General features: G+C 41.1%; 3 protein-coding genes and 3 long non-coding RNA genes across 11 annotated transcripts; 3 read left to right on the forward strand and 3 right to left on the reverse strand.

The window, feature by feature from the left end:
* The first annotated feature begins 39882 nt into the window (after positions 1–39882).
* GTPBP4 (GTP binding protein 4) lies at positions 39883–50892 on the forward strand. The gene is made up of 17 exons (XM_074832054.1): positions 39883–39966; positions 40701–40871; positions 42130–42233; positions 42311–42447; positions 43059–43159; positions 43538–43630; positions 44140–44331; positions 44416–44481; positions 45009–45098; positions 45544–45654; positions 45913–45990; positions 46099–46150; positions 46742–46842; positions 47735–47932; positions 48846–48911; positions 50041–50175; positions 50702–50892. The coding sequence occupies exons 1-17, from the start codon at positions 39919–39921 to the stop codon at positions 50852–50854; spliced, it is 1896 nt and encodes a 631-aa protein (XP_074688155.1). The 5' UTR covers positions 39883–39918; the 3' UTR covers positions 50855–50892.
* A 1398-nt stretch (positions 50893–52290) lies between these two features.
* Positions 52291–58646, reverse strand: LOC141926397 (isopentenyl-diphosphate Delta-isomerase 1). Of its 2 annotated transcripts, none has more exons than XM_074832077.1 (5): positions 58415–58646; positions 57582–57742; positions 56548–56640; positions 55085–55215; positions 52291–54179 (listed from the first exon to the last, which is right to left on the reverse strand). In XM_074832077.1, exons 1-5 carry the CDS (start codon positions 58561–58563, stop codon positions 53862–53864), a joined length of 852 nt encoding a protein of 283 aa, XP_074688178.1. In that variant the 5' UTR covers positions 58564–58646; the 3' UTR covers positions 52291–53861. The 2 variants fall into 2 exon arrangements, with proteins under 2 accessions (XP_074688178.1, XP_074688169.1); XM_074832068.1 differs by having other exon boundaries at positions 57582–57745; positions 58415–58645.
* Positions 58647–59038: 392 nt separating this feature from the next.
* On the forward strand, positions 59039–68594 carry LOC141926348 (uncharacterized). Its single transcript, XR_012624108.1, has 3 exons — positions 59039–59122; positions 61402–61595; positions 64161–68594. It is a non-coding gene; the product is annotated as an uncharacterized LOC141926348 (long non-coding RNA).
* Positions 60195–62333, reverse strand: LOC141926352 (uncharacterized). The gene is made up of 2 exons (XR_012624109.1): positions 62282–62333; positions 60195–60796 (listed from the first exon to the last, which is right to left on the reverse strand). It is a non-coding gene; the product is annotated as an uncharacterized LOC141926352 (long non-coding RNA).
* Positions 68595–71062: 2468 nt separating the features above from the next.
* On the reverse strand, positions 71063–72617 carry LOC141926376 (uncharacterized). Its single transcript, XR_012624114.1, has 2 exons — positions 72207–72617; positions 71063–72044 (listed from the first exon to the last, which is right to left on the reverse strand). It is a non-coding gene; the product is annotated as an uncharacterized LOC141926376 (long non-coding RNA).
* A 190-nt stretch (positions 72618–72807) lies between these two features.
* Positions 72808–120873, forward strand: WDR37 (WD repeat domain 37). 5 transcript variants are annotated; one of them, XM_074831975.1, is made up of 15 exons: positions 72817–72945; positions 78384–78415; positions 82220–82397; positions 85912–86008; positions 88505–88600; positions 88770–88834; positions 94096–94231; positions 95636–95707; positions 97813–97857; positions 101095–101171; positions 102480–102717; positions 103245–103386; positions 115407–115541; positions 116204–116318; positions 117700–120873. In XM_074831975.1, exons 3-15 carry the CDS (start codon positions 82260–82262, stop codon positions 117829–117831), a joined length of 1488 nt encoding a protein of 495 aa, XP_074688076.1. In that variant the 5' UTR covers positions 72817–72945; positions 78384–78415; positions 82220–82259; the 3' UTR covers positions 117832–120873. The 5 variants fall into 5 exon arrangements, with proteins under 5 accessions (XP_074688095.1, XP_074688103.1, XP_074688066.1 ...); XM_074831994.1 differs by lacking the exon at positions 78384–78415 and having other exon boundaries at positions 72808–72945; positions 82230–82397; XM_074831965.1 differs by lacking the exon at positions 78384–78415 and having other exon boundaries at positions 72810–72945.
* The last annotated feature ends 12834 nt before the right edge of the window (positions 120874–133707 follow it).

Consider the following 133707-nt stretch of genomic DNA (forward strand, 5'->3'; position numbering starts at 1 on the left):
GCACTCAGTCACTGTGAGGCCTGCACACAGTATGGGGCTTTGGCAGTTTTCTAGATGTTCACCTGTAAAACTGATTCTGAAAGAAGAAGGAGATGAAAAGCAACTCAGGAGGACAAAGCTAGATGAGACACAGCAAATGAAATAACAGGAAAATAAAATAACAGGAAAATAAAATAATGAGAAGTGGAAAGGACCTATTGAAAGCTGATAAGTAGAAAATTAATTTCAGCCTGAAACTACCACTTTACTGGGATGAAATCAAAGAAGTTCTCTCAGGAAAGAAGCAAAATGCTCCGAAATCCAGATTTCAACAGTGAAGTTCAACATGAGCTGCAAATGCCTCAGGGAAATGGCAGGCAGATCCGCAAATAACAAATTACAGAAGCGAAGTCAGGATGTAATAAAAGCCTCAGTACCCCATTGAGATAACATTTGCTTTTACCTGGAGAGGTTCCTGAGAGGGTTGTGGGAGCATGAAAGAAAGCACTAGCTCCAAAATTGCAAACCTTAGAAGCAGGAAGAAAATAATTGCCTCCCAAGAAACACGTAGGTAAGAAGATGCCTCTGCTGGGAGAGGTCAAGTCAGTAATGTCTTTAGTCATCACTGAAGTTCTGAAATCAGAAAGGCAGTCATGCAAGACAAAAAAGAATTGCTTTAAGGGTTGACATATTTTTTTTTCTCTGTGTGTTAAAGATGGGACCAAGCCATGAAGTACAGCTGTGACCTGATCTCTAGATCCAAAATGCACAAAAGATTGGATTTGGTATTTCTGGGCTGGGCAAATTCATCTGGACCTCTCAGAGTTTGGGAATGTTCAGTTCAGTGGTTTTTTGGCTCAGGTTTGGCTCCAGTTCACCTAGACAGATGTATAAAATCCTCTGCAGAACTGAACCAGGAGCAGACGTGGGCCACGTGTATTTTGTGTAGTCATGCACTAGCTCTGTTCGTGCTCTGGAGAACTGGGACATTGTTGCATTGTCACTGTGCCTGCGCTCATCCTGCTTTTCGGTTGAACTCAATAGCACCGCATGGTTGCTGCTGCTGTTGCAGGTATATGTTCATGCATCTTTAATTATAGGGCTATTAGTAGTGGTAAATGCTAGTAAGCCTTTGGGGCTTGGGGTCATAAATGGAAAGCTTTCTTTCCTCACCAAACCCTCCACTCATCAGCTAATCTCATCTTGCTGGGACACACAATCTATTCTTTGGAGACTTTATCACAGGAAGCCATAGTACAGAATATCATGGGGGACAGGAGGAACCGCTCGCCTTCTGGCCCTCTCCACTTCCTTCTGTGGGGACTCGAATCCATCAGTCATCCTGACCCAGGACCATTTTGGGCTCCTCTGATTCCTCCTGTGTATTAAAGAAAGAAAAGAATGCTGCTGGTAAGGAAGCAGGAAGGGTTGGAGGGAAAGACAGTTTGCGTGTTCCCACAGAGGAGGGTAAGAGGGAGGAACCATGCCATCGAGGTGGCTCAGAGCGGGGCCACACTCAGCAATGCCGAGTAGGACATGACTGGTATTACAGGTAGTACTACTAGCACTACAGGTAGTATTAGTGCCTAATAGCTGCAGTGTCATTTGGTACCATGTCCCTTCAGAGTCACGACCCTGCAGGTTGTCACCTGTCACTTCTGCAAAGCTTCTGACGTGCAGCCAGGTTGTTCTCCAGCCGCATGGCGCATGGGCAGGCCCGCGCACGGCTGCCTGCTCTGAGCACAGAGGCAGCTCCGTCGCTCGTGGCTCACGGACGTTATGGCAGCCCACCAAAACATCCTTTTATGAATCATACTGGGATATGACTCTCCTGAAGAGCTGTGGCTCAGGCCTGCCGTGGGGGGCGGAATGCTGGAAGCTCTTGTGTTGTGGTGGTTGTGAGAGGATCCTGAAGAGGTTTCAGCAAGTGGATGGGCAAAAGCTGCCATGGCCGATATACACCTGAAAGCATATAAGTGGTGCTGGAGGAGGGAAGGGGTGGTGAGGGCAGAGTAGGAGAGATGGCTGCTAGAAAGGTCAAGATATGTGGATAGGAAACACCAAAATTGAAGAGGATTTGTCTGAAATATCCTCCTCTCCAATTTCTTCATTTTGGAGAAGGGCAATAAGCCTCTCTTCTAGGTGAATTTTAACTTTATTGGGTAAAGATTTCCTGTCTTTTTGATAAATTCATCCAAAAATGTCAATGAACAGCAGGAGTGCAAGTCTTGCATGTTCATAGATCCTTTATGGTTTGTTCTTACCATGGGTGGTTTCAGACACATAGGAAGGACATCTTTTTCCTTCGCATTCTCTCTTTCCAGAAGGCTTTGTCCAGGCGTATGCAGGCTGTTTGTGCTCTTAAACAATAAGTTGCAGTATCCAGAGATTTCAGTCAAAGGTCAAGGTCCTGTTGTGCAAGACAAATATTTTTCCCAGAACTTAGTTCCTGCCCCAAAGAACTTCCAGAGACAAAAGAAGACTGTGGCCCAGCTAATGGCAGGGAAGTAGAAGACACTGGTGAGACACTTTTAATTAGTGTAATGAGGATCAATCAGATGACACCAGCTGCCTAACCATTGTCAGGTAATTTTACGGGCATTACAGCAACAGCATGATTGTAAAGAAAAATGACAGGGGTATTAAGTAGTGACTATTTTCAGGACAAGCTTCTTCCACTCATGATTGCAGGTTTATAGGAGGTGGAATGAAATGAAATATAGAGCAACACTGATTAACTGGGATATACCCAAACTGTGTGCTGCCTGTTTATGGAGTGCTGCCATCTCCCATCTAATGTCCACCTAATGCCTTAATAAGGCCCTGATGCCTGTGCTCAGATTCAGTATACTCATCCCCATTTATACCTTTTTACATGCAGTACAAGACTGAAACAAAATTAAACCTGGTCTTTCTAAATCTAGAAAATTCAGGCACTGGATAAATTATATTGTGAGAGGAGAGTTTTAGCCAATGGAATTACCTGCCATTCACAAGCCAACTTTTGTTTTTTTAAATCCAAATCCTCACTGAGATGTTCTGGGAAGGTCCATCCAAATTTCTCACAGTGGTTTCTAGAACATCTCAACTACCCATGTCTGCTTTACATTCATTGCCACTAAGTAGTGAGCTAGATTTTGGGGGTAGTTTTTCACGTTGCAATCTCTATGTGTTCATTCATAATTTTTCATGGGTGAATGCCTTTTCCAACAAGGAATGAACATTCATGCACAAGTTGCAGTGGGTTGAAATGTGCAGTGAGCCAACTTGGAACTTGTGATTTAACAATCCCTTAAGACATTGACCTGGAAGGGACATTTGCCTTTTGTATGTTATACGAAACCTAAAAGAGACCAGGGGAGGGATATGAATTCAATTATTCATGCATGATTCAGCATTCATTATTCTTTTCCCTTTGCTAAAGATTCCATGGGTGTCTTATCTCACTCTAGTCAATGGAATTTTAATCAATATAGGCAGTAGACCACAAAGCATGAGTTGGCTGACCAATAGTGGTGTCTAGTCTGGGGAGAGCTGAATCCTACCCTATCTAGTAAGCTGGTGAACATATGTGTTCAGTGATACAGCTGCATATGAGTTGAACTGAAACTGTGCATTAGACATTGTGTGTTGTCAGCAGGTCAGAGAAAGTGTGATTATGGAAGTTTTATCTCTGCTGCTGCTGAGCTCACTGTAACAAGGCTATGAAGAAGCAAACTCATAGGTCATAAAAAGCTGAAAATCATGTTGTGTATAACTGAAAGGTCATTTCCCTGTGTTTAGGATGAAAGGCGCAGACCTGCTATAGCTAAGCCTTGGAAGGTACGATACCTTGTGAATTTTTCATATGCCTGTTTCCAGGATTAGTGCATCATTTAATTTATTCTGTATGTAATATGAAAACGTTGAAGTGATGCAGCATAAAGGCACGCAAAAAGAGCCACACACTGTATCCCTATATATTAATAGTTACCTATTAATAGATAATGTTACATGCTAATATGCTTTCTGTTAGTATTATTTAGCCAAAATACAAGCAATAAAAACTGTTCTCTAAGGCACAGAAAATGCATGTAAAACTAAAGTATATGTTTTATTTGATTTATTGTGTCCTTAAAGTCCGATAATCAATATACCTGACATAGCTTAAGCTACCAAGGCAAATGAAGGCTGTTCTGTGGTGAGGTGTTTGCAGATCCATGGCCATAATCATTTTTGTCTGTGAATGAGAAAAAAGGAAGGTGGGAAAAACTCAGCATTACTTCCTTGGAATCACAGGAATACTTTCCTGAAATTACAATGCCTTTTCTAATATTATAATATTCACTCTCAGTGCATTTATATGTCTAATTCCCTTTTTCCCCGTATGTGCAATATAATACTGGGTCTGACTGAAATGGGAAAAACCTATTCAGCCTAGTGGCTGAACAGTTAAAAATATCATTCAACATTTGCCAAGTCACTGTCACAAATGTGTTGCTAAGTGACTGCAGATGTTATCAGCCACTAAAATACATGCATTTTCCAGATGTAGTCATCAAATAATTTTCCATTGAGTGATTCTGTGTTACAATAAAGTCAAATGCTTATTTAAGGATCTAAATACTTAAAAATATATAAGCTAATTTGAATTATATTGAAAATTGCTATTTGTTGTGAAAGTAGAGGAAAGGGATCCAAATTTGGGGTAATTTCACCAAGCATTTCTAGAGATTCAGCTCCCTAGGAACTGAAATTTTACACTATCCTCTTGGGTTTTGTAACTTCTGTGCATACCTAATGCTCACATTCTGCATCTAATTATTCTACAGCTGATCCCTGTTGATTGGCATTTCTATCAGCTAGTGATGTGACTCATTAACCCTTTTGGAAAGCAGTCTTTCAAAAGTTAATAGCTGTAGAGTTTAAAACTTTAGGCTGAGTGATACCCAGTGATAAAAACACATGAACTTCCAGGCAGTTTCAAATGTCATTCTGGGAGCTGATTTTATCCATCATAAGGAGTGTGGTTCACCTTGCACGTCAAGACTCCCAAACATGGGCGAGTTTTCCAAGCTTCCATTCCTGGCAGTGGCAATATCATCTGTATCACTGGTGGGGCTGGGAGAGCTGCTCAGCTCAGCAGATGTAGGTCTCTACATCAGGGTGAGCTGAAGAGCTGCCGTATTCCTGGAGTATACTAGCTGCGTTGGCAATGACTATAACATGAATTTGGATACTCAGTTCAGGTGTAAAAATCTGCATTAAAGGGTTTTAATCTGCAAGCTCACTCCACATTCCAAATAATGGGTTTAATAATTGGATAGCTATTTTTTAGAGTGAAAATCAGATTAGATGATTTACAGATTTATCTGGCCTCAATATCTGTGAATGTACGTTGAATAGATATGAGGTAGGGTTTAAAGAACGTGCCACTGCTTGCATTTTTCCTAGAGCTTTGAACCGTAACATCTCTGTATGATCCCTGGTTCAATGTTCATTTAGAATGATGAAGAGATTACTTGGAGTAGTTTGGCAGGGACTTGCAAGATCACACTTTTCAGTTCTGACCAACCTGGGTCAGAGGTATCTAGATGTGCATGGATTTAGGTGTAAACTGTCCATAAAGGATAATGTGCTACTATTAAATCCAAAAGTATCTCCTCTGGCTCAGGAAGTTCCCGGGTCACCAGTGATGGCAGACTGTTTATTCTGAGAAAATACCACTAGTTATTATTTTTCTATATTCTGTAAATTTTTCCCTAGGCATCCATTTTTGGCCACATATCAGAGACAAAATACTGCACCAGATCTTGGCCTGAGCTGTGTGGCCATTTTTATGTTCTTAGGCCTCTGCAGCACTGACTGTTATCCTTTATGACAGTATAGGTGACATGGGGATTTCCAGCAGTGTAAGGGGTTCATGTCATTGGTCTCCAGGGGGTAGTAATAGGTATGGGAAGAAAATATTACTGAATAAATCCTTAATCTTTCTGGCAAAGCAGAAGGGAGGACAGCAGTTTGTGAGGTTTATGGTTACTGTAGGTGCAGTGTTTAAACATAGCTTAGATAGCTGTATTTGCTGTGCCTAAACTAAATCTGTTTTTACCACATCAAAAACGGTTTAGACAACATATAATGTCCATGTGCTCTGTTCTAAAAGAGTTACATAGCATTTCACAATCTGTCTGATAGAGGCTGTGCTGTTATGCCATTGCTCCAGGGAGAAGTGGCATTGTAGGATAATTGTTGCTCTTCCTCTCTTAGCTTCACTAGCATCAGATAATATAACAAGAGACAGTGACCATGAATTGTGGCTTAGGATGTGGCTGGACCAGATGACATCTCAAGTTCCCTTCCAATCAACATTTCTAGAGTCCATAGAAGACCTACACTTCTCTGAATCAGCAACTCAAGGCAGCTATTCCAGAGCATCTCAAATGGCTCCACATATTTACATGATGGAACTGAATCATGCCTCCTGGTCAAAACAGTTAATGAAGAGTGATGCAGCTGACCAGCTACTAGATGAACTAGCTGTTTGACAATTCACCAGCGCCTTTGGGGATAACCCAGTGTATCTGACCTGCCCTTCGGATGTCACTTCAGAAGGACATGTATTTATCATAGGTTCTGTGTCATATCTATGTGAATATCTCAGGTGTCCGGTGGTGTCTCCAACAGCACAACACACTTGTGTTTAAGCAACTGAATCAAGCCCTGGATGTCTCCTGGTGTGAGCAGGAGGGATTTTGCTTTTTCATCTGCAGCAGAGCAGATTTCAGGGTATCCTTAGTTGCTTGTTCACCTTAAATGCACCAGGTAAAAAAAAATACACAAGCGCTCCACTACACACATGTTGATCTGGGATAAAGCCCTGCTGTCAGATTATATTTGTTCAAAAAATGAAGTTGCCTAACAAGGGCCACAGGTCAGAGTCACATTCACGATAGCTCATTTACACATTGTTTGGGTTTGCCTCATTCTTTTTACTGTCATCCAAACTGGAGCTGGGTGGAGGTACTGGGCCTACTGGTTTTATGGGGAAAAGCCACTCTGTAGCAGTTTCCACAGTGGCAGTACACGTAGTGACACAGCCTGTGTCCCATTTCTATATTGGTGTTTTAGCACAGACACCAAAGGGACCTAAAATGCTGAAAAGTATCTGTAAGAAGGCCAAGCACAGCAGTATGCACTGTAGGGACAGTAAGGTCTGTCCTAGAATGGGTTGGTGACATCACAAGCTGGTATGTCTGCCTTATTCTAGAGCGTAGCAGATACTCCATGGCTGGACATTTTGATCCCTGGAGGCTATCACAGCTGGTGAAGAAGAGGGAATACCCGATGCTGATGACTGAACCGCTGTCCCAGATAAAGCCACTGTGGAGAAAGAAGAGATTCCTGCTAGCCAGTACCTCTTCCAGTAGCTGGCATCTGAAGGGTTCAGACAGCCACAAGGCCATGTGAGGAATACTGCCTTTCTGACTTTTTCCTGGTTTCGTTTTTGTATCTATTTGTTTCTCCTCTGCAATCCTAAGCTTTTACAGGGCATGTGGCCAGGTCTTAGGCACTTTGCTACCAGGTTATATTAGTACAGCCACTCATACTATCACCAGCTGCAGCCGAGGACCCTGCTTCCAGGCCTGCTCCACCTTGCTGGCTTTGTTGGGTGTAACATACTGTGAAATGCTATCCTTTAAAAAATGGAAAGTGGTTCACAAAAAAAGTGGTATTTGGAAACCCAGCCATGTCAGCTGAATTGGCATGCTTAAGGGGAGCATGAGGTGAGGTCAGGACTGAGTGGAAAACAGGAATGGGAAGGCAGCGTTAGACTGGCAGCAGGGAAGCTCTGACCATGAGCCCACCGTGAACCTCATCTCCTGACACGATGCTCCCTCCCTTTGTCCACCTGAAGTGCCTCTGTTCATGGAGTGGATGAAGCCCATGGGTCATACATGAGGTATGCTACCATGCAAGGCAAATGCTTTTACCTTACCTCTGCCTAATTAGTCCTTTACATTACTTCCAGTTAAAAGCATGGCCCACCTGTAGATTTAAGTTAAAATTACTTAAATCAAATGTTACTCAAGTGCAATTGCTGTAGCTTCCTCGTTGTGTGTAGTTCATGGTGCTTCCCAGAAGCCTGAGTACACTTGCTATTCTCAGTACAGATGTTGGGATATCTTTAACAAAATATATTCCTACTGATATTTCTTTAAATGCAATGTTGGAAGTTTCCAGAAAGACATTTAAACTATAGAAATTTAAGTCAAAATTACTTAATTTTAAAATTAATTCTCTCTCTTGAATCTGAACAATAGATTGCCCGGATCTTGGAGCAAAGGAAGCCTCCTGCAACATGAAATGGAAGGATAGAGGTGTGCACCACACTGGAAATGGAGTATCGTAGGTACAGTGGCTGGTTTCATGGGCCAGCCCTTTTTCTCTGCTAATGAACTACCTGAAACTTGGCTGCTGTTCGCAGAACCCAGTGGCCACTGCGCAGGTCCCCTCTGCTCATTTTGTGCCACCTGTCTGGACAAGGGGATATTACCTGTCTGATGGGAACAACGTAGCCCTGGGAGGAATATTCTCCTTTCATTTTCTGGTTGTTGGAGTTTAAGTTTACACTGACTCTGTATTATGACAAAGTGCCAAGCAGTGATGGGAATCTTCTGTCTCTATTAAGAATTTTGGGCACATGATAACGACAAAGGATTAATATAGCTTTTCTTGAAAGCAGAAGTTAAATGAGGTTATTTAGAAAAAATCAATCTTATTTATTTAAAGCACAGCTTCATTACATGAATACATCATGAATTAACATTTATTTGGAAAATGTGTATTTGTATTTTATGACTACTTTTTAGCATTTCCAGACTGAATATTTTCTAGAATATGTTTATTCTGCAATGAGCTATTACAGTTCTGGGTGATAAGATCAATCAAGAAACTACCAGTCTATATGCTTAACAACAACAAATATAATAATAATAGTCGTAGTAGTAGTAGTAGTAGTAGTAGTAGTAATAATAATAATAAACAACTTTTCTTAATTCTGAATAAACCTGAAAAAGTGGGAAAAGTTCCGTTTTATGTTTACTCTTTTTTCTTTGTAAGACAAACATGAGTTTCGGGTGCATCATTTGTTCCTGCCTTACAAGCTATTTCAGTATACTGAGATTTACAGGAATCTGTTTAGTTTATCCCTACTTTGAGGGATGACTTGATTACAGTATATAAGCATTATCATAGGAACAAAACACTGGAAACTAAGAGCTGTTTAATCTAGCAGAGACAAGAATAACCTGGAAGAAAAGCTAAGAGTTGAAGCCGTATTAGCAATGAATACTACCTGAACAACATGTGTAAATAAGATTAGAACAGATTACCCAATGAAAATGGTGCCTTCTCCATTACTCTTTGTCTTCAAAACAGGCACTTGAATGTCAAGGTGATGGTGACCTTTTCTGTAATAGTCTTGTATCTGGACCACTCCGTCAGGCTGAGGGAGATCTGGGGGGCACCTGCCCTGGGCCAAAGAACAGAACACCAAATTTTCCTCTTCTCGTAACACCATCAGGCAATTATCTCTCTCCATTGGCTCTAAAAGGAAAACAAGTAATAATTTAAATTAACTTATATGGTTAACAGTTTTTCAGAGATGTCGTGTCCACAAGAACTTCCCTAAATTAAGCAGACTGGATCCCACTGTAATATAAATACCCTTTTGGTGACCAAGGCTTCAGTATTTCTCCCTTCGATTCAATGGATGAAGGTGCAGCTCCCCTATGCTTACTTCGGTCTTCTAAAGGGGCTGCACACAACAGTAATGCTGTACTAACAGCCTGATACATTTAAAATAAACTTTTTAAAAGGTGGGTTGTAGTAACTGTCACAAAGTTTTTAAAAGTGGAATTTTCTCACAGTGCCTAGATAGGTATTAAGCAATTTAAATAATGTGTGTGTAACTATTTATTTAAAGAACATATTAACTATAGTTTAACGGGCCAGGAAACTGCTGTTTCAAAATAAAAAGTGATTAACAGTTGGGTATGCTTTCTAAAGCTGTTGCATCAACATCCACTGTTCAGATTGTTGATCTTACATTTTAATATTTTGAAAAGCAAATTAAATAAACTTTCAATTGTTAATATACATTACACATATGCACAGGCACCCAGACTCTCTCATTTTGGATGACACCATTAATGTGTTAATAGAAAGATTTCAGAGAAATCTATTTACTGATTTATCTTCAGCACAAACCACCAAATAATATGGAGGCAGCATTTTGTTTCTTCATGTGAAGCACTGCAATATGGCCCCACACATCCCAAGACTGGTGCTGGGAGGAGTAAGTTAGCTCTTTCGGGATGCAATTACAATTGCATTCCTCATTGTGTGTAGTTCATGGTGCTTCCTGGAAGCCTGCATACTCTTGCTTTTCTCAGTACAGATGTCAGGACATCTTTAATAAAGTGCATTCCTACTGAGATGCCTTTTAATGCAATGGCAGAAGTTTCCAAAAAGACATTTAAACTGTAGAAATCTGTAGGAGTGGCAACACTTAAGGACCAAGCTTGTCTACTGTCCCACTGGCAAGAAAGTCTGCTTCACTTTCCATATAGCTTGTGCTGTTACTGAGGGTCATTTTGTACAACAGGAGTTATTAAAAATAAACAGAGTAATTCTTATTCCTAAAGCCCGTATTATTTGCCTTATTCCTAATGACTTTTGATATAACTCCGTAAACTTTCATCACTCCCACTGTGCTGGAAGCATGCTCTCCAGTGTTCACATTGCATCTGCCCATCAGGTGAATTTAATTTTCCTGTAGGCTTCACTTATCAGCATTTTGTTGCCTCTGAGCCTGATTCAGCCTGAGTGGCACAAGGCTGGTTTTGAGAGCATGCATGGTCCACGTGAGCTGCTGAAAGCAAAAGAACTAGCCATGGTTTAAAGTTTGGGGCTTGCTGATAAGTTGGTGTGAAGTGAGGGTCAGTGGTGAGAATTAGGCTAAGTTAATGGGAAGGTTACCTCTTGGCTTGGAGGTGCTCAGAGGACTAGAATGTGTGGGATTGGAGGCATTTTACTGGCATACCAATGTTCTGTCAGAGAGAATGAACACTTTGAACAAGGGATGAAGTAACGGGGATTTGGTTTGGTTTTGGGTTTTTTTTTTACTACATTTGACCTGTCTACACATGTCTAAGCCTCAAATTCCAAACCAAGCTTTAATCCCTTCTCCTGCAGAGCCCTTGGAGGTGGAAAACAAAGTTGTGGTAAATCATACTGTTAGACTTTAATAGCCAATGAACAGTAAGTAACATTTTTTTCTCCCAAGGGAGTTATTTAATGTTTAATGAAAATACCAATTTGCATATTTCACTTGCAGTATAAAGGTCACCATCAGTCTGTCACTAGGATAACAGGGTAATTACATAAGATAACTATCTTCCAGCCATAAAAGAATGTTAATTTGTTGAGGAGGACAATTTAAAATGATTGTATTTTAATTACTGTATCATCTTTATTCTATTTTTAAGAATGTCAGAACTTCTGCAGCACAGCTCTCAAAGCTGTGTATGACTTCTTCAAAGACAGTGGATATTGAGACCAAGTAGACCAGGCTTCTGTACTAGCTCCTAAAAACCTTTGATTTGCTCCACTCTTTTCCATCTGTTTTGTTCACCTTCACTATTTGACAGTTAACATCTGCAAACCTAGATAAACCATAAATGTGAGAAGTCTAAGGGAGTCGGAGTGATGGACCAGCATACAAGAAGGTGTCTTGTGCAAAGACATGGTGGTCCTGCACTGTGTCCCCTTCAACACGGGGAATGTTCTCACTCTGTGCTGGCAGCAGGAAGACCCTGCTCCAGGCAGACCACTCTGTCATAGTCCATCACCAAACCCTGTTGGTCACAAATAAAATATTATGCAAATAAGAACCCATTTCTTTTTATGTTGTGGTCTACGAGGAGATAGAGAGTGGCTCTTATTAAAGCACAACTAGGGCAGTAGCCTTAGCTACTGAAACCTGCTGAACCTTTGCACAGCCAAGCCCAGCCAAGGACTTAGACATCAATACATTCACACAGAGGAAGCATCTTATGGAAACGTCTGCTGGAACAGCATGTGAACCCCAGCTACTGACTCCCCAACAGCTGCACACAATAGGCTGCTTAGGGCCAAGGGTCACCACCATGCCCAGATGGTTTGCAAGGAGGATCCAGAACTGGCATCCAGCTGCCAGCTGTGCTGGAGCACTCTGCATTCCCAAAGGAATATGTGTCAGAACTGGCCTGCAACAGGGACTTCCTAAATTGTGAGTACGTGCATTGCAGCCACACTCACACAGGAGTATTTGTGGCATTGGAGCGAACGGCGTCACTTTATACCTCAGAGTACGTCCTCCTGCTTCTCTGGGGAGACTCCTACCAGGGCTGTACGCAGTGCTTGTAAAGATGACACAGTGTAATAAACTCCTTTTCCGCCTCACTGTAAAGCCAGGATGATTTCTCTCTTACACTCTTGGATGCACCATACAGGTGTCTAATACTGGGAAGTGACCCTGTGAGTTACTGTTTCCAGAGGGGCAGACCTACTTTTTCAACTCAGCGTAATAGACCAAAACCACTCTATGTTTCATTTAATGATTGCTCCTCCACACAGCTTTCAAATAATAAGCACTATGCTATTTTAAACCTGAGCAAGCTAAACATTTCATTTAGTATTCACTTAACTCCACTTTAGCTCATTAAAACCTTTGCTGCATTGGAGAAGGCAAAGAGGGCAATATGATTAAGACAACATGATTAGGACAGGGCAGATGGGGGTTTCTCTCAGCTGAGAGTTGAGGAAATCCTGTTCTTTCCTTTAAAGAGCTGCAGCAGCCAGCACTGGTCCCACCCTGAGGCAGGCCAGGAGGGAGGCAAGCTCCAGGCACCACGTTTCTCTGCCTCTCAGGTACTCTGCAAGGTGATGCTTCGGGGAGAAAACCTGCACTGCGCAGAATGACCCAGCCATTTATCTACATATCCCCAGAGCACTATTTCTTGGGGGTACAATATTAATAACTCCTCAGCTCTCCTCTGATGTGATTCACAGAGCATCTTATTGCATTTACACAAATAAACATATATAGACATGTGTTAGTTGCCACTATGAAATAAAAGAGACACAGCAACTAAATTAATAAAATCCTGGCAGCTATGAAGAGATTGGGGATGCCAACTGAGTCTGTTGTGGTGTCTCTGCCACAGCAACAACTAGGTCCTGCAGGTGTTAGGGATGATGTCCTGGCCTGGCCTCAGCCTGGTCCCATCCCCAGGGAGGTTCCTGATGCCCAGGGCTGGGGCTGCCCCCACTGCCCCCCCTGGCCCTACTTCCATGCGGGGAGCTGAGGCACCACACCAGCTTTTCACAGCCAAGGATATAAATGTGTAATTTCTGCAAAATCTGTCTTCTGTTTGCATTTAATCACAAAACTTCTTTTTCCACATCCTCCCAAATCGAGACCCGGGACAACAGTGTAACAGTCCATGATGTATTTAGGCAGATTTGTGGCCAGAGACTGCTCTGCTCTGCAACTTCTTCACCATCCGTGGTGAGCTAGGCCATGCCCACTCCAGGCATAATTTCCACCTCCTTCCTGGCGACCTTCTCAGGAGCTGTCTCAGTTGAGATCTGTGGCTAGTCACTTCAGTGTTGAATTTAGGTCCTGTGTGATTTCCAAATACAGAACTCTCATTAAAGAGAAATGGAACACAATAAAAATAGGTTTTGGAGGACCAGCCTGTCTAGTGTGTCAAGAGGGCAATCCAACAGCACAGGGAAAAGGAAGGTCCTTATAGGATGGTATTCCTGACACACAAAGGTGTACAAATACACATCAGTGGCTTTTTGGTATCCTTCCTGACAGTGGCCAATAGCAGATATATGGAAGAGCTTCCCAACAGCAGCATTCCCATACAATATCCCAGCCTTAAGCTGTCTGAAGTTTAGGTCTCCTTAAACCACAAGTGGCATCTTTGTCTTTAAAACAATTAATGTAACTCAGCATCTAAAAATAATCCCATGGACTCATATGTTCTCTTGTTCTTCAGCATTTCAACCATTCCAGCTACTCCACAGTGTCATAAAACACATTTTGAGAAAGAAAAACATCCAAAAATTTCCCTAGAGCAAAATATTTAAAACCAAACACAACCTCTCACTCCTTAAAGCACGTACCTAAATCACGTTGTTTCAGAAAGCACTGAAGGCTCTGGATGAGGATGGGGAAGTTCTGGGCACTCCTCGGTGCCCAGTGGCCACATGTGGCCAGAGCCATGGGCACCCCACCAGCCTGCGTACAATTCAGCCTGTGCCCAGCTCTCACTCGCGGCTGTTTTCCCTCACAAACTCAAAACCTGAAAACAACTAAACTGGTAAAAATCTGATTCTTCTCCAAAAATGAGATCCTTGGTGGAAGTCCCATGTGTGCCAGCAGAGGAGCAGTGCATCAGCACAGGGCTCAGAGCAAACACCAGAAGCACTGCTGGGGGACCGGAGCCATCCCTGCTGTAACACTGTGCCTGCAGCCAAGAAAACTTGCTCTGTAGCTGGCAACGAGTAACACGAAGTGGGGAAATTGTCTTCATTAGTGTTACATATTTTTCCCTCTTCAACCAAAAGTTTAAAGGAGGCGCAGAGGCACGGCTGGACCTCAAATACTGTGTTAACTGAATCTTCAAGTACATAAAACCTGCTGTTCATATTCTCCTGCTCAGCTGGTTTTTGGTAGCCCCCAAAATGTCAAAAGTCATCTCTAGAATGCTCAATTTATTTAAAATAACAGTATCCTGTTCTCATACACTAGAATTTTATATTCATTTTCTTTGGGAGAGTATGAAGGTAATGAGGTTAAGCCAAGACCTGGATTTAGGGATGCATTTTTTTGAGTACAAAAAGGAAAAGGATGAGACACCTTCATTTAGGTGGCCTTGATTCATCACCCAACACTAGCTCCTGAACTTGCTATGCGCCATCATCACTGTGTGTAACGAATACTTCTGAATGCCCAGACCACAGTCAGTACCCAAGAACTGATGCAACCTCGTGTAGGAAGCTGGGAAGCGTTGCCCTCAGAGAATGGCAGGTCTCTAACATGAAACCCTCAGCCAGTGCTTAAAACAAAACCAGTCTGCGAGGTACTCCAAGGGAAAAGGAGGTAGAAGCCAGACAGCATCTCCCCCTGCTCCACCCCCTTCAAACTAATTATGTGACCTGAACGCTCCTGCCTTAATTAGCCTGGAAATAAATTACACTGGCTCCTCCTGGTGGCTGATCACACCAAGCTCAATACTCGCGGATGTGGTTATTAGCGATTAGCACTCATCTTCATTTGGATGAGTAGCCATGCGTTTTCTGTATAGAGCAATGGAGCCTGGAGCCTTCAACCCAAACCACCCAGCCCCCTGTTGTATCTGTCACAAATACTAATGGCCACCACATTTGACTGTTGCATCGTTAATGTTTTGCTAATCGTTGGCTGTCGATAACAGTGGCCTTCAACACCACAGGAGGCTGGGGGGCTGCAGTGGCACAGCTTACTAAGGGGCTATACCTGGTGTGTGCTGCTGTGATTCAGCTGTGCACATTCAGCTCCAGAAGGAAAACTGGAATAACACAGCTGAAAAACTTACTGATGGAGGGGGTAACACATATAGTCAAATAATAAAGGAAAGCAGCTGAATTATGATTTGAGCCAGTTCATGTCCCTTAAGCAAGCCCACCTAGGATTCATTTTTTTAAAGGCACAACTCCCCTCTGTGGTACAGAGAAGCCAGCGTCTCCCCATCTGGAGGGGGCTACCCTCAGGAGGAGGAGTGCGGGCATGTCAGAGGACACTGTGAATTTTCATGGTAAAATTTGAATAAATATTCTGCACAAAAGCAGACTCAGTGACTGAGCTTGCTGGCAGGCTAGCCTGGAGACCTGACTGCATTTGAAGGACTGTGGTTATAATTACTGTCACCATTGCTTGCATCAAGAATTACAACCACATGAATTTGGAGCCTCATCATTTTAGTCAGTGCTTTAAAGCTGGCTCTCTTATGCACGCCCAGTGGTTTTCCTGACCTATTTTTGGACAGTGAGAAATTATTTATTTTTATATCTAGACTTCCCGTTTAACCATGATAATACAATAAACAGGGAACTGGGAGGAACAGGAGAGACATATCTAGCTCTGCACTCTCGCCCAGACTATATAACACAACAGAGAGAAGCCTTGGATGTAATGCTGACTGGTGTTACGGAAAGCCATCTTACTGAAAATGCCGACTGGTGCTACAAAATACAGAAAGGGGATGAGAATTACCTTAGGCTGTGTTTTGTCAGATGTCCTGTGAAGAAGAAATTCACACAAGCCAGAACCTGTTACAGGTGCGAGATATGAGACCTCTACCAGTTCCCTCTCCATCCCTCTCTCTCCCAACAGCTGAAGTGTTTAGTAATTGAACTGTATCAAAGGTATATCTGGTTCTTATGGTGAAATCATATAACAGCTCAGGAGAGCATTTGTATTTGTTCCAGGAGCAGGATAAGTTACTGGGTTTATGGTCAAACAAATGTATCTGTGCTCCCCATTACATCTGCATGTTCTGTTGTAGATCCAACATAGGTTCTGTGGAAGCAGACCTTTTACAGCCCACACAGAACATTTGTGCTTCAGACCCAACGCTCTTCTGTTAAGCCTCAGTAAGCATCCATCTGTAGGCACCCTTGACCCCAGCACTATGTCATCTCTATGGACAGACAGGGCTGAGGAGCACAGTGTCACCAGAAGCAAGAGAAGCAGGAAGCAAGAGGACACCAGAATTTTCAACAAGAACAGCCCCCCCCCCCCCCCCAAAAAAGACAAGACCCTCCCCTTTTCCATCAAGAATGACAAAAAGGCCCAGGAAAAGCAGAGAATGCATCTGCTAATCTTCTCCTGAGGAACAACGTATTTTTCTGTTTGAAGATCAAATGAGTGATGAAACATATACCCCAAAATGCTTAAAAAGGAAGAAGTTTTGAAATAATTTAGATACATATTTTAATGGGGGAAATGTAATTTAAACATGCAAATATGAACAGTAGTAGAAGTAATACATGCATAGGCAGTGGGAAACCCTCAGAAGTTGGGTGCATCTGTAAAACATAGTTTCCCCCTGGCTGGGCTGGTACAGGAGTGATCACCTCTTCAAGTGCAGCATCTCTATGGGGAACATGAGTGTGGGCACCTGGGTCACACTGAAGCTCTGTCTAGCCTTGTGCTCTGCCTCTTTTACTCTTACAGCAGGTCTCCAGAAAAGCGTGTGAGAACAAGACAATGTGTAGTTTTACCTCCCTGAATTGAATATACTGTGGCCCAGCCTCCAGCAATCTGTGGCTCAGGGACTTTCTGAGCCAGAGGTAGTATCTTTACATTTAGCACCCGGCTGAGTCTGTTCTCATGGAGCATGAATCCACGCTATTCACTGATGTGCAGCTGTGCCAACTCACTAAGAGATGCCCCGCTGGTGTTGCTGTCCTGGTTAAGTGGGATGTGATATATTTTCACTTTATCTGGGCTATAAAGTCAATATGAAATTTTTATAAAATGCAGCACTGAAAAATTGAGAGGATTATTTCTGTAGGTGGGAAGACTTTGAAGGTGACAGTACTATATTTCTTTAGGACTGACTTTGTGTTTATTCCTGCAGTGCCCATTATGAGGAGATCATACGGTATGTTGGGAATAGCTCTGTGCTGCAAAGATCTCTTTTTTTCCCAAAACGTATCTGTGTGTAGTTCTCTTCTTCTCCATATTTAAAGCAAATGGTCCATTTTCATATAATTGTTATGTGGAGTCAGAGGCAAATATTGATAGATAGTGACAGAATATAATTTATTTCTTCATTGAAGATTGATTTTTCTTGGGCTTCGACAGCACTGGCTGCCTTCCCAGAAACATCTCCGAATTTATCATTGCTGTGTGCCAAACTGAGACAGAAGGAACAAGTTTTAAATATAAAACTCCTCAAACTGTGGGGGCATTTCAGCATGATGAAGTTCCAGCCATAACCCTGAGTGCCACAGAGTAAGGACAGCTGAGAGGAATCAAGGCAGTGAATTAACAGTGTCAATGGAGGGAGATCAACTTTAGAGAGGGTTGTCCCTGTCTGCCAAGGGGTAATTACTCCTCACTCCTAACTTTTGGTTCATGCTGAAGATCATTTCCTTCTCTGTCACAGTTGTGTCTAGGCAATGAGTGCAAAAAATGAGAGTGTAAACTAAGACAGACTTACCCATCTGCAATATTTTGCAGGCTCCAACACTCAGAGCCACTGTGGGAATCCAGCTGCTCAAAAGGTTGATGGGCAGAAGTCTTACTTCATATTACCTGGCAGAGGAAAGCTCATGGTTTTGCTTTCTCAATCTTCTCTGCTGACCAACCTCATGAGCTTTAATAGCTCCCTCCTTATCATCGTTTCTGCAGAGGAGCAGGGTGAAGCCCACTACTGAGGCATATGCAAGGTGACATTCCTCGGAGGCACACAGAGATGCAGTTGCTGATGCACCATAATTATCAGCATGAGTCACTGGGGCTGTACACACTTGTACCGCAGCTGAGCTTAACCATGGTGCTCGTCCAGTTAAGTATAGCTTCAGTATCTACTCTTAGTATCATCCCACAAGACAAATTAGGAGCTAAATTGAATTTTGTACTAAACTGGAAACATTGCTCTATTGACTTCATTAGACTGGACTTAGAGTGAAGAATTTTAGGCATAGTGCCAGGATCCATGGTGTAAAACTCAGGTTGCCCACAGTGGGTGAGGAACAGGCTGCCAACAGCAATACACGTAAGCACACATTGCACCATTTAGCCTGTGAAGTTAGCATGGCATCTTTCTGAGTAAAACAGTAACAGCTACTCCTTGTTAGTTTGATCTGGCTGGGCAAGCTCTCAGCACATCCTTCATACAGGGGTCACAGTGGGAGGATGTGGAGCAAACAGAAATAGAAAGGAGAGGTTGCAGAGCAGCGTCAGGGGAAGCGCCCTCTTTCGTTGAGAAAAGATCAACAACGCAGTTAACAAAAAGTCTGGGTACCTGGCAAGATCAGACCAACCTCCACTACTCAGTCTGTGCAGAGGTCTTACCCTCCTTGCATCGATGCAGGCCAAGCCTCTCACTCACTCTAACATTAAAACAGTCTTTAACTTAAAAGAAAAGGACCTCTGATTGTGCTGATTTCTGGTTTCCACCACCTCAGGGAAACATGGAGTGCCCTTCTCACTTCCCAGGTGGGAAGGTGAAAGCCCACAACCCAAGCTCTTCCCTAGGGAAGTACTTTCCTTTCATAGTGAGCTCTGATTCTGGTGAAGCCAGTTTCCTCTGAGAGACAGAAGAGACCTTAGTGCTGGCGAGAGAACCTGGTTGTCTCTTCCCTTGGTGAGAAGCCCCTCCCAGCTGATTCATTTTGGGTTGATGAGAAGAAACTCTCTTTTTACCAAGGATCTCACCTCTCTGAAGACTTCCTTATATTCTGCTCTCCTCTGAGCTTGGCAGTACTGGCTGGCGCTGTGAAGCGTAGCAGCCTTTGCTGATAAGCCCTGCACCCTGCATATCTTCCTTTCTTTGAATATTTTCTATCAGGAGAGCGACCAATCTGTATTTCCTACAAAAATTGCTTCCGGCTGCTAGGATGGATGGGCTTTTCACTGATAGCAGTGACACTGTAGTGTAGTGTTTCTACTAATCGCGGCATCGAATGAAGCAGCATGTAATGTAGAAAAAAGGGGTGTGTGGAGGCAGTGTGCTACCAGTGCCATTTTAAGGCACAGGGTACCCTGCCTGTCCCTGGGATCTGGCGGGGCAGTGGTGCAGGCTGCAGAGGCCACCTCGTGCCGAGCTAGCTGCAGCCCACCTGCGACAGAGCCCCTCTGCGTGTGCCCGCCTTGACCCCACCGCCTCTGGCGCCTGCCCTCCTTCCAAGCAACAGTGCAATGAAAGGTAATTATTTCTGACTGAGCAAATTATTGTTGGTTAATTTGCACTCCTCTGGTTTCATGCACAGCTCAGGTCTGGGATATCGGTGCACTGATTTTACACCGATTTGTTTTTACACCAATTGGCAGGCCAGCGGTGTGGTGATGCTGGAACATTAGTGCAAATGCTCGTCCCTGGGAGACCAGCAAGCCACCTCGTGTAGGTTTAGCATCACAGATTGTACAAAGCTGGATTGTCCATATTCCAACTCTTCAGCTGCACTGCCAGAGAAGCCTGCAAGCCCTGGAAATCCCAAATAAATACCATCCCGTGCGACACTGTGTCTGAGTATCAGCTGCTCTCACATTTATAGGAGCAAGACTCAGGGATTCTCAGCTTCAGAAAATTAAAAAGGAACAAAACTGAATTAAACATTTCTGCCCATCTTGGGCTAGTGTGTCCGGTCTATTCCTGGAACTCCTGATTATTTGTGCAAAATCAGACCTGGGAGGCTACCCCTGCAGCCTCACCTCCCTTCCCCTTTGCCCTCCCCAACAGATGGTTCTTCCGAGAACAGGAGTGATACAATGACACTTTTTCTCTTCTCCTAGCATTAGGCTCTCCTACTAAATTTTGAATTTTGACAGCACTCTATTTTAAAGGAAGTAAATTCCTCCATTAGCCTCTGCCCTGCCGATGGGAGCTGCAGAACCTAGCAGTCCCTCTGAGGGGGAAGGCTGGATGAAGCAGGGGAGCACCGGTAACTTCCTACCCTGGAGAGGTGAATTCTAGCCAGCCTGTTGTACCACCAGCTGAACATCAGCACAGCCGAGCCACTGCCATCACATTAATTTGTAAAGACAGGAAATGTTCTTTATTTCTTTGCCTGGCAGTTTTCTTTTTTTTTAAAAAAAAATAACTATAAGGACCCACTCTAGATGTGCTGCTTTTACTAAGTTTAACTCTGTATGTGGAGGTCCTGTATGTGTTATGGCCCAGTCCTGCCCTCTGTTCTCTGACCCCTTCATACCTGGCAGTATCTGGTCTCTGAGCATGCAAGGAAGCATGGTCAGGGGGATACAAAAGACTTTCCTCATACTGAGAGGAGTAGCACATGTTTCTGGTTTGAACTAACAATGTGCTGGGTGGATTTCAGCACGCACAGAGGGGATAGAAGTCCATACCCCCAGGTCTTAAATCGTACATGTGCTTAGGTCCTACTGTGATGGTCTTTGCAGCATGCTAATATCATATTGAAGAAGGTCTTCTGAGGAGCTTAGTCTGAGTATAGGGGAGCTTCTCTTTCCCATCAAGCTAACTTCTAAAGCATGGGGTAAGATTTCAGCTGTTTAGGTAACAAATACATTTCCTGTATAAAAAAACCCAATGGCTTGACTATGCGCTAGACTGCATCTTTAGGCAGGTTTAAAACTGTACAACACATCTTAATGCTTCAGAAATCATATAAAATACAGTATGTACAAGAAAATTGGAGTAAAGAAATGGTAGTACACTGTAATACCATAGCACCTTTTAAAAAATTGATCCTGGGCATAATCTCTAATATCTCAAAACTTAGCCCTCAAGAATTACCATTAAGAGGGGTAATAATTCACTAGCTATATCAGAGCATAACAAGTTCACAAGCAAAAATTCATTAAGGAAAACTCTTTCTTGATAAACTACAGTGAAAATGACTGGAGGGATTCACACTTGTGCCCTTGAGATGTGTCAGTTCTCTGGAAATTTAATACAGAATTTAGTGTTCTCAGACACCTTCCTCAGAAATAGCAGAGATAAATCACAGCTATGCTAAGCCCAGCCAGCAAACTTCATTTCTTTCCTAAATCAAGTCCTGGTCTCCACAAAGTGAAGAAAAGGGGAGCACCTGGAGCTAGGGGGGCATCTGTTCTCTGAAGGGGACAGACCCATAGCCAGAGACTCTGTGAGAGACCCCCTGTCTATTAGCCCTTTGACTGGTACTCACAGCAGTGAAGTGGCAAAAATGAATGACAAAATTTCCATTATAAGATATGTAGGAGGTAGGACAAAGCAGGAGAGTAACAGAGGGATATCCAGGAAGGTTTTCTTACAGTGAGATCAGTAGGACTGTGGAGGAACATTGGGCATGCATGGGAGACCTTTTCTATGCACCACTTACAGCTGCACGTGACAAAGTTCTAATACACCTGCAATGAGAATTTCCCTTGTGTGCCCAAGGGCATATACCTCTTCCATTTCTAATGTCAGACTTTAAAATAGATCTTTAATTCCTTTTTTACCACAGAAGTGGGGTCTACAGATAGGGACTAGCTCTGTTACTGAAATATTTTTTTTTTTTCAGGGAGACTCCTAGAAAAATTGTATTGATATCTCAGTGCCACTCTACAATATATGTTGATATATTCATGAGTGTATGAATGCATATAGAAGGTCAGGTAAAATCCTTCCTCTGTTGAAAACAGCTGAAAATAGTAAATTTGTTTATTTATTATTACCAGAGTGCTCAGGAGTCCCTAATCACGTATGTGGATATATAGAGTTCCTAATCATGTATGTAGATATACAGAGGACCTAGCCCTTAAATTCAGTAGAACCAGGATTTCAACTTAAGTTGTAGTGCTCTATGAGTTTCTCTTGGTTTATGTTTTACCTAAATCTTGAGAATACAGCTTTTAACCATGCTGGTTTTGTCAGGGCCAAGGGGTAGGGTAGCTCAAGGCAATGTCCTCCTAAAATCTATTTCCTAGTGTGCAAAAATCAATGAATGTTGATGGTTAACCTGTAGGATTTGTGAGACTGCTGTGAGGACACTAGTATGGTATCTCTGAAGATTCATCTAGTTACCAGCATGGGTTGTTTTGTCATTTATTTTGTTTCTGTTGAAAATAATCTTCTGACACAGGTTGTACGTTCAAAGGGAACTCCACTCAAGTTGTCATGGTCCATACAGCTGATCTCATCCTATCTGCACACACCTGTAACCCAGAAACTTGTCTTTCTGTGTAAAAGGTAGTAAATACATCATAAGACCTAAAGTGTTAAGTAACAATTTTTACTCATGGTACTTTGGCTGTATTTCTTTCTCCATTCTTGGCTTGAGTTGTGTTTCCACTCAGTGGGTTCCTGACAGAAGAACCAGGCTCATATTTGGTCCAGAGGCAGTCCTGTGGGTTGCTGTTTTTCAGCGCTGGGGCTGAAGTGCCCAGCCCAGCTTACTAAACCTGGGCTCACAAAAAGGATATGAACTGAATACAGCTCTTTGTTTAAAGGAGATGTAATTATTAGATATTAGTCCTCCACCTACAGATGGTAGATCGCAGTGGTTGAAGGTCAGGGGGGTGAGGGCAGGCTGGGTTACTCTTGCTCCATTCTCTGTTTTTCAGTAGAGACAATCTCCACCTTTCTGCTGTTGTAACATGTCAAAAGACACTGAGCACCACTGATCTAAAACACTTAAACTGGATTTTACCTAGAAACAAACAGTAGGAAAATAAGTATTTATTTCTTTTCCAATATAGAAATTACCAGATATACCACTGTCATCTGATGCATGGTTAACCCAGCGTTTCACTGTGTGGAGCAAAGGACTGGCTTTAAGGGGTGGAGGACTGTGCCTTGTTCACGGTGTGTGCTTGGACAGTTGCACCACACTCCTGAACTGCACCCAAGCTCTGCTGGACAAGCTGGCATAGATGGTGTAGGTCCTCGCTGCACTGCAGGATGTCCTCGGAGCAGAGAGCATCATGGGAGCATCATCTCCATTTCCATTTCCATTCCTCCCAGATTGCTTTAGACTAATCAAGTGTCATAAAAAAGCACCTTAGCTTAACTGATAGTCACACCCATCCAATGTCCATCTCACTTAGAGGTAATTGAGCAGGGGATATATTCAACCTGTACAGAATTTAAAATAAAAAGCCACTAGACTCCAGTGTTGTTGACTGGAGGATACAGTACTCGTCACTCCAGCTGTTTCTGATTGCTAGTTACAAATATGTGTTATGAAATATCCATTTATTTAGGCATTGCGGGTCACTTGACAGGGAAGATGAATGATGTCATCAGATTTCCTTATATTTTTTCTGGATGAGCAATGTGTTGTTGCTGACATTAATATGCAAGCATTGTGAAAGATTCCTTCACATGGATCTGGTGATCTGCATTTGAAAATGTATAGCATCAGCATTGCTGTAATCGTTCCCAGAGAAATTCCTTTTAATTGGGCTTTTGTTGTGTGGATAGTGAAAGGTGAGATGGAAATTTGAGAATTTGCTTTAACTTGTAGCCATATGCAGAATCTAAATTCAGATCTTCTATATGGGAAAAAAAAGAAAAACTCTAGTATATTGTATTGCCTACTCCATTATGGGGTAGTTAATATTTAAAAACATGCTGCAATTGCTTTTATGAATTCATAATGTGGAGATGAAGGATTACTGCAAGTCGTATCTTGACATATAATAATCTTTGCTGTATTTCAGTTATTTGCTAGTGAAGTTTAATTTCTTTTTTCAATGTTGATGATACAAAGAAACAATTAATATCAGATGTTTCCTCTGCGCTTGCGCAATTCTAAAGTGCCTTTATTTAAAAGAAAATAAAATTGCATACAGTTTGCTAGAGCAGCTCTTCAAAGCCTGTCTTACATAGCATTGTTATACAACAGACTCCATCATCCCTCATAGACAGGACCATGCAACTGTCTGCCTTGGGGACTGCTGCTGCCACCGATGTGACATATTGGATCCCTTCAGACCTTGGGAACGCAGTCTGATCCATCACAAACTCAAGGAGATTTTATGCCCTGTAATTTTATCCTTAGGTAGCTTTATTTTATTTATGTCTCCAAAGGTACAAAGACCACCAGTAGGCATCTAACCCTTGATACAGCCACTAGCACTGGGTAGCTCATTTCTAAGCTATGATTACTTGCACCATGCAACACCTGAGGGCCCAACCAAGCTGAGCTCTGTACTAGCAGACATGGAAACACCTCCTGCCCAGTAGCTTTACTGCAGTGTAGGATAGAGTGCAGACACATAAATGGACTTGTCCAGGGTTAATGAGAGAGCCTGGTTTCCTGAGTACATTTTCTGTGCTGGGTCTCACAAAGATGAGCCCCTGTCCTGCCCACTCCCCAGCTTGTGTGGGAAAAGGAAGAAATATTGAAGCAGTCAGAATTACATGTCTGGGCTCTGGAAACTCCGAGGAGGTGATAAAGGACAGGGAACCCTCATGTTCAAGCCACTTGGACAGCACAACCCATCAGCAGTGCCTTCCTTGCACAGTACTCCTGCTCACACATAGAAGGACATTTCCCAGGTAACCAAACCCAAAGCCAATAGTGTTTTGGGAGCTAAAACCAGTGTTCTGGTTCCCACCTGTGCACTTACAGAGAGCCTGGGCCAACAGGAGGAATTCCTTGGCTGTGCCCATATTGTTAGAGTGCCCCTGACATGCATCCTGCAGTGCCAAGGCCATGTGCTGGACCACGTATGGACCTGGCTGTGGTCGTAGCGTTGAAATTCTGAGGCCTGCTGGTGACACATGTTGGGTACATCTGTACATTGAACAGTGCCAGAGAACATACCCAGGGACGGCACCTACATTGCTTATGGTGGATGGCCCAAACAATGCTTTTAGACATGCAAAGCAGTCCTTTCCCAATCAATTCCCAAGTGTAGTTCAGAAGCAAGTAAGGGACAAGACAAAGAGGTGACCTGCATGTGACTGCCCATGTTCTGTGGATTAAGGAGCTTTTAATCACAAGGATATGGGCCAGGCCATGCCTGAGAAGGGTGATGGGCATGTTCAGTTTAATAGTACAGCTATAGTCTCTGTGGCAGGAGTACTCTGTGTTGAAAAAGCTCTCTATGCACGTTGCACTTTGAAAACACAAGGATGTTTGCCCTGTTTCCTTGACATCCGTCTTGTCATGATAATTATCATGGCCAACATGATCAACATAAATCAAGACTTGAGGGAACTCTTCAGCCTCTCCTCTGCACCTGCTTGCACATCATACCAACTCTTAGTGCTGCTGATCACTGCGGTGAAGGTCAGCTTAGTTAGTGTGATCCTGTAATACAGGGTAGCACACAGTGATCTGTGGTGGGTGAGGAGCTGCTTTGGATTACAAACCACTCTCTCATGCTGAACATTAAGGAAACTAAGATCTGTCCCTTCCAGGATGCTGCCAAATATCTGCCAAGTCTGTGGCTGGAGCAAGAAGTACCCACTTCCAACAACCATCTTCCTGGAAGGTTAACACTTCCAATAGAGGACCTCATGTCCTATATCCCAGAGGGTAGAAGTCATCCTATAGATTACGGCAAGTCTATTCTCATTTGGTGGTAGCCATGAGATGCAAGACCAGGGTGGAGGATACAACCATTCAATTCTGTTTACTATGAAGAAAAGTTGTTAAAAATGAGCAAGACAACAAAGAGCAGGCCATTAAATCATTACCACTGTTTTTCAAACAAACAAGGCGGGAGACCACCCCTGTGAACAGAGAGCAGTTCCCCTTCTGTGTGTGATGACAAGTTCAGGAGAAGGTGAAGTACTTGTGGAAGGTACCCTCGGGGCACCAGATGCAGCCAGTTCTCATTCTCTGGCTGCCAGGAGCTGCAGACTATCCATCAGGATAGTCTCATTAAGCACAGCTCAATCCCTCTTTATTCTACAGTAATATGGATATCCTCATCAACAATGTGCTGAAGCTAGGTTTCTGCCCCATGAGCTGGACATGTTCTCTTTGCTGATGTCTCCAAGTCTGCTTTCAAGGATAGTGGGAGGAGGGAGATAAGGCCTGCCTGTTCCTTTCTCTTCCTCTCCCTCTCTCTCTTTCTCTTTCTCTCTTCAGCTGCTATAGTGAGTGAAGATACTGAAACGGAAGATGTCTGTCATTTGTCAAGCTCTAGCATGCACCTCTAACTGCAAAAGGTTGCTGACCATGTGAGGTACCAACACAGTCTCCCAAGTACCCCATGCAGTTTGGTGCAAAAGGTGGCCATTCTTGGCTGCAGCCAAGGACTGGTTTCTGACGTTTCCATGCCTGTATACAGCTTCCAACATCTTTAATGCAAACCAGCACCACTCAGTTGGAAAAAGCTGTCTGTACTTCACATGTCTGCTATTTCTTCATATTGCTGCTGGTAAATCTTCTTGCCAAAGAAGCTGTGGGTGCAAGCATGGTCCTTGCAGATGTTGACTGCAGGCACAACTGCTTTCCAGCCAGCCAGATGTGGCTTTTTGCAATGTAACTCTGAATGTGAAGCATGTAGATAATGGCATAGCATATATGAGATTAGGAAGAGACATGGGACACTATAAGGCTTGCTTCAGATGGCATATAGTAGGTAGGAAAGGTCAATGGAAGCTATTTTGAGCTGGACATATACTCCAAGGATGGGATTTTTGTGCTCTCTGGTCTATGTCCGAGTTTCCCTGGCCAGGAGACAACTTATTTCTCTTCAGAGAAAGACTAGATGTGAACTAGTATATGTGCCGTTTAGACAACCCGGCAAGCTGACACTCGGCATGAGATGGAAATGCCCCAGCAAGACATTGCAATGATTTGCTCTGATGTCCTGCATAGGACAGTCAGAGAGGGACCTGGGGGTGTTGATTGACAGCCGGCTGAACATGAGCCAGCAGTGTGCCCAGGTGGCCAAGAAGGCCAATGGTATCCTGGCTTGCATCAGAAATAGCGTGGCCAGCAGGGACAGGGAAGTGATCTTACCCCTGTACTCGGCACTGGTGAGGCCGCACCTCAATTACTGTGTTCAGTTTTGGGCCCCTCACTACAAAAAGGACATTGAATTACTCGAGCGTGTCCAGAGAAGGGCAACGAAGCTGGTGAAGGGTCTGGAGCACATGTCGTACGAGGAGCGACTGAGGGAACTGGGGTTGTTTAGTCTGGAGAAGAGGAGACTGAGGGGGGACCTCATTGCCCTCTACAACTACCTGAAAGGAGGTTGCAGAGAGCTGGGGATGAGTCTCTTCAAGTAACAAGTGACAGGACAAGAGATAATGGCCTCAAGTTGCACCAGGAAAGGTTTAGACTAGATATTAGAAAATATTTCTTTACAGAACGGGTTGTTAGGTGTTGGAATGGGCTGCCCAGGGCAGTGGTGGAGTCCCCATCCCTGGAGGTGTTTAAGAGTCGGGTTGACATAGCGCTGAGGGATATGGTGTAGTTGGGAACTGTCAGTGTTAGGTTAATGGTTGGACCAGATGATCTTCAAGGTCCTTTCCAACCTAGATGATTCTGTGATTCTGTGATAGCATGGACCATACCATTTCATCAAGTATGTACTTCCTCAGGCTTGCAGCTTCTTCCAGAGAAAACTATATCTCATGAAAAGTTGCTCATTACTCATTACATTTGGAGAGAATTCCCCAACTAGAAATCTGTAATTACATATCCTCAATGAGCTCTACTTTTAGTCTGAATTTGACACTTTCAGCTTCTAGCCTTTTCCCTATTAGCTTAGAGTTGTCTACTGCCAGGTGTCTCATTGTACAGGTATTTATAGGATGTTTTCTTTGTTGAGATCGGGTTCCTTTGATTTCTCATTGGAAGAAATTATCCGGATCTCAAATAATTATTTCTGAACCCTTTTACACTTGCCAACATTCTTTTAAGAAATGGAAATGAGAAGTGAGGAGCCAATATTCCAATCAGTACTGTTGCTTTCAGTGGAAACGAGATTGTTTATACCTCACATTTTGCTTTTTGGCTGCAGCAACACACTGGGAGCTCATGTGCTCTTAGTGACTCATCAGGCCTTCACAATTATTTTCGAAATCATTCTTTTGCAAGTACCAATCTGTAACTATGACCTACATTTTTGTTTCATACATATATGACCTTGCCTTTAACTTTTTTACAGCGCCTGTTCAGGTGAGCCTTAATTTCCATGATCACCACATCACTCATGGGAGCTGACCTTATTAATTATGATCCCACTAGCTTTTGTGTCACCTGCAAACTGCTATGGTTAATGGAGATGTCAACTGACTTTTAGTTGTCTGCCACATCTTGTTGCTCACACTAGAGGTTAAATTACATTGTTACAGCCTGACTGACTCTTTGGGAGCTCTGAAAAAGCACTGAACTTAGAAGGAGCATCCCACACCTGGGCTTTCTGGGGATGAAGCTGCTGAACGCTGCTTCATGTGCTTCCCTTTGAGGTTGTGGCTTTCTGTTTGCAGCACTAGAAGCCGTCTTCAAGGTACCAGAGCTCACCCTGAGACTGACAGAAGGACTCAGAGGCAGCCTGAATCACCATAAGGCTGTGCTTGCACGTGCTGTCAGAGCCCTTCTGGAAGTGACTGCAGGCCTTTCAGTTTGCCCAGAAAGCAGATGGACCCAACACAGTGCTCCAAAGCCTGAACATATGTAGGTAATGTGGCTATACACACACCCTAAAGCACACCGTTTGCCTTTTGTGTATCCTGTCTGGTTTTGCCCTAATTGTAGCACCAGTTCCTGAAAGTACATGGAATGGCTCAGAGAACAAGGGCCTCACACAAGGGCTTGAGACTGCTCTCAAAGTACAGTGTAGATGAGGCCCCAAGTTCCTGCTTGTCACCTTGAGTGTTTGAAGATGCTGTTACTCTGACTGTGATATCATCCATCTACTGCACCTTCCCTGGTGTGGTGGCTGGTGTCTGGCTTGAGCGTGCAATGTTAGCAGCTAGTAGGATTGTCCTTTTTCTGCTGAGGAGAACAAAGTGGACACTGAGGCACTTTTTAGCCCCTTTTCACAAAGATAGAAGGGCTTTGCAACCATACTGCTGCCTATCTGTCTCTTCCAGACCCTCCAATGAATGAGTTCTGTTGGTGGACTTAAAGTGAATTTGCCAGAGGGCTCTGCTCCTACAGAAAGCTAATTTTCTACAAGCAAAAAAAAGCAGTGGGTAAAAGGAGGAGCGAGGTTCTGCTAACACAGTGTGAGCTCCAACACCTACCTGTTGAGCTTGGCCTGCCGGCTGGCTCCACACCACCAGTGTCCCATGGAGCTCAGAAGGAGCCACAGCACCTTCTGCCTCTCACACAGCCAAAGCTGGGGGGTGAGAGTGAGAAAAGGACCCTGTGCCTGGAGTGTGGAGGACAAGGCACGTGGAAGATGACTGGAAATGGTGTGGGGAGTGAGAGGTCATAGGAAATTAAGTGGGAGCAGATGGCAACCCAGGCTTTGTAACCTTGCTCGCAGAGCAGCAGGTCTGGAATCAGTGGCATGGCACTCACCTACAGACTAAGGAGAAGAGTTCCTCTGTATCAATAACTTGCACATCAATTGTCTCATTTCCAACAAAATGCCAGTGACTGAATGTTTCAGGATCATTTCTCTGCGTCACAGGCACAGGATCCTTCACAATCATTAGTGTTAATACATTGGAAATAGAAGTAATTGAACACTAATTACCCTTCTGTCTACACTTTGTAGTTTAGGGGAGCACATGCTGTGGGTCAGATCACAGGCAAACAGCAGCATTGCTGTGCAACTCCTACAGCTCCATCTAAAATGACCCTGTCTCTGGAGCCCTCTGTTGTATCTCAGTTTGGGCTGTTTGGGTATGTGCTATAATTTGAGAATAGAACTTACTATGCAGGAATGTTGCAAAGATTAAATAATTAGAATAATTAGGTTTTTTTAAAGTTGGAAAGGTGAGAAGTGCTATATAAGTGTTCCTAAGTATTATCAAGTATTATAGAGCAATGGTTCACAACCTCAGGTTTTTTCTGATATTTCTTTGCAGCTTTAACTTTGTATCTTGTGCCACACAGATTTCAATTACCAGTAACAGTCCAGTATACCATGTGCCAAATGATGATTCCCAAAAAATGTGTGAAGTAAATTCTAAAGACAAGGACTGTTTTGTCATTGTATAAATCTATTATACATTATATAACATATAAAATATATATTTATGAGAGTGCATACATATATATACACTCACATATGTATGTATTACAAACAGATATGTATGTATGTATGTATAGGAAGAATATGATAAAGGGAAGTTTCAGTAATTCTTCACAGATGGTGCTGTGGTAATACATTCCCCCAGGAATAATATGCAGGTCCCTTTAGGTCCACAACTCCTGTGTTTCTGACAGTACCTTAGCAGCAATGATTCATAGCAAATATGAGATTATATAGTAAATTATACACATTAAATCAGTCATCATCACAGTTTGCTACCAAGGACCCTCCTGGATTTAGCCCACTATTATTTAAAGAAACTGTGAGGACATTCAGGTACTTTCGAAAGGCTCTCTAACAGCACAGTGGCAAGGTGACCTTGTAAAAATCCAGACAGAAACTGGTAAGGAGGGGTTTTTTCTTTCCTCCATCCCACTGTGATACAAATGCCATCTTTTCACAGTACAGTGTGTTTGTGTGCCATATGCAAATACAGGAAAAGCAACAGCAAAGGAAAGCCCAAAATGCTCTGTACAAATTCACATTTATGTCTCAGAGTTTTGTTGATTTAATGGCTAAGAAAAAATACTGCAAGGACATTCTCACTGAGCAAAATCAATGAAAGGTTAAAAAACATTGAAAAAGAAATTAATTCATAAAGCAAGGAGTGATTCTACAGCCACATAATTAGCAGGTATATTTATTTTTTCCTCAAAAAGAATGCCAGTCAGCATTCATGTGATTGACAAGGACAATGTTGGTGTGAATGATATATGGATCTGTATAGCCAGGAATGAAAGATGTGGAAAGAAAGGGTTTGTGATGGGTGGAGAGACTGGCAGCTGAAGGGCTGTGGGAGAGGAAGGTCAGCGAGCAGAAAGTTAAGAAAATACGAAATTCATATTGTGGAACAAGGACTGCTTTGGTGGCCTGTGTTCAGAGGAGGGAAAGCTCCTGATATCCGAGGAAGTCTCTGTTTCATCTCAGGAGAAATGTTCTGTCTTTTCTCTTACCTCTGTGGTAAGAGAACAGGGAACTGCAGAAATATTGCTGGCTAGATAAAACCAGGCCGCAACCAATCTTTTCATGTTCTTGATTATAGCAGCTAAGCTTGGTCTTCAGACCACTGATGGCCTGACATGGTGGAGTGACTTGCAGGGCCAAACAACAGTGGTGCCGGTAGACACTCTGATGATCCTTTGGTGGGATCTACACCAGGGAACGCAACTTGTTAGGTACTTGGGTAACCAGAAATTGCTACCCAGACACACAGAGGTTACAAGCACATGAGATCCTGGGGCCACCTACAGAAGTTAGGTGCATGCAGAGAGAGTGATTAGGGCGAATTGTAACAATATCAATAGCTCAAAATACAGTACTTGGCAAAAATATTACTACTGTGCCTTAGACTACAACCAATGCAGAATGCCATAAATCTTCTTTGAAACTAGAAGAATTGCGCGGTGTTGCTTTTGTCAGTGTGACCGTGCTGTGACTCAAAAGCACCACCTGCTGACTCCGCGCAGTAGCAGAGCTTTCCCAACTGCCATCCTCATCAAATACTGTTTTATCTACTTGCAATTACTTGGCTATTTCAATGGGTTCAGCAATATCAGGGCGATATTTTTAAAATGTCATAGCTAATACCTTTTAACTATATGCTGACAAAGATTTAATATTATTATAAAACCTGAAACCTACTATCTTCAGTCTAGTGATGTGAGGATGAAAGCATTACTTTTGGAAAGGACATCAACTTAATTTCCAATTTTATGTCAAAAATGCATCTGTAGATAGAGTTTATGTCATAGCTGATTGCAGGAGTATTTAGATTTCAAGTTGCTTGCTTTCCAGACAAAACAAAATAGGAATCTAAGTAAAATAAAATGTGCCTGCAATTACATGCGCCAGCAAAAATTGCACCTGCAGATGTTGTCAAGTGCAAAAATTTAAGAGCACTTGAAATAATTTCCAAACGTGAAGTTTGAAAAAAGTAGAACATGAATAACTATTGCGAGTACAAAGCACATCCTGCTTTTGCACTTTAAGGTATATCCACTCCGTAATCTCAAATCCTTCTGATATTTACACTTCTGGATCTAAAAGGCTTTTAAGTTTTAAACAAGGACATAAGAAGGACATGGACTCGAGTGGGTCTAGAGGAGGGCCATGAAGGTGAGCAGAGGGCTGGAGCTCCTCTTCTAGGAAGACAGTCTGAGAGAGTTGGAGTTGTTCAGCCTGGGGAAGAGAAGGCTCCGGGGAGACCTTGTAGCAGCCTTCCAGTACTTAAAGGGGGCCTACAGGAAAGATGGGGAGGGACGTTTTACAAGGGCGTGTAGTGATAGGACAAGGGGTATTGGCTTTAAGCTGAAAGAGAGTAGATTTAGATTAGATATAAGGAAGAAATTATTTACTGTGAGAGTGATGAGGCACTGGAACAGGTTGCCCAGAGAGGTTGTGGCTGCCCCTTCCCTGGAAGTGTTCAAGGCCAGGTTGGACGGGGCTTTGAGCAACCTGGTCTAGTGGAAGGTGTCCCTGCCCATGGCAGGGGGGTTGGAACTAGATGGTCTTTAAGGTCCCTTCCAACCCAAACCATTCTATGATTCTATGATGACAAATAAAATCATAATTAAATAAAATATTAATATGGCCCTCCTCTGTGTTACTTCCCAACACTGCTGTTACTGTTTATTCTTTTTTATTCTCTTTCCTTTTCTCTTCTTTTCCTCTCTCTTTCACATGGAAAATTTTCCTGTGCTGATTCCTCCCGTCACTATTCAGGGAAGGCTTGCAGAAGTGATTAGCATTTTGTGAGTGCAGTTTAATCAGTAGTGCCAATGAATTCCACACCTTGGCCCTCTCTGTCAAGAGCCTCTCTGATCCCAAGCCATCTCAGCGAGGTCTCTGCCAACATTCCCTTTCACATGGAGCTACAGTGAGTCACAGATAGGTCAGCAACCTAGGATGCAAAGTAATTTAAAATTAGGATGATAATTCAATATTAGAAAGTGAGCTAGTGGAGCATAAAAAAACATCTTTTGGACCCAAGAGATGGGCAATAGCCTACCATGCCCTTCAGGTGTGTTGGAGAGCTGCCCAGGGCACACTGTGTTGCACTGCACATGGTGAGCACCTTCTTCCAGGAAAGGAAGGCTGGATGCGGCTCCTTTTGAAAACGTAACCCACCAATGCCACTCTGCAGGAGCCAGAGCGTTGACAGGGCTGACATGAGGCACTATGTTTGCAGAGGAATTACCTATTCGGTACCTATTCATCATTAACATGACAAAACTCTGCAACCCTAAGACTGAGCGTCCATATTCAGAAAGATTAGCAAAGCAACTCTTTCCTGGCCATAATAATCACCAGATGTCAGATGGTTCCTGAGGATTTTTTTTTAATATCAGGCATGTATGGTGTAGTAGGTGTCAGTAAGTGATCTGCTGAGGCTCTCTGCTCTTTCACTTTGGCTGTTGACTCCTTGGGGAAGGTGGGTGAGACAAGATGTTTCAGAAACTCCACTTGGGACTCTAAGGCTTTTAGAGAACTCTCCAGCCTGTATTCTTGGTTGAATGCCCTCAGAGGATGGGACACAGGAGAAGGCAGTTCTTCATGAGCGCTTCCCTGCCTGTGTGACTCTGACCTGAGCCCCTTCTTATCCTGCTGCTGAGGGTGAGGGGCTTCCATAAGGTCACTCTCCCTAGATTCCATCAGCTGGGGCAGCTGCCAGACACAGAGCAAATCCTCCATTTGCCATTGCTGTTCTCTGTAATGCTACAATGGCAAATTATGGTACAAAAGGACATACGCCCCCATCTCCATTTTGGTAAAGCTGTCTCCTTCCTCAAACCACCATAAAGAAGAGCAGCTGGGAAAGACATAACACAGTATGTCCCTATTGTACTTCCTTTAACAACTTGAAAGTTTTCTCAGGATTACAAGGCAGCTACAACTATTAACATGTATGTATTGCATTTCTGAGAGTGTTATTGAGAGCCACGTTACCAAGACAGATTAGAAGGCATTACTCATCTGTAGCAGTATTGTTGTACTCCAAAGCTCTTTGATCCATCACTGTGCATGCCCTTTGTAATGATAATTTAGTAAGAGAGTCTGATACTTAATAATTCAATTTTTGAACTTCCCCTTATCAGCCTTTTGTGTGCTGATATGAAATGGCACCATTTCAAAACAAAATCATGCTCTCGATATTTCAGATACTGCAGACACGTGTAAGCATTATTGCCTGTTCATAGCTTTATTTTCTGTATTTAATTAATGTGACATTACTGGGTTGGCACTTTGGAGATTGAGTTCTCTGATGAAGTCCAGAGGAGTTGCTAGAGAAGAAGTAGCAGTTTCCGTGACTGCCATCTACCAGTGTCCCTTGGGCCTGACCTTTTGCATCCAGCCTATAGAGGAAGGTTAGTGAAGCTGCCAGGTCTGTTCAGGCCCGTGTCTTTTCATTGTGATGACCAGAATGGGACTGACTGTTTTTCTACAACTTGGCTACTGACATGGAGCAGCTTTTTAAACCCAAGAAACCAAACTGAAGCAAAATTGCCTTCAGAAATAAGATTTTCTGACCAGCCTGTTGGACTTAAGCTGCTGAAATCAAAAGCTGAGAGGGACTGTATACTGCTGCCAAACCAACAGGTTATCAAATAAACCCCCTCAAAAGCATTTTCTGTTAAGGAAATAGGAGGCTGAGCTTTCCACTTAGGCAAGGTTCACTGTGTGCAGCTGTGTTGGGTTTGGGGGGGGGGGGTGGTTGGTAGTGGGGGAGGGGGCTACAGCAGTGGCCCCTGTGAGAAACTTCTCAAAGCTCCCCCGGCTCCAAGTCAGACCCACCTTTGCGCCAGGCTGGGCCAATTAGTGATGGTGGCTGCACCTCTGTGATAATGTATTTAAGAAGGGGAACACGAGGAGGAGGAGGAATTGTAAGGGAGACAATGAGGTCAGTGGAAGAAAGGAGGAAGAAAGGAGGAAGAGGGAGGTGGGGAGGGAGGTGTGCCAGAGCAGAGACTCCCCTACAGCCTGTGGTGAGAGGGCAGGCCGTGCCCCTGCACCCACAGAGGTCACTGGTGGAGCCGATGCCCACCTGGAGCCCGTGGAGGACCCCATGCCAGAGCAGGTGGCTGTGCCTGAAAAAGGACAAGACTCTGAGGGAAGCCCCCGCTGGAGCAGTTCATTGCTGGGAGGACTGCAACCCACGGCAGGCACCCACACTGGAGCAGCTCATGAAGAGCTGCAGCCTGTGGGAAGGACTTATGTCAGAGGAAGTTCATGGAGGACTGTCTCCCGTGAGAGGGACCCCATGCTGGAGCAGAAGAGTGTGATGAGTCCTCCCTCTGAGGAGGAAGGAGCAGCAGAGACAACAGGTGATGAACTGATCGCAACCCCCATCCCCTGCCCCCTGTGCCGCTGGCAGGGAGGAGGAGAGAAACTGTGAGCAAAGCAGAGCCTGGGAAGAAGTGTCCTACTCTGTTTTGATTGGTAAATTAGTGGTGGTGGTGTTCAAACTAAATTGATGTTCTTACTTCCCAAATCAAGTCTGTCTTTTGCCCATGACCATAACTGGTGACACATCCTTCCCTGTCCTTGTCTCAATGCCAGAGCTTTTTCTTTTCTCCTCCCCATCTCACTGGGGCAGGAGTGAGTGAGCAGCTGTGTGGTGCTCAGTTCCCCTCTGTGCTTAAACCACAACAGCAATGTTTACTTGACAAATTAGCCTTAAAACTTCAGCACATGTATACATAAGGACTGATAGTGAAAACATCTTTACAATAGCAGATTGTCAAAATGGCAGACCATCTTGATTTAGACTTTAGCCGAATTTGGATGAGATTCTACAGAATGAATGCACTCACAGATGGACAAATCCTAGATGAACAGGTCTTTTCATTTGGTGGGACTAGGCAGCAACGATTTTGTCTATCTAATTGAAATACATCAATTTGCTAGGTATGTCCAACTCCATCAACCCTTGCACAAACCAGATTCAGACTGGATACCCCTAATCTGAGGGTTGGGGAATTTTCAGCTAACGCTTTACAGAAACTGGCTGTTAAGCCACTGCCATATCCAGGCATAATACAATGCCACAGGTACCCCTGCAGAAGCATTTGTTACAGAGGAATGCTTGGGTGGCTCCCCACGCCATGTCCATCCCTGCATCCATTTTTCCGAGTACCCCTCTGGACAATCAGCAGAGCACATGGTCTGAGTCTCGCTGGGTGCCATTGGTTGTACAAGGCACAAGAAACATTTTGTGCTGTTTTTAGTTTCAAAGTGATATAAGCTATAGTCTACTGGAGCGGTGTTTTTAAAACATGAAATGGAGAGTAAGTGTTACATGCCTGGGGTCTGTCATAAATATGAATGAGGATGTCTGAGTGCAGAAAGCCACCTGGGATAAGGAACTGTGTGAACCAAAAGAAACGTAACTTGACATGGTTTTACCTCTCCTGGCTCCTGGAATAAGTCTCCAGAGGACACGATATCCAGAACAGAACCCAAATTTTGTCTCAGAAGGAACTAGTTCTCTTGAAAACTGCTCAAGAAAGTAGTACTGTATCTGCAGTGTGGGACTGGGGGCCCCAGGGGCCAGCTACTGGACAACCTGAGTGTTGAGGGTCAGTGACCTGGAGGGGTGCACAGGGCACGTCTGCCTGTGAGAGAGTTTGGAGTACCAACAACAGGTGTGGGGCTATGGGCCTGAGAGGCTCCTACCAGAGACCGGGGGGCTGGAGGTGCTGGTCGCAGCTGCTGGGCAGCCTGAGCGTCCCAGACCGGCTACTGGAGGGATCCTTCCAGAAACTGGGGAGGTGTGGGGATACGTTTAGAGAAGAGCTCTTGTAGGCAAAACACAATATAAATAAAGTGCGAAGTCAAAGAACACTTCAAGGCAGAAGATTGAAGTGGTCTTACCAAAACATTTCTGAAGCAGCACACCCCTTTGTAACAGGGCAGCTGCAGCACCCTCCAGAGACTACAGAAACAGGGGTGGCACTAACAGCATGTTTATCACTGAATAGTGCTCATATAGTCATTACTGAAATCAGTTTCTGGAAAGGATTAGCTACTGGCTTGCTGGTTAGATGAATTCTTACTTTTCAAATACCTTACAAATTTCCAGTGCATCAGACAGCTGTTTGGAGCATTTCAGCAAAATTGGGAGCACAATGAAATAAAGGAAACGTGAAAGGGGTTAAGCATTTAAATTTCTAGTACTGTAGAAAAATGTGCAATGACAGAGTAATACATGACTAAACGTTCTCAAGTGGAAAATGTCATGCTTTGTGTGGAAAGAGAAAAAAGAAGTGTGGAAGCCAAAGGAATTCTTAATTTTTAATCTAACTTGCCTTCCAAAGTGTAATTTGTAATTTATTTAAAACTGATGTATTTCAGTGCATGCCCACTTAATATTAGTGCCAAGCAGAAAACGGGGATAGACATGCAGACTGCAGTACATGCCTGCATTCAGGTATCTTTCAAGTTTATGTCTGAGGTCTCTGTTTGGATCTCATCTTTGCTGGAGATACGTAAAAAAGAACAGAGCACAGGGTATAGTCAAGATCATAAACTGCTCCAGAATTCACTCAGGCTTTGCCTTTATCTGAAAAGGTTTACAATTTGGTATGAGACAAGTCACTGAAAATTGTTACTAAAAAAAAAAAGGCGGGGGGGGGGGGGGGGCTAAGAAAAAGGGAAGTAAGAGTGTGTGTGTTTGGGGTTAGGAATCCAGCAGCCTGACAGAGGTGAGGCTGCTGCAGCTCCGCAGCCCCAGGCCCAGCTGGAAGGGAGGCCGAGCACATACCCCCGGCGGGAGCACGCCCACACACTACAGATCTGCTTGTGCATACGGCCAGCCACGCAGACCCTCGACATGCAGAGTAGCCAGTAACTGGCCCCGTGAGCCCCTGCTCTCCCAGTTGCACACACACACACACACACAATGTATGCACATATACATACACTGACATACAGCATGCATGCACCACGGTCCCTCCAGCTCCTGGCACCCCAGATACGTGGCTGCTGTGAATCTTTGCTCCTTTTCCTGCAGCAGGCACTTGGCTCCATACACACAGGTGCAGAATAGACCGCTCCCTCAACCACGAAAATGGTTAGAAACGGAGTTTAGTAAGGCAGGACAGACTGTAGCGATTGGGTGTGCAGGTCATGGTCAGAGACGTGTACTGACCAGCCTGTCAACATGCTACTGGTGTCTTTTATCCCCCCTTTCCCTCCATTTTCCCACACTTTTTCCTCCCTTACCCACCTTAACCCCTCCCTATTCCCAGCTTTGGTCCCTTCTCTAAACATCCCATATATCTTGTACAATCCTAAAATGCTCCTTCCAGCATCCTGTAAGGTGTCCCACATCCCTGCAGGCAGTAACTCGCGCGATCTTCGGGGTGATCCAGAGAGATTCTCCAGTGACCCGCCTGGTGGGGGCACTCCTGGGCCACAGGGCCGATGGTTCGCGCTGAGGGCCCGGGGAGGAGACGGGTCAGGGGTCCCTTGGCACTGCTCAGGTTACCGGGGTCCCTTCCCCCATCCTTTTTCTCGGCTCTTTTGCACTGATGGAAATTTGCCTTTAATCACATAACCGAACAGGGTGAGGATGTGTTTTGCCTTCATTGTCCTACAGGGCACAAAACATCACTGCTCTAAATCATACCAAAGGGCTACTGCTTGAACCTCTGCTCATGGTTTGGTCTTTCTCCGGCAAGACCCCAGCTTAATCGGCCGTGTCGCTCCCGACAGCGGGGCCCTCCGAGCCCCCCGGGGCCCACCGCAGGCTGCCCAGCACCCCGAGCTCACGCAGGCCAGGAGGGCCCCAAGCGGAGCGGGACCGGGTCTCCCCAGCCCTAGAGCCCGCAGGGGGGCCGCCCTGAGCCCGGCCCGGCCTCCCCGCCTGCCCGGGGCAGAAGCGCGGGGCTCTCGCGAGAGGAGCTGCCTCTCTCCCTCTTCCGGCGGCGTGCGGCGCGGCTCGGGCGGCTGCCATGGCGCTCTACAACTTCAAGAAGATTACGGTGGTGCCGTCCGCTAAGGTACGGGCGTCGCTCCCCGCTCCTTGTCCCTCAGCACCCCTCAGCGTGGGGCGGGCCCTTCCCGCCAGGCGGCGGCTCTGCCGCGCGTCAGGAGAGCGCTACCCTCACCCCCGCACCCACTCGCGCTGTCGGCGTGGCCTCGGCCTTCGCGTTCGCCTCCTCCCCCTCCCGCGGGGCCCGTGGACCCGCCCTGGGTCAGTGCTCCTGGGCCTGGCGGGGTGTACCACGGCGGGGAGCGGGGGTCCTGTCAGGGAGGAGTGCAGCGGCCTGAGGAGGGGTCCTGGGGCTGCGCGTCCCCTCGGCCCCGCGGGGGTGGCGGGATGGCCGCCACAAAAATCCGTCCTGTTTTCCAAAACCGTGTCATACTTCGCCTCATCGCTGCGCCCTCGTTCCCAATAAAGTTCTCTCTTAGTCTGACGAGGGAGCTTTAGTTACAAGTGTGGTGGGCGGAGAGCTCCTGGCGGGGTTTGGGCCTGCTGCCCCCTCGGACTCCGGGCTCTGGGGGAGCCGGGGTCGCGGGAGGCCAGCCCTCTGCTAATGGAAGTGAAAACCGGAGAGGGAATGTGCGAACTGCTTGTTATTGCCCAGAGGTGGGAACCTATCCTAAAACATACATTGCAAACCATGCATGGTGTGGATGTGCTTAACGGGTTTCCATGCTCCACCAAAATGAAATCTATGGCTTTATAAGAACTTGACAATTTGTATAGTTAATCATGTTTCCTTGATTGCAGGACTTCATAGATTTAACGTTGTCAAAGACTCAGCGGAAGACTCCAACCGTCATTCATAAACATTATCAAATCCATCGGATTCGACATTTTTACATGCGAAAAGTCAAATATACTCAACAAAATTACCATGATAGGCTCACTCAGATCTTAATGGATTTCCCCAAATTAGATGTAAGTGTTTTGCCATTTGATCATAAAGGAGCTTTGCTTTCAGGAATACTTCTTCAGCAGCGTATTGGTTTTATTCGAGTTTATTTTGGCCTGAGCAACATCTTGCTCATTCGCTGTTAGACGATTTTGACTGATTCCCAGTAGGTTTTACGGGGAGTAATCTTAGGAAGACTTGTTCTGCAAAAATAGTATGTTCCTACTACAAAAATAAGTCTAAATTGTGCCCATGGATGTTTATTGAAGGATGGGTTTTACAGGGTTTTAACTGATCAAATGTTTGTCAGAAGTTGCTGTTGAATGAAGAGAAAGTGGGGTTTTTGAAGTATGTTGCTTATTTCTTCTTTGTGTATGTGTATGTAAATTGTGCTTATGGTTAGTCCTCCCTGCAAAATATTTGCAGTAAGAAATAGCCAAATATATCACACTGCTTCCCATCTTCAGTTCTTCAGAAGTTACTTTGACAACATAAACATTGTTATTGCCCCCATGAAGGATAGTGTTGGAAATACACTGACAAGATGCACATAGTCTTAACTTCCCGACAACTGCACCTGGATCCACGTGTCCAAGTGAGATTTTTTATAGTAGTTTTCTGCTCATGCTTAAATTGTTGACCTGCAACCGTATTTTTTGCTGATGTTTTCATATCCACTGTTACTGCAGAATTCCCACAGATACCTTCTGCATTTTGTTTATCATCACGTGATGAAATTTCCGCAGATAAGTACATAAGTAGCTGAAATATTTTGTTTAAAAGATTTGATCCAAAGATGCTGCTTCCTTGAAAAGCTGAAGTATTTGTTTGGGCATTGAAGAAACCCTTCTTATCCAGTCTTACACAGAATTTAATCTAGCGCTCAGAAAAGGGAGGAATTGATGTTGGTGCTGTGTGGGTGGTATAGTATGAATTTGCTTTTAGAAACTATTGCAGGCTTCTTGAAGTTACTTTCTTTTTTAAAAAGAGCCCTCAGAATTGTAATATGAAGTATTGTACAAAGCAAAAGATGAAGTGGAAACTCCGTACGAATCAGTCCAAGATGTGTTTGCAGAAGAAATTCAAAGTGAATAAGATTTATGCATTTAATGACCAAGCAGATTATTTTTCTTATATAAGATAGTAATGAAAACTGTTTGGCTTGTACTGTCATTTGTGTGGCTGTACTGGAGGAAAAAAAAAGAACTTGCATAGTTGCCAAGAAATACTCATCTTAAAGAAGGAAAATGTTAGGCTTAATTTTATTTTGTGCTTTTGTTTTAGGATATTCATCCTTTTTATGCAGATTTGATGAATGTTCTCTATGACAAAGATCACTACAAGCTGGCTTTGGGACAGATTAATATTGCCAAGAATCTGATTGACAAGTAAGGGAAATTAATTTCTTCAGTTTGGTACCTGCCTGGTTGATTGTTGGCTAACTACTTATTTCTTGTCTCCACAGTGTTGGTAAAGACTATGTGCGGCTGATGAAATACGGTGATTCCCTTTACCGCTGCAAACAGCTGAAACGTGCCGCTCTGGGACGGATGTGCACAATTATCAAAAGACAGAAACAGAGCCTGGAATATTTGGAGCAAGGTTTGTGTTATAAATAAGCTAAAGTAAGGTGTGTGATTGAATTGGATGCAAAATTTATTCTTACGCTTAATAACGGTTAGAAGAATGTGTTTGATCGGAATGTAGACACAGGAAACAAATAGTTTCAAAATCCCCAAACACTTAGAATTTATTTTTTAACTAATTAGTTTTCTCTTTGAAAAACCTTTAAATTTTATGGTATTACTTAGCGGTTATAAAACGTTTTTCTTTGCTTAAGAGTCACAACCATGCTTTTTATTTATCATTATTTTCACTAACATATATTTGAAAAATAGTGCTAAACGTTTTCCAAACATTACTTCTTCCTTCAGGCTTGTTATTGCTTCAGGTTATGTTGCCTGATTTGATGGAGTCATTCTAGCTAAAAGACAGCAGTCTTAATTTTTTAATTATTTATTAAGTTTCTTTTTTTGTTGTATGTAGATACTTGTGGAGTTTACAAACTACTACACATTTTTATAAATGGTCAATCAAATTATAATGTCAGAAAAGTTACTAATTTGTATATAAACAATTCAGCGTATGAATTCCTATTCCATTTCAGTAAAAAAATTATTGCAAATATTTAAAAAATCTTCTTAATATTTCAGTGCGACAACATTTGTCTCGTTTGCCAACCATCGATCCCAATACACGAACTCTTCTGTTGTGTGGTTACCCGAATGTTGGAAAATCCAGCTTTATAAATAAGGTATGTAAATGTTTTTGTCAAAAATAATACTGAGATACCACTTAATTAAAATAAGGTCACATTTTAAAAAATTGATATCATTATGGCACTGTCTGATGTGAGCAGTATCAAATTCAAATGTGTGAGTAGAGGTTGAATGAAATTCCTGGAGGGATAAATAGAAAATTACAATAGATTTCACTCTTAGAAATTTTTTTTTTTTCCCCACAATAGCATGTATCCCATTAACGTATTTTCTGATAGATAAATTCTTGCAGAGAAGCCAGAATAATCTTTTTAAGATTTTTTTTTTGTAGCAAAGGAAGTGTATTATAATTATGATACACTGCTTGCAGCTTCAGGAGATTTTCAGTAAATGTGTATAAATCTTGTTTGAAGGTCACAAGAGCAGATGTAGAAGTGCAGCCTTATGCCTTTACCACAAAATCTCTCTTTGTGGGACATATGGATTACAGGTATCTGCGTTGGCAGGTAAGAACTGTTACTGTATTGCATTTTCTTTAAAGAATTAACTGCTTATAATCTTGTTTGCCATTTTGAAATGTGAGTTGCGGTTTTGCAACTTGATGAGACGTGCTGTGTCTGAGAGTTGCTGTACAAGGTCCAGTGTGCCAAATGAGGGCAGTAGTCAAAATCTCTTCTAAAAATACACATGATGGGTGTGTTTTCAATTTGAGGGAAGAATGGAAATGGAATTACTGACTAAAGTCAGCTCACGTTTTATCACTGTTGAATTCTGGGCCAGGGCTTCCTTTGCTTGCTCAATACTTGGAGCGTTGGTTATTCTGAAACCTCATTCTTCTCCCATTACTCCATTTTCACATTCTCAATTTGGCTGAGTTTACAGTCTTATTTATGACTGAAAGGAAAGAACATTGCTGTCTTAAAAAAGGCAGTATTGACCAGAAATCAAGCACATGTCCTGAAACAGCGTATCAATTATCCTGTGCTAAGGCCTGATTTAATTATGTTAATTTTAGGTAGTAGATACTCCTGGCATTTTGGATCACCCTTTGGAGGATAGGAACACCATCGAGATGCAGGCTATAACTGCACTTGCACATCTTCGTGCTGCTGTGCTTTACATGATGGATGTGTCTGAGCAGTGTGGGCATAGCCTGGAGGAGCAAGTAGAGCTCTTCAGGAATATTAAGCCACTGTTTGCTAACAAGGTAGGTTTGGTTTACATTATTAATAAGCCCCAGGTTTTTATAACATGGTAAGTTGAATTATGATTCTTTTTTTCGTTTTATTAGCCACTTATAATTGTTGCAAACAAATGTGATGTGAAGAGGATTGCAGAACTTCCTGAAGAGAGTCAGGTTAGTCGACTTCTCCCACCTCTCCCTCTGTCTTCTGATGGATACAGAAATATTATGCGCAGGTGTCGTGGACAGCTATCATTTGTGTTGGGCAAAAACTTCTACATGATCATTTCTTTATCTCTAACTGTTTAATAGTGTAATGGAAAGTAGCTTTCCAGATCTTGACCCATATCTTTCTTAAGTACTGTCTAATGTATATCCTTGACTGAATATCGTACATGCCAAACAGAAAGCAAGTCCTTAGTGGTTTCAGAAATCTCTGACACTGTGCGAACTTTCAGTTACTACTGTAGTTCGAAGTAAGACTGAACAGCTTTGTGCAATAATCGTTTCAGTAAGAGTTCAGAGACAGTGAAGACTAGACTGAGAGGTGTAAAGTTTCTGTCATCTTTTTAGAAACATATTCTAATAAAATAGTAACAAGTTGCATGTATTGGTATTGGATTAAGATCTCTGTTCTTAATGTATTGGTACGTTAAGAAGTGATCCAAATGTCATTCTTTGGGATAATGTTTCTATTTTAGAAAATATTTGAAACTTTTGAAGCAGAAGGATTTTCTGTGATAGAGACAAGTACTCTGACAGAAGAAGGTGTAATCCAAGTTAAAACAGAGGTAGGTCTCTTCTCTCTCAATTTAATTCCAAATGAACAGCTAACATTTTGCCTCATTTCTATGAATTTAATCTCAGTTAAACTGCATTATAGTGATAAACTTCAAGCATGTTATCCTTTACAGTCTGTTGAGCCTCAGTGGGTGCAAAGGGAAAATTATGTCTAATACAAAGTATAGTTTTAAAAAAATTGGTGAGTTTTTTCTGAGTCCTGTTGCTTTCTCTTACTGTCAGCTCATTGTAAAAAAAAAAAAAAAGATCATATGCATCTTCCCATAATACTTTTTTTATAAAATAATTAAAATAATTCAGTGCTTTCTTGAGAGCTAGAGAGGTAAGAGATTAGACAGAAGATGAGCTAGATATTTGGGATTGAAAGTCTGTTGTGTCACGTGTTGTATCAGGAAGGCTTCATTCCTTACCTAATGTTGCCATGTGTGCTTTCAGGCCTGTGACAGACTGCTGGCCCATCGTGTTGATACTAAAATGAAAGGAAATAAAGTGAATGAAGTACTGAATAGATTACACTTGGCCATGCCAACCAGAAGAGATAACAAGGTAGGCTACATGTGTACACTTTCTAGTGTATTTCCCAGTACTTCTTAAGAATTCTCTCGTCTTGACGTGAACAGATTCATATGGTGAAATTTGCTTATTTTTTATCTGTAACTGCTTTTGCTGGTGGGAGAGTCAGCTTGGGATTTTGGAATCTTCAGAAATACATTACTCTGCAATGGTGATTTATAGCATTATAAAAAAATCAATGCAAACTTTTTTCCCCTTTCTTATTGGGGTGGATCATGGCATTAATTTCAGGAGCGGCTGCCTTTTATACCTGAGGGAGCAGTAGCACGTAAGAAACGCATGGAAGTAGACACACCCAGGAGGAAATTGGTAAGTGGCATCTCTTAATTAGGAAATCAGCAGGTGGATTTTAAGTTTGCTATATTAGCCCACAGATTTTAAATTAGATGGTATATAAAGCCACATGTGTCTTTGCAGGAGAGAGATCTTGAACTTGAAATGGGCGATGATTATGTTTTGGATCTGCAGAGTAAGTATTCTATAAGAATCAGTATTATTATGAGGCAGTAAAGTTTTGCTAGTTCCAAGGGAGAATAGCTAAACCTGACTCCTTTCAACTAAGTAGCACTGCCACCATTTTATTGCATACTGTCCTTTACTTCTGTTCCAGAACTGTTCAGTGACAGTCTTCAGTGACTGTTCCTTGTTTTGTAATGTCACTCAGTTGTTTCCCATTTTAGAGTCACAGACATACAGTGACTGGTCTGACAATTCAAGTGTTTTTTTCCCTTCCATTTTATATTGTACTACCTCATTAATTCTTGATGCTCTCTTTATTAAGAAAGTATCAATATGAGAGAGACCGCATGTATTCTGTTTCAACTGGGTATCTGTTGCTTATTATGGCTTGGCAGTGGGTCGTGTCATTGTTGAACAATATTTGGCGGTAGGAAGGAGATCAGAGGTATTTGTGAATATGTCAGAGATGCTACCAAACTCTTGCTACTTAGGGATATGGCACTTTTTAAAAAAAAAAAATTATGATCTGAGTGTTGTTTTCTGTCATTGAACATTCTTTGAAATTATTTTTGTCTCTATTAACTTTTGTTATATTTTTAAGAATACTGGGACTTAATGAATTCATCTGAAAAATATGATAAGATACCAGAGATATGGGAAGGTCATAATATACTTGACTACATTGATCCAGATATAATGAGAGTGAGTTTTCCATTATTCTTTTTACACTTTTCTTGGTTATTGATTTGCTTAGTGTAAATTACTGTATTTGTAGATTTAAAACAATATGTCATGAGAACAAGTTCTTTTACATTGTCTGTGCTTGCCATGGGAAAAGATACTGTTTTCTGAATGATCGAGAACAGAATTCCAGAAGAATGGAAAATTGCTTTACCTTGTCAGAATGATGGTGATCTTATCTTTTCCATCCTAAAATACAAGGTTTGCAGGAGAAGTTACATTTTTTGATTCTCTGACTATAGCCAGAAGGAATGTAGCTATCAAACCTTATGTATTATTAATAATATGAAATTCACCCATCAAATTTATGTCTACTGGAATATTATGTTAAAGGAAATGGACTGAATTCTCAATTTATAACATTTTTATTTAATAAAAAGCACTGTTCTTATTTCTTGCTGGTTGTCAAGGAGAAGTAATGAGTGCAGACTGTGGAGCCTGCCAGTTATGCAGTTGGGTTCATCTGAATTGCTGGTGTTCCAGACTCATGCTAAATGTAGAAAGAGAAGGTTTTTTTAGTGTGTTTCCAGAAATGGATCCAGTTCACAGGATAGTACATCTGCATTCATGCAGTGGGTGGCTTCGGGGCAGTCACACAAATACAGCCAAGCTATAATGCGATGCGACCAAATAAGTCTGCACAGTAGTGTGCCCCATAGGTTCACAGTAATCTGTATCACCAACTGCATTAAGTGTGGCCGGAGGGGTCATTATCAAGTGATGTAGTTCCTTCTTTGAAGCGTCTGCATGCTGTCATGGCCCTGAGCCATGCCAAAATGTAATGTTGAGGATTGTAAGTCAAGGATTTGATGAGCATCTTCTTGATTTTCATTTCATCTCTTCAAAATCTAAGAAATTGGAAGAATTAGAGAAAGAGGAAGAGCTGAGAGAAGCTGCTGGAGAATATGACAGCGAACCGGAAAGTGAAGATGAAGAAATGATGGAAATCCGACAGTTGGCAAAACAGATCCGAGAAAAGAAGAAACTGAAAATCCTGCAGTCAAAGGAAAAAGATACTCGAGGTCCAAGGATGCCTAGAACAGCGAAAAAGGCAAGTATAGAACATACTCTGCAGTAGAATCTTGCTGATGTATAATAACTTTATGAAGACATAAAACAGTATCGGGTAGTGGAACTTAGCACTTTTCTCATGTTTGGCCCTCTCCCTTGCTGCGTGCTTCCCTCTGTGCTCCTAGGAATTCTGGTCACTACTTAGTTGCGGAGGCCAAACCAAGTGAGTGACAGTAGCCCTTTTTGTTTCATGGTGCACAAGTGAGTCTTTTGTAAAATTCTGTATATATATATATTGCAAAAAAAGTTTTGAAGAATACAGTTCATTTAATTGGGTTGCTGCATTGTATGTTGTTACTGTTGTTGTTTGTTTGCTTACTTTAAGTTCAAATAATTAGGGGAATTATATAGTTACTTCAAATCATGATCATGTAAAATTTGTTATGGGGCTCTCCCTATGCTGGAAAAGATTGTATGTTTCTCTTTGGAACCTAGGTATCACTCTTTTTAATGTCAGAATCTCTTTTGACCAGTCCAGGACAATTGCAAAGTAAGAAACTGATAACTAGACATTTTGAGAAAATGAATCTAGCTGATCTTACACCCAGTGTTTCTTACCTTCCCCAAAGCATGTGCCTTTTGGGAGAGAAGAAAACATTTCTGACTGAAATGCCTGTCTTTGACATCTTCCCCCCAAAAGGCAAAACTATTTGAAAGATCTTTAGGGAATGCTACAACATTGCAATCCTGTGAAGAAGGATTTGTGGGTGAAGAGAATTAAATTGCATAAATGAAATGTGAAGCTATGACTTCCATCATCTGTTTGTGGCGTGTGCCAAAGGAATAAATATGTCGTGAATATAATGGATTTATGGTGCTATATTAAGACAAAAAGTAAGATAGAACCATGCTTTTTGGAAAGAAACATGTTTTCTTAACTGTCTTTTTTCCAGGTCCAACGGAAGGTGCTAGAGAAAGAAATGACTGATCTTGGACTCGACATGACTAATAAAGATGATGTAAGTTTTTGCTAATTAAACACAATGTTTATCTAAAAGGGATCAATTTCATCACATGCTAAATTCCTCTGAGCACGTTTGAAATGCGTATTACAGTTGGCACAAGAGAGAGGTAGGATCTGTTAAGGAGAAAATAGGAAACTCAGATGAGGCAGTTGATACTGGCAATTTTGAGTGACGTGATCAAAACACGTTGGGTAGGCTGAAAAAATAAGCTATCATTTATCAAGAATATATGCACTGCTTTTTATTAGGAATTATTTTGGAATTTGTGTAGGATTCAAGAACAGTTTGGCTAAATGTACTTCTTAATTTTCAAGTCTGCTTTGTTGGATGAGACACTACTATGTCAGAAACAGCAATAATGACAGATCAGGTTTATCTTTTTACAGGTCATTAATTCTGAGAGTTGTAATTGAAGTTTTTGAGGGCAACTGGCATCTTTAGATGTAAGGGAGCCAAAGTACTTCAAACATAGATTTGCCTTCAGGAGACATTTCATTTTATCAGAAATGGAAAAAAATCCATTTTGTACAGCAACTCCAGCAGTACTATGGCTATCTAGATCTTGAGACCTCAAGTTCTTTCACTAAGCAGGGAGTTGGGAAACAAGCAATGTCAACACTACACATCTGAAGCAAGCATTTGTGCTTATCAGAGCTGAAATACCATGTTGATTTAGGAGTGATCTCTGTGGAGGAATTTATGCTGTAGGAGGGTAAGTCTTCATGTCTGAAATTCATTAGGGCTTTGTCCTGTAAACAGGACGCTAATCAGTGTAGGTTTCTTCATCGCTTTTTTGCTGTTGCAAAATTGCTTCAGTGTTCCTATGCATTAATTTGTCTGTGTCTTTTTACCCATTACTTAGAATCTACTCAGAAAAAAAGCAGAGAACTGGAGTTAATAATTATGAAAAGAATGTGCTAATATTCACCAAAATTTGAATATTACTGTAGGACAGAGGCAGTGACCAACAGTTGACAAAGTCTTTATGTTACTATGGAACAGCCAATGTAATGTATCCCAGCAGTCCACTTCCTGTTCTTTCCTATTAGCCTAATGAGAAACGGAGCACGTCTGGGCTGATTGTTCCTGGTTTTAATCATTAAAGTGATGTTTTGAATTCCAGGCACATTATGCGAGAAGGTCCCGTAGTGTTACAAGGAAACGTAAACGTGATGAGTCTGAAACCCCTAAATCTGTGGCACGCAGTCGCAGCTCCTCTCGCACACCACGGGATGTTTCTGGTCTTCGTGATGAAAAGGTTTGTTAAAGTTATTTACCTTTATAGCAATCACACCAGCATGGTTGTACTTAAACCAGCTTCTGGGAAACTTCACACTAGGCTGGTTATGTTTGTCCAGAGGTCATCTTTCTTGTCTTTGCAGCTTCAGCTTCTGTTCATTTGAACTCTCTATACTTCAAAAATGCCTAGTTCATTCTCACAAATAAGATGTAATAATACAAAGAAAGTGCATTTTAAATTTTTGTTTCTAAATGCAAGCACGAAGTAAGAGTTCTACAACCTGGAATTCCACCTTTAATAAGTTAGGAATTCCAGGGGTAGCGCGATCATACTGTTAGTGTACTGGAAAAAGAAGAGTTTCCCTAAGGAGAAATAGTGTCGCTTGAGTGCTGCTCTTCCAGAGTTGCAGATGGTGGCATATGTTGGGTGTCAGTTAATGTCCTTGTTAAAATCATCTCACTCGGTGTTTTTTTAAAAGGTGAGTAGAGCTAGTTACCCTAGTTAGTGAGGAAGTTTCTCTGCATGTTTGTTTATTTTTAAATAGATGGTGAAGAAGGTCAAGACTATGGCAAAGAAAGCTCAGAAGAAAATGAATCGCCTGGGCAGGAAAGGAGAGTCGGACAGACATATATTTGACTTGAAGCCAAAACATCTGCTGGCTGGAAAGAGAAAATCTGGTAAAACACAGAGAAGATAAGCAGTCATCTGAATTAAAACTAAGTTTATTAGAACTAATTTCTAGTCGTGTCTTTCTTTTTAGTCATATAGAGTGTTTAAACAGTACATGGTTTGTGTTAGTGGTTAAGATACTTGGAAGCTCAGAGACACAAAGTTCTGAGACCTTGATCTTGCTGTTTTAAGTAATATAATGAGAAATTTGTCAATACCAGGGGCAGAAACTGTTTCTAAATAGACATAAAAAATACTGCATGCCATTTTCTTACTTTCATGTAGCAATAAAGCATTTAAAGTTCTGTGTAAAACTAGATTTAAAATGAGGTTAAATCTAGAAACGTGAAGTATTTGTTAATGAAGCTACCATCAGAATTAAAAATGCACAGCTTCGTAAGGTCCTGCATCAGTAAGGTTCGGTTTTCTGTGAGCAAGTTAATTCTTTGATGTATGGTAAGGGATTGGTGGGCAAGTGCCACCCAAAGTTAGTGTTCGTGCGCTGAACCAGTTTGGAACGAATGGGAGAAATACTGCCGGTTTCTGAGCTGAACGGTGACTGAAGCTGGAGGAGTAATTGCAGTTTCAGTACTGACTTGCCATCTGCAATAACCTAAAAGGGAATGGGCAGCAAAGGTTACAACTTACAACTTTTAATATTTCAGATATGTAGAAAATGAGGGTCAGACTGAAATTTTGTCCTGAGTGTATGTCAGTTATGCTACTGTCACCCTCTGCTTAGGAAGACATTTTCTCTTCAGAAGCTGATAGACAAAAATTCTGTATCTGGTCAAGGCAAAATACATTGTCAAATGTGAAATAGTCCATTTTTGTCCCTAGTGGTCAGGAACAAGGTATGAATTATCTAGAGGTTGGTAAAATTATGTGCTATGTGTTGCCTGAACAATACACTTAAAATGCAGTTTTAAAAGATGAAACAGGAATCCAATGAAAGATGCAGGTTAAAAACAAACAAAACCCCAAAAGGGTAAGGGGGAAGAATCCTTAAAATTATTATTACTGCTTTTTAAATACAACAGGGTAAGAGTGTTCAGATGTCAACTTTAGAATATTGGAGCATTATGTGTAAATCCAGTTTCCCTCATCCACTTCATGTAATAGATTTGGTATTGAAAGCATACTGTAAGGCTGCAAAAACGTTCAATGTCAAGAACTTTTATGTCAAAGCTTTTAAGGGATATTGAAGAACTGTTTAGCAAAACTTTGCTTTCAGCTTCCCTATGCACATTATTTCTACTTCAGGATGTGCTTTGTCAGCTCTGGCTCTAAGCTGGCCATTTGAACTAGAAAGGTAGAACTTTGTTAAAATAAATGTCTGCCCTGCTACCCCCCATCATACTGCTTCAGTGATGTTTAATACTTATGCTGTTGTTTACAGTGTAGTAATGTCAGAGATTATTCTCCATGTGGCTCAAAGTCTGGAAAGAAAACAGCAATCCAAGGTTTTAGGTTAGGTATTTTAATCATAATCTTACCTTTAAGATAGTATTTCTTTAAAGTGTTTTATGTATTTGCAAAGTATTCTAATGTGTTACTTGGGTAATGTGGCTGATGGCACTGAATTCAGGAGAGCTGTTACATTGCATCAGTGTTCCCTCGCCCACTATTATTTGCTTCAAGACAATACATCAATTCAGGTCAACATACAACAAACTTGGCTCTAAAACCCGCAAGTGTTGAACCACCGGAGATGCTGACACAGGTGCTTCAGTGCTGCAGTCACAACTGGGATGAGAGAGAGGAACGTGTTGACCATGGGAAAAATTTAGTTTAACCTTGATACCAGACACAGACTCGTTAAAACCATGCAGTTTACATGCAAGAAGTAGTATGAAAAACCTCCTCTTTGATCAAGACACCTCTGGGAGAAGTTACCTTAAGAAATCCAGGTTGAGTAGTCTGCTAACAGAAGAAATCATGAGATGGGGGGGTGGGGGCAGAGTACTTTAATTCAAATTGAGATACACTTAATTTATCTTATTAAAACTCTTCTAGCAACTGACTACAGGATCAAAAAGGATCAGCTCTTACAGTCTGGATGAATTTCTGATTAACTGAAGAATTAGTGTAAGCCCATAAATTGTCAGTCTTCAATTTTGGAGTTCAAGGGGTTTTTGAGTTTTCTAAGACTTTGGAAAGACTTACAGTAGATGTTGCAGGGAAAAAAACTTGTATCAAGATACCTTTGTTTTCCAGAAGATAGAGAAGAGCCACTAATGCATATACCACTTATATTTGGTATAATTAATCATTATTTTTTATTTAGAGATGTCCAGTACTTGGTCATCAACTAACCAGAAAAGGGTGGTGGGGAAAAAGCCCAAACCAACCCCCCAATGTTTATTCTCTAAAGCTAGGACACATACTGCAGCACTTCAAAGTGAAACTCGGTCCGCACCACTAGTCGCATTACTTAAGCTTTTATGTGTTTGGTTTATTATATGTTAAATATAACAGTAGCTGAAGAGATTTGCTTTCTGCAGTTAAAATCATCCTGATTACTTGGAACGAACTGTTTTTTTCTTCGGGCAACTGTCTTACCACATCAATGCAGAACTCAAATTCTTTTGCAGTCACTGTGCCAGCAGGCGTAGTCACAGACAGCTGGGGACACACCAGTTCTAGCAAACGAGCTGGGCAGGAGGCGCCCAGACTCCCTTGCCAGCATGTGCAGTTAGTTACACAAGGAAGTAAGAGCAAACTGGGCACACACCTGCCAAGGATCTTTTGTATCAAACCAGGTAATGGAGAAAGATGAACCCAGGGAGTTTCTTATGTTACCGTTACCCGTTTTATGTGAGATCCAGCTTAATTCACCCAAGGGAAGCAAGGCTGGGGGGAAGAGGAGGTGAAAAGAGAACAAAAAACCATCGGCTATAACCATCTCTGTATAAAGTTATTTGTTAAACATGCTCCAGGTGGACCAATTCTCTGCACTCAAGAATCATGAGTTACCACAGTGTTACTGAGACCACCCATCACTGCCAGCCTTCAGCATCTTCTACCCCAGCTATTTACATTCGGTGTATTTTTTCATGATCAACAAACTTGTTCAAGTTAGGTAAGTTATCCCACCATTTAAAAAGAAAGGTCTCTGCAATTAGTTTAAACCACGGAGTAATCTTCACTTCATTCTTAGAGGCTTTGTCCAAGAGCTGCTTCAGTTCTTTCTGCGTCACGTAGCAGTAGCTTTGGATCTCATTAGGGTCAGGGTTCAGCGTTACATCCTTCTGCACAAATAAGATATAGTCTATCTCATGTTCACCCCAGATCCCATCAGACTTGGCCTTGTAGTGAATTCGTGTCAGATAGGAGATCTCTTCTGGAGTTACCTGTGACGAAAACGCTTGTCAGAGCCGGTGCCAAACCAGAACGACTGCACTGCCAGGCTTTACAGAAGAAATATCAGCTATTATCCTCTTCCTTAAAAATTACTTTTCCCCCCCCAAGTGTACAATTGCAACGTACTTTGTCACAAAGAATTACTATGAAAACTAATTTTTATTGCACTTTGACATGAATTGCACAGCATTTCTCTAGTCAGACTCACCCTATAATATTTGGAGTGTATTTCTTCTATCCAGTAAGTTTTAAATAATGTTTACCAGACCTTAAGGCACACTCACTGAAGCACTGATGAACACAGACACTTGCACCTGCCCCTCATCTCCCCAAGAAACAACTTGACGGCTACTTACAGCCAAGGTCAGACCTGCATACTGACAGACCACACATAACCCCTATCTACCAGGGATCTGTCAAGTTGCAGATGGGGTAATTAATCCTGGAGACAACCTACCCACGTTTCCCAGCAGCACACTGCTTCTCTCATGTCCCACAACACAAATGTAATTAGTTACAAAATGTGGAAAGAGATTTTTCGACCACAAGCGTAACCTGGGCAGCTTCACCCCGCTCTGTGCGCTCCCAAACTGCCATCGGAAAGGAAGGTACCAGAAACGGGTTGGGTGATTGTTGTGGAAGGAACACCAAGGGCCCAGGCCCCCTACTTCCCCTAGGGAACTTGGGATTGCAGAGGGCCTCGCACGGGGACGCTGGCAGCAACTCACAGTGATGCCCTCCAGGAGCCCCAGTCACACAGAATGCGTACGGCACTCTGCCATCGGCCTGAGTAAGTTCATTCTTAGGTTTCAGGCAGACCCTGTCTGCCAGATGCAGTTAGGGTGTAAATTAGCAAACACTGGCAAGAACTCCCATTTCTCCCTCCTTCCTTTACCTGCTCCATGGGAATTCCTAACTCTGCTTTCAGTCGTCTCTGCGCTGCTCTCCGAACACCAATAGCGTTATTTTCTTCCAGTTCTAGTGGATGGCTTAGAGGGTGACTGCAACAAGTGTTGGTAAAACAATCTGCAAGAAGTTTGTATCAGTACATTTTTGACACGTATAAAGCACTGGAAAAAAAAAACAAAACAAACCCAGAGACATAGGACATTCAACACATCACAGCTTTGTTTCTCTTGCAGAGAAGGGTCAGAGAGGAAGGAGGATATTTTCAGCTCTTATTTTTCTTTACATATTTTGTACTGGGATTTGCCTCTACCAAGTATTACTTTGCAGGTTAGTGTTTGATGCACATGAAGACATGCATTCTCATACCCAAGATTGCATCTACTTAGAGAGCCAGTTTATGAAGACCTTGTTTGTCCTGCAAATGCCAATTAAAATTACTTCTGGGAGTTCATATGCAACAGAATATTGAAAATATTCCTGGAGCTTCAAGACCAGCTGACAGTAAGTAGAAGTAAATAGTTTATGCTTATGATTGAAGGACAGACCCTCTATACTCTCTTTTAAGTATATTAAAAATTACTTCTCAGGTACGAAGAATAACTGTGGCCAAATTTTAATCTGTAAAAGTCTAGCTCAAAAGTAGCTAAAATAGAGTCAGATTACCTACAAACTACACTGCAGCATTTTGATTAGTTAGCCAGTCAAGGAAAAAATGAAAATCTCTAAAGATTCCCTGGGAAGGAAAAAAAAAGTCCTTCTTCCTCAAGTTGAAGAGGGTTAGAAACACTTCAATCTGTTTTCCATCCGAAATTCTGAAACAGAGAGCTTTACGTTTCCTCCAACATGCCTCGTGTAAGCTATTTTTCTTTCATTCCACTTCTTATTTTTATGCCTCTCCATTGGCATTTGATAGCAATAGTTCAGGAATCTTCAAAAATCATGTATATATAGTTTGGCCACATAGTCTCACTTCTTCTATCATTAAAAAAGCGTTTGTTAAGAGGTACACTGATAAAGGTCTGCAGATCTCACTGAAGCACAACGCAACCGCTTCCAAGCTGCAAGGCTCTGCTATACACCCACTATGTGTCTTTACCAGTGGAACGAGAACACTCTCCACAGCTACCAGAGCAATTGCTTCAACTTCACTAAATATGTCTTGCAGCAGAGGAGGTAAACAACACACACTCAGCACTTGCATAAACAGGATCAAGCACGTCAGGGGACAATCATTTCACAAGAACATATGTAACAATAAGCTAGCATTCCCATTATCTTATTTCATCCACAAGATAAGCACATCGTCAACTCTGAAGTATTTAGAATTCTCTCCTCTCCAAAGGTAAACTGTAAACCCTCAGAATGAGTTACACTGTAAGATTAGACCGGCATATTTTTTTAAATATGAAATAAAATATTTCAATAAATACAGTGTGTTTCAGTACTAACCTGGAAATGTAATTTTTGCATTTGACCGCTGCTGCAGCAACAGTTTATTTTCTGTATCAAATAAGAAAACACTGAAAGCTCGGTGCAGTAAACCTAAAAATAAAAAACCACAGAGAGCTATTAAACAGAGCAGAAGAAAACATATGAACACGGTTTAAGGGCTTAGAACGGCCTCATTTTTGGGTAATCTAATTTAAAATTCATATATATCAAAAAACAAGGACTTGATAAAAATCTCGGAGTTACTATTTAGGTTTCTATTTCAGCTTATACAAAACATTATGAAATTAGAAAAGTGCTAAGAACAACAATGCAACAGAGAACTGAGTTCTACTAAACTTGGTCAGTTCACCATTCTGAAGATGCACGTTCAGGCAAGCTTCTAAAGGAGGGCTCAGCATCCATAAATTTACTACTGAAAAGAAATGACTCAAAAATTACTAAAAAACTGCATGGACTTTCAAGACACTTTAGGAATTGCAAAAGTACAATGAAAATAGGCTCCCTTAAAAACAGTACAATTGCTGTTTTCTGCACCTTTTGAGTTGGTTATTTCTCACTCTTTGGGAAGATGTTTCCCCTGAGTACAGAAAAGGAGGTCACAAACCACTAAGAGAATTCATGAACCTGACCAACCTCAAATAAAACCCACAATCACTCAGAATGGCAACAACAAAAAAACCTTTCCTATTAGCAGTATTTGAAGTAGAACTCTGTGTGAACTACTTAAAAATCAAAATCTCTTCTCTTTCAAAAGAACTCAGCAAAGAAGCAAGTGGCATTTAGAAAAACCTACATACAGCTTACATGTGCAATCACACATTGCTCTCCTTTGCTACTGCCTCCAATCGTCTGTTTTTGTAGTAGTTTTAAAATCAGATATTGTAAACTGGGGTAGGAGGGGGATGTGGGGAAGTAGTTGCTCTGGTTTGATCAACACTTGCCTGAGATTAAGACTTTAATTTCATCATGACTATATTTCTGAAAATATTCAATCAACGTAATGGTTCAATTAGAAGGTAAGCAAGCTGTACCTTTATCAATGTTTTCATTCAAATGACAGTTTTTTTTGGTATCCGCTCCAATCTTATTATCATTTTCATCAATAAGAATGCACATCTCTGCCAAGAGCTGCACCTGCTGCTCATCCAGGTGATCTGTGTTTACTTCAGGCATTGTGATGGTAGCACAGGTTCTACTGAAAAAAACAACAAAAAGAAGAGTCATTCAGTAATAATAAGATCTATGAGGTTCTGGGCAGAGCACGAGAAATAACCCAACAGCCAGGTTTTCTGACATGGCATAAATTGTGTACTTTGGGGGTTTGCATGGTTTTAGATTTCTGAAATTTCCTATCCACGACACAAATCACATGCAACATTTGGTAGGCGCTTAAAACATTTCCTTTCTGTTTCTCTGAAAGCCTGTGCCGCCGCAGGACAGTCGCGCCAAAAGTAACATTTGGATAGACTGGCAGTATAGGAAATCCAATTCCAAATTTCACCTTGTCTAACCGCCCAGTCCCCCCAGTCCTGCACACTACCTCTGGGGGACATTTATAACGCCAGGCATGACGGGCACGAGGTTTTTGCCTCCCCCACCAGTAAGAGCTAAGTAACAAGGCTCCCCTGACCAAGACGCGCAGCCCGAGGCACTTGGCTTTGGCACCCCCAAACCCCGTCTTTGCCGCGCCTAACCGTCCGCCTGCTGTGGGTGCGCTCCAGTCAGCTCCCGCCGCCCCCTCCCTCTGCAGCCCCTTCCCCACCGAGCCCGCTCCTCAGCAGGCTGGAGCCCCGTCCCCCCGCAGCCCCCTTCCCCTGTGGGGTGGGGGGCGGCCGGCGCCCCTCCGCTCCGCTCCCCCCCTCACCTCTCGGCCCGGGCCTTCCCCCCGCAGAGGCCGGCGGCGGACGCGAGCGGCTGGCGACAGCCCCACACGCAATGGCGGCAGCAACGCCCCTGAAGGACGGCGGCTCCGCGGCGGCCCACAGAAGCGGCCCGGCGCAACACGCGCCACATCGCCCGTCTCCCCGCTGCCGCCAATGGCTGCGGCCCCGAGCACCGACGTCACCACATCGCCCGATCGTTCCACTGCGGCAGGCGCTGCCCCAGAGGAGAGACTGACAGTGACAGACACGAAAGGCAGCGGGCGCAGCCAACCGCAAGGCGTCTGGGGAGAGGCGCGGACCAGTACGGAGAGGGGATAGCGGCGAGCTAGCCAATGGGAGCGGGGAAGGCGGGTCAGGCTGCAGCCCCGCCCAGCGGGGCACAGCCATTTCTGGCAGGATGGGCGGTGGCCTGGGCTGCTGAGTGGCAGCCGGGGCGCGGGCGCCGGCGCCCGGGTTTGGGCTGCCCGCCTGCCGTCACCAGCCGCCGCTGAGGCGGCACCAAGGTCTGGTGGCTGCGGGGATGTGGTGGGGCAAGGAGCCATACAGCGGAGCCTGCGCCAAGGCAGACGGGCGGGCTCCCCAGGCTGGGGTGGGGCTGGATGTGGATCGGTTCTGGACGGGCAGGGCGCGGCAGGGCAGGAGAGCGGCCTCCAGGCCTTCATCTGGGGAGCAAACTGCGTACTGTTACTGTATGTACTGCTGCTGTGACTTGTAAGGATGAAAGGCGCCTTTATCTTCTCTTAGTAATCGGGAGGTTTGAGTATTTCTAGCGTTAAGCACTGCTCCTTGGCTTTTCACCCATCCATGAAAACCAAGGCACTGCACCGAAGTGCCAGCTCCTACGACAGTGCCTGCGTTTGTGGCGAACAGTTCCTGGATTGAATTTCTGCTGAGCTCTGGGAGCATTCTTTCGGGTAGATGCCATAACCACAAGACTACAGAGTGGCAGGGCTTTTTGGCAGTCTCTGTTGCACATTTCATCTTGGACATTTTCTTTTGCTCCCCAGTAACATCCCTTGAGTTAAAGAGGTTAAGTGTGTGCCATACAGACTGCAGCTGGTGGCACTTTCTGGGGAATACTGGGCTAGTTGTCTCTCCTCCTTCACTGACAGCTACAGTTTGTAGAAACAGTTGCTGTGTTAGTCAAGCTCTGAAATTGCCTAACTCGTTAAGTTCTTAAGGGACAGAGAAAGAAACACCTAGTTTCTAGATAGGAGTCATGTAGGCAAGATGTCAAGATGAACTGCTCAGACAGGCTAGTTCTAGATATGCTCAGATACCCAATTTAAAGGCAGAGGAACCTTGATACCAACCTCTGTAGAAACTTCACACCACCATAGTTGAGTACCTTCTGAGCAAGACTTGTTTTATTGCCTGTCCACAGATTTAGAGTCATGGTTGGATTCCATAAAAGGCCTAGAAATGACATTTCACATGTTGTCTTGGAGGCATCACTCTTTCTGATTGCCTCTCTGCTCATGTTACATCATTTCAGTCTGGTTTGGTTTGATTTTTTTCTGTGAACAGGAGAGATGGCCTTTCATTTAGAGATACGATTAGCAGAACAAGATGTTCAAACTGTCAGTTAATACCTTACAAGGGGGTTATGTTCTCCCTGTGGAGAACCTGATGAAGGGAGAGTAAGGGCAGGAGTTGGTCAGATTGAAAGCCACTTGAAACCAGCAGAGAGCATCAAAAGTTAAAAGAAAAAGTGTGACAGCTGACGCATGCGCCTTTAACTATATAAAACACAACATAATATGAATGTTAATATTGTGTTATCCATTAATATATTACGAATGTAATATTCAGTGTCACAAGAATATTAATAGAAATTAATATCCACTCTTGTCCTGGTTTAGCCAGGATAGGGTTAAGTTTCCCCATCAGTGGGGGGAAGCTCTAGCCGGGTTATTCATATATCATGCTGATGTCACGTCCGGGCGCCAGAGCGCGGGAAGAATCGGTGAGCGCAGCCGGTCCTCTCACTGCTGTATTGGTAGATATCTTGCTCTGTTCATTGTTATCACTGTTATTGTTGTTGTTTGTTGTGTTGCTGTTGCACTGTTGTATTAAACCTCTCCTTATCTCAGCCCCGGGGCTTTGTATTTCACTCCCTTTGTGGGGGAGGGGCAGTGGCCGCGTGGTCTCAGACCCCGGCAGGGACTAAACCACCACAACTCTCAGAAAGGACTGAAGTGTACATGGATTACTTTTTATCCTGAATCACTGTTTAGCATGAAAACACAGTAGCTGGAGATCGAGCTTTGTAGAAATACTGAGAACATCCTTCACCATATCAATCACTTGCTAGTTTCATTGTTCCAGATGAAAAACTGTCAAATTTTTCTTCTATCATTTTCCTAATGTAACCAAATACAAGCTACATGTCTATCAAAAATACTCTTAACTATGGAGATGGACATACAAACCAGCATTTCGTATGAAGACAATAGAGTTAACAACCAACCCTCCTGAGTGTGAAGCTCTGTTGCAATAGAAGCTTCTACCCTAAAAGACAGAGATCGGCTCTGTGCGTAGGGCAGATGACATACACCAGTGAGCAGATGTACACAGTGACATTCAGGCTACACAGCTGAGGGATACCAGAAAAATGTCCCTATAGGTATGTTGGGGAAGGCAGCTGGTCTGCCAACAACCTGATTGAAGAGAAGTTTGACCTTGACAAGATTCCGGTGTACCCTTGAGATAGGGAGGCTTTGCTTTGAGCAAATAACTTTCAAGGAGCTGCAGACTACACAGCAGGATGAAGTAAGCAGGGAGAAAACTGATAAAGGTTATCCAATGAGAATGTTAAAAACAACTTTTTGACCAATTATATTGTGACACTCTGGCACCTGAAATATACAAAAATGCATGCTTTTAGTAATAAAAAAACCTAAAAACTAGCCGCTTATTCACCCATGTGAGTGTGTGTGTGTGTGTGTCGCTTTGTCCGTCTCTACAGCGACATCTGGTGACCCCGACGCGCGACGACGACGTGCAACAAGGCCGAGATCGCGACTTGGCAAGGACGTGATTCGGGTTTTGCAACTTAGCAAAAGTGGGCTGCAGGACGACGTGCAGCGGAGACGGAGCCCGGTGAAGCTGAGAGCAGTGAGAATCTGCTTGGTCCGGACCTGAACTTCGACACCTAATAAGGTGAGCCACTGGGAACGGGACCATAGCCATGGCACAGCATTTAACGGAAGAAGAAGGAAAAATAGTGTCCACATGGAAAGCATTACTTAAACATAAGGGTGTTGAGATTAGTGAATACGGGCTAAGGCAGATGCTTGTTTGGAGTAAAATACACAAATTTGAAGCAACAGCTACCACGGTGTTTAGTATATCAGCGTGGCAGGCAGTAGGGCAAAAATTATGGGATGCAGTTTCTAAAGGGTCAAAAGAAGCAGTAGAATTGGTTATTATTTGGGATCTGCTGGGTGAGACTCTAAAAGAATGGGAAGCAGAACAGGACAGTAAGGAAAGGGACCTAGAGGGAGCAACTCCTGAGACAAACGAAACATGCTCTGTTAACGAAAAATGCTCCGATCAAGACTATGACATAGAAACTGTAACAGAGAAACTGGGAGTGTTACAACTCCCTGCAGAGCCTGATTTGCCTAATTCTTCAACTAAAGATCTAAATAAGAAACTAAACAAATCCTCTAGTCATCCATCATCTGCTGATCAGATTAAAGTTGTGAACACCTGGAAGCCCTCAAAAGACTGTTCCTATGGGTTTAATTATAAAACCCCTGCTCAGCAGCTAGAAGAATTTGCTAATAAAGGCAAACCTACTGTACCCGGTGCCCCCCCTGTGGGAAAAAAGGAGTTCCAGTTACCTCACTCCTCTTCCGTCACTCATACACATGTTCCTTTGCCAAATGATGAGGGCAAATGCTCGACGCAGCCTGCTCAAGTTAAATACTGTTCCGCTCTTTCCTCTGTAGCTGGCAAAATACCCTGTACATGCTCTGTCAACGTCGTTCACAACCACCTCCTCCACCTCCACGTAGTCAATATCAAATCCCTAGTCAGCAGTTACAGATGATGAAACAAAGCTCTAACTTCATAGAACCTACTGCACCCCCTGTGGAAGAAGAGATAGAAACAGAATCAACAGTGAATCCCTCTCAGATCCCTTTGTCTTTCTTGGGGGACAGTACTGCTGAGGATGATGAGGAGGAGGGAGGAGGAGGCGCAGTAATAAATGCAACTGCAGTGTCACAGATTGCAGACCCTGACTGTGTCACCGAATCCACCCTCCCATGGACTTTGCCCCCTGCTGCTGTGACTGTTACACCTCGTCACCCTGCTCGGTTTTGGGCGCAGGTTAGAAAGCAAGCGGCCGAAGTGGGAAACTGGGATCTAGTTGAGAAACTCAACCCCTGTCGTCTGCAAACTTACAATGATACCGGTGCCCCGGGAGCACGTCCTGTTTATAAGGCAGTGGCTGGCACTAACCAACATGACGAGCACAGCCCCATCTTGTGGAAGGTGGTGCAAGCTTTACAAACAAAATCAGCACAGTTCAGTATTAACTCTCCTGAGGTTATGCAGTTAATTAGAATCATCAGTACCGACTTGTTATGTCCTTATGATATTATTCATCTTGCACAAGTGTTGTTTCAGCCTATACAGCTTACGGTCTTTCAGGCTACCTGGAGGCAAATGGCTCAAGCCGTTGCAATTGATAATAGGGGACTGCCGCTGAATGATCCACGGCTTGGTGTTGGTGAAGATGCTTTACTAGGAGTGGGACTGTTTAGTAATCCTCAATTACAGGTGACATGGCACCCTCTTATTTTAGAACAATCCAAACAATTAGGAATTAATGCCTTAAAAAGAACCATGGAGCTAGCGGTCCCAAAGCAGAAATATGTTGCTATCCGGCAGGGACCCAGAGAACTGTTTTTGCAGTTTGTTGAAAAAATTTCTGCCACTTTAGAGAAACAAGTAGACGATGATGGACTGCGGCAGATATTGTGTAAGCAATTGGCAAGAGATAATGCTAATGAGGACTGCCAAAAAATTATTGAAGCCATGCCTGGAGACCCCTCTGTACCTGATATGGTTGCTGCATGTTCTAAAGTTGGCACTGTGGAGCACAAGGTTGACGCCCTCGCTACAGCGCTCAAAGATAGACCACGTAAATGTTTTGGATGTAACGAGACAGGCCACGTTAAAGCCAGTTGCCCTCTTAATAAGCCCTCAAAAAGTGCTATAATCAATTCTGCCGGAATAACCTGCAACTGTTGCAGGAAACGTGGTCATTTTGCTAAACAGTGTCGGTCTAAATTTCATGCCAGTGGACAGCCTCTCCAGGGAAACAGGAAAGCAAGCACCAGGGAGTGCGCGATGATACAAAATCCCTCCCGCACGTCACGGGCTCGCCACCTCTCTGTGAGCGGCTCACAGCCGAAACTGTGGGGTCAGCAGGACTGGATGTATCCACTGCCGACACAGTAACCATTACAATGACAGACATCATTAAAGTACCGTTAGATGCAAAAGGACCTACAGGGCGAGAGCTAAGTGCTTTATTGATTGGGAGATCTAGCAGTACCTTAAGTGGATTAATTGTGCATGTGGGAATTATTGATGCTGATTATACTGGGCAAATTTGTGCTATGATTTCTACTCCCTATCCACCTGTAGCCATTCCCAAAGGAACTCAAATTGCTCAACTTGTACCATTTTTGACCTGTGTTCCCAAAACAGAATGTCGGCAGCGATGTGACGGAGGATTTGGCTCCACAGGACCCCTGCAGGTCTTCTGGTCACAGACTGTCTCATCACAAAGACTGCAGATGGCTTGTACACTATCCAGCAGAGGGCACTCGCCGACATCAGTAAAACTTACGGGGACTTACGGACACAGGAGCTGACGTAACTATTATATCTCATATACTCGTGGCCACCCACCTGGCCAATTGTAAATACGGGAATGGGAGTGGTAGGACTGGGAGGGTCAACACAAGCAGGAGTAGCAGCTACGCCTATTCTGATAACCAATCCTGAGGGTCAACAGGCGACCGTCAAGCCCTATGTGATGACAGCCCCCCTGAACCTATGGGGGAGGGACTGTTTGTCCCAATGGGGAGTGAAGATCACTACGGATTTTTGACAGGGGCCACTGTGCTGCAGGGTGTAAAGCAACCCACACTTGTGTTGACCTGGTTAACAAATAACCCTGTGTGGGTGGATCAGTGGCCCCTACCAATTCAGAAATTAAAGGCCCTGCAGAAGTTGGTGATGGAACAGCTAGGTGCTGGACATATTGAGCCTTCTCACAGCCAGTGAGAATACTCCAGTGTTTGTAATTAAAAAGAAATCAGGAAAATGGTGATTTTTGCATGACCTACGGCAAATAAATGCTGTTATGACCACAATGGGGGCCCTACAACTGGGCCTACCCTCACCTGCCATGATTCCTATGGATTGGGAAATCATTGTAATGGATTTAAAGGACTGCTTCTTTACTATTCCATTGGCATCCCAAGATAAAGAAAAATTTGCATTTTCTGTGCCTTCTGTAAATCATGCAGAACCTTTGAAAAGGTACCATTGGAAAGTTTTGCCACAAGGCATGAAAAATTCGCCAACAATTTGTCAATGGTTTGTAGCCCAGGCTTTGTCACCTGTGAGAGAAAAGTTCCCTACTAGCTATTGCTACCATTATATGGATGATATCCTGTTAGCATCAAACAGCGAGGAGCAGTTGAACAGCATGGAGCATTTAGCCAGAGAGTCCTTGCAACAATATGGATTGGTTATTGCTCCTGAAAAGGTACAAAAGGTAGAACCATGGAAATATCTGGGAATGACAGTTACAAGCAAGCAGGTTATGCCCCAACCTGTGAAACTCGACCTTGAAATTAAAACTCTCAATGATGTACAGAAACTGATGGGATCCTTAAATTGGATAAGGCCCTATTTTGGATTTACCAATTCTCAGTTTAAACCATTATTGGAGTTACTAAAACATTCTAATGATCCAGCAGAACCCAGAATACTAAACAAGGAAGCATTAAGAGTAATTCATATGGTAGAACAATCTATACACGAGAAATTTGTCTCTCGAATAGATCTGTCTCAGGTAGTACAATTCTTTGTACTAATTGACAAAACTGTACCATTTGGTGCTCTAGTACAATGGAACCCTGAATGGGATGACCCCTTGCATATTCTAGAGTGGATGTTTCTGTCGTTCTGACCACGAAAATCTGCTCCTGGACTGTTTGAGCTTATTGCTGACGTAATCGTAAAAGCGAGAAAGCGATGTTTAGAACTAACAGGGCGTGATCCGGCTACGGTTGTTTTACCTGTGCAAAATTGGTATTTTGAATGGTGCCTGGCAAATAATTACTAGCTGCAGGCAACCATGGCAGGTTTTCAAGGACGGATATCATATCACCTGCCATCACACCCGCTGCTGAAATTTGCTCGGGAAGTACCATTTGGTCAGAAAAATATAAGCGAACCAGAACCTGTGAAAGGCCTCACTCTTTTTACAGATGGCTCAGGAAAAACAGGTAAGGCAGCAGTAGTATGGTATGAAAACCATGATTGGAAAAACAAGTTAGTACATCAAAAAGGTTCCCCACAGGTAGTGGAGCTACGTGCCATGGCTGTTGCCTTCTCTATTTTTACTTCTCCTGTGAATATTGTAACGGATTCAGCATATGTAGCCAGCTTGGTTGCTCGATTGGATAAAGTGGTCCTGAGTATGTCAGACAATCAATTATTATTTCATGTGCTTTTGGAACTCTGGAAGAGTATTCAACAACGAAAAGAACCTTATTTTGTCATGCATGTCCATAGTCATACTACTTTGCCAGGGTTTTACACGGAAGGCAATGCTAGAGCGGATGCTCTTGTTTCAGCTATGGCTCTGGGTCCTGTTCTTAACATGAAGCAACAAGCTGTATTATCGCATCAATTTTTTCATCAAGGCTTTCGAGCTTTATGACAGCAGTTTGGTCTATCTCATACTGAAGCTCACTCTACAGTAGCTGCCTGTCCTGATTGTCAAGGAACTCACACTCCAGTGTATTTCGGTACCAACCCCAGAGGTATGCAGGCTCTACAAATTTGGCAAGCTGATGTTACTCATATAGATGAATTTGGCCGACAGAAATATGTTCATGTTTCTATTGATACTTACTCTCATGCCTTGGTAGCAACAGCACATAATGGAGAAACAGGAAAAGATGTAGTTTGACATTTGCAGAAGGCCTTTTCTATGCTTGGGGTGCCGCGCCAGATCAAAACAGACAGTGGCCCAGCATATGTTTCAAAGAAAGTTCAAACGTTTTTCAATTTGTGGGGTGTTACTCATATTACAGGTATTCCCCATTCCCCAACAGGGCAAGCAATTGTTGAACGTGCGCATGGCACGTTGAAGCGACAACTTCAAAAACAAAAAGGGGGAATGATTGGGGAACCACCCCGGGCATGTTTAGATAAAGCAGTTTATGTTCTTAACTTTCTCCGTTATGGGGATAATTCTTCTCTACCTCCTCTTTTTCAACATTTTTCCTCTCTTTCTTCAGAATTTGCAAAAGGGCGTCAAAGTACATGTTAAAGATTTGGTTACTGGCCAGTGGAGTGGACCATGTGAATTATTAACCTGGGGCAGGGGCTATGCTTGTGTCTCTGCAGATGCCGGCCCTCGCTGGGTTCCTGCTCAGTGTGTTCGGCCTGTGCTGGAACCTACATCTGGGTGAAGAATGGGTAGTTCCACAACCCAAGCAGAATATCTGGGTAACTCTGGCAAACATGACACATCAGGAAACTTTGTGTCTCTCTACTGCAAGCCCTGAAAACCCATTCTCCACATGCTTGGTGGGATTGCCAGTAGACACATGGCCGAACGCACTGCGCAATGTAGATCTCTGCACTCTCCAAAAAGCTGTACGGACAATTGGGATTTGGTGTATACTCACTTACCTCAAGTGATACAGGAACCACAAGAACTGGAACTACTAGGATCAGTAATCATGGATGCCTGTGTGTTTTTTAATTATACAAGTAGTACAAAACGTAAAGGACAGAACGTAAATGCCAATTTACCGATTTATCGCAATGCAACAGCTTGGTGTTCCTATACCACTCTGAAGGTATCTCAGTCATTTGGTATTCCCGTTGCTCTACCCCCTGGAATATTCTTGATATGTGGGGATAGAGCATGGGGAGGACTGCCCTCAAAACTTAATGGTGGCCCATGTAGCCTTGGTCGTCTTACTTTGCTAACACCTAGTATTACAATGATACACAAAAAATTGCGACATAAAAGGAATACACATCAGTTCGCTGAGGGCTGTGATGACAGAGTAATATTTTGAAATCCTGGTCAAATTATTGCATCCTCCTTTTTTGCACCAGGAGTCGAAGCTGCGGCTGCACTAAAGAAATTGACTAATTTGGGTTGTTGGCTGAGTAAGCAGGACAGGGCGACATCACTGGCACTTAGTGGGTTACTAACTGATGTAGATAGCGTTGGACATGCTACTTTGCAGAATAGAGCTGCCATAGATTTCTTGCTTTTAGCACAAGGACGTGGGTGCGAAGATTTTGAAGGAATGTGTTGTATGAATTTATTGGATCATTCTGAGTCGATCCATAAAAGCACACAGCAGCTAAAAGAGGAGTAAAACATTTACAGGTGGATGATAATCTAGATTGGTTAACAAAAATGTTCAAAGGCTGGGGACTATCTGGATAGTTAACATCTTTGGTCAAGACTTTGGGACTAATTATCTTGATAGTTGTGGTTGTGTTACTGATGTTGCCTTGCTTTGTCAGTTTCTTGCAAAGGGCCCTGCAAAAAGCTGTTCATGCAATATTTTTAGCACACATACAAAAAAGGGGAATTGTCGGGGAAGGCAGCTGGTCTGCCAACAACCTGATTGAAGAGGAGTTTGACCTTGACAAGATTCCGGTGTACCCTTGAGATAGGGAGGCTTTGCTTTGAGCAAATAACTTTCAAGGAGCTGCAGACTACACAGCAGGATGAAGTAAGCAGGGAGAAAACTGATAAAGGTTATCCAACGAGAATGTTAAAAACAACTTTTTGACCAATTATATTGTGACACTCTGGCACCTGAAATATACAAAAATGCATGCTTTTAGTAATAAAAAAACCTAAAAACTAGCCGCTTATTCACCCGTGTGTGTGTGTGTGTGTGTGTGTCGCTTTGTCCACCTCTACAGCGACATAGGTAATGGAGAAAAGACATTTTTTTTCCCCTGAAATTAACTATTGAGAACTTCTGCACAGGCACTCTAGAACCTGACTGTCAGAAGCAACTATAATTCCCATCTTGTGCAGACAAACAAAACACGTTACCTGGAGCAATCTTGGTGAGCACCATGTCTGACAACAAGTCCTGGTGAATAATAAGAGGTAAAAAAAGCAGCCAAAAAGGATGAGAGAGACAAACAAAATAAACCATTTTCACAAAACAGACAAGGGAGACACCTCCCAAGTTTTTAACCAAAGACACTTCCAGGATCAGGTGTTTTATGTCACCTGTATTATTCCTCTTGCTCCCCTCCAGACTTGCCCTGTACTTTCAAAGAAGCTATTTGTGTTGAAAATAAAACATCCTCATTTCTGGAGTGGTATGCATTTCGCTGACACCTCAGAACTTTTACTCCATCCTGTGTAAACAGAAGCATGCCTGAAGTGACATATACATGCTGTTGAGACTTAATTTATGCATCTCCTGAAGCCCGCTGACTGTTTCCAAACATTCTACTAACAAGGGAAAAGCAGTTTCTTGTCACCACTGGGAAGTCTCTCATTTCACCTGAAAATCCAACCAGCTGCAAATCACTAACAGAATTTTGCTATCTACTAAGATAAAGGGAAATGCAACCCCCATGAAACTGGAGGAAAGCATCTCAATTCTCCAGCAAATTAAACAAGAAGATGATAAAACACAGGATGAAGTAAATGCTGAACAAACCTGGCATTTGACCACAGCCTAGAAAGGAGAGACTCTTGAGACATGTCTCTCCTCAGTTTTCAGACAAGGAAAATTAAGGATTTTTTTCCCACCCTTCACATCCAACCTGCCTCTTTTTAAGCTTCCTGTTCACTCATTCTGACGTTTAACACTTACAGTTCACCCTTCTCAGCTATCAAGCTGTCCTTGTTCCTGGCCTTCCTGAAGAATCCCTCTTGGAAGTCTGCTCCTGCCCTGGGGTCATAGCTCTTCAGAAAACATTTGTCTAAGTGATCCACTTATGTGCAGAACAAACAACAGCCTGAGTTTTATCTGAACTGGGAGGTAAATACCTCCCAGTCCTAACTTACCTGCTGTTGTTCACTTGACCCTTCTTTCTTAAAGGGTCTATTTCAGGAAAGGGGGTTGGCTTCAGCTTGCTTCAGAGAAGACAGATGGCTTTGTAGTAACAATGCAATACACGTATGCTAAATATATAAGTAGGATGTTATATTTGCATTTAGTTTTGCTATCTCAAGCGTGGTGCTATGAGTGCTATGATGGACGGCTTCCAAATGTTTTTGTACAGCCTGAGATGATGATTAATGATACAGGAAACCTCTCTTTTAGGAAGGAGTTATTTAGGAGGTTTCCTATATGAAGGAAGAAATAACCCTTGAGTCCTTTTCTCCCTTAGATCTGTTTTTCTTTCTTCTTTCTTTTGGTTTGAGCTCTGGACAGGAGGTTCTGCCTTTTCCTGCTGCTTTTACAGGTTTGGAAAATCTTAATTTGGGAGATTCAACTATTATTCTGTTCTGTTGCTGGTTTCCCAAGCCTTGTATCTTACCTTCTCAAGTCCAGCCATGGGTGCAGAAGTATGTCTGGAAGGTGATGTCTAGGACAACATAAGTTTTGCTGCTCTGTTTACTGCAATGCCTATTAAAAAGCTTCTTAGCTGTTGGTAAGATGATAACTAGTACTGCCCCGTTTCCCTAGGATTCTGTATTGCTATTCATGTCTGTTGTTTTAAAACAATTAGTGTGTGAAAAGCAGGTGCAGACTTTAGTTCTGCACTTTCACCTATACGTTACACAGTGCCTGGTACTCTTGTAGTGCCACGACAAAACCAAGCCAGTAATAGGGCTAGAGTGACAACAGCCCACTTGCCATTCTTTTTTTTGTGAAAAAACCAAATGCATCTGTACAGGGCCTGTTAATTTTCAGTTCAGAGTCACCCCATATCAAGGAAAAAGTTAAGCCCCTGTCTTTCCTTACTGCAGTATTTTGCATTTCTTCAGGAAAAAATGGCCATCTCTGTATTGCCCCTGCTGCTAGAGAGTGAGCTGCTCCAGAGGATAAGAAAGTTGCCAAGTGCTTTCCCAGAGAAATCTCAAATGTGGATCCTTGTGCTCTCATTGGACATTTTTTTCCTTCATACTTATATCTAAAACTGTTATGGTACAGTAGAGTTATATTAGGATGAAGTAATTTTGGTAGGAATAATGAGGCTTAAAAAAAGATTAGTTAGGAACTGAATAGCTGAGCACTCAAGTTGTGACTTGGCTAAGATGGTGTTGTGGTTTAAACCTGGCCGGCAGCCAAACACTCACCCTCTCCTGCCCAGCCAGCTGGGGAGAGAATTGGAGTGGTAAAGCTAAGGAGACTCGTAGGTTGAGATAAAAACAATTTAATAATTGAAATAAAATTAAAATAATGATAATAATGATAGTAATAATAGAATATACAAATGAGTGATGCACAATGCTATTGCTCACCACCCACCGATGCCCAGCCCGTTCCCAGCTAGTGATCCCAGAGGAAAGAAAATCCTGAAACCGCAATCCCAGAAGAGAGAACAAGCTTCCAGGCCAACCCTCATCTATACATTGAGCATGATGTTGTATGATATGGAATATTCCATTGGCCAGTTTGGGTCCGGTGCTCTGGCTCTGCCCCCTCCCAGCTTCTTGTGCATCTGCGCACTAGCAGGACATGGGCAGTTGAGAAGTCCTTGATTTCTCAGGAGCAACTAAAAACATCAGTGCATTATCAACATTTTTCTCATAGCAAATCCCATACTGAATCCAAAACACAGCACTATTCTAGCTACTAAGATGAAAAAATAGCTCTATCCCAGCCAAAACCAGGCAGATGACTGAGATAACTGCACCAACTATAAAGAGTGGCATTTGGTCAGGTTGTGTTCAGGCTTCCTCCCGGGCAACTCTGTTCTACCTCTTGCCCACCTTCTTTTGCCTGTCCTGTCTCCCTCATTTTCCTCTCCTAAAAGCCATTTAGTTATTCGTTTTGCTCCCTTCCTTTCTCCTTTTGGTGGCTTTAAAGAAGGGAATAGGCTAAAATTATGGTAAGTTCTCAAACCAGTTAGGCTGGTTATCTTGTAGAATGACCTGCGGTGATGAGAAAGGTGCTAGTAAATAGGTAAAACACAGTATTTTTGTCAGTGTTAGTACAGCTGCAATTAAGACATGACTGCACAGAAGGAGGTAGAAAGGAAAAAGATGATGAAAGAGAACAGCAGGCATACTTGTAGCTGGGAAGCACATGAAAAGAAAATGTAATATTTTCAGCCCTCGCTCTGAGGCACATATTCTTCTGGCCTTTCCACAGCCCTCTTCTGAGGCAGCTAGATAATCTGCAGGAAGAGAGAAAATAATTAGGCAAAGGCCTCTTTTGACTTTCACAATCTGCTACAATGAATAAGAATTTTAGGTGAAGGTTTCTTCCAAGTGTTAATCAGCAAAGGAATTAATCACATTTCAATTATGTGTTGTAAGCTTCAAAGTGAACAGCCTACTTGCAGAATGGAGCAGTTAGCTTTGATTCACTGTTTCTGTCATATCGTCTGCCTGTGCACTAGAAAACGTCCAGATTCGGTATTTCCCAGCCATTCTAAATTAAAAAATAAGGAATTCCAGCGGCGTTTCAGGAAAAGTTTCATGTCGCTTGTCAGTCAGTCCACGGTGGTCCGCTCGGGCAACAGTCAGGAGGAAACACAACTCCGCTTTTTAAATACCGGCACTGAACGGCCACCTCGGAAGCGCAGGGTTGGCGGCGGGAGCGCAGCCCCTGCCAACGCTCCGGGGGGCTCATCGCCGCGCCCGCGGCCGCTGTTACCGTAAAAGACGAAAAACCAAGACAAAAAAAAAAATGTTAGCAAGACGTTTTGGCTTACACCGCGCCGCGGGTCCGGGGCGACACCCCTCGGCCAGGGCTGACGGTGCCCGCCCCAAACCAGCCGGCCGGTGGCGGGTCGCGCCCTGTTCCGGCGGCGTTTCCGAGCCTGCGGGCAGGAGCGGCCGGCGGCGGCCCGGCCCGTCGCGGCCCGTCGCCATAGCGGCGAGCGGGGGCTGCGCGCCGCTTCCGCCCGCCGCCGGATGTGGCCGCCAGCGCTCCTCGGCAGGGAGGCGCGTCGCTGGGCTCGTCGCTGCCGCCCCTGCCCCTCCCGCCTTCCTCCTCCTCCTCTTCCTCCTCCTTCCCCCCCGCCGTCTACGGCCCTGCCCCTTCCCGCCCGCCGCCCCGGCTGTGGCTGACAGGTGAGTGCGGGGGGCCGCGGCGCCGGCGCCCCCCCGCCCCTTCCCGCTCCCCTCAGCGGGGCGCAGACCCTCCGCCATCTTCCCGCCCGGCGAGCCCCCGCCCCGCCGGCGCTGGCTGCGACTCCCCCAAGGGGCTGCGGGCGCGACGCGGGGGGAGCCGCGGGGACAGGGCAGGGCAGGGCAGGGGCGCAGGGCGGGGGGGCCGGGGCGGGGGTCTCGGCGGGAGCGCGGGCAGCGCGCGCTACTTGTGCAGTGCTGCCGCCTCGCCAGGCCCGTGGCGCAAAGCGGGGCTGCTGCATCGGCACCCCCTCCCAGCCCGCCCTATTCCGGTTTATTTCCGCGTGAAATGACTTGCACGCTCTTTCTGAAAAACTGAAATAACCGAAAATAAGCCCTTCTTCCTCTTCTGTGTGTTGTTTTCTTTCTTTTTTTTTTTTTTTTTTTTTTTTTTTTTAACGCTTCCAGCCTGAGGCTGTGGGGATGGTTTCAGGTCTGCAGACAGTGAAGCCGAGGGTGCTCGCTGAGGAGGCTGCTCGCTAACTTTGTGTGCTACTGCATATCCTAAGGACGAGCCCAGTGTAGTACCTCCTTAGCTTACAGATCGAGTTCAGATCCTCTGACACACGTACAAATGGAGTAAAAACGAAATGCCCAGATTCCCTGAAGTGGGGCACAACTGCATGAGGAGGGGAAGTGCTGTTTGTGGTGGGACGGGGTAGGTCTGGCCTTTGGCAGCGGGAGGATGACTTGAAAGCCCCCGAGATGGGTAAAAGTTACACCTGTAAAGGGCCATTTGCAGTATTTCTCTTTCCCTGAGCAAAAACGGTGAAAACAAATTTGAGGGGAGAATTAATACTCTTAACGTATTCAGAGGTTGAGTAGGTCTTAGGTTCCAGTTGTAGGAGGAAATTAAATAAATAAAAAGATCGTGCTTAGGCAAAGACAACGAAAACTTTTTCAAGTTAAGCCTTGAACTGTTGTCCAAGGACATCTTGGTGTTTGTGAGAAAGGAGAAACTTCTGCGTGTGTTTTTATCCCTCTTGTTACATCTTCTAGCTTGTCAAAGTTTGTTTCGTTATAGCATTTTAAAGTATGCTTTCTATAACAGTAATTTGTGGAAGATTTATGTAAAGAACCGGTGGAACTGCTTCTTTAAAGTGATTCAGTGTCATTGAGTACACCTTGAAATTATACAAACGTCTATTGTTCAGGCACCCATTTTGCAAGATCCCAGCGGTATCGTTCTCCTTAAACAAATTTCTGAAACTGTTTTCCAAGCAAGCCTGCTGTTGGCATTTCTTATGTGATATTTTTGAAAGCGAGCTGGTAACCTCAAGAATGCTCAAGTATGTTTTCTAATGAGTAGTTTACATTAGATAAGATCTTGTGTGTGCATGTGTCAGCCCTAACGTGTTTTCTTGTAATAACTTTAGATGTAGTTTTGTGTGTTGTGGACTTGGGCAGTTATTTTAAGAAAAGGTGCCTGTGCTAAATATTAGAATTTAAGTCAGAGGCCACTGTAATATTTGGTGGGTTTTTTTTTAATGCCAGTTGTTGTGTACATTTGTCCCTAAAGTAGGTTTATCACGTTAAATCTAAAGGTAACTCTTTCCAAACTGAGACTGTCTTTCTAATGTAGGCATGCCCTTCCACCATCTTTCTTTAAATTTAAAGGATGTTTTAAATCTAAAGGTTGTTTAAAGGATGCAGTCTCTTCTATGGACTAAAATGCTTGAGAGTGTTGGTATGGTCATGGGAGAAGTACTGTGACTGTGGTGATAGTGTCTTAAAAGAAGAGCTTACTTCTACAAAATCCAGAAATTGCGAGCCAGGACTAGTATGTGTCAAGTGAGGAGAAGTTAAGTGATATTGCATGTTATATGTTTGAGATGAGATTGGGATCATTTTATGTCATGGAATTCTTAAGCCTTGGAGCTAAGACTAGTAGCTTGCCTTGTGAGGTGAAGGCCAGGGTGAGGGCCTTGTTGCAGAGGCCACCGCTTCAGACATCTGTGGGAAGAGTTTGCTAGTACTGTACGCGTGACCGCTGAGGAATAGACAAGAATTGGGATGCTCTCCTTACAAGCCAGTGATTTGTTATTTTCTTATCCTCGAGTAATGCCTACTCACTATTTTTGAGACTTAGCATTTCAGGATGGTAGGACTGGGTACTTGGAGTGCTGCTCCACATACCGTTGGAAGATTTGGTAGTTCTCTGTGGTAGGCCATATGAGGAAATGCTTCAAGAATGTGCTGTACAAAGGTGATTTACTGGTGCTTCAGAAAAGCTTGTTAAAGCTTATAGTTAGTGTCAACGTTACTTACTTTTGTTGATGTCTTAAGCAGTACAAGATTCTAATTTACTAGCAAGTAATATATTCCTAAATGAAGAGCAATGATCTTAGAGGTCACTCTGCTTGCGTAAAAGCCTAATAGGTACTTACTACCAATGTACTAGATAAATTGCTAAATATTGTTTGCTTAGAGACTAGCACAATAAGATTCTGGCCTCTGAATGTGGTGCAGTGCTTCCTTAAACAAATACCTGGTTAAACCACCTTTGCTCTTGAACTTCCTTAGGATTCCTCACCCTCAGGTCTTGTATTTGCATACCTGTGCATGCATGTAGACTACTTCTAGGCTATTAGGGATTTGCTAATACAGGAATGGGAGCTAGAACGTCTGTGAAACAGCTAAGGAAATAGAGTAGCCTTCAAACATATTTTAGGATTTAACCAGCAGTAATTAATTTAGCAGGACCTGATGCTGTCTGTTCAACTCTTCAATAAAGCCATCTAATCAATACCTATTAATAAAACAAGGTACGGTATATACTTATAGGTAACTAACTAGCGTTACATGTAAGATTATATTGTACCCAGTTCCATTTAGACTATTAAAACAGTAAGCACACTCAGCGAGCATAGGTGGCACAGATCTCAAAGGAAAGTTTAATGCTTTCAGGACATGGGCGATTTCACTTAACAGGTCTTGGTCTCACAATTATTAGTGCACCTAGGCAGGTTTCTTCTATATTCTAAATAAATAAAAATCCAAGTTTGATAATTATTGTTGTTTAATATTAGTTAAAATAAATCTGTATGGCTGAGAGTATCGTTTCTTGCTTTAGTAGACTTTGGCAGGCTAGGTCTGCACTGCATTTTGGTGTGATTGCAGCATTTGCTGACATAGTTGAATTAGTGAGATCAGAGCTTGCTAGCGGCAAAACTGGGCTGGTTTATACGTGGATGTTTGTGTTAGAAGATTGCTCGGAGTAGGTACTTACTAATGTATTCAAGCTTTTATCACTGATTTCCAGATGTATAACATACTTAGAATTCATTGGGGCAGCTTCTTTAGGATGCTTTCTGTAGAAGGAAGATTGTCACCTTTTCAGTGGTGGATGCTTTCTCCTTTTACATTTCGAGGAACATCCAGTTTTGTTTGAAAGTATGCTGCACTAAATTTAGGAAAAAAAAAAAAAAGTTGTAATGCTTGAGTGGATTTCATAAGGTTTGAGCACACTTATCAGTGGTTCTAGCATCATCTGTGATGATCTGGAATGGTTTTGTTTCCTAAATATTTATCTTTAGCAACAACTAGTCTTATGAAGAAGTCTGTTTAGCCTGATCCTTCTCAGGTGTGCTGTATTCTTGGCGCTTGCATTGAATTAATGGCACTCGAATGTACAGCATCCTTCAAACAAATTGTTCACTGAAGACCTCAAAATGGAAGTTTTACTCCTTTAAATTTGATTTCTTTGAATATTAATAAAGATTGTAGTGGGATACGTTGATACTTAAATTCCCTTAACTCATGAGTAATGCTGTCAAACTGAGTTACATGTAATTAAGAACTTAATAACTGTAATCATTCTCCTCTCTTTCCCCTTTCCCTCCCTGCTTTGTGGAACAAAACCAACCCGTGTTAATTGGCATCTTTGTATCTTAAGGTTTTAATGTTGCACAGGACAATAATTACTGTTGTAAAAAGCCTTTGTTTCTTATGTAGTATACACTGAAATTTTGTTCTAAAGCATGTTTGAAAATGAGACCCAAGACTGTTTAAGAGATTTAAGAGCACACAGAAATACAGTAAAATTATTTCTGTGGGTTTTTTTTTGTTTTGACACAATCCTTTAAATAGTAAGTATTACTGTTGCTAAACTCTAAACAAAATGGAGCAGGGAGATCGCGGGTAAGATGTGTGGCTGAAACTTCCAGATGCTTTCCCTTTACAGACTTGTGTGTTGTCCTGAATGAACAAAAAAGGAAATGCAATACTGTAGCTATTCTGTCTGCTCTGACACTTCTTAAAAGAGATTTTTCTCCCTGGCTTCAGCAGCATACATACCTCTGGAATTCTCCTTTCAGCAGTCTGCTTGTTCCGTGTTCAAGAGTAGAAGTAGGCAAGTAGAATTAGTTGATTGCTGCAGTGAATTTTGAAGTCTAGTAAGACCAGTGTGTGCACTTCTGTTTGGTGCCATTTCTCCGTTGTAGCAAATAGAACAATAATTGGTTACACATCTGTTCTTTACTGTTACTCTGATGAAATATTTCCTGCGACCGAATACATGGTAACATCTGTTACAGAAAGGTAGGTGGCAGAACTTTAATTTAACACGCTGTAAAATATGCTCTGAGTTTAATTAAACAGTGTAACTGAAATACTGAAGTATCTTTGTGTTCAAAAAGTAGTAATCACCTGTGGTCTAGATGTTTTCTAGGACATACTTTTCTCTCCTACTCCTGCTGATTGACTGTCAGAAATTCATTTGGTGCCATTCTCTGGAGGCTTTGACAGATCACTGGGTGAAGAACACTATGCAAATGTAGCATTTTCCAAAGCGATTGAGCAGAATAGCTCAATATGTCTCATAAGCTCACTTTTTAATAATATGGTACTTGAGAACTGCCACCCTTAATGAATACAGTTTAGTAATACAACACTCTTCTTTTTCTGTTGTGGTGTTTTGTTTTGGGTTTTTTTTTTTTCTTTCTCAGTACTTTAGTTCAGCTTTTAACTCTTGATTGCTAATTTTTAGCTTTTGTGAATTCAGCTTTATTTGGTTTAGGAAACAAGTCCCATACTTGGTGTTTTTTTCATCCTACTTGTAGTATGACTAAATAGAAAGAAAGTGAATTTAGTGAATTTATCTTTTCAGAACCCATTTGTAACACTCAAAAGTTATGATTAACTACATCTGACTAACAGTATATAATGGGTTGTTTTTGAAGCCTTTTTTTCTTACTTCATTTGACTGGGATTTGGTGCTTAGCCTTGACTTGTGTTGATGTTTTCCCTCACGCCTCTTTCCTGTTGTCTGGTGTGTTCTAACTACAGAAGTTAGTTTTCACTATTCAAAAATGTGAAAGACTTTGACTGGTTTGTATACTACTGACTGTTTCACTAATCAATATTTAATATGGTTTTCATAGGATATGTAACATGACACTGATATTCTGGACAGGTAATTCTCATTGCTTGAAAACCTTACATAATAAGGGGAATCAGGTAACTGCTAGAAATGAGCACCTTATTTATTTATTTTTTTTTAGCCTCATATTGCCAAGGATCTGTTTTGTGAAATCTACTCTTGAAAAACCTATAGGTTCTTATTGTTGCAATTAGCATCAAAATAGTTTTGAAATTGTCAAAGTGAAGTTAATATTTAAAGGGACACTGTCACTCTTTAAAACTGAATTTACATCCTGGTTCTAAAAACTCTTCCTTCTTACTGAAAGTTTGTAAGGTTATTTGGTGTAATTCAGAACAACATTAAAGGCAGTGACTCTAGTCCCCTTCAGCTTCTCCTCTGTATGCACATGCCTGCTTGTTGCCTCTTGGGTTGCAGCTTTGCTATGGCTGTAGGCACCCCCTCGCAGAGCCTGGGGAAGAGTGTGCATGCTTACTCTCTCCAGAACAGTGCATGAGTGATGTGGTCATGCTGGTGCATGAGGAGAGTGCCGTTACTGTCAGTGACACTGGCTGCAGGTGCAGTGTTGCTAACAAATGGATACTGTAGTGGAGATGTTCCTTACCTAATCGTTTCTGTTTGCTTATGAGCTGTGAACATAGAAACTTTTGTGTAGTTAATGTGAGAATTTCTCTATGTAAAAATGTAATCTCATGCATTTGACTGTGTCCCTTTAAATTCTACATGCTACCATGTATAGCTGCCAAATCTGTACGTACTGATACTGAGTGGTGCAGTTGATTGACTGCAGGGGAAGGGATGCCATCCAGAGGGACCTAGACATTCTTGAGGAGTGAGCTCATGCGAAGCTCATGAAGTTCAACAAGCCCAGGTGCAAGGTCCTGTACCGGGGTTGGGGCAATCCCCAATATCAATACAGACTGGGGGATGAAGGGATTGAGAGCTGCCCTGTGGAGAAGGACTTTGGGATACTGGTGGATGAAAAACCAGACATGAGGCGGCAACGTGCGCTTGCAGCCCAGAAAGCCAGCTTTAACCAATGGTAGAAGAAAGACGTGGACCTGTTAGAGTGGGTCCAGAGGAGGGCCACAAAAATGATCAGAGGGCTGGAACACCTCTCCTATGAAGAAGGGTTGAGAGAGTTGGGGTGGTTTAGCCTGGAAAAGAGGAGTCTTTGGGGAGACTTTATTGTGGCCTTTCAATACTTAAAGCGGGCTTACAGGAAAGACGGAGAGAGACTTTTTATCAGGGCCTTTACTGACAGGACAAGGGGTCATGGTTTTAAACTAAAAGATGGTAGGTTTAGATTAGATATAAGGAAGATTTTTTTTACAGTGAGGGTGGTGAAATACTGGAACAGGTTGCCCAGAGAGGTGGTAGATGCCTCATCCCTGGAAACATTCAAGGCCAGGCTGAACAGGGCTCTGAGCAACCTGAGGCAGTTGAAGATGTCCCTGCTTATTACAGGGAGGGAAGGACTACATGACCTGTAAAGGTCCCTTCCAACCCAAAGCATTCTATGATTTTATGAAGCAATCCAGAAAAGGGTATTTCTTGGTAAAGTCCTCTAAAATAAAGTAGTTTGGCAGTAGAGGGCAAATGGAAGTTAGCATATTTAAAACAATGCCTGGTAAGGCATAAACCATATTAACATCTCTGTGCATAACTACAGCTCAGGAGCCATATCTGGCAGGAATTGGAAGTTATATTTTTTTTCACAGAGCTTAAGTGAAACTGTTAATTGATTTATGTGATTATATGTAACTATGTGTATGTATAGATATAAAACCGTTTAACACATCTATGTGTGTGCACAGAGTTTGGTTCTTTGGGCCTTAAAAAGCAATCCCGAACACTGCAGAAACCGGTAAACTGAAAGCCATTGAAAGAGTTGTTCCCAAGGGAGATGGGATTGGGGATTGTGTTTGGGATCTGATCATGTTTTGAAAAGAAATAGAAATGTGATGAGCACTGAAAACCTGTTCCTAATTCTTGACCATATGTCCAAGAACAGGAAGATACTTAGTGAAGCCCAGAAAATTGGCAGTAACTTGTTTATGGCATGGGCTTTTTTAATTTCAGTCCTGTCTTTCTATGGTAGAGGAATCTAGCCACAGTGAAAAAAGAAATCTAGTCAAATAAGAAACTGCCCAATGGTAGTTCTTTTTCTTCTTTCTTCTTTAATTTGTGAATATAGCTAAATAGTTACTACTGATTAATCACACATAAAAAGCTCTGATGGGATTAGGTGCAGGGAAGGACGGTGCAGAGTCCAGAGGAGATGAACAAAATCATCTCAGTGCAGTACAAGATACTGGTGCCTGAGTTTTATTTCAGATTTACTATGGAATTGGTGTCAGGTTACTGGAACATGGGTGTTCCAAAAGCTAATTAAAATATCAAGTCTTTTAATGAGCAAATTTGAGGATGGATGGACATCAAAACCGTAACTATATCTAGTCTTGATATAAATTTATATATCTTTATATATTTTTATTTTGTGATATAAAAGCCAAAGCAGATTTAAAGCTGTTCTTACTTGTGTGTTTTTGGTAAGGTATGCTTTTCCTTGGCTTTATGATATGTTAAAAAGCTGAAAATACCATTTCAAAACCACCTAACTGGTTAATGCCTAGTCTTGTTCATAGCGATGGTGCTCATTCCTAGCTTGAGATCTAGTGTGTTGGCGGATCTTAAATTGGAAGTGGCCCTGGGTTTGGTTTAAATTTTCTCTGATCAACTTATTTAAAAGGAAGCTCAGTTGCCTTGTTAGCTTTGCCAACTCTGCTCTCCTATTTCTCTGCAGACTATTGCAGCTATTTTATGTTGTAATTGTTTCAGAAATTGTTTATGCTGGAGAATGAATTTTTATTTTGTTCTCAATGTTCGTGACTGAAAAATTTGAGTAATCAATCCTAAAACATTTGAAATGTTTAACAACTGGTACCTTATGAAACTGAAATCAATTTCTGTTGAATATCAGGTTTAAATTAAAAAAAAATTCCAGTAATTAAATGTTTCTAAAAACCAAGATTTTCACAGTAAAGAACATATTCCTCACCTTTATGCAATAAATCAAACATAATTTGATTTTTCTTAAACAGGGGAAAGCAGTAGATCATGCATGGTAATATTAATTGGTGATACTGTCAGGGGTTTTTAGGGATATTAAAATGCATATTTGGCTTTAACAAGATGACAGAAATTAACAACAACAGCCTGGTAAGTCAGGTGCACTTTCACTCTTCTCATAAGTTCATGGGCACTTTTACTATCAAGAAAGTGAAACTGTGAGCTGTTGAAAATGGTGGAAAGTAGTTGTCAGAACTTCTGTCATTAAAATTAATTTCTGCATATGTGTGAATAGGCACATCTATTAAATTTTGTATACTAACACTTAATGTTGCATAATATATTTTTAACCTGACAGTGTCCCTAAATTATCATGTCTGTTTGCTTTCATTTTCCAGCTGGGTTTTAATTTTGCATGCATTTCGGTGAAATACAGTATGCATAATAGTTGTTTCCTGAAGCATTTTGGGGCTGTCTCTGCTAGTGTTCTCCAAAATGAGCAAGGTAGTGGAATTTATTTTCCTTTTGTGGAGGTTTGTTAGCTAATGAATAAGTAATGCAGAAGTGATTCCACTTTATTTACATACATGCATATGTGTTTTTGAACTTAATGTTGTTTGAAGAATAGCTGTAAGTTATAGGGTTCCCTTCTTTTTAATAACAACCCAAATAACTCCAAAATTTAATAGAACTAAATATTTCTATTTTAAGAAAAATATTTAAACTTTGGCAAAGCAATTTGTAATGTGTAATGCTTGTCCTTAGTTTATCATAGGAGCCTCTGTGAAGCTGTTTTTTTGAAGTAATGCCAATAGAAAGTGGAAGTTGTGCATCTGCTCGCCAAGCAAAGCAGAAACGTAAATCACACAGTCTTTCAATCCGAAGAACCAACAGTTCCGAGCAAGAAAGGGCAGGACTGCAGAGAGACATGTTGGAAGGGCAGGTAAGATATACACTGCTGCTTGGGTAACTTCGGTGTTTTCTATGCGAGGAAATTAAATAAACTTAAGTAATGAAATAGGCCCAGTAAAGCTGCAGGAACATCAGACTTTCTTGCTTGCAACTGCTGACTGTCTTTGGAGACCACTGACGTGGATGTTGACAGTGTTTGAGGTTGTATTCAGACCCGTGGAACTTTTTATTGGCTTTTGTGTATTCTTACATGAATGATAAAACCATGAAGAAACACAAAGGAACAGCTTATTTGTTTAGCTGCATGCACCACCCCCTCCAAAGTTGAAGATTGATTCTTGATTTCATAAGTTTGAATTTGGGAAGGAACAACTACCACACACTTCTGTAATTTCCTTAATCATGTCAGTCTGTATAGTGGATGCAGTCTGAAGCCAAGTGGAGTGTTTCAGATAACAATATTGGGATTAACTGTAGGTAAGGCTACTGTAGGAAGTGTTTGAAATAGTCCTGCCAAAGATAAGCAAATACCAGTTTGAAAACTATTTATTGTCAAATTGACTACACAGTATTAATGCGGGCCTGGCAAAGATGATGCAAAACTTGATCTTTATCAGAGAGGTGGTTTGAAATACTAGCAGTGTTTGGCTATGAGAAACCTCGCTTTCTGGACTCTGCAGGGAAAACCTTGTGTTTTTCTCAGTGTTGTGACATTTAAAATTTTTTTTTTTTAATTGAATCTATTATTCAGTAAATTATAGCGTTAGTTTTCTGGTCACTAACAGAGCTGAAGTTGTTGCTTCTAGTCATCTAGAAGTTGGAGAATATTCAGTACTTGGATAGAAAACTGTTCATGCATTTGGACTGTTACAGCCTACAGGAAAGGAGTGAAAGGCAGCTGAGTTCAAGGCATGCTGTCATTTCAATGTAGTAAACCAAAATTTTAAGCTGTTTTAGTATTTCTTATCAAACTCTATAAGTGTATTATGCTATAGTATGCAAATATTTTATGTATCATCTTACTTAATTTTGTTGACCTTTAACCTTGAACAACTGGTGACAGATCTTAAGGAATAGAGAGTATTAATGCCCCTTCACAGTGGAGCTGTAAACTGCATAAGATCTAGATAAGTACTTTGGCAGATAAACAACATTATTACATGGTATTTTAATGAGCTAATTTAAATAATGCCAACTTTAAAGAGAGTAAAGGAAGTGGATGTGTTTTTTTACTTTAGGACAGGTTTAGATTTGCTCATGCTTTCAGGCTCTGAAGTGGATTGAAAACCTTTCCTACATCTTTTCTGTTTGAAAAGTTGTAGGATAACTTAATTTCTTTCATAACATTGCTGTATGGAGTTATTGGGTAATTGAATCAGAAATAATTTGTCTAACTTCAGTGTTTCTCTTAATAGTGTTTCATTTGTATTCTTGTTTAATCAGTTTTGTCTGAAGTTGGTTTTAATCAGGATCTGTTTCACGTTCTGGTTGGCTGTGAATGCATGAACAGAAGTACTGTCTCAAGGGAGAGGCAGATGAAGATGCAGAAAGGAATATCCTAGGGGGTCTTAAGGAGCATAGTGCCACCTCTTTCAGCACAGCGCCACAGCGTCAAGTAGCAGTGAAACTGGTGTAAAACTGACTTACGCACAAAGCAGATTGCTCTGTGTCAGTCATGGCTGTTAGTGGTTTCTCTTGCTCTTCTCTTTAAAATTGATGTTCAGAAATAATTTACAAAATCGGGACCATGGTAGGCTAACTGTTTCTGAAGACGATCAGTTGACTGGATGAACCAAAATGCGAGCGAGATGCAGCTCAGGTGGTTGGGCGCTGACTCGGTTGCAGGTGCACGGTGGCTGGTGCCCTCCGGTGGCTGGTGAGCACACGCGTCCTCCCCAGTCAGTCAGTTTAGGGAGGGAACCGAGCTCTTTTGGTTTGGGTTTGCTGGAACGCTTAAGAAGAAAGCGAGCTATAATCATCCATAGACATGCATTGAATAATGAAGTTCATTCGAATTTGGGTGGTGTCATGTGCTAACGTTTGTACTCCCATTCTAGTAATGCTTCTTCTGTACTTCTAGACTTGAAATAGTGGTTTGTGCTGTGGCAGAAGCTGACTCAATTTTCTTTTTTTGCTCATAGCTGGTGATTTCAAGATTTTGAAATTACATGCTTTTGCTGATAGGCATGTTCCCTGTATATTTGATAGATGAACATTGATATATTGATAATATGGTATGCATGATACCATATTAATTTCACTTTGAAATTTGGTAACTTGTTTTCTTGCATAGATATTTCTCAGTTTTTGAATACAGCTGCATTATTTATAGGTTTGTCCAGTAATAAGATGTTGTCTTACTGAATTCTGAGGTGATGGGTTAGATATGCTACAAAAGAGTAGTTGAACTTTTTTCATTGTTAGGGTAAGGCTCAGGTACATGAAAGCTTCTTTTAAAAAAAGTTCATAGCTGGCTACATAGATAAATAATAAGTGCAGTAAGCTAACTTACATGTTGTGGTCCACCAGCAACTGAAGAATAGAACAGGTTTAGTTAGAATTTATTTACATAGTGAACAACTATGATTCTACTAGTGAGTACTAGATTCTCAGTGTACTGCAGTCAGTTGTCTTCTGCTTTACTTACTGTCTGCTCAACAGTATTTGATAACAGAATCACCGATACAGTGAGAAACTTGACTCCCAACAGAAAGAAAACAGTACTTGTTTTGGGTATGGTATGCATTTGTTTGGGGAAAATATGGTGCTGATCTCTGTTTTATAGACAGATGAATAAAATTGAAATAACTTGCCAACAGAAAGTTGTGGTCAAGCTGTGTATTGAGCTTAGGTCATATAAATCCTGTGTTAGTGGTTTTATTACATACTTGGTTTTTTGCTTCAGAGTTGCTATGTTGATTATGCTGAGGAATAAAAACCAGCCCTCCTCTGTGAATTCGCTTCAAAATACTTTCTATGAAGAGAAGATGCTTGAATAATACCTGGGGAGGGAAGGATTAGAAATTGCAGTTATCTTCGCATTTAGTTATGGTTAGTGACAAAAATAGGTAAATGTTAAAAATATGTTTAAAAGGTTAGTTTGTCTCAAGCTCAGTAATGAGGTGCTTTGTGATGACACCTTCCTAAGCTAATGCGTAGTCAACTTCCGAATGACTTTGTCAACCAAAGGTATTCTTTCTTCTTGAACTGGAAATGCCTTGACATTATATTGTAACTATTTTTCCACCTTTTTTTTTTTTTTAATGGGTTGTACACATATCTTGGTTTTATAATGTTTCTCCAGTAAAAACAAAAAAAAACCCACAGGTGATTTGATTTCTAACCCTTGAAATAGAAAGAGTATGTAAAATGAATAATTTTATGATGCATAGAGCTTTTTGTTTTGTGTTCTACACTACTAGTAGTTTTAATTTCTCTCCTTGCTGGGAGGTGGCGAGAGCTATTAAAATCAGTTTAAGATTGAAGGATAACTACATTAAAATATATGTAAAGAAAAATATAAACCCTGATATTTTGCCTCCTAGGATTCTAAACTACCATCTTCTGTCAGGAATACACTCCTTGAACTTTTTGGACAAATAGAGCGGGAGTTTGAAAACCTGTATATTGAAAATTTGGAATGTGAGTATCTGTTTTTTCCAGCAACTTACGAATTGTTTGGATTTAGAATATAGCAGTGCTAATTGAGATGCTCACCTTGAATACTGTAGTGTAATTAGTGCAGCTTTTCTGAGAGGAGTTTAAGAGTTGTTTTGAACTGTAGCCAAAGATGGAGTTTGTACCTGTTCAGAAAAATCACTTAGTTCTTTGATGCAAGCAGTGAGAACTGATGTGTGTCATCCTCCTTGACTCTTAGGCAAAGAAATTGAAGTGTCTGTCTCTTATCACTGTAGGCTCTGGTATATACCATGTCAATCTGGCAGTAACTCCATTCAGCCATTGAAGTCTGTAGCTTTGTTGTATATTTACAGGCTTAATTGTAATGCTCTAATATAAGTAAATACAACTGGAAAAGTGTCTTACTTGAAAAAGTATAAAATGTGGTTGTGGTTTTGCCTAACCAGCACCTGCAACTGTTCATGAATTTTGAAGTCCAGCACTCAGATAAAAATTCGAGGTGTTATCTGCAAAAAATGTTATTTGTTTAATGACAGTGCAATCATATGGCAATGTGAGTGATCCAAGGTGATGTGAGAGCATCCAAAGTAACGCAGGCAGTCATACAGTCAAGCCTCTGCTCGATTTTTCCTTGCTGGATTTTGGAAGCTGTGTTGCGTGGTTTTGCTTCTGAATTGCGGAATCGGGTTGATTTTGCTCTAAATCAAATTTTTTTCCACACCTAATCAGTTCCCACAGTTAAACCAAACACTCCTGTTAAAAAAAGATTCTTGTGTGCTTTTTGAAATTGTGCTGGTTTTTTATCCTCTTAAAACCTGTGATTGTGTTGGTTAAAGGCTTATTGTCACTAAAAAATATATGGAGTTGACAGTTTGCACAACTGAGTTCTTAGCCTTCTGCTGAGAAGTTGACTGGTAGCAAGAAAAGTAGGGTTTCCCTCCCCAACCTTCAAAAATGTTCATCAAAAAACATGTGGTGAATTTGTCTGTACCCTCCAGAATATGACTATTTTCCATCCATTCCATTTCTGTTTCTTCTTCTTTCTTCACGTTACAGTTCTTGTTCATTCCTGGCCTTTGTGATCTTTCTACACCCCTGACAAATTCTAAATTTTTATTTTCTGATGCTCAGTCTGTTATTTTTTGTTCTTGGTCTAATTCCTACGCTAGTGTTGCGGTTACTGTACGTAGAGTATGTCAGGTTTTTCCTCCCTGGCTTCTCATATACTCCCTTTCCCTTATTACAACTTATTTCTAATTTCTTCCTTTTCTTATGCCCTCCAGGATTCAGTCTTAATCCTTTCAGGCAATTATTGTATCTGACTGGCTTGTTTGTTTCAGTCATCTGTTACTACAAGCCTGTCTCTTTGTTTACTTCTCTTTCATATTGTCTGTTTTATAAAAGTTTAGGTTTATGTGACTGGATAGACAGGAAAGAGAACCTTGCTTTGCTCACTTCAAGCACTTGGATATAGTATGGAAGTAAACTGACTTTTCTAGTACTTAGAACTGAGACTTCAGTGAATTTCTCAGAAATGGCAAGAATCGTACCTCTAAGGTTCTCCAACATTTCAAAGCCTGGGAGTGAAAGACTTTTTTTAAAAGAAGTCCTAAGGATTTGTGCAAAGACAGGCCTAGACTTATTCTCAGGAACAGTGAAAACCTGCTTGGTTAAATCCTCTCAATAAGATTTCACTCTCACTTAAAGAGTATCAGCCCAGATTTTGAGAAAAAACTATAAGCCTCTGAAAATGTTCTTTATAAAATGAAGTTGAGCAACTTTAAACCAGCCCAGCCAGTGGAAATCATTTACGAGTACCTGATTTGGTTTAGCTATGCCATCACTCTGTCTTGAGTTGAAATGGCACTGGTGAGAGTTATAAATAATTGACATAAAAGCATATTCTTGTTACAAATACATGCTTTGTGTGATGTGCAGTGAAAATATTTTAGTGTTTCTAAAACAGTTGAATGTAAAATGTATATGTCATACTGTATTTTTTTAAAATCCATTTTAAGGTATAAAAAATAGACATTTTCTGCACTACTTTTCTTACTGAAACTCTTAAAAGTAGACAGGCTTTCAGGGGAGAATACTATTTTGTGATTAATAAAATCTTTGTCAAGAAATGCCATACTAATTCTGTGGCTAAAATATTTATGATGCTGCAGTTTTTCTGTCTTCTGTTGGATTTAATTCAATACAGGGTGCCATTTATTTCACCGAAGCTGTTTTGTTAACCCTTAGCCACATTTATTAGTAAAAGTAACAGTAATTAGAAGCCACCAATACTTTCATTGGAATCTGGGTCAAGGTTGATCTCTGGAAAATTCAGCATGAGTCTTGGTTTATGTCTTGGTGAGACCTGCTTTTATAAAATCACAGTTGATCTCTTTTCCTGTCCTTAGCATAAAATAGATTACTTACTAACCATAACGATTCTTAAATGGTATGTTAATGATACTCAATTTTTTGTATTAATGTGAATTTTTTTGTTAGTACGTAGAGAGATTGATACACTGAATGAGCGTTTAGCAGCTGAAGGACAGACAATTGATGGAGCTGAACTGAGCAAAGGACAACTGAAAACAAAAGGTAAGAGAACCACAAAGAATCCTAAACTAGTATTTTTGAATTTACTTTTTTTGTACTTTTGCTGCCCAAAACTTAGAATCTTATTGAAGGGAATTAATGCCAGTTACTTCTACAAATAAGCTAATGCTATATTTGAAATATCTTCCTTTGAATTTATTTGTCTCAACAGCCAGTCATAGTACCAGTCAGCTTTCTCAGAAATTAAAGACAACTTACAAGGCATCTACTAGCAAGGTATGAGATAAATTAAACCTCTACTCATCAATGTGTACTCATGAGACTAACATGGCTGTCCTTAAGTTGTAAATCGTGGTTTCTTTAAGCTGAGTAGTGCTGTTCTTTAAGTAAATCTGCCTCATGAGGAGCAGTATGTTTGTCTTGGATTCATCAATTGCCCATTACTTCAACCATACTATATGACGTTTTTACAATAATTGCTCACCTTTTTAAAAAAATGAATGTTGGATGGGAGAGAGTGTGTGCACACGTGTGTATGTGGGATTTCTCTTTTGTAAAGAGAACTAAAAAAAAAAAATTCAATTTCATGAGGGAAATAGCAAACTGAGTGGGTAGTGAATTTTTGAGTAAAGATTTGGGTATTGCAGTTGAAATGGGATTTAAGTAGGCATCTATATGTGTACTATTATAGGTTGGTTTTTTTCAAATTATTTTTGTTTTTTAACTATGAGACTAGAACATTTTGTTTCCTTTACATTGCAAGCCTTGCATATTAGTAGCTACTGATCTTTTTTTTTAATCTGGTCTCAGCACAGCTACCCTTTCTGATTTTTTTTTTTTTTTTTTTTTTCCATTTTGCACATCTGCATCTGTCTGGTATTTTTGTTTTCCTCTTTCTTTCCCCTTTTTCAATTTTCGAAATTGTTGTTGTTATTTACCTGCTACTCTTTTTGCCCTATCTCAGGGTCATTTAATGATACATTATTAAGGGTAAATGAAGTGTGAGGAAACCACAGTGGGATGTGGTACATGAACCAACTATGTAAGAAGCTCTGTGGCGACCTGTGTTGCAGGCTAATGTGTGGTTATGGGATGACTGTAGGTGTCTTGGAAATACCATCTGTTAAGTAGCCTGAAAGTTTGAGAGTAAGAGTAGCGTGGTGAAATAGATCTAAGTTACTGTGTTTTATTTGGTCTCCTTTTTATTTTACTGGTTTTCAAACTTTTTTTTTTTATTCTTGCCAATCTGATGCATAGAGGTGCCTCTTCCTTTTTCTTAAGAGTTAATGATTTACGAATTCTTTAATGAGGCCACTTAAATAGGGACAATATGATATTAATAGGGACAACGTAGTATTAGTACACCTACTATGTAGTTATGAATTAGTACTTTCTCTAGTGTAGTGTTGGGGGTTTTGTTTTTTTGTTTTGGTTTTGTTTTTTTAAAGGCTGGTGTTATATGCTTGTCTTCTTTTGCTTGCTTGCAATGTAGCGCTCACATTCTTTCCCAGGCAAGGCAGGTGGACCTCGCAACTTCTGCGTGGGAAGCTGGGAAGTATGGGGTGGAGACTCCTGGGTAACTGCTTTGCTTCCCAGCGTTCTGATGTGCATGCACAGCAAAATAGTCATGAGTAGTGGAACATGAAGAATTTAATACCTTATTATAGACATCGTACATACCTATTATATCAATTGATAACCAACAGATGTTTGAATGTGCTGGTACGTTTCTTTCTACAACTTTGAATCAGAATTTACGGAGGGGTAGAGAGGAGAGCTGAGGGAAATGATAAAGTTGAGAGCATCTCTGTCCAGTGTGTTCTTTGAAACCTTTCTGCACTTCATGGGATTGGCTTTATTTTGACCACCTCTTCCTTCCTACACAGAAGAGTCAAAGCTGTAACCTTTGTCTTTTGACCCACAAAGAGACTATAGCGAAAAGTCAGGAAAGACTATAACTAAATTTCTAACAAACTTACGATCTTTTCATCTGTATCCTGACTGGATGCAGTTAGAGTTCCCTATCTGTGAAAATGACATTTGACAAATTTTAAAGGTTCAACAGCTTTGAAATTCTCATGTCTATATTTTTATGAACATTGAATGAACAATGCCGTTCACCAAAAATGGGTTGTGTTCCAAACTCAGTGGGGTAGTGGATCGCAACTTTTCTCTTCAACCTATCCTTTATACTGTTATGCCTCATTTAAAACCTGTCAGAAGTCTTTTTTAAAATTATTTGGGTTTTGGTTTTTTTTTTTCCCTGTGGGAAATTACAAGAGACTTAAGTTTTACAAACCAGTTGTTTTGTGTAATTGCACATGATTACATTTTTCTGATTGCCAACCTGTAAAGAGTTCAGGTTTGTTCTGAAAAGAGCTTTCAATATGCGCTTGTTCTGATGAGAAAGCTGATCCCTGACTGCTTTAATATTGGTAAAACATGCTAAGACTAAAGCAATCTGTTCATTTTCTTGGGGAAAATGCTGAGGGAAACATGCTTAATTAGTCCTTCAAGGAAAATTCCCATACCTGGATACTTTTCATCCCTGAGCTGAGTTAGGAGTCTGAATATTAAGTTGGCAAAACTCATATCAGAAAAGAGTGCTTTTAGCAGCAGGGATTATCTGCCAGTGTCAAAATCCTGAAGAGATAGAGTAGATTTAGAGCTTGGTATTCTGAAAATAATTTTTTGTATGTGTTAATGGGCAAGGTCTAGTAATTTAACTGCAGGTAGATGCAGGAATAGCTATGTGAAATTCATGTTTTGATCTTAACAAGATGCGTGTTGCTGATGTTATGTTAACAATCCCTTGCTATGACAGTTGTTAAGACATCAGGAAAACATTAACAGTTTATGCAGAGTCCTAAAATAGACTGAAATGTTGTAACTTGCTCTTTCGTAAACTAAGTTCCAGGATCTCTGATTGTTTTCCTTCAGGAAAAGGACTCTTAAAGCAAGGTATTTCTTCACCCAGCAGTTGAAAGGAATAAAACTTTTTGGAAGATGTAGTTTTTGACTTCACTGCTTAATGTTGCTCCACAGGAAATTCTGTTCATCAGTCACAGTGTAATGCTGCTGGACTGGTCCTGAGTTGACCGTTTTCATTCTTACTTCTATGTATCCTGTCTGCTTAAGAGACATTTTTACAGGGTGTTTCAATTTCTTTGCCATACAATTGTTTCAATTTGTATTCAGTTTTCAATAGTTTACATGATAAACAATTGTTTTCATGGTGTTTCAATTTGCAATTTTAATTTTTTGTATGACAAACAATTGTTTCCGTGTTAACAAATCTCTGTATAGAAGGAAATACATGAAACTATATGGATTTAAGAAAGAGGAGGAAAGGTGAAACACTCAAAATATGATTGCCCATTTGTGTTTGTATATAATAATCAGAGATCTGCTGAAGTTATTTTAAAAATTTCCTGCAGTACAAAGGCCTTTTTTTAGAAACTTGCATGTTATTTAAGTATTTCCTTTACTTTCTTGGAAAATTGTTCATGAATGGTTAAGGATGCAGGAAGTAATCCAGGCACTATCTAGTTTATCCAATTACTGGTATGTGAAGTGAGGGACAGAAAGAAAGAAAGAAGGAAAAAAAAATGTGTAGAAAAAGTGTGCATTAAATAAATATCTATATCTGAATATTTGGTGTTAGATTGTGTTCTTGAACTCTTACCTTTTGTGTGTTGATTCAAGACAGCTGATACTCCAAAAGGAGTTTTACAGCCTTGCCATTAAACGATCAATGAAACCACTTTCCAGCAGTTTTGGAAAATCTGTGCTTGTTGATGATTAGGAGATAGTTTCTCCTAGAAAACTTTTGCATGAGGATTTGACTCAGCATTAGTAAGATAGGATGCAATCATAGTTTGAGTTTGGGGCTGAGAGTTGAAAAACTTCAAGTTTGGAATTTGAGCTGAGCACTATACTTGTCCTTAACTGTTTACTTAATTCTGCTGTTCCACTTCTCATACATGACTCCGTTTAGTTTAAGGACTACACTCAATGTGAAGGCTGCATCTGTAGGATTGTATTCAAAGCCTATGAAACTCTGCAGAACTAACAATCCTTACCATTAACCCATATTCTTTTCAGTGCGTCCATAATAATTGTTCCTTCTTCTGCCATGAAACCAAAATGCGTATTAGCTGTTACTTTGGAATTAAAATAGAACATTTTCATTTTTATCATTGGAAAGCTGACATGCTCAGGATTTGGAATGCTCTTGCAGATATTCTTTAACTTTTAAAAACCTTTTTGGAAGTAATTTGCTTTAATGACATACTTAAAACCTTCTTTTTTTGATACCAAAAAGCTAATGGGATTTTAACTTTATTGTATCTGAAATGTAGACTTAATTAATTTTCTAACTTTTACTAAGCTGTAGATAAGTCTTAATGTGATTTGTGTTGAAGGTTTTGACTTAACCAGTCAGATAGATACCTGCCCATAATTGCATGCAGAAGAAAACACTGATAAGTCAAAGTCTTTTTATTTCAGTTTTAACAAAGCTTTTCAGATAGTCTTTCTCAAAGAACAGTTATGAACTTCAAGACTTGTGTGGTAACAATAAGGTATTTTTAACAGTGGTTTTGCTTTCTGAAGTAATCTTTCACCACTATTTCAGTTGCCTCTGGAAGTATTCCAGCAAGGCAAACTTTTTTTTGGTTTTTCAATATTGCACTCCACTTTAACTGAAAATGTACAATTTTTGCAATTTGGTTTGTTTCTGTACATACTGAGTGTTTTCAGCCTTCCTGTACTGTAGTGCCTTGTAGTTTTACCATTTTTTGCTAGACTTTCCCTTCCTGTCATTTGGTATTACTTATGCACATACCAACTTGGATTTAACAATTCTTCTGTTTTCACCTAATAGCATTGACTTCGAGGGAATGTACATATCAGATGTTTAGATGAGTTTGACATACCTTTTTTTTAAAAAAACCCCTTTATTATGCAAATAATCTGGTATGTGTTCTCAGGTTAATGATTGATTTGATTAGCTTTGTACAGTTCTGAAGCAAAACAGCAGTGAGTGTTTTAAATGGGAATGTTTCTGGATTTTACTAAATTATGTAATAAGTACATTTTTTCAAAGACATTACACTGATAACGTGGACCATCTTAAGTTATCAGTTGTACTCATTTGGGAATAGGCAAGGAAAGTTTTGAGGTTTTATGGGTTTTGATATTTTTTAAATATACTCCTTTACCCAAACTGAATGGGAAGTGCACACTGCATTTGTACAACTCACTACTCCAATAAGATTACATTATTGTAGTACAGAATAGTTTATCTTGTGTTTTGTAAAAAGGGGGATGTTATTAAAAAAAAAAGGAAAATAAGAGGTATGTTTGCATCCAAACTCATTTTCCTATCATCAAACGTCAATTTTTTTTGCAACAGTGAACTGTCAGAACACTAAAAATTCATTATGAAAAAGGTAGTATCTATTTGTATTTGTGAGATAATTACTTAATCTTGGGTCAATGTGGAAAAAAATATGTTGGTCTTTCTGCTATTTCAGATTGTATCCAGTTTTAAAACTACAACATCAAGGGCAATCTGTCAACTGGTAAAGGAATATATTGGCCACAGGGATGGTATTTGGGATGTCAGTGTCGCGAAAACTCAACCAGTGGTATTGGGAACTGCATCTGCTGGTAAAGTTTTGTGTTGCTTGAATCTTTAGAAAATTCTGGTTTAGTCCCTAAGCTATAGCAAAGGTAGATTGAAAGTATACTTGAATACTTAGCTCCGCACTGAAAGAGTCAATTTAAAGAAGTTCGGTAGCTGAAGAATCCGTAAATTGGAGTTTCCTTGAAATGCGTTTAACCTGTAGAAGGTTCAGGCATCCTTGTTGAACTTTCTGAAGTATGTGCTAGTTAACTTCCACGCAGGTCACGCTCTCCTTAGAGTCAGCTCTAGCCTGTTGGATGGTGTAAATGGGTGCGTTGGGGAGCTGCTTCCTTGGAGAGGTCTCTTATGCAGAATGCTATACAGCTGTATACAGAGATCCCCTCAGACTTTTTAGCATAGTATTGTTTACCCTTTTTTTTTATAGAAGCTGTAGATGTAGTCATAATTTGCATATTCTTGTATCCTTATGTTCATCTATCTGGCTTTTGCCTAAGGATGTAGGGGCAGCTAAAAATCTTAATTTTGATTTTGTACTAACTTACTAGATTCCTTTCTTCCCACTTGAGAGGGAACAGGTACTAATGAATAAGTCACTGAAGCTATTATGACCCAAAAATCAACCTAGGGGCTTGTGTGGTTTTGGAAAATTAGTAGGGAAATAAACCATAAGCAGTTAGAATTGGTCATTTTGAAATGACAGTGTTTTGAAGCTGGAACAGAATCTGAAGACACTTACTGAACATAAATATTTTGGGCCAGAAACCTCTGCATCATAAACTGAACTGTTACCATTTTTATGTGCCCACTGAGGAGCACATTTTGCTTTGTGTGGGACATCTTGTCTTTGTCCTGATTTAACTTGGAAACAGCCATTCTCCAATTCAACATTAAGGTTCTCCCCGCTTACAAATACTTATATTAATTATTTGTTTTGGGGTGTGGCAGGATAAAGGAGTGGTATTTGGAGTACTTCCCTTTATAAGTAAGTTTTTGTAGTGCTCTGCAGTGACCTAAATGCATTTGGGACTTTTGTGCAGGAAGTAAATAGTCTGTGCACAGAACTCTTGTTTGTAGTGACTGCCTGACTTTTTCACCACAATGCTTTCTGTGTTCTTTCTGAACTTCAGTGTGTAACCAAATTAGGAAAAATATCAAAAGTAGAATTTGGTTTTCAATACTTACTGCAAATTAATCCAATTGGGACAGCACCTTTACGTTTTTGAGGAGATTCCTATTAAGTTATAATGATAGGAAGCTTTTACGTTTTATATATATAGGGTGGTAATCAAGAGGATTTGGTCTGTTCTACATGTGAAATCTATTTCGTATGGTACGTTCTACATTCAAAGATAACTTGTTTGTTGAATCAGTTAAAAGTGAAAAACACGTTTGTAACAATATTTACACCTACTTTTTAATCTTTGTAGATCACACTGCTTTGCTGTGGAGCATAGAAACAGGGAAGTGCCTTGTCAAGTATGTAGGGCATGTTGGATCAGGTAAGATAAGGGCATGTTGTGAAAACTGGAAACAGTGCGGGGGGGAAATGTGTTTTGGACAACTACAAAAATGTTTGTTGCGGTTTCGCTTGCAGGTTTGCCAACATCATTAACAAATCAGTTGTGAAGTTCCACTAATCTTCATAGAGAGAATGTTTTGTAATATGATTCATTCTTGGAGAGGCATATTAAGACAGTTCCGTAAACGCTAAATGAATAAACAAGTCTATATAAAGAAATTTACAGGCACAATTACAACACTTCTAATTTAAATGTCAGAACTCACTGAGGTCTCATGCATATGCAGAGCGAGAGAAGCTTATGTGATCAGAAATGAGCTGTATTGCAGGATCTCTGTTACATTTGGGATACAAAATATGGATGCTGGGTGAACAGCTATTTGCACTTCTTTGTTTAATACGTGATCCCACATAATTTGTTGCATAGTATTAAAATCTTGTTTTGAAGACAGTTAATTCAATATAGGCATTTGTCCTCCTCTATACCATTATGACTATTTCAGAAACAGTGTTTTTAAAGCCCTTCTTCGCTTGAGAGGTGCCGTGAGTGTTTTTGATGTTAATCTTAATTTTTGGTGTCTAATTTGACAAGCACCTGATTATCCCTTTCTGTCTCTCAAAGGATTACAATATAGGGTTTTACAGAGCAAAGGTGGAACAGTTTTCCATAGCTTTACCTTGTTGTTGAGAGTTGAGCACATTGAGTGATCATACACTGGAGTGTAGTGTCATGCACCCAGAAAATGAGGAACGCAGTTATTGACCTGGTATGTTTGGTTAGGTAACTCAGAGAGCACATCACATGAACTTTGTGGCAAAGATACAAGTTTTCCAGAGAGTGGTCAGCTACTTCATCCATGAGTTCTACTTTTTTTCCTGCTGTATGACTTCTAGCTCCAACAGCATAAAGATACTAATAAATAGATGCATAGAAACAACAGGTAACACTTTAATTTGTTCAGATATCTCAGGTGCCTTCTGCATGGAGAAGGGTACCTTTAGTCTTCAGAAAGTCAGTTTAAAATCTCCAATCACTTGCATTTTCATGCTGATAGCTATTTTTTTTTTAAATTGATATTTGGATAACCATATAAATAATAAAAGCTCTAACCTGTATTTAAACAGTTATATGTAAACCAAATTTTTAAAATATAAAATTCATATACACTATAATTTATACAAAAATATAAATTTATATAAATTATATTTTAAAAAAGTATTTTTGATTTAGTAAAACTTTTCTTGTTTACATTTGCTAGTTAATTTGAAATGGAGCAAATGTGTTGGGTGCCAGCAGTTGGTGCACCATTAAGTTAGTTCAGTGTGAACAGTTTAAGGAGTATCTTTTTAAACTCATTACACCACACTCTTCTGACAATATAAGCATCTATTTTACTTGTATGATGGATGGAAATGGTTTCTAAGTTCTTTCTTGAAGAACTGTTGAAGAGAAGCTTAAGGATTTTGCAAATGAAAGTGCTTAGTAATGAAAAGTAATTGAGTGTTATGCACTGAAATAAAAAATGAAGAAGAGTTTTGTAGGCTGATAGAATTCTTGCAGGATTATTTTAAAACAATCATGTTTTGATTACATATGGTTGCATGACTGAAATCTAATTTGTATTATTTGCATTAGGTTTTTAGGCATTTGTTCTTGCAGTCTTAAGCAATAATCAGAAAGTTGATGGTAACATATAGTAAGTTTTAATATGTTAGAAATAGTTATGAATACTTAAATTCTCTTTATGGAAGTCCAAAGCATTATCTCCTGTCAGCTCACACACAATTATTTGAATGTGGTTTGTTTATCCCATGTAACATGAAAGACTTGTGCTAGATTCAGGAAATAACTTGCTAGAAAACATGTATTGTTGTATAATCAACTATAGCTGCTTTCCTTGATACTACGTAGGTTTATGTACTCAAATAAAATACCATTGTGCTTTATCTCACCTAAGAAATTGCTATACTACAAAAAGTTACTTGAAACTGAAGATCTTGATTTTTTTTCAGTGCTTTTAATGATAAAACTGTGAAATAATTGTTGTGGTATACTAGCTTAAAACTTTACTTTGTCTTATACAGTAAATTCGATAAAGTTTCATCCAACTGAGCAAGTGGCTCTTACAGGTACGTAAAGTTTTTTCATATGCTGAGTATGTTAGTCATGATGGAAAAGTAAGTGTCATTTGCTAGCATCTTTTTGACTGTAGCCCCTCTTCCTACTGCTTTGTCAGTATCCTTGTTTGTTGACTTATTTTTATATTTTAAGGTATAACAAATTAGAGCTAGATCTTTCCATCTTTGTTTGTCATATCATTGTAATTTGTTCTTACCTGCTCCAAAACAGACACTTAGAAATCTGTCAGCTGAATGTTCACACGTCCATGGGGCATGATGGGATTCATCCCAGAGTACTGAAGGAGCTGGTGGATGTTGTGGCAGGACCCCTCTTGACCATCTACCAAACATCTCGGGAGTCTGGGGAGGTCCCCGCTGGCTGGAAGCTAGCCAGTGTTATCCCAATCTACAAGAAGGGTGTGAGGGAAGACCCAGGGAACTACAGACTTGTTAGCCTAACCTCAGTTCCTGGAAAAATTATGGAGAAGATTATACTGGGTGCTATTGAAAGGCATTTAAAGAATAATGCAATCATCAGGCAAAGTCAACATGGGTTCACAAAAGGAAAGTTCTGTTTAACTAATTTGATATCCTTCTATGATAAGGTCACCCACCTAATGGATAAAGGTAAAGTGGTGGATGTAGTTTTTCTGGATTTTAGTAAGGCTTTTGATACTGTCCCTCACAGCCTCCTTCTGGACAAGTCCAACTGCAGGATGAGCAGGTTGACGGTGCTCTGGGTGAAGAACTGGTTGAAGGGCAGAGATCAGAGGGTTGTAGTGAAGGGGGCTACATCTGACTGCTGACCAGTCAAGCGCTGTTCCTCAGGGTTCAGTTCTAGGGCCAGTCCTGTTCAGTATATTTATCAATGATCTGGATGCAGGAGTTGAATGCACCTTAGCAAGTTTGATGATATCAAACTGGAAGGTCCTGCTGACTGTCTTGAGGGACAGAACGTCTTCCAGAGGGATCTAGAGAGATTGGAGCATTGGGCTATGATTAATGGGATGAAATTTAACAAGGCAAAATGCTGAATTCTGCACCTAGGACAGAGTAATGTCAGGCACAAGTATAAACTGGGAGAGGAGTGGCTGGAGAGCAGCCCTGCAGAAGGGGATCTGGGGCTGCAGGTCAGCACCAGGCTCAATATGAGTCAGCAGTTTGCCCTGGCATCCGAGAGGGCAAACTGTGTCCTGGGGTGCATCGAACACAGCATGACCAGCTGGTCAAGAGAGGTGATTATTCAGCTGTATTCAGCGTTGGTGCGGCCTTGCCTTGAACACTGTGTGCAGCTCTGGGCCCAACAATTTCAGAAGGATGTGAAGGTCCTTGAATGTGTCCAGAGGAGAAGACAAAGCTGGTGAAGGGGCTGGAAGGTGTGTCCTGTGAGGAGCGGCTGAGGGCTTTGGGCTTGTCTAGTTTGGAGAAAAGGAGGCTGAGTGGAGACTTCATTGCTCTCTACAGCTTCCTGAGGAGGGAACGTGGAGAGGGTGGTGCTGATCTCTTCTCCCTGGTATCCACTGATAGGATATGTGGGAATGGTTCAAAGCTGTGCCAGGGAGGTTTAGTCTGGACATTAGGAGGCGTTTTTTGACCGAGAGAGTGGTCAAGCACTGGAACAGGCTTCCTAGAGAGGTGGTTGATGCCCCAAGCCCGTCTGTGTTTAAGAGGCATTTGGACAATGCCCTTAATAACATGCTCTAACTTTTGGTCAGGCCTGAACTGGTCAGGCAGTTGGACTAGATGATCATTGTAGGTCCCTTCCAACTGTAATAGTCTATTCTATTCTATCTTAACCCTTTTGAAATACATGATGTTTCCAGAAGTAAAGGAGAAGAATATTGTGATATTGAGTGTACGGAAAAAACAGCTCAAAAGTCGACTGTTAGTGTAAAGATGTTTTCAGAACTGAGAATACCATCAGTGCAGCTTCAGGTTTGAAAACTGTCTAATGTGGCTAATACTGTGGTTCATATGGTCCAGCAGCTAGGGCACTAGTTTTGGGATTAGAGACATCTGGATTCAATTTGCTGCTATTAGGTAAGCCATTGTAAAATGAGGGTAATTATTAATGAGGTTACAAATGAAAACACTGCTTCTTGCTGCATCTACAGTGACCGCTTTAAATGGTAGGGAGTAGAATGCCTTTTATCTAGGTTTAACTGATCTAAGTTTGGCCATTGGAATTTTTCTGTTTTCATATGATAACTGTAGTCATTGTTTCAGTACCATAAACAATGTTGCTATATAAACTGCCTTATAAAAACCAAACCAACCAACCAACCAAAAGCTGCCTGTAGCTAGATTTTTGTTCTTCTATTCTCAAAGGTTGTTCTGCAAAGTATTTCCATTGAAATTTCCATTTTCAGGGGACCTGTTCTTTTAGTGTCACTTGATTGATTTAGAACTGTTTAAAATAAAAAAATCTTCCTCTGTGATCCAGAATACTGACACCAGAAATAATAGAAGGTTGACCTTTCTTCTAGCCTTCTTACTTGGTTGAGATATTTTTCCTGGTGCTTTCATGTACATTGCACTTGCCAGATCTATGGATACTCATAACAAACTTTTTCTTCTCAATCTAAAACTCTCAACACTGTACCTCTAGGTATTAGAGCATGTTTGTTCTGTCCACAACAAGGAGAATCTTGAGTTTCTCCTTAGTTAATAATGGATGAGACTATTTCAAAACCAAATTAAGTCTAAAATCAGATGGTACCTGCTGAGCTGTAAACTGGTGCTAGTTAAGCTGAGTTGCTTAAGGCAGAAGCAGAGTAGCTTCACACTTGCTCTGTTGGGTTTCTCATCAAAACCACACTAAAAACATTTAATGGAAGAAATCATTGAATGAAGAGGAACCCCAGTATTTTAAGAAATAGCAAAGGAAAGATGGCATCTGTTGATGTATTACATGCCTTCTTCAAATGTTACATACTAGACCAGCAGTGATATTCATGTTCTGATGTGTAGTATTTAAGTGGATGTTTTCACTGTAGGAATGATTAATTTGGTAGCTAGTTATATTTTGTATAATGAATTATGTTCTTATCTGTATTGAATCCAGGAAAGCAACTGTTGATGTTGAGACTTGCTCACCAAAAAGGTCGTAACCGTATCTGTTAGGAAAAGATGCAACTCGGACAGTATTGCCAAAACTAGTGTTAAACTTGTGTTTATGGTCGATGGAAATGCTCTTATTTAGTCTCTCCCTCTCTCTGTCTTTTTTCTCCTCTTTCCCCTGTGCAGCATCTGGAGACCAGACAGCTCACATCTGGAGGTACATAGTACAGTTGCCTACACCTCAGCCAACTGCAGACTGCAATGTAAGCTATCAACTTACTGCAACCAAACTAATTGCACAGCAGTTTCATCAGATACAGGTTTTATGATAAGACTAAATGTTAAATTTAAACATTATTAAAAAACTACATGATTTCAGGATTACAAGAGGTGGGATTTTAAGGTTTTAGTTTAACGGATATATTTCAGCCTTTCGAAAAAGACTTCATGTTTTCACAGATCTGTGGTGCAGAATAGAATGTGCAGCTGCAAGTACATTAATTGACTTTTTGTTCAAGGTAATAAATGTTTAAGTAATGAACTGTCAAGTAAAATTGTTTGTAATAAATCATAAATAATAATGAAGTTCTTTTCAATTTAGTTAAATTCTTGTAGCTTAACTTAGCGAGGCACCTGATTTAGCTATAGTTGCTATGAACTGAAAATTGACGGTAAAGACTTGTATTTTGGCATTTACATAATTGTATCTTTAAATCTGATTTCTAATCGACCCTTGCCAGCACTTATCACACTATCAGACGTTGTTGTCCCCGGACTTTTATTTAGTCAGTATTTACTGCAGACTGTTAAATGCTGTATTTGACTTAAAAGCACTCTTACTAAATTGTGAAGAGAAACATAGTTTATAGCATGAGCTTCTCAGTAAGCTTGAGTTGGGGCAAGAGATGGCTGTATAATATGAGAGAGATTTCCGAATGGAAATTCGAATGTTATCTTTTTGACATCCAAATGTCATGGAAGAAAAGTGTATTTGTCTTGCATAAGTGAAATAAGGTTCAGAGATCGATGCTTTCTGGTTAGCAGAAGAATTTATTTTACATCCAGTTTACATCAGCACTGCGTGATGACAGTGTATTGACCAGTAGACAAATACTGATGTCATGATTTTGATTCGAATGGATAAAAATATGGCTGTAAATGACTGCCTTCTCAAAGATTAAGTTAGTCAGTGTCCCGTTGGATGCTTTCTACTCTTAAAAATTTAAAGGAAGAAAAAAAAGTCCCTCGATACATGTGCTGCAGTGAAACTTGAAGGTAAGACAGTGAGGGGAATATAAAAGACTTACCACATAGTAAAGGGGACAGATATTCAGAGCTAAACAGTTCAGAAGAGGTCTTAAAATGAAGTAGTCATTAAAACTGCGTTTAACTCACTGGTATTATTCCCTCAGCTAAGTTTTTGATAGTGAATACCTAAATAGGCTAGATTCTGCAGACTTAAGTTACCCACGTTCACATTATGGGGATTGGGAAGCATTTACACCGTGAAATGTAACTTAGAGACATTCCTTTCCATTTATTCTAAATCTTTTTTCTCTTGCATTGTATAGCAAATGTCTGGAGAAGATGAAGTTGAGTTCTCAGATAAAGATGAACCTGATGGGGACGGAGATGGTTCTAGTGATTGTCCCACTGTCAGAGGCCCATTAACTTCACTCAAAAGCCATCAAGGAGTGGTCATAGCAGCTGACTGGCTTGTTGGGGGGAAGCAAGCTGTGACAGCATCGTGGGATAGGACAGCAAATCTGTATGATGTAGAGACTTCTGAACTTGTCCATTCTCTTACAGGTATTTGTTCACTCACAAAAAGATAAATCAGTGGTTTATTTTTATATGCGGGACTATTTATAGATACCCAAACATTGGGAAAAGTAAGTTGTTTCTCTGGAGTACGATTTGAGTGTGTACAAGACTTGAGCTGCTGCTCAAAACTGTAATGGTTTCTAAAATTCCAGCCTTGTTAATCCTCTGAGCATGAATTTGTCTTCTTCTGACCTTATGATATATCCTATGAAGCACTTGTTTTCAAATGTATGTAGCCAAATTCTTGTAAAATGCTTTTCCTGTGTTCATGGCATACTAAGTAGCAGTAACCTATTGCTACTTAATAGTCATGTGAAGTGAGTAGTGGGATTTTTGCCTTTTAAATACAGTTCTGAACACTTAGAGCAGTAGTAACATTAGAGTTCGGAATGATTATTATTCTTACACTGTTTGGGGAAAAAAGGAAAAATCATCAGCATTTCATTCCAAGTGTATGTGGAAATGAAGAGTCTTATATTCATTACCTTACATGTTCTCATCTGTGATTGTAGGGCATGACCAAGAGCTAACACATTGTTGTACACATCCCACCCAACGTCTTGTGGTGACATCATCACGCGATACAACCTTCCGTCTGTGGGATTTCAGAGATCCTTCTATCCATTCTGTGAATGTCTTTCAGGGCCACACAGAGTAAGTGACAGTTCCTTCACGGGTTTTTACAAGTTCCGAAAGTATAAATGTATTCAGTTGCTAATCTGAACAAAACTGTTCCTGTGCTCTTTTTGAGGTACTAAGTTCATTCCCCTGTTTTATGAGACTGATTTTCACAGAAACCCCTATCTGTCCTCCTTCAAATGTAACACAGCAGTACTTAATTTCCAAAACAGCAGCCAGGGCTCTTGGTGTGATATTGCTTATATGGTAAGTCTAGATAAAACTCCTTACAGTTAAAGGTAATTTAAGGTATGAGGTTGTTTTTGACATTGGTTATGCCTGTAGTTTAGGGGTATTGCTGTAATGTAGTTGATCAAGCAGATTACCTCTGCTTGTCATGATACTCAGTGTGAAACAACTTTGGAACTAGTGGGGAAAAAAAAAGGCAGGATTGATTTTTACTCTTTAAGCTAAAGAGTCTAATTTGTACAGAAAATTAGAAATTAAAGTAAGGGCAATGATTACCATGTTCTGTCAAAACAGTGGTTTTGGTGTAACATTTTTGGTTGTCAATTAAGTTTTTATACTGGCTACTGTTGAATGTGGGCAGATGTAGTCATAAGAATCTATGTTATGGTGTTGACTTACCCTTCTGTTAATCAGAGCTTTGTTACATGGAAAATGCAGGAGTAATTTTGAAATACTTTACTCGAGGAAGTGAATCTTTTTTTAAGATTTTGTAACGTTTGAACTTGATCGTTTCAGAAAGAAATTTCACATCCCATCTTCAGAATAAAAGATGATTGTTAGTCCTAGCTCAAAACAATAAACACAAATCTTTATTTATGTTTCTATTTTTTTGTTAATTCAAATATGTAGTTTGCATTATGACTGAGTTTCTGTATCCACTTTCTCATTTTCCCAACTGTTGGCTAACCTATATATAAAGGAAAACCTCTTTAAACCCCGCTGCCCTGGACTCCTCAGCTTGATAAATTATTTGGTGCACAACAATTGTCCCATATAAGTAGCCATTTTCTCCTGATAGAAGAGTAAGCTTAATTTTATGGTCTGCATCCTAGAATTGTTTCATGCCATCAGTTTTTGTACTCTTCTATCACTTTTTCTAGAATGACTTGTAAAAGGTGGAAGCTTTTGTGTCTATTGGTGCTTCCGTTTTTTTCTGAGCTAATTAGTTGCTTTGTCCCAGGACACTTTTTCAGAGAAAGGAACATGATTGGCATTAGTGTTTTTTCATATGTGTGCTGAGACCAAATGATGTCGGTCTGGGGTGATGGTGCATACTGTAAAAGGTGTTAGCTGGTATTTTGGCTTCTATCACAGGGACCTATACATTGTCAGAAAGTTTTATTTTTTATGAATGGAATAGATCTTGAGCAACCTCTTAGGACACTCTTACTCCATTTTTTAATTGTCTTCATATTGGTGTTTGTCTGTTGTATCGTCTGTCTCCATTTTGTTCTCTGAATGTGTGGGTTTTTAGTATTGACATAGACTTTTTCACCGAATACACTCTTAATTAAGAGTCTCAAAACTGACTTTACTGCTTAATGGCTAAGGTTGTTCAGCTCTCTGTTTCATTGAAGAGGTGATTCTGTTATGGAAGATGAGTATTTCACTGAGGAATGCAGTCAGAGCGGAGATGGGAGTTTGGTATTTTGCAGTCGACGTACTTTGAGGGATGTTCTTTTTGCTCCATTGTTGTACTGCCTATTGGCAAAATATTTTTAAATTACTCTCTCATCGATGCTCTTAACAATCTTCTCACTTTAAGCAGTGTAGAATAAACTTTTATCTGTTGACTGGAAAATACATACACACAAGACATTTTTTGGCTTTCCTGAATGTCTATTTGAAAAATTTGCCAAGTTTTTAATATTTTGATTGGCTCTTGGAATCAGTTGTGTAAATTGGATGTTACAGCCATTAACACTGATGATTTAAAGTCCTCAGCTGTAAGTTTTAACAGCCTCTTGCTAAGTAGTACCTGTTGAATCTGGAGCTCATAGAGCAGCTATTTTTTTTTCCTGTCTATTTCACCAGATCAACTCCTACTGTGTTAAACCAGTATAACTGGTTGCCAGACATCTCAATCCTGAGGCCGACACGCAGTGTTTATTGTGCTGCAGCCCCCAAAATCTTATGCCATCGGGATCCCCCCTCACGAGGGACCGCAGCGCCACCGGACCCCTGCAAGGCGTGGCTCGGCGTTCGAGTGTCATTCCTTCGCGCCCTGGGTGACGCTGCCTGGCCGCCGCTTCCCTCCGGCGGAGGGATGTGGGGCTCCCGCCCGGGGCCGACCGCTCCCGCCCGCCGCAGCTCACCCGGCGCCGGAAGGGCCGAGCTCCGCGCTGAGCGCGCGCTCCCGCCCGCCTGGCGCCGCCTTCCCGCCGCGCGGCGCCGCCGCCACACCCGCGCCGGCAGGTGGCGCCAGCAGGTGGCACCACCGCCCCGCGGCCCCCGCCGATACCCGCGCAAATAGAGGTTGGGCGGGGGGCTCCGCCGAGCCCGGCGGCCGCGGCCTCCGCGAAATTAGCATCGGCGTGGGAGCCGAGCCGCCAAGGGCAATTTTTAGTTTTGGAATTGGGGGGCGGGGATCGAGACTTTAGATCTGCCGGAAACTGCCGGTTTTTTGTGCCTTGCAGACTTATGCTTTGTGTCTGAGTACTAAAGACATACGTGGATAGTGTAATTTCAACTCTCTTTAGTGGCATTAATGAGTTAGATTTAAGATTTAGCCAAAATGGTACATTATCTTGTAAGAAATGCAACAGAATGATGCTGATGTGTTGAGAGTCTTAACGAATCTTGTTATATGCAGAGTATGGCTTTATAAAGTTAATTGACATCTGAAAATTGAAAGGAGTTGCTGTGCATTGCCTTGTACTATAAAGTGATGTACTGTCAAAATAAGTGTGTATATCAGTTATGAGAGATTATTTTAAGTAGGCTAAGAAATCACCTGTTATTTTGGTGTTCTGAGCATGTAACTGCTTGCTTTATTAAAAGCAGAATATTTCTTGTAGTCTACTACCGGGACAGTCCAAGAAAATAAATTCTCCTCCAGTAAGGCCAGAAGGAATCTATTGTCATCAGCGTATCTGTCTCAAGGTTTTTGCATTAATGCCTGTTTTGAAGTAGGAAGTGATTTTACTAGAATTGCCAGCTGTATGTTAGGTTGTTCCACTGACAAAGATTTTGACTTAGCCCTTGGTAAATTCTGTAAGTTGCTCATCCCAGCGTTTAGTTAACCTCCCTTTGAAACGTTTTGTGCCTTCCTAGTCTGAGTTGGTGTAGCTTCAGTTTCTAGCTGCTGGATTTTATCTTGAAGAGCTTTGTTTCCTATATTAAGGTGATGATAAAAGTTTCCTATATCTTCTTCTCTACAAATTACCCGTTCTTTTTTTGTGTTACTTATTTTGCCTCAAAGTGTGTTTTCTAATATATTTTGACATTTATATATCCACAGACCAAGTTTAGTACATTGGTAGTACTTTTGCACTTCAAGCCTGCGTTCGGCTGAGTCTTCAAAGTACATTCAGGTCTCTTTCGAAGTTGTATCTTCTTAGAAAAGTTTCCAAATCCGTAAACATTGCTTGTTTACAATTTTCAGAGAGATAACTTTCAGTTCAGTACATGACTTTTTTGCCTGTGCCCTGCCCACGTATCTTGTCACATTTTCTTTTAGGTTTGCCATGCCCCCAGTTCGTCTCGCTTACTTATTCTCTACTGATTAAAAAATAATGAAAAGGTATGAAAGTGAGACTGATTTTTGCTCAAATATAAATCTTTGTTATTGTTTGATTTTGTGTGCACGCCAGTAGGAATTTATATTACTAGTGCTGTTAATTCCCAGTCCCATCCCTCTATGAGATGTTTAACAGAGTCCTGGGAAAAGGTTACATTTATATTATCATACAGACTCTTCCTTGTTGCATGTTAATTAAATTGACTTCCTGAGTTAAAGCCTCCAAAATTATATTGGGCACTCAAATTTCAACACCTTTTTCCCAGCAGAAACTGCTTTAAAATACATGTTTGATAATGTGTAGCAACAGCAGTTCTCCTATTGAGAAATTACTCAATTTAGAGGTTATTGATTAGAACTCTTCCAAGTTCGGCTCAGATTTGGCTCTGAAGAGTGAAATGATTCTGGCATCTATGTGGCAATTTTCATTCCAGCTTCACTTCTGCTTTTGTTTGCCAACCCCTGCACAGCCGTATCTTGTTGAATGGCTCTGAAGGCCATTCTTTTTCCAGTGTGGTGACCTAGTTGAACAACTCTGGCATTGACATGCTCTTGCATATGTGCTTGAGTTTCTCTGTCTCTTCCAGTGTCTCTGCATGTGCTGAAGCTTGTCTTGATGTGCAGAGCCTTCTAAAATGTTCATGTTGGAAATTGTTACCATTTGTAGCTTAAATAAAAAAATGTTAAGTCTGTACAGGTCCAGTCAAGTACTTTACAGGTTTTATACATTTGTTCTGACAATTTAGTAGCACTGGAAATAAATGGATATCCTATTGCCAACAGAATGCATATTAGGTAGTGGATTCGTACACATCTTTTAAACCATATACTGCTTTTGCTATATATTTGTAGTATGTTGATGCATGTATGTAGCTGTAGAGTTACTTGGTAAATATTAAAGTGTTTTGTTTAGTGATAGTCAAAGGTACACAGTGGCTGGGCACATTATCTCTTGAAATGCTCGAATAAAAAATGTGCAGGACTTCCAAGTCTGGACATGCAAATACCATCCTTCAAAGAGTAAAATGTTGTGTTCAGAAGCAGCTTTGGGTTGCTGTCCTTAAGCGAATATCCTTTCTTGATGCTTCTTGATTGTTCATATGTTATAGTTATGCACCAATTTGCCATGGTGATTAAATACGTTTTTGGGTTAAAAAAAAAAAAAAAAAAAATAGAGCAGGTAGTTTTGACCTAGACAAAAAATTACAAAGTTTGTTTTATGACTTCTCAAACTTACTGATCTTTGTAGCTAGATTGAGCCAGTGCATCAAACATGAATGTGCATTGCATGTGTTGAATCTATATCTTTGTGTTACTTTCTGGGCAAACTCTGAGAAAGAAATGCTGAAAGTGGATCTTACATTATTTCTGACAAAGAGCTGAACAAGGTGGCTTATAGCACTTTCAGACTACAGCATATTCCTCCTTCTTCACTCTGGTTATGTATCTGTAGGAGATCGTGCTGATTTGCTGTCTGTATGTCTCTGAATATGCAGCTGGATGGTGACTTGTGCTTCATCCCAAACTAGAGAATTGCAAATATGTCTCGCTGCTTCAACTTTTCATCTTTAAACTCCTATGCTTGCTGGAAAATCTGACTTAAAAAATATAAAAATACTTAAGCAGCAGCTGATTAGGATGCTAAGATGAATTCTGACATTTAGCGAATTGGGAATTAGTATTAAAATGGCATTTTGTATCAAGAGACTAATAATTGCTGTAGTTTCATGGACACTCGTGTTTGCCAAGGTCAGCTGGCTTTCCTGGATTCTTTATTCAGCAAGACTTAATTCTCATACCCTGATACGTGTCTGTCTTGTTCTTGAAAGACCAAGTCGTGGCGGGGGGGAAATGCCACCTTTTCAGGCAGCGATGTCATTAGATATCCCTGTTAGAAAGTAGTCTTAGTCTAGATAGCCCCAATATTAGAAGGTTACTGTTAGGTGTTCTTCTTCAGCCACGTTTTCTTGGTGAAGCTAAAGCATATCTAGATTTAGTTCTAAAAATGTAAGTTTTGCACCTTTGACTAAAAGCTGTGCTAGGAAAGGGAGTCTTTTGTGCCAAACAAAATGTCACAAGTTGGATGCTGTCAGTGGAGTTTAACCAGTTTAAAACTTTTGTTCTTTTCAAGATAGTCCTGTTCTTGCTTCAGCTATTCATGCCGTCAGTGATGCTTTGTCCACCATTTTTCTGTTGTTTCTAATCAAAGAATACTTTAGTCATTCACATGTGTGGATCTCTCAGTCCAGCTTCTCCAAGAACTTCAAAGTTTTTCTGATGAAACATTGTGTTTTCTCCCCAAGTCTTACTTAACTAGATGATTCTGGTATTACTGTTAGTATTCCTACCTTGTTCTGTCTGCTGTGTTTTTTTTATTTTATTTTCTCTTGCATTTCATTGAAAAAGGCCCCAAACTTGCCTTTCAAACACTGTTCTGACCCACACTTGTGTGTTGTATATTCTTTAAATGAAGATTATGGCATGGACTTCAAGCTCTAGGATTAGCTTTTTAAAATTTTGTGCTTTTAAACATGTATATATAAAAATCTTTTGGTTTACATTTATTACATAGATGTAACAGAGCATGTCAAGGTTTCAAGAGTTTTCTTAGAGTTGTTAGCAGCCTTATTAGCTGATAGCTCAAGCATTCAGCTTTGAATTTGTCTAACTTCCTATGTTCTTAGCTTCTTTGTGAATCAGGACAGGCTGGGACCAGCATGTTTTACATGCCTTCGGTTCCTCCAAGTTACCTGTCTTAGCTCTCTTGCACAACTTAAATACCCCATTTTCTGTTCTAACCTTTCCCCAACTTAATACTGTCATGGAGTTGTTGAAGTGCCAAAAAAGCAAGTTTATAATATTCTTTGATAGTTTTGTTTCCTTTATGTTCTTGAATATTTTCTGGTGTCAATTGGTGAACTTCCTCATGGTAAAAATTGCTTCCTAATTAATAAAGGAATATAAAAAATTGAATAAACTACTTCTTAAGCTGTAAGAGTAAGTGCTTAAAATTAAAAGCTAAAAGAAAAAAAAATCCTTTAGGCATTTTATTTTGGGGAATGGAGTATCTAACATACCAAGTTTGACTGTACTCAATGTTAGCCGTTAGAGTTTTGTCAGTTACTTCAAAAAAGATCTAGGCAGTAAGTCTGTGTCCAGTTGTTTATGAGTGCTTTAAGCTTCACTACAATAGATGGATAGATTCTTAATTCCATTCTTGAATGCATGCACTAAAAAGTGCTCGGATTTTTTTTCAAATGACCCACGAAAGAGCATAGCCAAAGGCCTTTTCTTTGTATCCTATCGAGTAGGGCATAATATTTTATAGCGTGTTGTCGTTCTAAAGCTTACATAACATATGCAGCAGTACTGCAGGGATAAATGGACCTTTTTTATTCCATCATAAATGTAATGGAATTGATTTTAAAAATACCTGCACCTTAACTAATTTACTAACTTGCCATTGAATAATTCTCATAAAAGCTAGTTACTGTTTTCAATTCTGTGTCATTTTATTATTTTAAGACAGATAGTGAGAAAAGGAGATACTGGCAATTTTCTCTAAATGTCATGAAACCATATCTCTGGAATAGACATTGTTGATTTAAATGCTAAAAAAATGACTTCTTAGTGCTAAGTTGTCTCTGAATTCTCCCCTCCACTTTCTGTGTTAATTCCTTCGTGGTTTGTCCTTACCTTTTCTCAAGTTGGAGGAAAAAGCTCTACTGATATTTGGAGATAAATCCACAACAGAGTTTGGGAATTTCTAGCTCTTCCTGCAATCAAGTGCCTTTAGCACTCCTGACACCTGAATGCACAACCAAACATGGAGGTATTGGTGTGCTCCTTACCCTGGGACTCCTGTGGCCAATGCCATTGCCCTTTAAGGGCAAACTGTTGTCCGTATCTGGAGGTTTTAAACCCAGGTCATGGCTTCCCCCCAGGCTGCAGGATGCTCTGTGTGGGGATACACTTTGTTCCCCTAAAAGAAATTAAATCCTTGTGCAGGAAATGCTGTCCCAAATAGAGCTTCCTTAGGTTTTGTTCCTGAATTTTACTATTTAAAATGAGAGAGGCATATTTGAGCATTCAGATGTTCTGCTTAACTATAATTTGGTATACATTGAATAAATTTATCTGAAAGCTCTGTTTTAGTCCATTTTCTCCAGAACTTCATCCCACACACAGATTAATGCTTATGAGTAGATGCCTTTTCACAGGTGTGAAAACATGTTGTCTCACAGTGTTCAATGGTAAATCCCAGTATAGGTTGCAAATCAAAATGGAAAGAGCAGTGTTAACTTTTTTTTTGGTACATTGCCATAAAGGGTTCTGCATCAGCATTTCATGGTCCAACATATTCAACATCTCTCTCTCTTTCCCCCCCCCCCCCCCCTCCACCCAACCCCCTCCACCCAACCCCCCCCCCCCCATGTGTGAAATTTCAGCAGATTGTTATGCAAAACAGTTTTGTGTCTCAGTGTGACTGGGGAGACAGCTGTTCAGCCTAATGAGGAGTGCTAGCACAACAGTATTTCTGTTGATTGAGACCCACGGAGGGAGCAGGATGTTCGAGGCCAGGCAGCGGTGTGTGGTGAGGAAGTGCCACGCTGTCAGCTGGAAGTTCACGCTCGGCTGCTCCCTATGACAAGATAAATGAGTTTTACTGGGGTTTGGCGGAGGCTGAAGCTTTTCTGGAGAATAGTTGTAGTGCACCAAACTCCCTGTGGGACCCACGGTTTGAAGTGTCATAAGACTGCTGCTTCTTTGCCAGTTTTTTTTTTTAATGTCCTACAATACCTGTCATCTTTTTGAGTTATTAAAAACCTAATGTCTTCTAGCATTCCATTAACACGGGATCTGATGATCTTTTGTTGACACTTTTTATTAATTTAGCCGAGGGGATGTTAACCACAGTGTTAGCTGGGTTAGAACAAACTGAAGACTAGTATAAACAGAAAGTAAAACTAGCCATATGAAAACACAGGAAAAATCTTTTAATTTTTTCTGATATGGGTGGGGTTAGGGAGGCAATACTTTTGAAAGGTTATTTGTGTATTGGCTGCTCTGCCACTTTTTTTATTCCCACACAGACCTTGCTTCCCTTTCTTCTCGCCTTCCCCCTTTAGTTGGGCTGAAATCCTGTTTCAGTTTATAAGTAGGAAGTGGCCTTTCTTCCTGTTGCTATTTTGTCTTATGTAAAAAATAGAACTAAAGATAAGAGATATATCTGTCTCACCTTAAGGGATGCCCAGTTTGGAGCAGCACAGACAAAGCATGGTCTATAGTGCATAAGAAAACCTATGAGCACAGCACTTGCTCTTGTTTTCTTAAGCCAGTAGTATTATACATGTTCTTGAATTTAAATGTATGTGGTTTTTAAAGTATTAATATGTTCCACTTAAAAAAAAAACCAAAACCAAAAAACCCACCTGATCTTTACTCAGATGACAATCAAGTGTTGATAGCCCTCACCAGTGTTGTCAAGTTTGTGAGAATGATACTGCTTTTGGCCTTTTTAGACTTGGTATTAAGTTACTTAAAACTTCTAGTCTTGCAATCTTACTTGGAAAATGAGGTATCTTTGAGAACTGAATCAAGTGTATCTTCCCTAGAAGTGTAATGTTTCATTTTTTTAAAGCATAATATCTAGGACTGCGACCAAAATTTTTGATCATAAACAGTGGGTTCAGTAAAAAGTGCTTTTATATCTAGCCTTTGAATTCAAAGCTCCTTAGGAAAAGGCTGTTTTCTTAGTCACATGTGCTTGCAAATAGTGCATATCCCTGCCTGCAGTGCCTTACAGGGATGAACTGTTAGGAGGGTAGGCAGAGGACTAAGACCACTAAACACCTTTGAAGATGTCACAGAAAACAGCCTGGCAGCCTTCCCTTTGTCTATCACTTGCCCGGCTGCCAGAGTGGGCTGCAGCAGAACTTCATTACATTTTTATTTTGCAAACTTTTTCTTAGTGTACCTAGTAGTATCTGAATAGTTAAACTGAAAACAGTACAGAAGAAGATTTTGTTTTCTTTTGAGAGTTGTCTTGTTTTTACAGGAGCAGTGAGGGTCTAGCAAACCTGGAGTTGGCATTCTTTTTGCATGGCGATAGTTTTGAATGTTTTCATTTGAAAAATGATAAAACTAAGAAAGAAAAAACTTTGTGCGTTCAAAGAAATTTAACTATGTTTGACAGTGATAAGTGATAAAGGAGAGCCAATATGAGATCAAAGACGCTGGAAAGCTGTTTAAAGTTGTGGGGAAAAAAGCATCCAAAATTGGAAGGTTATTTTAAGACAGTTTCACAACATATTCCCACTGTAATAGGAATAAAATTGATGATGGGAAAACAGATCAGATTTGTGTGTTTGTAGCAGAATACTAAAATGTTGTATATTGACTCCCCTGGCAATTTTCTAAGACTTGAATTCCTTACACTGTTGTGTACAAGGAAGTCTCCCAGTGTGTGTGCAATGTATGGAGATTTAATAGTGAATTTTAAACCTGCAAACATTGTTTCAGATGAGCTATACCAGTATGGAGTTCAGTGAAAGTTTGAAACATTTTACAGAGGTATTTTGCAGCTTGTATAAAGAACTAGTGAGGAGAGAAATGCAGATAGTAAGTTTAAAGGAAGTCAGGCTGGTAGAAGACAAGTTTGGTGCAAAGAACATACCAACCCTACTCTGCAGTAATGTGACTACGTGAATGAGTTTTCTTCCCAAATGTGATGGTGCCTGATGAAAGAGACTCATCAGTTGTGGCCTTCACGTATGTTTTAACTTCTTGACTTTTGGTTCATAAAGTCCAGAAGATAAGGTGAAGACCTCTTGGTTCTTATTATAATCATCTCCCTGGTAGCTTAGCTGCACTCTAATAATGCGTTAGGAAACTTGGTATCATGAATTAAGTGGGTCTTCATCCTAATTAAAACTTAATTTGGTGTCAGTTTATATTAAGAGGCTTGCATAAACTGGTCCATTGTGACCTGGCTAGTACTAATCTCAGTCAGCAGTTTAGATAGGACATGAATTCAAATTTCTGCAGAACAGCCAAAATGACAGTAACAACTGACAACTTAAATTAAAAAGACTAGATTCTAAGAAATTGATGTGCGTGACCCAAGTTACAAGATAGGTCATTAAATCAAATCTGTAGAAACAGTGTTGAAAAGCCTTCCCTAATGACTTTAGGGAGAGGCAAAAATGCTTTGTTAGTACATTGTGTGGGCAGAAAATAACTGGTTTTGAGTTGGCAATTCACGCAGTATTGAAATGAAAATAGTAGTACAAAAACTTTAATTGGTTAATATGAAATAATACATAAAAGATTTAAAAGAAAAGCTCATCATCATGAGAACTGGTAATTTAAGCTCAGCAGTGTACTGTTCTCTGAAAGTATGAAATACAAAGATAATAAAATTCTTTATATAATCTCTTCTGAAAGTAATATGTTGCACTTCCAATTACTAGAAATATTCTTGGGAGTCTTTCTCTGGCTGCCCCTCTATATTTGCAGACATAATGGGCAAAATTTTCATAACTGTCTGGTCATGCTTCTTACTGCTACTATTTGCCATTTTTTTATCAGACTCTCAGACTTTAGCTACTTGTAAAATAGGAATAGAAATCACAATTAGAAATTATTATATTGCTGTAGGTATTGCTAGTGGAGTTATACTGGAAGCTCTGTGTATATATTACAGCAAGCTTGGGTATGTGTACAAAAATAGCTTTAGCTACATCTCAGGTATTTTGGACCTCATCGGTGCTGAGAATGACAAATGCCTGAGGTAGTTCTACAGGTGTTTGGATGGAAAGTAAAAGAACTTGACTACTAGTCTTAAAACACCTGAGAGGAAGAATTGTACTGTATGCTACTAATGCAGCTTTGGTTGTCTGATAAGCCTACTGGACATTAATACAGAACTTCACAGGTGAGTTAAGGTTTCAAGACTGGACATGTTTAGTTCATATTAGGTTCAGTGGAATATGAGGCATGCCTCCAGAGTGGCTCTCCACTGTTGGGCTTCTTTTCTTAGCATTTGAGCTAGTCAAGCCCTGTGTGCCTCAAGTGACACAGCTTCTGTTAAGAATATTTTTTTATTCTAAAGTACCCACTTGGAGTTTTAATATTTCAGGTTACTTTGGGTTAAAAAAAAAAAAAAAAAGGCAAGTTACATATTTGAAAGGAAACACAGGAATAGAAAATAGACCTTTAAATTAGATGATAGTTTAATAAAGAATTTTAGAGCCTGACGTCTTTCTTTTTACCCCTGATTGTGTAGCACTGTGACATCTGCAGTTTTCACTGTGGGAGACAATGTTGTTTCTGGTAGTGATGACCGTACTGTAAAAGTTTGGGATTTGAAAAACATGAGGTCTCCTATTGCAACGATCCGTACAGATTCTGCAGTCAACAGGTAAGCAGATCTCTGAGTTACTGTTTTTCTTAATTCATGTTTTCCTAGTTAATTCTTAATTTCTTTCACATGTGGGAATGGTTCAAAGCTGTGCCAGGGAGGTTTGGACTGGATATTAGGAGGCATTTCTTGACCGAGTGGTCAAGCTCTCTAGGCTTCCTAGAGAGGTGATTGATGCCCCAAGTCTGTCAGTGTTTAAGAGGTATTTGGACAATGCCCTTAATAACATGCTTTAACTTTTGGTCAGCCCTGAAGTGGTCAGGCAGTTGGACTAGATGATCGTTGTAGGTCCCTTCCAACTGAAATTCACTGAATATGCATTTAATTTGAGTCACTAAAATTAAAGTTGAGATCTGTCAGATTTTGAAAAAGGCCTGAAGTGGTTTTATAAAATGTAGGTGTAGTCGTCATTATTTTTCAGTAAATGCATAGTACTGCTTTTCTGATTTTTTTATACAGGATGCAGATGTTAAGGCTGTTTGAGCATCTAGTACAATAGAGAACACCTTAATGGTTTAATACTTTTTTCTTTTTTCACTTGTGAATTCTACTCAGGAAAAATTCAGCTGTATCACTTCCCATGAGCTTAAACTTGTATTGTCAAGTTCTATTTGTCACTCTCACTGTTTTGTACATAACCTACTTTTGTCTCTTCTGTGCAGGATTAATGTATGTGTTGGTCAAAGAATCATTGCCCTTCCACATGACAACCGACAAGTGAGATTATTTGACATGTCAGGAGTGCGATTAGCACGCCTCCCTCGCAGTAATAGACAGGTAACTGAATATTTATAGCCTTAAAGTATGTTTGTTCTTCTTTCATACAAGGTTAAAAGAAGGATTTGGTCTCTCTAGTTTAAAAGCTGAACAAATCCTGAAATACACTTGTCTATACAAATATGCTGCTGTTAGTTATTGAAAATGACCAACATGGAAATAAGTAACACATTTTGAATTTTTGATTGGAATTGGAAATGATGTTTCAAGTGGATTTCATAATAATTTTTCTCTTTACTTAAAGTGAAACTAATGCTTGCGTTCTCTGTGAAATGGAAAAAAATGTGTAAGAGCATTTAAAATGTGTTTAAATATCTTGATATGAATTGTGTCAGAAAAGTGACTCACTATGAGGTTTAATGTTTGGATTATTTTCAGTTACACAGTGTTTAATTTGTTATATGAAGAAACATAAAAGGAAAAAAGTGGGGGTCAGTTTTGTGAGCTCACCTTGCATGATCTGGTGATAAATTTTATTGTTTTCCTTCTGTGCTTATGCACGTACATTCTTGATATTTGTTGCAATGTACTAAACCATTCTTGCTGCAGCCATCAAATTTTCTGCATTTGTGGTGCTATTTGGCATGGCAAGCATCTCTAATGAGGCAAATAGACTATGCAAAATTAATTGAATTATGCCACTTCAGTAGGCTTTTTTGGGTGGATTCAGCAGCTCTTGCCAGAATTTAGGAAGAGGTTTTAAGACATTTAGTCTTTTTTAGTCTTTCTCTAGCTTAGTTTTTTTTAGTCTATTGTTTAGTGTTGATTTTTCTTTTTTTTTCCTTAATATTTCCATTCAGGCTGAAATTACTGAAATCATAGCAGTCTCTTTTTTTTTTTTTTTAAACTTACATGTTGGTCAGAATTCTCTTTGAGGTGTTTTTGTTACTGTTAGATTTGACCAATAGATAAGGCATTGCATTTCCTCAATATGACATTCCTCTTGCTGTAGTATTATTCTTTCTGAGTTATGAATGTGATGGATGCTTAATCAGCAGGTTAATAACAAAGTAGTTGCCAGCAAGTACTGCATTTTAAGATTGGTTTTATAAATAAAAATGCTAAAATCAAAATTTGATTTGCTTTTGTAAATAAAATGTAATTGGATAGCAAACATACCTTGGAAAACTCAAAAGTTTTGGTGCCCCTGTTTGTGTGCTATTGTCATTATGGATCTGGCGCTGGTATTAATGAATCTCATCATAACAAAGATTTTTACATTGCAGATGAAAGTAACAGTGACCTTTAAGATCCTCAAGTACTGTTTATAGAAACTAGTGTGAGCATTAGCAAGTTTGCATTTTGAGTTGCACTACCTAGTTGATGTAGAAGCTTTCAAAATACGTTGTAAGTAATACTGCTATCCCCTGAACTGTCACAGGGCCACAGAAGAATGGTGTGCTGCTCAGCATGGAGCGAGGACCATCCAATATGTAACCTCTTCACATGCGGATTTGATCGCCAGGCTATTGGTTGGAACATCAACATCCCTGCTTTGTTACAAGAAAAATGAAATGCTGGAAGAATTTTTGCATTTTATGTTGCCATGGACTTCTACACTTTCGCAGACTTTTCTGAACATTGGTCTGCTGTCACTGTAAAAGCTCTTCCTTAAGTGGAGACTTTAGCAAATGTTGTTCTTGTTACCACATTGTGCACAGTTTGCATGAATTGTACAGAAAATGTGATTTTTTTAAAATTAGTTTGTCTTGTGTATGAACTTTTATATTTTGGCATCCACTGGTCAATATGTTCACTGTTGCATAGAGCACATAAATGTTCATAAGTTATTTAGCATTTAATAGATACACACAGTAGGGCATTACATTTGTGACATAAATGTGAAACTTCCGTAATTAATGTAGAGAGTGTATAGCAGTCTGTTATGTTTTTCATGACTACATATCTGCCTTGTGTTAAAAAGAATCTGCAGGGCTAAGACTTTGAAATGAAGTGTGAATTTCACTAGTTGTATGATTGTAAACATTTCCCTGTTTGCATCTGATTTGGAATACTTTTTTTAGTGCTGCAGTATAGGGCAACTTCAACTCCGTTTCTGTTTCAGTTACTGGAGAAATAGTAGATTTGAGAAGGAAAATGCAAGCAACTTGTAGTGAGTATAGACTGCCAGGTTTGTTTGGAATTCTTTTTGTACTTTTTTTTTTTTTTAAAAAAGAAAAATACTCATTCTGCCCTTCTTATATAAAGTGATTCTAAAATCTCATGGCATTTCATACTATCAAAAGTCCAGAATATTATGATTCTAATCACTGAAATCTAGTCAAGCAAATTTTGAAGCACTTTAGTTTATAGCTATTGTTATAAACCATTTATGAAAGTTTGACTTTACCAGTGAATGTGAGCTGACCTTTGTAAGAAGGATTGCTTCTTTTTGGTGATCTGCCCAGAAAGGAAATAGGTTTTTTGGGGGTTGGGTTGTTGTTTTTTTTTTTTTAAATATATCTACAGTGAGCATACTTTTAATTGTGTTCACTTCCCATATTTTTATTTTGAGCCAGCAATACAAAGTAAATGAGTACTACCTCAAAAATGAATGTTGGTCAAGATGCGTTGAATCTCTCTGTAGCCTAGAAAAAAGCACTTTTGGTCTCTGGCTGAAGCACTATCTCTGACATGAGAGGAAAGACAATCATACTAAATGTGATCCTTAAGATAAGTAACACTTAATGGAGCAATACGATCAGTAAACATCATCTGTCACCTTTCTGTTCTCAGCTGTGGCAAGGGCTGCTGCAGTCCCTATTCTGTTCCAAAAGGGGGTAATTAACATAGGTCTCCCTTCTTTCTCCCAAATGGTTTTGCTCTGGTTTTGCTCCTCACTGTGCTTAGCCTTTTTTGCACTGGCAGTGGGGTGTTAGACCACAGCTGCTGATTATATGTCAATGCAGGTGGCAGCTGACGTCTTTGAAAGAACAGAGGCTGCTTCAGACAGACACTTCTTTTTAGCTAAAGGGAGATACTGCCCCTAACTGTCTGACATATCACAGTATAAGATGAAGGGTGAGGGTAAGCCAAGGGTGCACTCTTACAGTGGCAGTCGTGGAGTTTATGGTGGGTTGGCATAAGATAAGTATTATGAACTTTTTGTTTCATGATTATGATTTTGTGAAACTATAGCTGTGCTCATGTCCTCTGTGGCACTGTTTATAATGACGTTAAGATGTGTTAACTGGTTCTCCTGTAACTAGCATATGATGGCATTGGAGTGCAATGGGATAGGATGATGAATGCATCATTGAGTGATTGTAGGGAAACTGGAGGTCCTGGACATAGTTTTGCAATGTAACATTAAGGAAGCTCAAGATATTTAATGGAGAATGTTACGTAGTGTCTTCATAGTACAGGTCATCATAGTATCTTGATCCCTTGTTTTTTTCTGTTTTTTTTCTCTTTTTTTTTTTTGTTCTTTTGCGATGCAAGATATATGCAGAATTGTACTGAAGTAATCTTAAGATACCAAAACTAGTGACGTTGGAGAAGGCAGCTGCAGAGGTTTAAGGCTGATAACAAGGGTTAAGGGATGGTGTCAAAGTTTATTTTCACTTTTTTTTCCCCCTGGGTTTTTAACTCTTGGGTAAAGCCATTTGGTGTTGGGTTGCAGGTTTTATTCTTAAAAAAAAAAAAATAATTAATTTTTTCATTTAGTTGGTAACAGAACTTTACACAGGTTGATGCTGTTTAAAGAAGAGAAAAATGTCTCTCCAGCCAGTAGAAGCAGTTTCTCCAGCATGGCCTGCATGTAGTATCTTGAGCAATGACTGTCCTTTTATTACCTGAGGTGGGGGAGAGGGTCACTGATTTTTGGTCCTGCTAAACTAAATTGTCTGTTTAAGCTTCTCTAATACATATGTAATACAGGACCACTAGACTCTATGCAGTTTAATCATCATTGCTGCAAACTTTTTATATCACCAGAGGGACCATCCTCTGGCACCAGGAATGGGAAGATTATATGCTTTCACTTTGGAAAAAATCAACCAAACAAGGTGCTAGAGCCGTGTTCTTATGAGCAGGCTAATACTTAAATCAGCAAAACACTTAACTATCACTTAGCTTAATTTTATATACTGTACCGAAGGTTAAGCCAAGGTTGCCATTCCCAGTGAAGCGAATTACACATGAGCAGTAGTAGTGAATAGTACTGCATTGACTAAACATGTGGAAAACATTTCATAGCTTTGAATGTTCTAAAGAGTGTTTTTCAGCACTGAACGATGTCCAGCATTTCATAAAACGGAGGAGAGTTGCAGTTACAGTTTCAGTATTGTGCAGAATTTCACAGAAAACTCATCACTGGGCAAAATCAAGCTTTTATGTCTTTCAAGCAATGCACATCAGTTTTCACAAAATTTGTGTATACAGTCAGAAAGATCTGGAATGAAACATTTGTTGCCTAAATCTGTGAGAACTACCTTTTTGGAAAAAGAATTTATAAGTTATGTGGAACCACTTTTTATTATTCTGCTAATTTGGTTTTAGATGTAAAATGTTCTTCTTCATTATGACTCAAAATGCATTAAAACATTCAACAATTTTTTTTTTTGCAAGTTGCTGTTCTTCTCTGTTGCATTAAGGTTGCTATTAATATTTCACTTTGTTAGTAGTCAGAGTATCTTCCTAGCCACGTTCCATTCCTTTCTGCTTAAAAAGTTTGTTTCTAAGGTGTTGATGGGCACAGTTCTTCTGGAAGAAAGCCAAGTCTGTCCTGTACAGTAGGACTTCTGGAGTTCAAATGGTCGTGCTGCCAGTAAAGTGTATAGACTGAAAAGGTGCTCAGACCTGCATTTATACTGTCCTCCAGTTTTGTGTGGAAAAAAAATCTGTAATTCCATTTTGTTATGCAGATTGTGCAAAAGTGTCCATGTGGCTTTTCACTATGGTCTATAGTTCAAATAAAATCTAAACCAGTTTTTATATGTTTAGAATACAGTGGAAGTATTGCAAAACTTTTCTGGTGGGGGAGCTCCACCATCAGTTTTTCTGTAAGTTAAAATAAAGGTTGCTGGCTTCTTGCACCCATATTATTCAAAACAGAGCTTTGCAATGTTGCAATAAATCCCAAAAAAGCTCAGTGTCACATTAAGCCATGCCATCGGGTTTCGGATGCCTCACTGGAGTGCTGCCTAGCCAGGACCTGAGTGCAGAACATTGCTTTATGCATACCATGTTTTCCTTCAATGTGCTTTAGGATCCCTTATTGCCACATTTTGAATCTTCAAGAGCTAGTGCTCTGGAAAACTTAGTGCCGCTGGCAATATGGACCAGAAATAAAAGACTAAAGTTACAAGGTGGCACAGCTGATGTGAGGGGCTGGATTGAGATAGAACATCAAACCCTGGGTTTTAGTTATTTTAACCGAGGGATTTAAATCAAGTCAGGGCTTATTGCAACTGATTTAAACTTCTGATGCTTGTAACCTCTTTAAATCTTCTAATGACCAAAGTTCTACACCCTTTACAAAGGCCATTTCTGTTTGTATTTTGGGGGGAGGGGATTTGAAGATGAGCATGTGTTGAATACTAGATTATTTTTTAAAACCTATGAGTAAATAGTGTGCAGAAATAAGTAGTTCCGGTAGGATATCTGTGTTCTAATGTGAAGATGAGCTGCAGGAGAACCACTCTGTCATGCCTCTCAGTTTGCTCTTTAGACTGGCGTAGAAATTTTATTTAATGCTCCACTGAGACCAAAGTATGTCACTGAAAAATTATTCAACCTTGTGATATTTTATTTTTAAGTAGTGTTGTTACCTTTTCTAATTCCCACAGGTCATAGTTTTCAGAACATAAGTAATTTGCAGGAGCTTACAGGGGGAATCCCGTTTAATTCAGACTGTAAATCCTGGTCAAAATGTACCAGTGACTGGGAGAGGTGTCATACTGGAGAAGTGGGGTTTTTTGCAGATGTGCTGTGGATGCTGCTTGTCAGTGTCCTCTGAGTGAAAATATTAGTACCAAGATGTGCCATTTCTCAGTAGTGAAAAGGTGAGGCCGGTGAGCATTTGCAGCATCTAACCCAAGTGCCTGAATTATCAGCTTAAGCACCTGCTTGGGAGTTTTTGAAGGGTGGCTCAGCGTGCCATGTGGAAGTTGGGATTTAAGCATTCAGACTTTCTGCTGGAAAATTGAAATGGTGCAAAGTGTCTGTGATAGCATGTACAATAGAAGGGAGTTGAAAGAAAGTTATGGCTTGAACTATTTTGAAAATGGAAACTTTTTTATGGCACCTGCTACACAGTGAAATGACAGCACTGCTAATTAATTGTGTTGCCTGACACTACTTGAGGCCCTGTTTCCAGCTGCTGATAACTACACAGTTCCACCAGCTTCCACCAAAACTTGCCATACTTGGTGTTTGCTTTAGAGTTTAATACTATTTTTTTGTGGTTCCCCTCTCCCACTTGTATTTGTTATCCTCTCCTCTCCCCAGGGTAGAACATTTTTACTTACGTGTTTATTTCAAAGCACAATACCAATGAAAAGAAATCCTTGTGCGCAGCAACATGGAACGAGATCATCTAGCTTTCCTGTGCTGGGAGCAGAGGCTTGATGTTTGGAGCTGACTTAGATGTCAGTGTGCTTTTAGTCATCTTCATGATTTTTTTTTTTTAATTGGTCAGATGCAAATTTCTGATAATGAAGTTTCCTGAAGGCTTCATACATTAATGGTTTGGGGTTACTGCAGGCTGAATCAAGTCTGTGCACCTTAACTGATGAGACAAACAAGATTTGCAGTGGTGTTGTAGGTGACTTAAGGCATCAGAGAGGAGCAGACAATGATTTCAAACGCTGTAGAGGAGTTATGGGCAAAGGATCCAAACTTAAGGATAAGGAGCTTAGTGTATGCAGGAATGGTGACACAACACTTGAGAAGGAAATAAGGTCATATGAGAGACCTACAGAGGTGAATCTGTGATAAAGTGTTTGGACTGCAGATGAGGAACAGGAAGAATAATGAAATGGAACGAAAAATTGGAATAAAAATGGGGCAGCTGAGGGAGCCAGGTAGAACAAGAGAGCAGAGTGGTAAGGAGGAGGTGCATGTCCAAAAGATGAAACTTGTTGGTCAACTGGGGATAAAGTGTCCTGGGGAGCCAGAGTCTTGTGGATGCCCCTGACTTGATGAGGAGAAGGGAAAGGAGAGATGGGAACAAGGCAGGGACAGCCTGCAGAGGGAGGAGCAGCAGGGACTGAGCTCACTGGGAAATGTGGATATCAGGATGTGCTTACGTCCTGAGCCTGGTATGGAAATGGCTGGAAGTTAAAGATCTCCTTTACATTTTTTTTAAAAGAATAGGCTTGTTGGTTTCAATGTCCTTGTTTGGGGAAAAACGTGCTTGCTTATATAGACCCAATTTTAATTGTATATATTAAAATCTCTATTTCAAGTGCTATGGTGCAGAGATCACTGAAGTAGCTGATGAATTCACTCACAGAATCATCAAGGTTGGAAAAGACCTTGAAGATCATCCAGTCCAACCATTAACCTAACATTGACAGTTCCCAACTACACCATATCCCTCAGCGCTGTGTCAACCTGACTCTTAAACACCTCCAGGGATGGGGACTCCACCACTGCCCTGGGCAGCCCATTCCAATGCCTAACAACCCATTCGGTAAACAAATACTTCCTAATATCCAGTCTAAACCTTCCCTGGCGCAATTTGAGGCCATTACCTCTTGTCCTGTCACTTATTACTTGGTTGAAGAGACTCATCCCCAGCCCTCTGCAACCTCCTTTCAGGTAGTTGTAGAGGGCGATGAGGTCTCCCCTCATCCTCCTCTTCTCCAGACTAAACACCCCCAGTTCCCTCAGCCGCTCCTCGTACGACATGTGCTCCAGACCCTTCACCAGCTTCGTTGCCCTTCTCTGGACACGCTCGAGTAATTCAATGTCCTTTTTGTAGTGAGGGGCCCAAAACTGAACACAGTAATCGAGGTGCGGCCTCTCCAGTGCCGAGTACAGGGGTAAGATCACTTCCCTGTCCCTGCTGGCCACGCTATTTCTGACACAAGCCAGGATGCCATTGTCCTTCTTGGCCACCTGGGCACAGTGCTGGCTTGTGTTCAGCTGGCTGTCAATCAACACCCCCAGGTCCCTCTCTGACTGGCAGCTCTCCAGCCACTCCTCCCCAAGCCTGTAGCACTGCTGGGGGTTGTTGTGGCTGAAGTGCAGCACCCGGCATTTGGCCTTATTGAAACTCCTACAGTTGGCCTTAGCCCATCGCTCCAGCCTGTCCAGATCTCTCTGCAGAGCCTCCCTACCCTCGAGCAGATCAACACTCCCACCCAACTTGGTGTCATCTGCAAACTTACTGAGGGTGCACTCGATCCCCTCGTCTAGATCATCAATAAAGATATTAAAGAGGAGTGGCCCCAAAATCGAGCCCTGGGGGACACCACTCGTGACCGGCTGCCAACCGGATTTAACTCCATTCACCACCACTCTTTGGGCCCGGCCATCTAGCCAGTTTTTTACTCAGTGAAGCGTGTGCCCATCCAAGCCACGAGCAGCCAGTTTCACCAGGAGAATGTTGTGGAAAACGGTATCAAAGGCCTTACTAAAGTCAAGGTAAACAACATCCACAGCCTTTCCCTCATCCAATAAGCAGGTCGCCCTGTCGTAGAAGGAGATCAGGTTTGTCAAGCAGGACCTGCCTTTCATAAACCCATGCTGACTAGGCCTGATCCCTTGGTTGTCCATTATATGAATTTTAATGGCACTCGAGATGACCTGCTCCATGACCTTCCCTGGCACTGAGGTCAGACTGACAGGCCTATAGTTTCCCCAATCCTCCTTTCTGCCTCTCTTGTAGATGGGTGTCATATTTGCCACCCTCCAGTCCAATGGGACCTCCCCAGTTAGCCATGATTTCCGGTAAATCATGGACAGCGGCTTGGTGAGCACATCTGCCAACTCTTTCAGCACCCTTGGGTGTAACCCATCTGGTCCCACCGACTTGTGTGCATCCAAGTGGTGTAGCAGGTCTCTGACCACCTCCTCGTCAACTGTGCTGACCTCAATCTGCTTCCTCTCCCCATCTCTCATCTCATGAGGCTGGGTGTCCAGGGAACAGCCAGTTCCACTGCTAAAGACTGAGGCAAAGTAGGCGTTGAGCACCTCAGCCTTTTCCTCATCCTTAGTTACCATGTTTCCCTCTGCATCCAGTAAAGGAGGGAGATTTTCCCTAATCCTCCTTTTGCTGTTAATGAATTTATAGAAACATTTTTTGTTATCCTTAACAGCTGCAGCCAAGTTGAGCTCTAGCTGTGCTTTGGCTCTCCTAATGCTCTCCCTGCGTAACTTCACTACATCTTCATAGTCTTCATGAGAGACCTGGCCCCTCTTCCAAAGGCAATAGATTCTCCTTTTGTTCTTGAGATCCAGCCAAAGGTCCCTGTTTAGCCAGGCCGGTCTCCTTCCCCGCCTGTTTGTTTTTCGGCACACGGGAACAGACTGCTCCTGTGCCTTTAAGACTTCTCTCTTGAAGTATGTCCAGCCTTCCTGGACTCCCACATCCTTCAAGGCAGTCTCCCAAGGGATTTTGTTAACCAGTCTCTTGAACAGGTTGAAGTTAGCCCTCCGGAAGTCTAAGGTGGCAGTTTTACTAACCCCTCTCTTTGTTTCTTGAAGGATCGAAAATTCGATCATCTCATGATCACTGTACCCTAGACAGCCTCCAACCTTTACCTCCCGCACAAGCTCTTCCCTGTTCACAAGAAGCAGGTCCAGGAGGGCACCTTCCCTGGTCGGCTCACTCACCAGCTGTGTGAGGAAGTTATCCTCCACACATTCCAGGAACCTCCTGTTTGTATGTTGTTACATACAAACAAGCTCCATCCTACAAACTCCAGGTATGACAGCAGGGTGTGTGGTTTATTAGGAGTCACTCCTGGATTGGAAATCTCTTGAGTGAACAACTGATTTGGAAGGAGATGCTGTTTTACATGATCCTTTTGAGAATATGTGGCCAGCCTAGAAAGAAAGGTTCAGCATTTTAAACTTGATCATGACTTCAGAGCAAAATGCTTGTCTTAATTCTGTTTAATTCAATTTAGGCTGAATTGACTAAAAAATCTCTTTAGCTAAGCCAAAATATAGGCATCAGAATGTATAGATTACATCATGGACATACTGCTATATTTTCAGTAGGGTCTTAGTTCTGGGAAAGGTGAAACTGGCCTTTCCTTAAAATTTTCACTTTTCTGAGATGTCAAAATTTGACACACTCCCTCACAAATCCAAGTAAGTAAAAAGATTATTTTTGGCTTCAGTAATCAAACTTCTGACTCCAGCAGGCCTCAATGACTTTTGGTGAAAATACACACCTAAGAATACAGATGGTGTCAGTCTTACACAAAGGTGGCATTTTGTGCCTTCATTCAGGCCATTACCGGATGGAAAAGAGAACAACTGGCTAACTTCATCAAGTTAATGTTCTAAACCTATGTGGGTTTAGCATTTAATACTTCTAATGAATATTTTTTCCTCAAAGTGCTTAATCTGGATAAAGGCAGAAATCTGATTTTAATTTTCTTGTTAGTTTTTTAAACCTTATCTAAATCTTTGTTATGTCACCAAAATCAGCCTTGTACAGATGCAGAACTGAACCTGAGTATTTTAGTGGAACAGTGTGTGTCCTCTGAGTCTGTAATTGCTAGTATATAGTACAGTGAGTAATCCCAACAATAAGAGTAAAATCTGACACAGTACACAACAAACACCACTGAAATCAGGTTGATAGTGTGATAAAAACTTGAGGTACAGGATTAAAGCATCAGGGGAAAGGGAGAAATGAAGGGAAAAGCAAAACTTTTCAACAGCAGTTTAAGGGTAGAGGGAGTAGTGATGATATTATTAATTAAGATTGTTTTGCAGTGTGGATAATTGCAGGACATGTTGTTTTGGCCTTTCATGTTTTATGAAGCTTGCAAAAACTGTCTCTGCCAGAAGGCTGTCAAAAAGTTGGATGCTGTCATTGAGTGGTGCAACTTTCCGAAGTGCTGAACTCTTATTAGCGTTCTGCGCAGTCTGGCAGGTGGTTAGTAGTTTGGAAAATCAGATTCATGGGCCTAAATATGGATCTAGAAACTTCATTTAGGTGCCTGTTTTTGAAAACTATACCCTAATTTTGTATATATTTTATGTTGTTGCGGAATTAATGTACTGAAAAGTTCTTGGATACAGATGCATGGTTTACTGAAATATAAGAAAACCAGAGAGATGATTTTCTCTCCCAAATTATATAAGGCTACTCGGAGTTTACTCTTGGAAAACTGAAGCTACATTGCATCAGTTCCAGATATAACTACTTACTGATTAGTGAATAAACACCTTCTTTCAGATGCTCATTGCTCTTCTTGCAAAAATCTTTTTACTCATGCAGAATTCATAGCATAAGTTTTCCATAGCAAAGGAAACTGGAGGTTTAGCTGAAAGTACATTTATGTATATAAAATAAAATTCCCCACAGTCCTGCCCTTATGAGTAAAACTGAGGATATCAAAACTGAATGTATGTATTTATATGGTTCTGACCATTCAAACTGATGCTATAGTTCTGTGAAATCGTGATGTTACAGTTAGATCTCTCCTGTGCTTAACCTGAGGATGCTACTGGGAGCCCATCTGCAAATGAGCTACCAAGGGGGATCTTCTATGTCTAAAAACAAGTGTAAAAGGCAGTGATAGAGAGGAGATACAGACTTCTGTCTCCAAATGGTTTTTGACCAGAAAATACAACTTCCTTGAAGAGAGCAAGTGCACAGCATTTATTTACCTTGGTGCAGACACAGGGTCTTGACCTTGGATGTCAATTACTGTGTCTGAAATGGCATAAAATGAAACTTTCTGTGCCAGTGAGAGATGGAGCCACACGGAGATAAAGGACTTTGCTTTCGACAGCAACATACGATTCAGGTGGCAGAAATCAGGAGGAAAGAGTCTGTTTTTACACCGGATTGGTGGAAGAAAATGGGCTCTGGAAAGCTGTTTGCAGAGCTGGTGGTGCACCATCCCTCCCTAGGACTTCTGTTGACCAGGAGTCCCTCTTTTTCTGGGAGAGGCATTTTTAAGAATGCCTTCAAGGGTTTACACAGTCTCTTTCCTATTCAGTCAATATCTCGAGTTGGAAGGGACCCATAAAGACTATCAAGTCCAACTCTCAATACTTGGACATTATTTGCCCACATTAAAACCTTGGTGCTGTGTGCCTGGTGCTTAGGGCTTCATGGCAGCCCTTGTAGCAAAGTCTGATTTTACAGTTAGAGAATAACGGGCCCCTATATCTTACCTTTTAAACCCTGAATTTTTTCTTGTCCTTTTCTTGTGCAATTGCAGTCTCCCTTATGTTCATGCAGCTGTGTGTTTGCAGTAGCATTTTTAATGACTTGATTTATTTTGTCAAACTAGTATTTTCTTTTGAAAAACACACTGGTGGGGTCTTAAAAGAAGCAGCTATAAACAGATCAACTATGAACAGTGCATTAAAGGAAAGTTTAAGACCAAGAGCTAGTTAGTGCCATATCCCTGCAGAGTTCAGCTGTGGTCCACATAAAGCCAGCATTCATGAGAAAAATATGAGTATCAGCAGGCCAGACCATCCAAAATCCTTAAGTTTTGCTCTGCAGGAAATAGAGACAAGTAGGTAGAGGTACTTCTGGAGACTGATGTACAGAAAATTAGGGTTATTTAGCCCAATATCATTGTTGCAAACATAATATATAGAAGTCTTAACCATTTTTAAAGCCAGTAAGGGAGTACTGGGTGAAACATCCTGCAAGCATGGCATGGCAAGGGTTGCTCCTGCACCACAGCTGAAGCCATTAGGTAGTAAAAGGGTGCTCACAGTCTCACACAGATCTCAGAGGCTTCCCCTTCATGTTTTTCAGGCTCCTCAGGACTTTACAAGTTCCCTCTTTCCCCTTCCACCTCTTCACATGAGCTCTTTGCACTGTGCCAGACTGTGCAGGAGCCGTGGGGACAGAAGAAGGTGGAGGAGAATAACAAGGGATTTGCAAACAGTATTGGCAGCATGAGGCACTGGACAAAAATGGCTTGTTTGGAAAGGTAGCAAGTATCTGTAATTGCCAGGGACTGATTGGGTGGGCATCCAAACAGCTGAGAGAAAGGTGGGAGGAAGCAGCTGCAAAATGCCTCTGCAGTGAAAACAAGTGAGGTTGTGCAGCCTTTTTAAAAAAAAACAAACAAAACACCACACAAACCTTTGATGTTGCAGAGCTTTTAAGGAAATGTCTGATATGGTCAGAGGAGAATGACATTTCCAGCTGTATCATGTGAGACCAAAAGAAATGAATTTGCAGTAACTTGGGGTGTGACCAGAACCATCATTTTAGTTTGGCTGAACAGGGAAAGGTGGTGGTTCATTGATGGTGTGGGAAAAAAAAAAAAAAAAAGGAAAATTCCAGAACTAAACTCTGAACTAAAGGTAATGACTAAGAGCAAGGCAGAACTTAGAGAGAAGCAGCTCTGCTCTACTTCAGCATCAGCTGAGCATTGGGAGAGATTAGGACAACAAGAATTTGGGTAGAACTAAGAGGTCTAGAGAGAGATGGGTTTATGAGCCATCAGTATACGAGCTCAGGTGGTGTTTGCAAGGAGACCAGTAACAGGGCCCTGTGGTGCTGCAGGAGGACCATGTCCGACATTCCCCAGGAGCTCTGCAGGAGCAGCAGCATTGGGGCTGGTGGCAGCAGGTGCAGGTGGCTGCGCAGGGAATTGGAACAAGGAAGTTCACATCAGCTCTGGCATGAAAAGCACAGGGGAGGGTGAGAGGGTGATGGGCTGGAGTCACTAAGGTGAGCGAAGGAGATAGAAGATGACAAAACTGAATAAAGTCAGTGTCTGTGAGGGAGAGAGGAGGAATGGGCTGTGGGACAGGGAGGGTGACATCATGTTGTCAGTTTTCTTTTAGAGGAGCTGGTATGATTCAGAGCTGTGATACCGGGGGCAGGAGCACCCGAGTATTTGAGGAGGACTTAACTGAGGCTGTGGGCGCCGAGTCTCAGTTCAGGCAGATCCTGACTGGTGTTTTCACAGGTTGAGAAATCAGGTTCATTTGAGTCTTAAAAAAAAAGATCTGCTTCGCCAAACTCCTAGAAGGTTTGCCTTATAACTGAAGTTTAAGAAAAATTGCAATACTATTTTCCTTACCAAAGAGACCACGGTTTCTATTATTGATTACAAGAGACTTTGCCAAAAGGGTGAACATCCATTCTAGTATCTCTGTGGATAAGGTCTCCCCCAACAAGACATTAACTGTGTTTGCAGCACTGCTGTGCATTGCCCCAAGTTCTCTAGGAAGACTACGTTTAGTGTTATATATCTGTAAGTATCTTATTTGTAAGTATCATATTTACGTATCCAAATGCACTCTGGTTCTTCCAAACGCCAGCCCTCCATGCAGTGCTGTTGGCCTCAAGGAGCTTTCAGCAGTCAAGTGTTTGCAAGAGTCTCATCTGCTTGTTTGAGTTTTTACCTTGAACCACCTACAACTGTCTTTGAAATATGTTTCTGCTCTCCCAGTACAAAACCACAACCACTGAGATGTCCCCTTCCATTGTTCTCTCCCCCTCACTGAAAAAGGTTCCCCTGCCTTGTCTTCCTGTCTCAAAATGACTTGAAGGGGCAGAGAAAGGTAAAGCCAAATATATGACATGTCAGGCTTTTTTCTAAGCAGCTTCTGTGTTGCTGCAACCAAGCTGCTCTGTCAATAGACTTTATATTTATTTTCCCATACTGAAGGGCTTTATATTTATTTTCCCATACTGAAGGCCAAAGATTAATTTATCTGGATGCCCATTCCACCTTGCAACACAGCCTTGTGTTATACTTGATAACATGTAGAGCTATTTTAATCCAGCTTAATTTGATCTTGATCTTCAGTTAATATCCTTTTGATTTTTCCTCTAACCTGTTTTCCTGAAGTTTACAAGTATAAAATCATAGGAGAAATGGTATCTAAGTTCTGATCCACTTTGTTAATAAGCTGATTACAAGTATTTAAAGTTATCTCCTCTTCTCCAGATGTAACAGAACAAATGACCTCTAAACACTGTCAGTCTTGCCAACAAGTTACAGAGCTCTTGCTGGAAATAAACAATGTCAAAATGGAGATGGAGACCTTGATCCTGTGGGTTGAACCATCATGCAAATCCAGTTGAGCTTGGTGGAGGCCTATCAAGGCACAGATTTTCAGTGCTGTAGTTCCATCAAATGTGCAGTTTTTGACTTGAAGAAACTGCCAATAAGCTGAGTAATTTACACAACATATTTGGTGAGTATCATGGACTGATTTCTCTGGAAGTACAGTGGGTAAGTTGTTCCCCCATTTGGGGTTAGAGGCAGCATAGCCTAGTGCTCAGCCCAAGGACAGCAAAGGTGCTGCTGCTGACTGTGCTTGCATCCTGCCACTATTCCCTCATGTCTTTAGTCTTCTTTTCTTACATTGTAAGTTCTTGGACAGGGTCAACCCCCTTGTGTGTTTGGATGGTGGCTGGTGAGCTGGAGCCTCCAACACAAGCACCTTGTCTCTGGGGGAGCAGAGCTGTGGGTATCTGTGCTTTCCATGGTGCAGTGAAGAGAAGGATCAATCCTGGGGTCTGGCAGTTGGTGCAAATGTGGGTCAGCCCCAATTTGGGGACATGAGACCAGTAGCGCTGGGACATGAAGACCTGGTTGGGATCCTCCTCTGGGGACCTGTGGAGGGGCAGATAGAAGATGAATGAGAGCATGATTTTTTTTTAGCACGCAAGTGCTGTGGAAGGAAGGTCTTGCCCCAGGGGATCTGACTACCTGGGCCAGGAGGATTTGAAGGGCTGGGGATTGTCCTTTGTTTCTTGGGTCCATGAGATACCAGTGAATTGCCAGACTTGGAGGTGAGCTCTGCCCGTCAGAAATCTGCAGGCTCTGGGCCAGTGTCATATGCTTGTTGAGTGATTGGCCCTTTGCAGATGTGTTGAGAATAACTCTTGTCCAAGGGCTTTACACAGAAAATATGTTGTGTGCCAAGAGTACTGCTGTAAAGCCGCACCATTTTTCCCCATAAGAAAGCCCACCTCTTCTCTATGACACTGATATTATACTGATGTAGCTCCATTAGCAACATCAGCTTTACATGGGGTATCTGAGAACAGAGACAGATCCTTTTTCTTAATTGGGAAGAAAACAAGTCTTTTCTTCTTCAATAGGAATGGTGCAGGGAAAGGACTGCAGTTTACTGCCCATATGCTCCCTGATCCTTTCAATGGAAGGATCTCATTGTTTTAAAAATGAGTAATTCTTCAGGAATCTACATATACTTAAAAGACATTAAATGAGGAAATCTCTGACACTCTGTCCCTAGAGCTGCATAATTTAATAAATAATATGCAAAACTGAATTTGTAATTTTAGGTATTTACCTTTCAATTTTTTCAGTTTAACTAATTTTCAAAGGGTAAATCAACACGAAGCTATGTAAAAACTTTGGGCAAGAATGAAAGAAAAGTTCTGGCTGTGCAAGGACAACAGGTATGTGCTTGTTTTGTGCCAGAAGATGGTGTTTGTCATTGCCTGGTGGCTGTCAAACCACGTCTTCTGCCCATGTCAAAGACTTTGATGAGACATTGAGTGGGTGTCCTTGGGACCACCACCTCCAGCCTCCCCCATAGGGCTGGGGAGAGCAATTTCAGCATCCACACGAGACTTGCCCTCATCTCACTGCTGTACCGAAGTTCTGTGCTGTTGCTAACATACCTGACTTATTGTTCTTCTTTTTCCAGAAATTTTGTATCATGTGCATTTACCAAAAACTCTCTCTCCCTGGGTGAGCAGAGCTGCTGGCCCCAGATATTTACCAGCAAGGAAGGTTTGAGCACACAACGATGTGTCGTTAGGAATAAATGCCAGCAGAGGGCACGCCAAGATATGCAGATGGGAAAAAATAAAATTACGTATGTTCAGTTTGTCTGAGGAGTTAAGCAAAACTCTGTTGGTTCATAATTCATGTGCCTGTAAGGACACTGTAAGGGAATATAATTGGTCTGTCAGGGCAGTGGTGGTATTTTGTTTTGAAAAATGCTATCAACAAAATATCTTAAAACATCTATGAATGTAACATGATTTTAGATGTGCTGATGAAAAGGAAAGAGCCTCCCCTCCCCTGACTCACCTGGTCCTCTTCCATTAACATTTCCTCCACAACAGTTAGAAAATTATAATAGTGTAAACAGAGTTTTGCTGTTTTAAAGGCACACAAGCTTTTTTTGTTTTTAATAAGTAAATCACTTATTTTTTATATAATTTTCATTAAATACAGACTAGCTTCTGTTGCTCTTCAGGGCTAGATTTACACTATGAAGGTTTGTGGCA

Source organism: Strix aluco, chromosome 1 (genome assembly GCF_031877795.1).
Source record: "Strix aluco isolate bStrAlu1 chromosome 1, bStrAlu1.hap1, whole genome shotgun sequence".
Taxonomy (NCBI): Eukaryota; Metazoa; Chordata; class Aves; order Strigiformes; family Strigidae; genus Strix; species Strix aluco.

What these genes read in the sequence shown, in the direction of transcription:
- GTPBP4 (XM_074832054.1), top strand. Translation starts at nt 39,919, where the DNA reads ATGGCGCTCTACAACTTCAAGAAGATTACGGTGGTGCCGTCCGCTAAG. An exon ending in GCCAAGAATCTGATTGACAA is followed by an intron (nt 42,234 to 42,310) that starts GTAAGGGAAATT and finishes TTGTCTCCACAG; the next exon opens with TGTTGGTAAAGACTATGTGC. An exon ending in TTATGTTTTGGATCTGCAGA is followed by an intron (nt 46,151 to 46,741) that starts GTAAGTATTCTA and finishes TATATTTTTAAG; the next exon opens with AATACTGGGACTTAATGAAT.
- LOC141926397 (XM_074832068.1), bottom strand. Translation starts at nt 58,563, where the DNA reads ATGTGGCGCGTGTTGCGCCGGGCCGCTTCTGTGGGCCGCCGCGGAGCC. An exon ending in GGGAAGGCCCGGGCCGAGAG is followed by an intron (nt 57,746 to 58,414) that starts GTGAGGGGGGGA and finishes TGTTTTTTTCAG; the next exon opens with TAGAACCTGTGCTACCATCA. An exon ending in TAGGAATTCCCATGGAGCAG is followed by an intron (nt 54,180 to 55,084) that starts GTAAAGGAAGGA and finishes TTTTCGTCACAG; the next exon opens with GTAACTCCAGAAGAGATCTC.
- WDR37 (XM_074831994.1), top strand. Translation starts at nt 82,260, where the DNA reads ATGCCAATAGAAAGTGGAAGTTGTGCATCTGCTCGCCAAGCAAAGCAG. An exon ending in ATTGGGAACTGCATCTGCTG is followed by an intron (nt 94,232 to 95,635) that starts GTAAAGTTTTGT and finishes TAATCTTTGTAG; the next exon opens with ATCACACTGCTTTGCTGTGG. An exon ending in GTCTTTCAGGGCCACACAGA is followed by an intron (nt 103,387 to 115,406) that starts GTAAGTGACAGT and finishes CTGATTGTGTAG; the next exon opens with CACTGTGACATCTGCAGTTT.